Here is a 144,179-nt window from a genome sequence, read left to right on the forward strand (position 1 = left end):
AGATTCTCTCCTCGATCTCTTGTAATCTGTTGGAAATGCTTGCTTCTGTGACTCCTGATTTCTTTTTTTGGTGTTCTGACTCTAGGGTTATCTCTTTTAGCGCTTTCTTTATTGTGTCAATTTCTGTTTTAATTTCCCTCTTCCATTCCTTTATTTCTTTGGTTCTGTTTTCGTCTCGTTCTTTGAGTTCTTTGAGTGTTTTTCTTGTTTCTTCTTTAAAAGCTTCTGAATCTTTTTGCTTTTCCTCCCTTTCTTGTTTAAGTAACTCTATCAGCGTCTTGAGGCATGTTTTCAGGTCTGTGTCTTCTTTCTCTGGAGTGTTTGGAATTCCTATGTTTGCTACTATCGGAGAGCTGGGTTCTGGTGTTGCTAGATTGTCTTGGTTTCCTTGGGATATACTCTTTCTCTTTCCTCTTGCCATTTTGTTGTCAGTGATATGTTCTTGCCTTTCCCTTGTATCTGGTCTGTGTCCCTGGTACACTTTCCGTGTGCACTCCTCAGAGATCTCTCTACTTCCCAGCAGCCCAGGTTCCGGGTGGCAGCTGGGACAGGCTCTGCTCTGCGTCCTGAAGTCGCCCCCGGGTGGGAACAGACGTTCCTAAGATCTGTTCCTGGCCACAGATGCTCAGCCTCTCCGAGCCACCTTTCCGGCTGGCTGTTGGGCCAGGCCCTGCTCTGTGTCCTGAAGTCGTCTCCGGGTGGGAACAGAAGTTCCTAAGATCTGTTCCCGGTCACTGGATCGGGGAGGACAGGGCAGGTCAGGGCAGGGGGTGCCCTTTCCGTGTGCACTCCGCAGAGATCCCTCTGCTCCCCCGCAGCCTAGGTCTCCCACTCACCAGTTGCTCAGCCTGTACCCAAACGTGATTTCTTAAGAAAGCTTCTCAAAGTGAATGCATATTTCTATAGTAGTTTTTGAGTAAGAAATTACTCATCTATTCATATTTTGATTGCATGTTTTTAATAATCTATTTTCTTTTTTAACTTTATTTTAAAAAACAAAGATAAAAGAATAAATTTAAAAGATTTTTGCCTAAATGTATACAATGTGTCAGTGCTTGGCTTTTTTTTTAAGGTTTGATACTCTGCATTAAGGTCTTACTAGGTACAATGAGCAAAAAGTACATGTAAAACAGGATGTAACCCAGAATTAGTCAACGTTTTCTTGCTGTGTAAGGATTGAGCATGACGGTTTTTTTTTTTTGTTTTGTTTTGTTTTGTTTTGTTTCTTGAATTTGACACAGTCTGTGAGTGGTTTCTGGGGCAGTCCCAGACTCTGGGGATAGCATCCCACTATCAGTGACTGCATATTGTGTCTGTTCTTTTGTGACTGGGTTATCTCACTCAGGATGATATTCTCTAGATGCAGCCATTTTCTTAAGAATTTGGTTAAGTCATTGTTTCTGATACCTGAGTAGTACTCAATTGTGTAAATGTACCACAATTTTTGTATCCATTCATCTACTGAAGGACATCTGGGTTCTTTCCAGCTTCTGACTATTATAAATAGAGCTGCTATGATCATTGTGGTGCATGTATCTTTGTTGTATATTAAAGTGTCTCTGGGGTATATGCACAGAAGTGGAATAGCTGGGTCTTCAGGTAGTACTATGTCCAATTTTCTGAGGTATCGCCAGACTGATTTCCAGAGTGGTTGTATCAGTTTACAACCCCACAAACAGTGGAGAAGTGTTCCTCTTTCTCCACAACCTTGCCAGCATCTGCTGTCATCTGAGTTTTGGACTTGGCCAATCTGACTGGTGTGAGGTGGAATCTCAGGGTTGTTTTGATTTGAATTTCCATGATGGCTAAGGATGTTGAGCATTTCCTTAGATGTTTCTCAGCCATTCCATATTCCTCAATTGAGAATGTTTTGTTTACTTCTGCACCCCATTTTTTAATAGGGTTGTTTGATTCTCTGGTGTCTAGCTTTTTGAGTTCTTTGTATACCTTGGATATTAGGCCTCTATCAGATGTGGGGTTGGTAAAGATCTTTTCCCATTCTGTTGGCTGTCGTTTTGTGTTCCTGACAATGTCCTTAGCCTTACAGAAACTGCAATCTCATTAAGTCCCAGTTGTTAATCTTTGACCTTAGAGCTTGGGCCATTGGTGTTTGGTTCAGGAAATTTTCTCCTGTGCCTCTGTTTTCTAAGGTTTTCCCTACTTTCTTATCTAATAGTTTCAGTGTATCTGGTTTAATATGGAGATCTATGATCCACTTACACTTGAGCTTTGTACAAGGAGATAAGAAAGCGTCTATTTTCATTCTTTTGCATGCTGAGTCCCAGTTGGACCAGCACCATTTGTTGAATAGACTGTTCTTTTTCCATTGAATGTTTACAGATCCTTTGTCAAAAATCAGGTGACCATATATGTGAAGGCTCATTTCTGGATCTTCTATTCTATTCCATTGATCCACGTGCCTATTTCTGTACAAGTAACATGCAGTTTTCAGCACAATTGCCTTGTAATATATATTGAGGTCAGGAATAGTGATTCCCCCAGATGTTTTCTTGTTGTTGAGGATGGATTTCGCTATTCTAGGTCTTCTGGTATTCCAGATGAAATTGCACATTGATCTTTCCAACTCAATGAAGAACTGGGTTGCAATTTTGATGTGGATTGCATTGAATCTGTAGATTGCTTTTGGTAGGATGGCCATTTTTAAAATGTTGATCCTTCCAATCCATGAGCATGGGAGATCTTTCCATTTATTGAGATCTTCCTCGATTTCCTTCTTTAGAGGTTTGAAGTTCTTGTCATACAGGTCCTTCGCCTGCTTAGTTAGAGTCACACCAATGTATTTCATAGTTTTTGTGACTATTGTGAAGGGTATCTTTTTTTTAATTTCTTTCTCCACATGTTTGTCCTTTGAATATAGGATGGGTACTGATTTGTTTGAGTTAATTTTATATCCAGCCACTTTGCTGAACTTGTTTATCAGCTTTAGGAGTTCTCTGGTGGAATTTGTAGGGTCAATTAAGTACACTCTCATTTCATCTGCAAAGCGTGATGTTTTTACTTCTTCCTTTCTGATTTGTATCCACTTAATCTCCTTTTGCTGTCTAATTGCTCCAGCCAGGACTTCCAGTACAATGTTGAATAGGTAGGGGGAGAATGGGCAGCCTTGTCAAGTCCCTGATTTTAGTAGGAATGCTTCAAGTTTCTCACGGTTAAGTTTGATGTTGGCTGTTGGTTTGCTGTATATTGCTTTTATTATGTTTAGGTATGGGTCTTGGATTCCTGTTCTTTACAGGACTTTTAACATGAAGGGGTGTTGAATTTTGTCAGATGCTTTCTCAGCATCCAGTGAGAGGACCATGTGATTTTGTTCTTTGAGTTTGTTTATATGATGTATTACATTGATGGATTTCCTTATACTAAACCATCCCCCCATCCCAGGGATGAAGCCTACTTGGTCATGATGAATGATCATTTTGATGTGTTCTTGGATTCAGTTTGCAAAATTTTTTGAGCATTTTTGTGTCAATGTTCATAAGTGAGATTGGTCTGAAGTTCTCTTTCCTTGTAGGGTCTTTGTGTGGTTTAGGAACGAGGGTTTTTGTATTTTTTTCATCCAAAAGTCCTATAGTCTTATATTTTTCAAAACATACTTAAGACGTGTCCTTAAATGCTTTAACCTCCCTTCTTTCCCACCATGCACTAGAGGTAGTAGACATGAATGGTTAATAGGATAAAGGTGGATGTGGATCTGTTTAGAAACAGTTCTTTGGCACAGGTCCAATTTGCTTGTCAGGATAGTCGCAGTATAGTTCACACAGATCAGCAGTGGTAGCTCGATCCACTTGTAAACACCATTCATGAATTAGCAACTGGCTAGATCAAATGATCATTATTGGTTTCAGCCAAGAAGTTACTATAAGCTCTTTGTCAATCTTCATTGATCACCATGATAATCTCAGCATTTGAAAGAGGACCTCCAATTTAGGCTGGACCTGTTCCTGACAATTAATATACTCTCTTATTTTCAACTTTATAATTAATTCAGAAATCTTTTCTGTATATGTCATCAGTTTTTAAAATTTTGTTTATGAACTAAGAAAATCCACCCAATACTACTATCTTAACTTTTCATGAGCTCAGTAGGAGAATGAGTTGAAGGTAAAATGACCAGAATATAATCAAGTTTATGATCAATTCAATCAATATATGCCTCTTGCAGTTTTTGTCCTACAAGACTTAACTCTTTTTCTGCTTCAGCTGTTAGACATCTTGGGGTATTTAAATTAAAACTTCTTTGTGATGTTTGAAACAACTTATTTAACTCATGATTACTTAATAAAAGTTTAAACTTAAAGACCACTGTTGTTTGGGGTAAGTACTGAGAAAGCGAACATTTTCATATTCTGCTCATGTAAGGGTATTGTGAAAACAGAATATTCAAATCAATTCTTATTATAGGTCATGATCTTGGTAAAATAAATAAGGTAAAGAAATCTTGGCTGTAAAGACCCATTATTTAAATTACTTTTTCACTGCTCTTAAATCTGTTATCATACTCCGTTTCCCAGATTTCTTTTTTATAACAAATACAAGGGAATTTCATGAACTGGTGGACTCTTCTATGTGTAGATTTCTCCAGCTGCTCTTCTGCCAGTTGTTCAAATGCCCTAGTAGCATCTATCATATTACCACTAATTTCTTCATTTTTTGTCCCTAGAATTGCAGGAATATTAATTTATATTCCACATTGCTGCAATCTCTGCCCTATAATTTTATGGGTATATTAAACACATTAAACACATAAAGTGTCAACTTCTCTGTTTGCCCTTCTTGTTCCTCACAGGTTACCCACTTCACACTTTGTCTTATACGTGGTAATTTGCCAATTCTATAAATTCTGATGTGGCTAATCTATATTTCAAGTCTTTGGGGGAAGTCCACTAACATGAGCTCCTGTATCTATATCAACACCATTCATTTGTAACATTACTTTGAGTCTCTGATTATTAGCCACAGTTTTCCAGAACACACATTTTCCAGTCCTCCCAAAGTCCCTGTCCTATCTACTGGAACAGCCTTGCCCTAGATGAAAAGAAACAAAAACAACTAAACAATTCTATCTCCTGCATCAATTTTCATTTTCTCTTTCACATATGCCATAATTTTTATTTCTTCCTTGCTCTTCCCATCTACCATAGCAGATTGGTTGTACAATAAATCTTTGAGAAGTTAGTCCACTTCTTCCCAATTTATTCCCACTGTCCTTGAGGGTAAAGGATATAAATACCAGTGGTAAACTTGTAACATTCAACATTGGGGAGTGATATGAGAAGAGCATCTGTGGTCATTTCCAAAGTTGCACTTTTTTCTATAGGATGTATAAGATTAGAAATATTCAGTTATGATTTTTTTTTTGCCCACTTAGTACTGCCTGGCTGACCAAATAAAGACATCTCATACTGTTTGCTGTAGGGCCTCCCTTCTAGACCATCACCCACAAGAAGAAGTGGTGGAAAGGTAAGGTTATTAGCGTCAAGGAGGATGTAGTACCAAGGTAAGCACTATTGATCTAGACTTGCCCTATATGTGAAGGCCAACAACTTACCCCCTGCTTCCTTTGTTTTTCCATATTTTCTGTGCTTCTTTGTTTCGAATCTGTGAATTCTATCTGGGGCTCTTCTCTCTTCAAATGTGCTGTTCATCTTTTGTTTTCTTCCACTTGACTTGTAGCAATGATTTAAACAAATGTTTCATAGTTTACAAATGCAGTTTCCATCTGTAGCTGTTGGTCAATGTCTTTTAAATTAATTCCCTTTGCTTTACCAACTTTAATAATCTTGGCTTTTTAGTGAGAAATGTAAGCTGGTGATTTAATTGCTATGAGTGTTCCTGTTTTTTAAAAAAAGTACTGAGTGTTAGCCAGTGATTGTGAAATATATTTTTGATGAATTTTATTTGATGTATGTATTTTGATGTATGTATTTGTTTATCTTCATTTAGAGCAACAAAATTATTTGTCATTTGACCATTTCTCTGCCTTCCTATATTATCCTATTAGTCTTAATTTAAAAATTTTTACTTAAGAAATTAAACAACTATTTTCTAAAATTTTCTCATATAGTTACAATAGTTGTCTGTGCTGAAGTATAAAATTTAGTAAGTTAGTAAAAGTCACATATACCAAATTACTTCTTGGATTTACCACTATATCTCTTGATTTGATTGCATCTCATATGAATCTCATTTGACCATCTGCAAAACATGCAGACAGACAAACAGACAAAAATCAAAACTTGAAAAGAGCCAAATATGAATTTCTCATACCCTTCTTTCCCTTACTGCTCCCTATCATTAAATTATTGGAAGGCACTGCATCCTATATTATGTCTACTCACAGAACTATTTCTCACTGATGTTTCAGTAAATATTATAAAAGCAGCAATCAAATTCTATGTGTTATCACTCCATGCTGCCTCCAGGTACTCTCTGATCTGGACACTCTCACCCACATTAGTTCTGGCACCAACAGGCCATATAGAACTAACATTAGTTCACCTCTGGTTAATATCTTTCCTAGCTGCTTCTCTTCTAGCTGCAAAGTCTGCCCACACTTTAATCAGCCAAATTCAAAACTCTACAAAGTTTTAATGTAACAATGACTTTATTGCAGATTTACTCAGCAAAATGTACACACCATAAACTCAGAGCCAAATGATATAATATAATTTGCTCATCTAGACAACACAAATCATCCTGTACAAATCCATCCCATATAAAATATTCATATCAACCTGTATCTACTAAGAGACTTGCAAAGAGGATGTCTTCCTCCATCTTCCCTCCTCCCAGACTCTGGCTTTTTTCTCTCTTTTTAAAACTTTGTTCCTGCCAATCTTTTCTTCTCGTCCAATGACAGGCCTTGTTTTATCTTGTGTCTGATACATAAAGACAACTTACACACTAATGATATATATATATATATATGTATGTATATATATATATATATATATAATTTTTCATTCACTACTAGAGAACATTTTACATAAAACTAATTTTGCAAAAATGATAAGAAAAACTTCCCAATTGAAATTTTTAGTGTTTTTATTTCTCCATCAATTTTTAAGTAATACAACAAGTGGTAACAAACCCCATAGGTCTTTTTAAAAGGCCAAATTAAGATTATTATTATACAAGAATATACAAAAGAAAATAAGTATTGAGGGCTTGCTTACAGTTTGAGAGAGTGAATCCATGACCATCACAGAAGAAAGACATCAGTGGGCAGGCATGCTGCTGCTGGAAGCAGGAGCTGAGAGCTTATATCTGATTCACAAACAGGAGAGAGAGAAAGAGAGAGAGAGAGAGAGAGAGAGAGAGAGAGAGAGAGAGAGGGAGGGAGAGAGAGAGAGAGAGAGATCAAATCTCATCTCTAGTGACATAACTTCTACAACAAGGCCATACTTTCTTTTTGTCATTTTATTGGATATTTTATAAGTTATGACTTTTCTGCCCCTCTTCCATCCCCCTCCCCCTGGTTCCATGAAGATGCTCCCACTTCCAACTACACACTCCCCCCTCATTGCCTTGACATTCCCCTACGTTGGGGAAAAGAGCCTTCACTCAACCCAAGGACATCTAGAATATATACTTATAAATTTTTATACATTTCAAAAAGTTTAAATGGAGTTATCCTAACATGAAGAGCAATATTTCAACTACATAACACATTCAAACACATAAAAATATTCAGTGCCCACAAATAGATTATTTGCTTTTGAATTGTCCAGTGTTTCCATAGAACATCCCCCACAATCACCAAACATTCGAGAATACCACCACTGTTATTGGCTATTCTCCAAAATTTTTTAGTTAAGACCCTATTGTTGAACACACCACATATTTGGTAGAACGTGGAGACAGTAAGCTCTGACTAAACTGGAAAGTTCATCTTTAGGGACTAGTATTTATAATACTGGAACATGACATGCATGCGACTGGAAGAGGAAAGCAATCATTAATCTTGCTCAGATGTGAACCCTGAAAACTACAATCATGACCTCCCTTGCAAAATATGTCCATGCATGCAATAATAGCATCAATGTTAGAGAAATGACCAACCAGCTTTGTAATTTGGATTTAAGACTCACTCCAAGGTTGAAGTGTATATATCTGATATTATCAGAGAGACCAATAACTTGTCTCTACCTATGTTATAGACCCTTGGGCAAACTCCACTACTTAATAAACATATCAGTAAAACCAATCATAAATATAGATTAGTATATCCTTCAACTTTCATTAAAAAATTTGCAGCATACAGCAATTAACACAAAAATTTTAAATTGGTCAATGTGCAGAAAATAAGACACTTTGCAGCACTCATCCCCAAATCAAATATCTGCATTACACCTCTTTTCAAGATTCATGCATGCATGCTAAAGAGAGTACAGAAAGATTGTAGCAGCCACAGGTGATGGATAACTTCAACAAAGGCTCTAAATCATGACTTTCATTTTTTTCTAATAAAATTATATTTTATTTGCCTTTACCTGCCAAAGTTGAGATAACAAAAAACATGGTAGGAATTTGGGGCTTAAATTATTTAAGAGTCTTAGAAAAGTGCCTTTGCTCTTTGACTATGATTGACAATTTTCACCATCTACAGTTTTTTTTTTTTCATGCTTAAACCACACAGGTGTTTCAATTTAATTTTTTGCACTCAGTTCATGAGAATTTACCTCAGGAAATACTGCATTTTATGTCTCTATTGTGCTCTTAAATGAGGTCCTTACTATCTCTCACATAGACTATTTAAAAGTTCTTTTATACTCTATTTTTACCCAATCTGTTTGACCTGATTCCCTCTTCATATAGTTATGCTTTAAGCATAAATGTATGAATTTTATCTTTATCTTCAAATATTCCATGATTTTAAAAATGCAGTGGTTCCTCCACCTTTTGCTTTTACTTCAGAATTTATTTGACCTCTTCTTACCTTTATTTGATCTCACATGTACAATAAGTTAGGATCAAGAGATTGGTGTATTCTTCTATACAAGATAACAGAAGTATGGGGTCCTAAACACCTACGTCCTAAAACTCTGGGAAGTAGAGGAAGTTTCTAAAACCTGTGTTAAGTTTATATGTCCTTAGTGAAATAGTCAAATAAAACCCCTGTAGAGGGTATCTTCAATCCAATATTAAATCATCTTAATTATTTTATGTTACTGTAAAGAGATATCATGGGCAGGAAAAATTATTTTGAAAAAAAAATGCTTTAAGTTGGGTCTTATCTTTTTGCAGGGTGAGTCTATGACCATCACAACAGGGAACAAGGCAGAAAGAAGGCAGAAATGTGCTGGAGTAGTACCTGAGAGCTTATATTTGATTCACAAGAATGAGATAGAGATCTGGAGAGATTAGGTCTAGTGAGGGCTTATTAAACTTCAAATCCCACTGCTTCAACTAATCCACACCACCTACTCCTTTCCAAAGAATTCCACAAAATAAGGACTGACCATTCAAAGATATAGGCCTAAAAGTAACATTTCCATTCAAATCCCCACCTATATCTGCATTCCCAGAGTAGGGTAGATGCACTAAAGATTATGCAAATAGGTCATGTGGGGCCAATGGTATCTATGCAGATTAATGTGTGTCCCTTCAGAGTTGAAATCAAACTGTCAATGGAATGCTGACAGGACATTTACCTGCTGGCTCTAAAGCTCACAGGAGAAACTATTAGGATGAAATAAAAATGAAACTCTTAACAGCCAGATTTACGTAACTGGTGCTGGATTAAGATTTTTTTAGAGCTGACATCAGCGCATATATTTTGCCATATTTAAGTATAAGACAATTTTGGTTTAAAAAACGTTTTAGATGACAACTCAGCTCTGTAAGTACAACATTTATGTTTACATTGAAGATCTTTACAAAGTACTTATGACTTCTTTCGTAAGATGAGTTGTTGACTTAGAAACAATGCTCAAGATAAGAGTCTAGAAAGAATAATTAAGACAAACGCAATACCTGGCCTTAGGCTGTTATTACATAAGAATGACTTCTCTCCCAGGGATGAATTTTATGCTCTGGAAGCAATGTTCAAAGTTTTAGGAATAAAGGGATTTAATTCTGGAAAATATGGGCAGAACCTGGCTTATCAGATAGCAAAGGATCTCTAGGTAGTAAACTACACTCATTGCCAGAATTCCAGGAGGGCCATAGGCTAAATGTCTTTTTCCTTTGAAAGATGTCTGCAAGTTTAATATTTTTGGCTTCTCCAGTGCTTATCTGTGTGCAAAATTAGTTTTTGCTATCTTCATTAGGACAAAAGGAGGGAGATGGTTCAACAGGAGAAGGGAGGAGGTATGAGAGAGCAACGGAGGTAAAATGTCTAAAATTCACTCTATACATGCATGAAAATCTCAAAGAATAAGGATTATTAGGATGTGTGTTGTAAAGGGACAATAGCTGATAAGTGTTTTCTATTGTGTTAAATAATCTGGGTGAAGGGGTAATTTTATATTTCTAGTTGGGTCAAAATATGAACCTTTCCAATCCATAAGTTTAATTATAGATGTGGTAGAAATACAGACATGGGTAGAGATACATATTTGTTTGTGTACTTCATAATTACTTAGTCTTTTTGATATTCATAGTACAGACATGAGTGATCACCCACAGGAAAAGAGCAAGTGCTATAGCCAGAGCCTTGCTTTATTCAAAGACAGTTCCCATTCTCAAAGTTTCCAATTCATTCCTAGGGCTGAAGTTCTGTATGTAAGAGAGGTATAGAAACCATTTGGAGGGATACTGAACAGTGGTGAATTAGTCTCTTTACATATTTCTAAGGAGTGGCATTTCTTCACCACAAAGCTTTCAGCTTGGACTGTGTACTATTTGAACAATTTTTTCTAGGGAAACGGCATGTAGAGGTGAGGTACAGTATCCATTTCTTTGCCCCAAAGACACTTACTGCACTACTCCTTCGGCCACTTGTCCTCAAATACAAAGCCCTTCGAATTGAGGAGGCTGAAATTTGCTGACGATTGCAGCAAGGTTTGTTGTAGCAAAGTAGCCAGGTTAGCCAGCATCTGCCACCATCACATGAGTAGCAAGGGGGCTTACCTAGGTGCTACTTCTGTGTGGGGAAGCCAACTAACAGATGGCCCTTAAAATACATAAAGACTGTGGTTTTATTTCATTTTACAACAAACAGGAACCTACAGGTGAGGAAACTACAGGAATGAGTTCTTCCAGACATTGCTGGTGCTGGCGGACCCATGAGAGTAACAAGCTAGGACTCAAGTCCAAGGTTAACCCCCTGGAGGAAGGTCTGGATGCACTGAGAAATGAAGTCAGCAATCAAAGCCAGCCCTCCTGTGCACAATGCCATTTGTTTTAGAACTGTTAAATACCCTCTTCTTAGAGGAATACAACACAATGACTTTACAACTCAGAGGAGGTCTTTAGGCATGACCCACAAGGGGCTGACTCTGAAAGGGGAAACAGGAACTTGCATCTTTCAGACGAGGCTACATATGGCACAGAAGATGGGGCTAATTGGATTTTGCAGGCTGTTTGTAGATTGGCTAATTTAAGTGATTATAACTCCATAGCACAAACTGTCCCTAGTTATCTGGCATATGAAGTCTGGTATGATCAAAATTGGTGTATAAGGCTCATAAAAGGAAAACAGAGGGGTTTGAGTCTGGATATAATATGCTAGCCCATTTCTAGGTGAAAATAACACTCAAAACAAAAAGAAAAACAAACACATTCACCACATTTGTTAAAAAAAACTTGTTGTTAAGCCACAGGCCAGGGCTCTAAAATTATTTTCTTGGATAGGAGTCTGGGTAACAGAATGTTTCCAGGGAAGCATGTTCATAGTAAGGGGTTTGGACCACAAGCTAGGCTCAGGAGTGTCTGGTTTGGAAGAATGAATCTGGCAGCTATAATCCTATACCTCTACATTACCTCTTATACCCCAGTCTTCTTATTGGGAAACTGGCTAGAACAACAGTACCCCTGTCTTGATCTCTAACTAAATATTGAGATAATTTTATAACATGCCTAGGGCAATGGTTCTTAACCTGTGGATCATGACCCCTTTGGAAATCAAACATTTACAGAAGTTGGCTAAAACCATTAGAAAAAGACATATATTTACATTAGCAGAATTTCAGTTATGAAGTAGCAATAAAATAATTTTATGTCAGTAGTCACCACAACACAAGGAACTATATTAAAGGGTTGTGGCGCCAGAAAAGCTGAGAACCACTAGCTAAGAGTGTTAACCATCTACAATTGCTTATGGTGACCTTTCACAATCATGAGCTTTATAATATTTTTAAGGAGAGGTTTGAAGATGACTGAAAGCCATCTAGGCAAGTTTGTCAAGAAAACATGGCCCTGACATGCACACCAAGCCTAGACCAAGATGCTGGGCATCAGGTCAGCTATGAGTCAGCACAAAATGGGGATGACTGGGGAACCTAACCAGTGATTGAATCTGTTATAAGTCTATTCCTGGCCAGATACTCTTTGGTTTAGTTTTGGATAAGAAGGACCTTGCATCAGAGTTGTCTTCTTTACCGTTTACTTTTGTCAGCTGGCCTGTGCACATCATTGTGTGCCTACCTGTAGCCTGTGCCCATTTGAGTGCAGCCCATGCATGACAGCATGCGGTAGGTGCCTTCCCAGATCCTCCTTAGCTGCTCATGCGTCTATAACTCCTCAGACTATCTTTAACATTCTGACCACACATGAAGCCTCCTCTGTTCTTGATACCAGAACTTAAATCTCATAAGCAGAACTCTAAAACTTAAGCATTTTATAAAACTTTAATTAAAAAGTATCATGATGCTTCACTGGGTTTAGAAAAGTGCTACCTAATTGTGTGTGTGTCTGTGTGTGTATGTGTGTGTGTGTGTGTGTCTGTGTGTGTGTGTGTGTGTGTGTGTGTGTGTGTGTGAGAGAGAGAGAGAGAGAGAGAGAGAGAGAGAGAGAGAGAGAGAGAGAGGGAGAGGGAGAGGGAGAGAGGGAGGGGGAGAGGGAGAGGGAGAGGGAGAGGGAGAGGGAGAGGGAGAGGGAGAGGGAGAGGGAGAGGGAGAGGGAGAGGGAGAGGGAGAGAGAGATTTATTTTAGCAACTTTTGATCAAGGTAAACAAACCTTCCATTCAACTCCACCCTGGTTTCAAAAAGCCACCTGTGATCTTGGGAGGAGGGGACTTTATCATCTTAAAGTTTTAAAAACTAATATGATAGTACATATTTTATAAGGTAAAAGGCTTAATCTTCATTCCATCAGGAGGAAACTGATCAGCATCAGCCTGAAACCTTAGACATTGAAGATAATGAATTGACGCCTCTAAGATCGTTTTTCACTCTTTTGCCTCTCTGTCACCATTAATGAAAAACTACCTAATACTATGTTAGTGGTCTGTAAAAAAAGAAAAAAAAATTCTTTCCCATTTATAAGATAAGTGGATTGTTTTATCATTTCATAGAATGAGGATTTGTTGAACATTGAAGGACAGTGATGTCATCTTAGAATTAAATTTCTATATTTTTCACATTTTAGATGAATATAAAAATTATGTACCTTAAATGTATGCAAATGTAATAGTTTGATATATGTAGACATTTCAAAGTGGTTATTGTAATCAAACTACTTAGCATGGCCATCAATTCATATATATATATATATATATATATGCCTCTCAATCCTGTGTTGGGTTTATTTTATGTACCATTAACAAAAGCTAATTTTAAAAGGATTATAAGATTTATACTTTTTATTATGCTATATAAGGTATTATCCAATTCTAGTTTTTTTATTGAATTACAGCTTTACCTTTCTAGAGTGTAATTGTTAAAACAGATATATGCTTTTGTTTACTGATTTTATTGTACTAACCATCTAATTGGTGAGAGTAGAAAGAAAGTTTAATAGAATTTCTTCATTAAGAGAGAAACGCTTTCAGGTACTTCAGTCACTGAATTGATGAGAGTAGGTGATTACATAATAAAATTCCAAGAAATGTTTAAAAATCAATGATCTTTATTATTTTGTTTGTAACTGTTCACAAAATTAAAAAATTTAGATTGTATACTTATCAAGGATTTAAAATGCATCTTTAAAGCTAAGTTACCTCTTATGTCTCCATAAACATACAACCTGAGACTTTATTTGAGTCTGTAACACTTTGTGATATCTAGTTTCCTCTTACGTTTTTCCACATCCAGAAGAGTGACTGAAATGCAGTAGGTATTCGAAGATTGCTTTTTAAATACTGGTAATGTTTTAGTTTAACATCACTGATCACCTAGTGCCTGGGGTCTTGTTTACACATGCCAATAGCCAAGTAATCTTAATGTGTGCAGAGGACCTAACAGCCATTGTCTAAGTGGTAGGCAAGACACGGTAGATTTTGTTTATTTCATTGTGTCCCCAGAACCCATCTTCGAAGAAATGGGATGGCTTCACCATTTTTACTTTATTGTCTTCATTATGTAACATTCACTAGCCTCTCCTTTCGGAAATATCATCTCTGACAAACTTTGAAAGCTTTAGAAAGGACGGCAGTGATGCACTCTGTGGGACTAGGTAGAACCAGTTAGAACTGAACTACACTTACGGTCATCCCTACATGACACTCACTTCTGAGTGCCTTCGATATAGGCATTTGATATTCTTGTCCTACTTACTGAACTGATAAAAGCCAGAAATTCATTATTTGTGCCCTCAGGGCTTAAACTTAAAAAGGCATGCATGTGAAGACAATCAATATTCAAAATATCAAAGAGGACATAATATACTCACCCTGATGACAGAGTCATTTTAAAGGATAAACCAAATAAAACAAAACAGAACCACATGACTTGTAGATTTCTTTTAATCCTCAACTTTACCTCATTTCTACTTGCCCAGTGAAATTATATTTGAAATTTAAACAAAATAATTCATTGTGTGTCAAATGTATCTAGAACAGTCTCCCAAGACAAATTTTGCTGTGTAGCCCAGGCTGGCCTCAAATTCCTAATTTTTCCCATATCAGCCACTGGAATGCTGAACTTACATACAGTTTTTTCTTCCTTCCCCATTTGTTTGTTTGTTTGTATTTAGATCATTTTTCTGAGACAGAGTTTCTCTATATAACTGTCGGGTAGCCTGAAACTCACTCTGTAGCCAAGGCTGGTTCAAACTTAAAGATCTACCTGCCTCTGGCTCCTAAGTGCTGGGATTAATGTCTTCTTCTACAGATTCGGTCTATTTCATAATTTTTATAGCTATAACATATTCTCCTTATTTACTTATGTGCTCATTCAATAATATGTCACAGATGGCTTTCAGGAAACAATTGTGAAATTTCCAAAAATTTGGTGGAACAGTTATTAAAGCCATAATGAAACATTAAAATGTATAAACTAATAAATTATATAACTCATGAGTGTAATAGCCACTAACAAACATTGTCTAATGATCTTAGGATGTTTTATATTATCTTAGCTTGAAATTGCTTACATGAATCACATGGGTGTGGTGACAATACTCTGTACTATTGAGCCATTGGGACTCTCTTCCCAAATCTGCATCTAGCAACATCATGCTTAAGAACTGGAAAATGACAACCATGGAACAGTCACAGAACATAAGTTGGAAAATTACACAAACTGGGGCCTTCAACCCTGTGCCTGACAGCCACTTGTTAAATCTTATTCGTGACAGGAAATAAAAAAATGATAGCGAAACATTTGCTCATACATGTGTTGCAAAAAGTAAACATCCCCCAATTCATGGGGTATGTAACCATACCATAGGAACCAGTGATAAGAGCTGCCAAGAAACAAAGCAAAAACAATTTAATAAAATAACAAATGGCATAGCTTATATTACAGTCTGTATTGTAGACACATATGGGAGAGCTCTTGTTAGTATCAATAATTTGATAAATTAATAAATGAAGTAAAATAGGAAAGTCTTACCTATTGAAGCTTCCCAAATAACTTGTAAAAACATTTTTGCCACTGTCACAGGAAACAAGAATCTGCTCCTTAAGCTGGGTAAGCATCCAGCATCAATGTTCTAACAACAGAAGACTGGATTTGGTACTTCTAACCTTGACTTAATAAAGAATGTACATACTAAGCAATTGGGCTAAGCCAATATTTTCTGCTATAGAAGTAAAACTAACACTAACCTGAAGTTAATTTACAGATGAGGCTAAGTAATTAGACCAGAGTTATAAATTTGTCCACTGACACAAATATAACTTAAATATATTTTAAATAAATATGACCTAAATGTGTTTCTTTAAAAAGCCATTTATACTACTTTCAAAATTAATTCTAATTAACACTTCTGTTTTGCTAAAGTCTCTGGATTTTGAGATACAAATGTTAATTGCATCCTTTAAGACAATGCTTTTCATTACTTTTAGCAATTTAAAATAAGCTTAATATAATTAAAAACCACCAAATGACTGGCCTGATGAGATGACTCAGCAGTTAAAAGCACTCACTGTTCTTCCAGAGTATCTGGGTTCAATTCCCAGCACCCACATCGCTGCCTACACGCATCTGTAATTCCAGTTTCAAGGGATCTGATGCCTTTTTCTGGCCTGCTCAAGTATTGTATGAATTTGTTATGAAGATATACATACAAATAAAATGCACATGCACAAAAAAATAAAAATAATAAAACAATGGTGAAATCCTTGTCCTTGGTTGCACACAATCATATTTGGTTGTGCTCTGTTTAGTTTTTGTTTTGTGAGTGTATATTATTTAATTTTTTAAAATACCCAAACCCACAGAACTCATTTTAAATTTATCCTGTGGCATTCAGGATTCTGTCATCATTACATTTAATAGTTCTGTCTCTTTGTATGTGTTCAGACCAGAATTCTTGCAACCTTTTTTCTCTTTATGGTACTGTGTGGCTAGGGAGACTTCACATTATTTTGTGTGCTCCCAACAGACATGTGTTGAAACCTTGAAATTCATTGTTTTTTCAATGTGACCTGACCAGTAGTTTTAAGAATTAAAGCATTTACTTGGGCTTAAGATAATGCTACAGCTGTAAGTACTAAATACCTAAAGAAAATGACTTGTGTTGGTAATAGAAGTCAGGAGATAGCAGAAGCAAACTACTGACAAAGATCAGTGCATAACCTCAGAACAACAGGATAGATCACTGAAACTAGGAGAGAACTCAGATAAACTCAGCAATGACAAAGGAGACATTACAGTTGTCAGTAGAGAAGGTCACCAGAACATAAAAGAATGCTGTAGACAATCTCATACCTATAAATTGGATAACCTACAAAACAATGGCTAAATTTTTGACACATAAATCCTTCCAGGATAGAATCACAGTGAAGGATCTACCTGCATTCCTCCAAACAAGAAATTTTAATAACAATCCTGCTTCCTCAAATTCTTTTAAAAATTAAAGAGGGAATCTGTATTAGTTACTCTTCTATTGCTATAATAAAAACACCGGCATCAGTAAAACTTATAGAAGAAAACATTTCTTTGGAACTTAACCATTCCACAGGCCTGGAGTCCATGATAGTTGAGTGCGAGGAGGTTGTAGGTTATATGTGTAGCAGCTGAGAACTTTCATCTCAGACACAAGCAGGAAGCAGAGAGCTAACCTGAAATGCTGAAAGTTCTTTGAAACTTCAAAGCCTGCCTATCATTACCTCCCCCACCTCTTATTGTTCCCTCAAACCATCATCTTACCAACTTGATGTTTTTTTTTTTAAGTAAATATTACTAGTCCCTTAAATCCAATTACTGCTTTAATATGTGCATAAATGTACTACTATTTGCTGGGGCAGGGCAACATGTCAGAGACCAAATCCCCAAAAGAGACTGACTCTCCTTCCCCCCAGCAGCCCCACCCACAGCAGAGGAGCTTTGGCAAATAATGGGGTACTCACACTTAAGTGTACTTGGCACTTTGACCAGGTAGCAGTCTCTGCATTAACCACTTCACACTACAAAAGGAAGCTTCTCTGACCAAGCTTTAAAGCAGCTTTAATTCTGGGAGTAAACATAAATATTTAGAGGGCAGTTTGGCAGCATGATCATTTAGTAAATTAACAACAGCAGGATTCCCCATAGGGCCTATTGTTTCTCTAGTCATGGGCTTTTTTTTTTTTTTTTACAGTACACTTCCAGTTATATAATCCCTCATGTGTACCAGGCCTCATCTCCAATTAGAATGTAGTTGGTTAGCCCACAACCATCATGCCATTACTAAGGCTGATTGACTACCTCTTGTCAGCAGGTCATTACAATAGCGTGCAGAGCCTAATGCTGGGTAAGACAATTGATGTCCTTTATCTTCCAGCAGTTTCCATTGCTCTTCTGGCTCTGCACGTAAAAACTAGACAGCAGGGAGAGTTTCCTGGTCAGGTTGAGATCGATTTCTCTATGGCTCGTAGATGAAATAGAAAGTGGTTTTAGCAGTAGGGTATTGTCATCTATGCTGGTTAGTTGTATGTCAACTTGACACAAGCTAGATTTACTAGAAAGGAGGGAACCTCACCTGAGAAGATGCCTCCCTATGGTTCAGTTGAGCGTTGTTTTCTTAATTAGTGATTATCCAGGAGTGTCCAGCCCATTGTGGGTGGTGCCATTCCTAACCTGGTAGTCTTAAATTCTGTAAGAAAGCAGGCTGAGCAAGCCATGGGGAGCAAGGTAGTAAGCACCATCAGCTCCTGATGCCAGGTTCCTGTCCTGTTTAAGTTTTTGTCCTGACTTCCTTGGATGACGAACAGTGATATGGAAACATAATCCAAATAAACCCTTTCCTCCACACCTTGTATTTTGATCATAGTGCTTTGTTGTAGCAATAGAAACCCTAAATAAAAAAAACTGTCTATATGTGGTGGGTAGTCAAGAGGAATGGCAATAGCTTGGGGCATTTGGGGTGCCTTTGCCCCCAACAAATAACTCATATAGAAGGTATGCTGGCTGAAAGGGATTAGTACTGAATGACCAGTGTCTATGGGAACACTGCTGTTCAGCAATACATATTGCTTTTGTTCAAATCTCTCCCCATACACATATATCAATTTATTTATCTAGTTTAGTTTAGTTTAAAAATTACATAATTTCTTCTTCCTTTTTTCCCCTTGCAATCCTTCCCTTCTTATCTGATATCTCCATGTCCTCCCTAATATCCCATCTCTAATTCATGGACTATTTATTATTGCTACACATATTTATTCATAAATATAAAAGTACTACCTGCTAAGTCTTTGGTGTTTCTGGTATTTGCATAATCTCATGGCTGACAGTTGGTACAGGATAACCAATTAGAGAACTCATCCTTGAGAAAAATTAATATTTCTCTGTCAGCAGCTGGTAATTCTTTGTTTAGGGGTGAGGTCCTATGAGACCTTTCCTTTTTATATTAGCATGCCTATTGATGTTGCCATTTTAATTTTTCCCAAGAGTTTTATATTATAGAACCAATTAAGGAAAATCTTCAAAGCTGAAAGTAGATCTACCACAAGATCCAACTACATTATTCTTGGACAAACCTTTCTACATCTTCCAACAGTGACAATTGCTTATTCATGTTTATTGCTGCTGTATTCATAATAGCCCAAAATTCGAAACAGACTGGATGTCCACCAACCAGTGAAACACTTACACAATGGAGTGCTATTAGGGTGGGATGTAAAAAAAAAAAAAAAATGAAGTTATAATGTTTTCAGGTAAGTGAAGGTAACTGAGTAAGAAAAATATTTCATACTTTCTCTCATATGTAGATGTTATGATTTATGCTTTGGATATGTGTGGGGCAGGTGGACAGTGAAGAGTGCCCTGGTTCTTGGTCAAGACAAGGGAAGCCCCAGGAACGATAAGATGGTAGGAAGCTTCCTAGTTTTCTGAGACTCGGGAATCTTCATGTTGTCATAAGCAGTGCATGGCTCCTTGGGGCATTGGCCATACTCCAGGTCCCTCCCCCAGAAGGTAGATGTGACCACAGGTCACGTAAGCTCCAGAAAAAAGCAGGACCACCTCCAAATATGTAGACAAGCTCTTACCAAGTCTTCAGGGGAAGCCAATAGGAAGTACCACTTGTTAGACTCCAAACTATTTCAAAACTATATATATATATTTATACCATGCTTGGGTAAAAATGCATGTAAGAATCATTCTACTTTCTGAGAGCCTTTGTTCTAAGAGCTGACAACACCTCTGATTGAGAAGAGATTTTCTCTTTCTTCCTTCCTTCCTTCCTTCCTTCCTTTCTTTTGTTCTTTCTTTCTTTTTTTCTTTCTTTCTTTCTTTCTTTCTTTCTTTCTTTCTTTCTTTCTTTCTTTCCTTCCTTCCTTCCTTCCTTCCTTCCTTCCTTCTTTCTTTCTTTCTTTCTTTCTTTCTTTCTTTCTTTCTTTCTTTCTTTCTTTCTTTCTTGAAACCAAAGCTGCTCTTGGAGCTGAGAAGGCAGTCTTGGACCAGTGCCCATGCACAGAAAAGCAAATTCCATAGACAGAGCTCCCAGTCTGAGGAGATATATGGGCAAGGTCAGAGCCCCAGGAGGGGGGCTTACAGCAGGGCAGCAGCAGAGAGGAAAGGGAGGGAGCCTACACTACAAGGGAGTGCCAGCTTAGTGACTATATAGAATAACATTGACAAGTTTACTCTTCTTTCTCTAACTTCTCCCCAATGGTTAACTAGGATGTTTAACAGGGTAGATTCAGTCCACTCCAGGTCCAAAACTAACGTCAAAGTCCCAGTCCAAGAACACAGAGAGACAAAGACAACTAGCAAACAAACTGCCAGTGACACACCTCCTCCAATTAGACTATATTTAGTTCAAGGAGATCATACCTCTCAATCCTTCTAAAATTGTTCATAAACTTGGGACTAAGCATGTAAACATCTGAACTTATCCAGGATGGGTAGCAACATTCTCATCAAAATAACCACATGCAGTTTGGAGGATTTTCATAGGTTTTCATGCACTCTTCATTTTGATCCAGCCTTTTGCTAATCTATTACTTCCTTATACTCAAGTCCAAAAGAAGAATCTTTAACTTCATGTTTTATTTAATTCAAACTTTTCAAGATATTAACATCAACAGTTATGTTTAATTGATTTCTCATGTGAGTGTGAAATCTAATCTTAGTTGTCAACTGGCTGAACTCTGGAAGAGAAAACCTCAGTCAAAGAATTTCTTCCATGAACTGGCTTAAGGAGATGTCTGGGTCAGATTTTCTTAATTGCTAATTAATTTAGGCAAGCCCACCCCACAGTGGGCATACAAACCTTAGTCAGGTGGGCTTGAGTTCTCTAAGAAAGGTAGCTGAAGTTAAGCCTGGGAACAAGCCAGTAAGCAAAATTTTCTATAGTTTTTGTTCCATATGCTTTCCCTGTCAGCCTTACTATAAACTATAACCAGTAAAATGAAATAAACCATTTATTCTGCAATTTTCTTATGGTGCTGGTATTTATCACAGCAACAGAGAGCAAAACACACTGAGACTGCAGAGAATTCTTGCTTTACAGAAGCTAAGGAGTTACAAGTCTCATTATAAGATATATGCACCAATGGCACAGGCTCTATTGACAGATAGGGTCTCATAAAATTGAAAGACTTCTGTAAGGCAAAGGACCTTGTCAGCAGGACAAAAAAGCAACCTACAGATTAGGAAAATATCTTTACAAACCCTACATCTGATAGAGGGCTAATATCCAATGAATACAAAGAACTCAAAAATTTAGACTTCGGAGAATCAAATAACCCTATTAAAAATGGGGTACAGTGCTAAACAAAGAATTCTCAACTGAGGAATCTCCAGTGGCTGTGAAGCACCTAAAGCAATGTTCAACATGTTTAGTTATCAGAAAAAAAAATGCAAATCAAAATGACCTTGAGATTTCACCTAACACCAGTCAGAATGGCTAAGATCAAAAACTCAGGTGACAGCAGATGCTGGTGAGGATATGCAGAAATAAGAACACTACCTCCATTACTGGTGGGGATACAACCACTCTGGACATCTGACTGGCGGTTCCTCACAAAAATTGAAATAGTTCTGCCTGAAGACCCAGCTACACCATTCCTGGGCATATACTCAACAGATGTTCCAACATATAACAGAGACACATGTTCCACTATGTTTATAGCAGACTTGTTTGTAACAGCATGAAGCTGGAAAGAACTCAGAAGTCCTTCTTCAACAGACAAATGGATACAGAAAATGTGGTACATTTACACAATGAAGTAATACTCAGCTATTAAAAACAATGAATTATGAAATTATTAGGCAAATGGATGGAACAAGAAAATATCATCCTGAGTGAGGTAACCCAATCACAAAAGAAGACACATGGTATGCATTCACTGATAAGTGGATATTAGCCCAAAAGCTCAGATTACCCAAGATACAATTCACAGACCACATAAAACTCAAGAAGTTTGAAGACCTAAGAGGGTTGCTACAGTCTTTCTTAGAAGGGAGAATAAAATATCTGCAGGAAGAAATACAGAGACAAAATTTGGGGCAGAGACTGAAGGAAGGGCCATCTAGAGACTGGGAATATCTATCCTATATACTGTCACCAAACCCCGGCAATAATGTGGATGCAAAAAAGTGTATGCTGACAGGCCCCTGATATAGCATTATCCTGAGATGCACTGCCAGAGCCTGAGAAATACAGAATAGGTGCTCTCAACCAAACATTGGGCTGAGAATGGGGGTCTCTAATGGAGGAGTTTCAAAAAGGACTGAAGGAACTGAAGGGATTTTCAACCCTATAGAATGAATAACAATATTAATCTACCAACACCCCTAGAGCTCCCAAAGATTAAACCACTAACCAAAGAGTACACTTGGTGGGACCTAGGGTTCCAGCAAATATGTAGCAGAGGATGGCCTTATTAGGCATCAAAGAAAGGAGAGGTCCTTAGCCCTATGAAGGGTCAGTATACCATTGTAGGGGAATGGAATGCCAGGGCAGGGAGATGGGAGGGAGAGGGTAGGTTGGGGAACAATCTCATAGAGGCAAGAGGAGGGGTAATGGGATTGGGAGATTCCAGAGGAGAAACCAGGAAAGGGGATAACATTTAAAATGTAAGTAAAGAAAATATCCAATTTTTTAACAAAAGATATGCTTCACTATGTTTATAGCAACCTTATTTATAATAGCCAAAAGTTGGAAAGAACCCACATGTTCCTCAATGGAGGAATGGGTACAGAAAACATGATACATTTACAAAATGGAGTACTACTCAGCTATTAAAAACAATGGCTTTATGAAACTTGCAGACAAATGGGTGAAACTTGAAAATATCATCCTGAGTGAAGCAACATAGTCACAAAAGAACACACATGGTGTGTACTCACTAATAAATGGATATTACCCCAAAAGCTTATAAAATGTCACAGATTATATAAAACTCAAGAAAGAAAACCAAAGTGTAGATTTTTCAGTTCTACTTAGAAGTGGGAACAAAATGATCATGGGAGGTAGAGGGAGGGAGGAACTTTGGAGGGAGAGACTAGGGGGAGGGGTAAGGGGGACAGAATCAGTTGTGGGAGGAGACGGTCAGGAAATTGAACAGACGTGTATAGCAGTGGGAGATGAAAGACTGGGGCTAGGCATCATAAAGTTCCAGATGCCAGGGGAGCAAGAGGTTTCCAGGACCCTACAGGGATGACAGCCTAAACACCCAACAAAGGGGAAATAAAAACCTATAGAGACTGTATCCAGTGTATGGCATTGCCTCCAGTTGAGGATGCCAAGAAATGCTTGCTGAGAGGAGCCTGGTAGAGCTGTGCCCTGAGAGGCTCTATCAGAGCCTGACAAATATAGATGTGGATGCTCACATCTGACTGAGCATAGATCTCCAGTGGAAGAATTAGGGGAAGAACTGAAGGAGCTAAAGGGGGTTGAAACCACATCGACAGAATAACAATATCAACTAACTGGACTCCCCAGATCTCCCAGGGACTAAACTACCAACCAAAGAGTACACATGCAGGAACTCCTGGCTCCCACTACATATGTAGCTGAGGATGGCTTTATCTGGCATCAATGGGAGGGGAGGCCCTTGGTCCTGTGGAGGCTTCATGCCCCAGTGAAGGTGAATGTTAGTGTGGTGAAACAGAAGAGGGGTGGGATGAGAAGAGAGACAACATTTGAAATAAAGTGAATAAAATAACTATATATAATGAAAGGATATCGACCAGAAGAAAATAAGGTTCTCTTGTCTTTAACATGTCTTACTAATTATCCACATAAAAATAATAAATATTCAGAAAATCGGAAGACAAATATTGATTTCTTTATATGAAAATTTCACCATTTTTTTCTAGCCAACTATAACATGCACTGATGTTTTCTCAAGACAAAAAACATTTTTTCTTCCTCCTCTCCCCATCTTCCTCCCACTTTTCCTTCTTTCTTTTGAATGTTGACTATGACTTACTAATTTCAATTATTCTGATTATAAAACATGATCAAATGCAAAATCAAGAATACTTCTTTCCATGCAATTTTATATGTCTTTATTGAAAATGCTGTTTTAGATGTAAAGATTAGCCACTAATGTGGTAATCATATGGATTCTACAATTTTAATTTAATGATTCTTCTGAGATCAGATGAGATTGAGTGCATTCTGTGTGGTTTAGACATAGAATCCAGTTAATAGTTCTATGACTAAGCCCATGGATCGCTTTTTAACCAACATTAGCTACTGTTTGAAATGCCTGCCATTCAATGTTAACTCCATCTGTGTGCTGAAGCCTGTTAAACTACAAACTACTAATCTTTGTGGAGCCAAATGTTTTTCTGATCCATAAGTCTTGCCAAATATTGCCCTACAGTTTTCTCTTTTGTAGACTGACCTATGGAATGAGCTATACAGAATTCAGTCTTTCTCAGCCTAGCACAATTTCATCAATCATATTTGCCATGTCAGTACTCAGTATAACTTCATTGTTTAGTAACCAGTCATCTGGCCAGTCTACCAGCCGAAGGATATTTGTATTATTTACAGATTTTCACACTTATGAGTATGCCTACTATGTGATAATCCATCTCCTTTCACTCGAGCACGTGCTTAGGAGGCATGGATTGAGAGTTTAGCAGATATTTAATTTGCAAATTGCCAAGCAGCCTTCATTTGCCATCTCATCAGTAATGCTAAGCAATTCTTGTTGCACAGATTGGTTTCTTCTGGAATTTATTATACTGATTATACTCTACTTAGTCTAATTTGGGCACAGTGGTGTGCACCACTGAGTTTAGGATGTATTCCCTTAGTGTTCAGTGTTACACGTCCTGCGTACTAGTGCCTATTTGCTACTCTTATTTGCCTGTTCACATAGCTTATCTGCATTTTGGTTATTTACTTATTGAGAATTTGATAATTCTTTGTAATTCTGAGTCTCATGCTTGCTTTGTTTCAAATATACGCTTTCTAAACCATCTTTTCACATGGCAGGACTTAAACGGTTATTTTCCCAAACTGTTTTTAAAAGACTGTAGTTAATCTACAAACTAATTTTTGTTTCATTTTATCTGCTCAAGCAATATATATCAGTGATCCATGGGGTAAAGATGATTGTTTTCACAAATGAGTGTCTAATGTTCAAGTACAATCTGTGAAGGGACTTTTATGTGTTAAACTGGCTTTGTCCTTGGTCACAGATCAATAGTCTATAGCCGAGGGAGATTTATGTCTCCACACTTTCCTGTAATGATTATCTATATATTTATCATTTTGCAATATCCTGATCTTGATTATAAATTTATGATATGTACAGAATTATAATAATGTAATATCTCATTTATCTGTTTATTTATTTAGGAAGATATATAGATGGATTTTTAATAAGAATCAAAACATATTTTTCAAATTTAATTTGGTAATTCTAATTAACCAAGTCACTTGTCATTCTAGTCATTTATATGGATTATAGTACTATTTTATTAATATCCTCAAAAAATCTTGTTGGGTTTTATTTATGAGAATTTGTAGCATATATAAATATATTTGAAAGAATCTGACATTGTCTCAGCAATATTGAGTCCATATGTGAACACAGTACACTACTCTCTAGATCTTTCAATGACATTTCATTATTTGTTAGCTGTTCCTTGAGGACCAAAACTTTAGATAGTGTTTATAAACTTATAATTAAAAGAAAAAGAAGAGGGAAAACTTTAATGTGTTGTTTGTGTTTCTCTACCCATTGAGAAATCAAATGAAATCATTCTGGGATCACTAAGCTACTATCATAAATGTTAACCTTATACAATAGGTGGCATTTCCAATCCTGCCTCTTACAATGGCTTCATGATACATTTTAACTACTGAAACAGATTTTTATTTTTAATGTGTATCATTTTATGGAGAGTTGTGAAATTATCTGAAAAAATACAGATTTCCAGAACACTGTTTCTTGAAAACATATCTTAATATCTGCTATACAGTTTTACTTCTTGCTATAATTCTGAAAATAATATAGACATACTTTCCAATTTTAATACACATCAGAACTTTTATGTGAAAAATTGGGACTATAGTAGTACCTTTAAATATTTCATTATAAATGGCTATAAAAATTAAAATTATTGCTCATCATTTGCACTATAGGCTATTGAGAATATCCTGCATATTATTTCTTAAACATGCAAATTGTTATGCAAATATTTACATATTATTTTTGTACCACACCCAGTTATATTACTAAGCCATTATTAATCTGTACTTAGCCTTTGAAAGAACCTTTCATTTGCTTTAGAGATTTAGAGAAAAATCTGAATTTTTCATTAAACTCTATCATAGAGAAGAAAAAATCCCTTAAGAAAGAGTACAGTATCAAGACATTCTTTATTGTCATTATTAGGTTGGATTAGTTTATTTTATAAGAGAACACTCAAATGAATAAGAAACATTTCCACTTCATTGAATGTATTATAGAGATCCTTTAAACTCATGACATACTGTTGACCTTGGCACTCTTGGAGGGGTATGTACTGCATATTAATAATTAAGGTATCAACCTTTTATCCTTATAGAAAAGCCTTTTGCTTCTGGAATTCTCTGCAGTGATGCTGCAGTGCATCTTTAGTATTGCCGCTTAAGTCTTTTTCCTTTGCCTTGCATGTTTAAGCGTCATTTGGACGTGTTGTTCATTAGAAATGCTGCATTTGTACTGTGAGAGTTACAGAAAGGAAGTGGGATACAAACAAAAGTGCTTCTTCATTTTAAATATCAGCCCTATGTTTCATTAGTTCATTCCTTGCAGGTAAATAGTTTTTTGGTAACCTTCTTCAGTCAGAGAGTCTTTGCTAAAGACCTTAACCACTATACCATTGCAACAACTGTCTAAGGTTTCCCTCTCCAACAGAGGCCTACCCATTCCCCTGGGTCCTTGTCGTCAGTCTTAGGTGGGTTAATTTGCTGCTTAGCACAATGTGCCTCCACCAACTTGACATTTACATTCTCATTGCAGATGGGTGCAAGCCCATGCAGATGGTTTTTGTGTTTATTTAAGGCTCTGGCAGCTGGGCTAGCTCCACATGTTGGGCTCCAGTGGATGCAGGCTTTCTCCAGCATCTTTGTAAAGCAGAATTGACGTCCATTATGTTTCCAGCAGCAATGCCTCCCTCCACTTGGTCTTGGCTCACTGCTGAAGCTGAATCTTGAATGCAACAGAGCCTCTGACTGGGCAGAGGTAAGGAAGAAAGCATTTCTTGTCATTGCTCATTATTTTAGTAACAACCTTCGTCTGCCTGAATATTACAGGAAAGTTCCTAGTTGTGAAGTGTTCATATTGAAAACCAGTCTATCTCCAAACAAAAGCTGATTAGGACAAGAATAGATATGCCCAAGTGGACATGGAAAAAAAATCAAAACTACACAGCCTTAATCCTATACAAATAACTACAGACAAGGAAGAAATGCTGAGGAGTGGGGCCTCTGTGTATGTCTCCTGTGCCTTTTCTTAGGCTTCTGTTTGTTGGGTTTGTCCTATTCTAATTTGTTTGATCTTATTATAATCATAATTAATTTTATTTTATTATTATCTCTTAGATGTCTAAAGAGCTTAAGTGGATCTGGAAGGGAAGGAAAGTGGGAAGGACATGGAAACAGAAGAGGAAAGGAAAACCATGTTTAGAATATAGTGCATGAAAAGAATCCATTTTCTATATAAGAAAAAAATTAAATCTATTTTAATAAAAACTTTATAAACTATAATTTTAAAACTGCTTGGATCTCTTACAAAAGATGTGATAGGTATTTCATCTTTCTATATAATTATACATTTAGAAGATGCCTACCAGATGCCTGAGAAAAATATTTCTGGGCTATAAAAGCAAAACCCTGTAATGCTTTATATCTCAAAGATACAGCAAGGAGAATTTATGATTCCAGGTGAGCCACAGGCCAAACTTCAATAACCAGAAAACAAACCATTTAACATTTAGCCAGGTCAAGACAAAATCATAATGAAACTGGACTGTGCTTACAAAATATGTTAAGAATTATGTTGGTTGAGTAAACAGTGGTTTGAAATCCTATTGGTTAATATCTTATAACAGTATTTTTGGCTAAAGTATTACAAAACTTGGCTATTTGTGATGTTCTATTTGAGGTGTTATTTATTGGGTTGCCTAACCTTGTGAATCTAAAAAAGACATGTACATATATTCTACAAATTAAATCATATTTAATATTAACAAAAGAATTACTGAGAGTGGGAGAAATAGTGTTCTCTAGGAAATAGCACAACAATGGATTCGTGTAGAACTGAATAGAGAACCTTAAGGATGTACATGATAATGGTATTGATCAGACTGAGAAGGTAATGTTGGGAGTATATGGGTATATAATATGTGTATGTAACAACAATGGACAATGAAAAGAATGAGTGGTCATACATTTGAAAAAGAACAAAGAGCAGTATATGCAAGCATTTGGATGGAGGGAAAATGATATAATTATATTATAATATCAAAAATTAAAAAAATACAAAGAATAAAAGCCAGTGTAGTTTTCTCCAGTGAAATGTTTTTTTATCTTTCCCAAGTTTGCAAAACCTAATGAGAAAAAATGGTGACAACTATCATTAATATTCATTGTATTATTATCATTTGCATATCTAATTATGTTATTTACTAAGTAAGCAATCAGCAAATGATTGGTAACAGAATGAATGTAACGATGAAAAGCAATAACTTGAGATAGCACCAGTATTAACTCAATTTCACACATGGGCAAACATCCACAGGGAGGATAAAAACCTGGCATTTATTGTGTATGGCTTTCGGTTTATCTTTTGTGACTTTAATGTGGTCATAGTTTGACCTTGGTGTTGATTGGGAGTTGGAAGAATATTCAAAGCTGATAGAGTCACCTCTGTATTCTCAATTATATGTTTGTTGTGATTTATTGTCTCCCCCCAGGGATACTGTACGGGGGTAAATAATTTCAGGAATATATAAAAAATTCAAACCAAGATGATGCCTCTTAAAATGAATGCTTATTAATTAAATAAAAATCCCATAAATAGAAAACCCATTGAGGTAATAGATGTACATATATAGAAATATAAAACAGACATAATACTTTAAGACTATTTAAAATTCATCTATCTGAGAGGACAGAGAGGGTTATTAGAAGCACAGGGTATCTTGCTGAGTTTGTTTCATGATTTAAAATATCTCTATTATAACATGTATGCATATATGCATATTGGTACACTCCATTTTCTCTCTATATGGAGAACCAGTTTTACCTACCTTTGAATAGTGCATTGTCTTTAGAGAAATACCAAATACATTGTGTCCCCATCAAGCAGGTTTATTCCTATTACCCATTTCATACAATATTGTTATTCATGAGACCAAATGAGAGATCTTGGAAAATGTAGTAAAATGTCTTTACAATAACAAAAGTATTTAGATTTGAAATTAATATGCATCAAATGCATTAGCTCTCTTTATTTCATTCAGCTTTAGTGAGCCATCTTAACATTTTATACAAAGAAAAAAAAGGATTATGATCTCTAATTTTTTGTATATTTAAAATAGCATTGAAATATATTCTGAGGAGGAAACAATCTGTCAGAAACACTGGAAAGGCTGCCCTCTGTCAATAGGAGCTGCCAACACTTGCCTTCAGCATAATTCACTTCATGTAACATTTTCAATGATCTTAGTAAAAAAAGAAATAATAGCAGGGTGTTCAGGAAGTCACTTGATTGTCTGTCTAAAAGATTCAAGAACACTGAACATTAATGGTTTTTCAAATAATGTATATTATCAAACACATGTAAAACTCTTAAAATGTCATTAATGTATTAGTTACTGCTACAATCTTGTAAAATACTATACAAAAGACTTTTTATGACATTTTATGATAATGACATCCAAAGTCTGTCAACAAATATCAAACACTAGTGTGTTTATTTTCCTCAACAATTAAAATTTTTTAGAAAATTTGAAACCTGGATGTCTTAGGGTTTTCATTGCTCTAAAGAGGCAACGTTTATAAAAAAAAAAAAAATTAATTGGGATTGGCTTAAAGAAAGTGAGTCAACCTGGGAAGTTCCTCCAACAAGCCATGCCTACTCTAAAAAGGCAACACCTCCTCTTAGTGCCACTCACTGCCCTGAGCCAAGCATATTCAAACTACCACACTTCACTCCCTGACCCCTATAGACTTGTTTAAACACATGAGTCTATGGTGCCATATCTAGGCATAGCATAAGGCAAAATACATTTAGTCCAACTTCAAAAACCCCATGATCTATAACAGTCTTAATAATATTCAAAGCCTAACGTTCAGTCTCTTCTGAGATTCATGTAATCTCTTAATGGTAATTCCTTAATAAATCAACACAAAAAAATGTAGATCATATATCTCCAGTGTCATGCATGATACATACTACCATTTCAAAACATCATGGTGAAGAAATACAGGACCAAAGAAAGGCAGAAACCATCTGGAAAACCTCTAAACTCTGTGTCTCCATGTCTGATGGCAAAGAGTTCTTCAGATCTCCAACTCCTTTCATCTTTGTTGACTGCTGCTGGCAAACCTGGCGTTCAGTAGCAACAAACTTTGTTCTCTTGGGCTGGTTCCACCCACTATTAGCAGCTTTCCTCATCAGGTATCTCACACCTCTGACACTCTAACATCTTGGGTTTTCCAAGGTATTTTCTTTACCTTTATGTCTTTTTTGTTTCAGTCTCTAGTATCTACCCATCATCTTCTGGGCATGTCCAAAGGGCTTATATCACTTCTCCAGCTCTGCCTTCTGTAGTACTCTAGGCTCTTCTTGACTCTGCATCACTGATGCTGCTGTTTGTGGTGATCATCCTGTGATACTGGCATTTTCAATTCACTGGATTCTTTCACTGAAACTAGGCTTCACCAATAGCTTCTCATAGGTTCCCGTCATGGTGCCAAGCCTCAGCTTCCTTTCATGACCCCTTTCTTTTTGGGTCTTCAACTGCAACTGAGGCTGAACCTTCATCAGTTGTCTTCCTTGGCCCTCACAGTGTCAAGTCAAGCCTCAGCTACATGCCCTGACCCCTTTATGCCTTCAAAACCAGTACCAACTGGGTAACTCTTACACATTACCAAGCACAACTGCAGCATGAGGTACAATCTTGGCTATCTCTAGAACACAGCTTCATTGTGCTCACAGAAAACACTTACCAGAAGATTTTACTTCAGTGATGCTGGGCTCCTCTTAATCAACACTAAATTCTTTAGCTCCACCTGACCACCATCAATTGTTGCAGGAACTCTTCTATTCTTGACTCTAAAGCCGGAGCTATAGGGCCAAAGCTACAAAGTTCTGTTGTTTTCTTAGACTGGAACATGACAGTACTTGTCCTAATACATTATTACCAGCTTTTTGTTTTCCAATCATTTCTTTCCCTGCCTAAGCTTGGCTGTTCCAGAAACTTTTTCTAGACACCAGGCTGACTTTGAACTCAGAAATTTTCAGGTTTCTGACTCCTGAGATCTGGGATTAATGGAATGTACTACCATATCCAGACCTAAGCTATTATTTACCTGGAACTCTGTCTGCACCTGGATGGTCTTGAACTCAGAAATCTCCTTGCCTCTGTCTACTGGATTTAAAGGTGTGCATCACCATGGCTGTACCTAAGCTTGTCATGGCCACTATGTCTAAGATCCAGATCAAAAGCCTGTGTCTTCCAGCCTCACGATCTGGATAATATATTGTATTTCATTTCAGATGAAAAGTCCAAATGAAAGCAATAGAAAAGTAATAATAATGCTTATAATAACTATCCCTTGGTCAACTGCAAAAGAATAAAACAGTAAGCTTAGCTGAGTAGGTCTTGACCAGTATTTGCCATTTTCTTAATCTGTTTATTTTCTTGGAACACAGATTTTATGTCCATTGGATCCCTTTATTACTTGAACCATACTTTTTTATTTCTCAGTTTGCTAAGCTTGATCAAAAGGCTCTTTGAAAAAGTAAGCCATGGCACACAGTCTAAACTGGATTATTAAAGACCTCCTTTGTCAATGCAATTACTATAAATCTCTTTATCTTAGCCTCAGGCAGACTCTTTGGAGAAGGGCAAAAAGCAGCAACATTCTTCACCAAAGCATCATAATAACGACCTCCAGGGTTTAGTGTACCCTCAGCACCCATGTATTCCATATTCCTACTAAGCTGGCCTATAAAACCACATGTAAAGCATTCCAAATCCAACGCTCCAGAATCCACATTCTTCTGAAGAAAGCATGATCAGGTCTATCATAGAAGTATCCCATTCCTGGTACCAACTTTTGTCTTTGCTAGGGTTTTCATTCCTGTGAAGAGACACCATGACCCAGAAAATTTATATAAAGGACAATATTTGATTGGTATGTATTATAGGTTTAGAGGTTGTGCTCATTATTATCATAGTGGGAATCATGGTCATATCCAAGAAGGCATCTACATCTTATTCCAAAGGTAACCAGAGGAAGACTGTCTTTAGGCAACTAAGAGGAGGATCTCAAATCTTACCCTTATAGTGAATCACTTCCTCCAACAAGACCACACCTACTTCAACAAGGCTACACATCCTAATATTGCCATTTCCTGGGCCAAGCATATTCAAACCACCACACTGAACAAGTCTAGTTTTCTAAATTCATGTTTTAAAATGATCTGTTTTGGAATAGTACTAGATTTATAAAAAAGTTCTAAATGTAGTATGCCAAAACTCTATAAACCTTCCAGGTTGTTTCCCTTAATGATTAAATCTTCTATAACCATATTATGTTTTGTGCAAATTTTTTATTTGTCCTTCACTAGTAACCAAAAAATTCTAGACACTGACAGTTTTTCCATATCCAGGTTTCTTTCACACATTCTTGTTTTTTTTTAGGTTTTGTTTATTTTTTAACAACTTTATTTTACAAAACAAAGATAAATGTACAGATTTTAAGCATTTTTTTGCATAAAATTATACAATACATTTTTGTCAGTACTTTTTTTAAAGGGTTAATAGTGTGATAAAGATCCCATCAGTAACAATGAGCATAATGTACATGTAAAACAAGATGCAACCTGGAAATAGTCAACGTTTTCTTGGTGTGTAAAGATTTTTTTTTTTTTTTACAATGAGCAGACAGTACATGTAATACAGGGTACAACCCCGAATTTGTCAATGTGTTCTTGGTGGGTGAGGATTGAGCATGACATTTTTTTTGTTTTGTTTTCTTTATTTCTTGGACTTCATACAGTCTGTGAGTTCTTTCTGGGGCAGTGGGAGCCTCTGGGGTTAGCATCCCACTATCAGTGACTGCATATTATGTCTGTTCTTTTGTGACTGGGTTATCTCACTCAGGATGATATTCTCTAGATGCAGCCATTTTCTTAAGAATTTGGTTAAGTCATTGTTTCTGGTGGCTGAGTAGTACTCCATTGTGTAAATGTACCACAATTTTTGAATCCATTCATCTTCTGAAGGACATCTGGGTTCTTTTCAGCTTCTGGCTATTATGAATAGAGCTGCTATGAATATTGTGGTGCATATATCTTTGTTGTGTATTAAAGTGTCTCTGGGGTTTATGCCCAGAAGTGGAATAGCTGGCACGTTCTTGTTTTTGTTTCTGGTATATTTTTTCTGATTTGTAACACTCTCTCACACACTTGCTTGTGATATTTCTGAACATTTAGGAAGTTCCAATATTAGATGAGCTTGACAGTTGTAGAGTCAGCATTTTAAACTGAGTCTCAACTTGACTTTGTAGATATATTGCTATTATTTGACTGACCTGTGACATTTTTTAGAATCATGTTAAAAATGTAAAGTGCTATTCCCAAGCCTAATAGGAAATATATGATGTATTTGATATCTTATTGGTCCCTAGGGTGAAGAATTTTGTGCATCATGAAATAACATTTCCTGTCTCATAATCTAGTTTCTAGAAGTAATCTACTGCTAAATTACAAACTTTGTTTGAAATATGACTACCTTTAATAGCCAAAGAATTTCACAAATATTAAATAGATAAAGCTATTATATAAGATGGATTAATATAAATTCATTAGTTAAATGTATTTTATTGCATTCCATTTTCACATATTTTATGAAAATTTGATCAATTTAAATCCAAGCTATGCTTATTTAATCAGTCGAAACACATTAATGAGGGCCAAGATTCTCCAACTCGGAATTCCATTAGTATTTCAACAGATACTCTGAAAAAACTGGAATCAGTAATTACATGAGTGACTAATGATATTCATTTATTCCTATATCATGATAAATAACAGTTGTCTATGAGCATTGACAAATAGGTTTCTTCTCTTAATTAAGGAATAAAATAAGAGCTTCCAGTTGCACCTGCTCTGAAGAAGATCTAAGTGTTTGTCCCTCTCAACACCCCACAGTCTGCAGGTCTTTCAGGATATCTGCTGCAGCTAAAGCTACAGATTGTCAGGATCTGCTACAAACGAGGGACACAGGAGGCAAGCTCCAGACAGAGACACCTGGGCCAGCTAAAAACCATAGAAAACCAGATGGCCAGAAGCAAGCACAAAAATATAAGCAACAGAAGCTAATATACTTTGACATCAGAACCCAACTCTCCCAGCTCAGCAAGCTCTGGATACCCCAACACACCTAAAAAGCATAACGTTGACCTAAAATTCTATCTCATGAAGATAATAGAATCTTTTCAGTAGAATATAAATAATTCACGTAAGGAAATGCAGGAAAACATAGCTAACAGTTAAAAGCCATTAAAGAGGAAACAAACCCCTTAAAGAAATATATATATATAAAAAAACAAAAACAAAAAAACAAAATCAAACACATGAAGGACTCTCAATCATCATTGCTGAAGAAATCAAAATATTCCATGACAAAACCAAATTTAAACAATAAATATCTACTAGTCCATCCTCACAGAGGATTCTAGAAGGAATACTCCAACACAAGGAGAGCATTTACACAAAAGAAAATACAAGACATTTATCATCTTACAACAAAACCAAAAAGAGAGAATCACACGCTTATAATTCTACCTCTAACAACAACATAACAGGAACTAACAGTCATATGTCTTTAATATCTCTCAACATCAACAAACTCAATTCCCCAATTTAAAACAAAACAAAATATCCACACCAAACCAAACCAAACCAACAACCAACCAAACAAAAAAACATAAGGTAACAGACTGGATACACAAGCAGGACCCAGCATTTGGCTACATTCAAGAAAGATAACTCAAGGACAATGCCAGAAACTACCTCAGTGTAAAAGGCTAGAAAAAAGGTTTTCCAAGCAAATGGTCCCAAAAGTAGCTAAGGTATCACTATTTGCAGATAATATGATAGTGTACATAAGCATCCACAAAAGTTCTACCAGAGAACTTCTACAGCTGATAACTTCAGCAACCTGGTTGGATATAAAATACTCAAATAAATCAATAGTCTTCCTTTACACAAATGATAAACAGGCTGAGGACGAAATTTGGGGAACAAAATCTTTCACAATAGTCACAAATAATATAAAATATATTGGGGTAACTCTAATCAAAGAAGTGAAAGATCTATGGGTCAAGAACTTCAAGTCTCTCCAGAAAGAAATCAAAGACAACTTCAGAAAATGGAGAGACCTTCCATGCTCATGGATTGGTAGAATGAGCATAATAAACACGGCCATCTTCCCAAAAGCAACCTATAGATTCACTGTAAAACCTTCACAATCCCAACACAAATTTTCAAATACATGAAAAATTCAATTTTCAATTTCATACGAAAAAACAAAAAACCCAGGATAGCCAAACAATTTTTAACAATAATAGACCTTCTCTGGAATCACCATCCCTCACCTCAAGCTATATTGTAGAGCAATAATGATAAAAAAGTGTGTGATATTGGTACATAGAAAAATAGGTTGATCAATGGCATAGAATTGAAGACACAGAAATGAAACCACACACTTATAGACACTTGATCTTTGAAAAAGATGACAAAAATATACAATGGAAAATAGAAAGCATCTTCAATAAATGGTTCTGGTCAAACTAGAACTCTGTATGTAAAAAAATGAAAAGAGATCCACATTTATCACCTTAAACAAAGCTCAAGTCCAAGTAAATTAAAAACTTCAACATAAAACCAGATACACTGAATCAAATAGAAGAAAAAGTCAGAGAGAACTTCATACTTATTGGCACTGGAGGTAATTTTTTAAACAGAACTCCAGAGGCACAGACTCTAAGCTCAATAATTGATAAATAGGGTCTCATGAAACTGAAAAGCAATCAACAAAGGTAATAGGACAAATTGGCAACCTGCTGATTCAGAAAAATCAATTCCAATGTCTGATAGAGGGCTAATATCCAAAATATATAAAGAATTCATGAAGCTAATCTCCAAAAAAAAAAAAAAAAAAAAAAAAAAAACAAATAACTCAATTTAAAACTGGGGTCAAGAAAACAAAACGGCAACCAACAGAATGGGAAAAAATCTTTACCAACACCACATCAGATAGAAGCTTAATATCCAAGGTGTACAAGGAACTCAAAAAGCTAGACACCAGAGAATCAAATAACCCTATTAAAAAATGGGGTACAGAGCTAAACAAAACGTTTTCAGTTGAGGAACACTGAATGGCCGAGAAACATCTGAGGAAGTGCTCGACATCCTTAGCCATCAGGGAAATGCAAATCAAAACAACCCTGAGATTCCACCTCACACCAGTCAGATTGGCCAAGATCCAAAACTCAGATGACAGCAGATGCTGGCGAGGCTGCGGAGAAATAGGAACACTTCTCCACTGTTGGTGGGGTTGCAAGCTAATACAACCACTCTGGAAATCTGTCTGGCGATACCTCAGAAAATTGGATATAGTACTACCTGAAGACCCAGCTATTCCACTTCTGGGCATATACCCCAGAGACACTTTAATACACAACAAAGATATATGCACCACAATGCTCATAGCAGCTCTATTTAATAGCCAGAAGCTGGAAAAAACCCAGATATCCTTTAGAAAATGAATGGATACAAAAATTGTGGTACATTTACACAATGGAATACTACTCAGCCACCAGAAACAATGTCTGGACCAAATTCTTAAGAAAATGGCTGCATCTAGAGAATATCATCCTGAGTGAGATAACCCAGTCACAAAAGAACAGACATAATATGCAGTCACTGATAGTGGGATGCTAACCCCAGAGGCTTGCACTCCCCCAGAAACAACTCACAGACTGTATGAAGTCCAAGAAATAAAGAAAACAAAAAAAATATACATATATTTACAAAACAAGAAGACTTTGACTATTTCCATGTTGCGTTTTGTTTTGCATGTACTTTATGCTTATTGTAACTATTAGGTTTTCAATGCATACTGTCAAGCCCTTGAAAAAAACCAAGTACTGACTAAAAAAATATATTCACATGAGTTTATGTAAAAATTATTTTAATGTCTGAAAAAACAGTACTGACAAAAATGTATAATTTTAAGCAAAAAATGTTTAAAATCTGTAAATTTATCTTTGTTTTGTAAAATAAAGTCGTTTAAAAAAAACAGCACTGAACACTCAAAAGACATGGTAAATAGTATTATGTATGAAATTTGATGGAACTATTCTTATCAATTATCTAAACAGTTTGGCATCTACATCAGGTATTAAATAATCACTAAATAAATGTGACTTTTGGATATTTTTCACTAAGGAATATTTGATATAAATGATCTCTATCACATCACAATTTACAAGGATGTTAATGTTGTTTTTTTTGTTTTGTTTTGTTTTGTTTTTGAGACAGGTCCCATGCTGGCCTCAAATTCCTGATCCTCTTGTCTCAGCCTCCCAAGGGGAAGGTTACATATCTTTACAACCATGCCAGGCTGTAGAATATATATGTTCAAACTATTTAAAGCAGAGATAGATTTTTTTTTAACTCATAGACTAGGTTAGCCTCACATTCACAGCATTTCTCTTACCTCAGCCATCTAAGTGCTGGGATTAGAGGTGTGTTACGATGCCTAGATGGAAATATGTTTTCAATAGAAACAGACACAAGGGTAGTCAGTTTTCAGAGTGGTACTTTAATTGTATTTTGTGTATAGTTACTTGTGTTGATGGGTTAAACTTTTAAATAGAGAAGTCTCAACTAAATAATAATTTGTTTTATTATTTACCCTTTGTTTGTCTGACATATCAATATTCTTTGAAAGGATCAGAATCTAACTTACTTGGAAAAAAATCAAAAAACTCTTTTTTTACAAGGATACATTATTTAACATTTTGCAGAGTGTACATAAGCCAAAACAACTGCATTTCCTATGTATCTGGAGAAAAGAGACAATCATAACTGTTAAGCAAGATTCCATGATCAAACATTATGTACTTAGAACAAAGTTATTTTTCAGTGAATAAAAGTATCTATGATTTAAAAAAAAATAAAAAAAAATAAAACTGGGGTACAGAGCTAAATAGAGAATTCAAAACAAAGGGATCTTCAATGGTGAAGAAGTGCTTAAAGAAAAATTTAAAGTCCTTAATCATCAGGGAAATACAAATCAATATGGACCTAAGATTCCATCTTACACCAAAGAGAATGGTTAAGGTCAAAAATTCAAGTGACAGCACATACTGGCAAGGATCTGGAGAAAGAGGAGCACTTCTTCTTTGCTGGTGCAACTGCCAACCTGTACAACCTCTCTGGAAATCAATCCAGGGGTACCTCAGAAAATTGGAAATAGACCTACCTGAAGAACCAGCTATACCACTCTTGGGCACATTCCCGAAAGACACCACACCATACTACAGGGATATGTCCACCATGATGCTCATAGTGATCTCATTTGTAACTGCTAGAAGATGGAAACAACCAAGATGTCCCTTGAATGAAGAATGGATACAGAAAATGTAGTTCATTTACACAATGGAATATTATTCAGCTATTAAGAATGAGAATATCATGGGTTTTGCAGGCAAATGGGTAGAACTAGAAAATATCATCCTGAGTGAGGTAACTCAGACCCAAAATGACATATGTGGTATGTACTCACTAATAAGTGGTATGAGTCAAAGACTACAGAATAGTTAGGATACAACCCATAGAATTTAAGAAGTTTAACAAGCAGAAAGGCCAAGTGAAAATACTTCAATCCTACTTAGAATGGAGAAGAAAGTAATCACAGGATTTAGATGGAGGAATCAACTAGGGTAAGAGAGGGGATTGGGAGGGGAAAAGAAAACAGGGTCAGGTATGGAGTGGGGTATAGTAGAGAAGCACAAAGGGCCAGCAGAATGAGTGGAAATATGCAGCCTCAGAAGGCAGGGGGTGAAGTAACTCTTGAGAAAGTATCAGAGATCAGGGAGGTGAGAGACTCTCAGGACTCAGTGGGAGTGACCTTAGGTAAAATACCCAACAGTAGGGAGAAGAAACTTTGAAAGGTCCACCTCCAGAGCCTCAAGATGAAGGATAGAGTTACCAACCCACAGTAAAAATTTCTGACCCCGTAATTGTCCCTGTGTAAAAGAACTACAGGTGCACAAATGAAGAAGAGACTGAGGGAAAGGTGGTCCGGTGACAGGCCAAACTGGGAATCCATCTCATGGGGAAATATCAAGGCCTGACACTGTTACTGATACTATGGTGTGCTTAAAGACAGGAGGCTGGCATGACTGTCTTTTGAGAGGCCCAACCAACAACTGTCTGAGACAGAAGCAGATACTTCACCTAACCATTTGACTGAAGTCAGGGACCCCTATAGTTTAATTCGGGAAGGATGAAAGAAGAGGAAGGGAGACATCCCCATAGAAAGACCAGCAGTCTCAACTAACTTGGAGCTCTGGGAGCACCCAGACACCAGCACCCACCAACCAGGCAGCATACGGGAGATGCCCCAGGGCCTTGGACACATATATAGCAGAGGACTGCCTGGTCAGGCCTCAGTGGGAGAACATTTGTCTAATCCTGAGAGACCTGAAGCCCCAGGGGGGCAGAGGCCTGGTTGTAGGAGAGTATCTTCTTGGAGACAGGGGCAGGAGGAATGGGGTGATAAAATGTGAGAGGGGGACGAGGAAGGTGGATAGTTGCTGGATTGTAAATATAATAATAATAAAATAATAATAATAATACAAAATTTTAAAAAGAAATAAAACAACCCAGTAAGAAAGTTACTAAAATATTTTAAGATCTTAACCTTATTGATAATTAAAATATGTATGTTATAAATACAGTATTATCCTAGTTTCATTAAGTAAAACAATTATATTACACAGAAGACTTCTGATCAACATACACTGCTTTAAATTAGCAAGTATTGCCTATACGTCATCAAAAGATACAAAAAGCATATTTTGCTCAACCTGTTGACTTTGTTTTTCTGTGAAATATTACCATCTTTACATGTTTAAAATGTACATATTTACATATTTACATCTTTACAAGGAGTCCTGAGGTTGACCTCAATGAATAGATGGAATTACACACTTCCTCTAGAGAATTTGAAGTGAGGGTACAAAGATTTACCTATTGGTTGATCAGTTTTATGAGGGAGTGATGTAAGGTAGAGCTTGTTCCTGAGCAAAGACCACAGAAAGCCACTCCACAAAAATCAGTCCAAATCAATCTGAAGAGCAAACAAGAAGTAAGATTTTCATACTATGTGATTGATAAATGAAAACAATGGGAAGAAGTATTATTACAATTATAATAAAAGTTTAATAAAATATGAAAACATATTTTTGAAATCATTAAAATACTGTCATTGGTAAATGGAAAAGGCTTTTTTGTCTCAGAATTTTCTTCTCACTCAGAGTCTCACAGAATGAGGTAACTCATTCTATTTTGTAGTGTTTTCCTTACTAAATGTACTGTTATTTAAATGAGAATAAAATTAGGAACATACTTTGGTCTTCCTCAAAGATGTTTCAGAGTGAACATCACGATTCTGTAAAAAAGACAGTTCTATTTTCAGTTCCAATTAGGAGAAATTGTTTTCTTTTCAAAACCACACCTTCTGTTGTACCTGTGCTGAGAACACACTGCAGCTGTAGTGAAGACAGCTCATGTTGAAGATCTGAGGGTAAACAGTCAGAACTGAAACATGGTGTAGTTACTTCAGATGTAAGCAAGAAAATCGTCAATCCATGACTCTCTCCCTAAGCCAGTCTAGTAAATTTTCTGACAATATAATGAAAACTGTGAAGACGATCTGTTTCTTTCAGGCATTATTTCAGGCTACATTCCATATAGCTTGGCTATTGCCGAACCCTGCTCATCTCAGAAGATTATCTACTTCATGCAGCGATTCAATTTAAGGATTGGCATTATATTTTGTAGAATGGTTAAATGCTGGCATTAAAATCTATTGAGTACTTTTTAATAGTTTGAGCTCATTAGTAGTGTAAAACCTATGTAGCTATTGCTCCATAAATGAAATTTGTACATCTAATTAAGTTTTCATATAACCCTAAATCAATGAGCCATTAGAAAATCTTGTCTCGAGTGTTATCTGTACTAGAAAGACCAGATCTATTAGACACAAAACATGTTATCTAAGCATGGCCTAATCATGAAACAACTCTTTGGGACCTTTGGTTCTATTTTTTCTTAAACCTAAAAGTACCTTTTAAACTTTTACTAAGACAAACTTTTAAGCCAATGGATTACAAAGAAAGTTTCATTAACACTAGAGAAGATATTTCCAACACTGCTGCTATTGAAAATACTATTCCCATCCTCAAAAACCTATCATTGAGGTTTATTCCTTGAATTAATTCTAGTGAAGAAGGTACAATTTCCTTATCTATTTAAATACTTTGTTAATAGAACTAAGCCCATTTCTTCAAATTTAATGATGAAATGTGTTACACATATGAGCAATACTTAAACTTGCTATGCTGCCACTAATATCATGTGATTGTACTAATGATATTGATACACAAATAGATTTATATGCAAATGTTCCTACACATACACATATGTGTACATGTATTTTACAGGAAAGGCGCACACTCAAAACTGTGTAAAAGTGACTAATTCACCAGATATAACTGTCATATTGTAGGCTTACTGCTAGATAAACTTACCCTTTTTAGCACTTTCAGAACTCTGGCTGGCTGGTTCAATTCAACTCTTCTTGTCTAAACTCCTCTCCAAGCTTCCCTTTCTCCTCCTTCTGTTCTTTCTCTCTCTGTCTCTCTCTGTCTCTCTCTGTCTCTCTCTCTCTCTCTCTCTCTCTCTCTCTCTCTCTCTCTCTCTCTCTCTCTCTTTCTCTCCCTTACTCTCTACAATGCTCTTAAAAATTGGGAATATCCTATTTCTGACTCAGTCTGTCAAATCTTTTTATGATTTGTCACTTTGTCTGCCTCTAAATTAGATGCTACTTTCAAACATGACTGCTCCTTTCTACAAACTAACCTTACCTATGTTGTTTGGGATTAAAAGAGTGTATGAAGGGTATGTCTGCATTACAGCCATTTTGCTGAATTAAAACTCTTCTACAAAAAAGACTGTATAATGTGAAAAAAAGAGCATCTTCTTTTTCCCCCAAATGTTTTTATTGGAAATCCTCTGCATTTACATTTCAGATGTTATCCCTTTCCCACAATCCCATCCTTCCTCCCTCTCCCATTGCCTCCATGAAGGTGCTCCCTCTCCCAACTACCCTCTCCTACCTCATCACCTTGGCATTCACCTATACTGGGAAAAGGAGCCTTCACTGGATCAAAGGCCTCTCCTCCCATTGATGACAGACAATGCCATCCTCTGCTGTATATGTTCCTTGGTCCATGGGTCTTTCCATGCAAACTCATTGGTTGTTGCTTTCTTATAAAGTCAGTGACTAAATAAGTAAAAAACAAAAAAAAAAAAGCAATTGTGAATTGATGTCTATGGATGTCATATTACATTTAGGTAGCTCAACTGACCCATTTGTTCTGAAGAGAAAGGATCTAAGTGATGCAACACTTTCCAGACAAAATCACCTGTTTACAGAAGAACTCCAAGGGAATCGATATTTTGATATCAGTTGTGTCATGCTCAAAGTTGCAATATTATTATATTGGGCTGCTTTGTCCAGCCTGGATATGAAGACCTTAGCTTTATCTTGGTGTATCCTCTTTTGTGTTGTCCATTTATGTCTTTTGAAGGCCTCATCTTTTCTGAAGAGATAACAGACGGGAAGTTGATCTTGTGGAGAGAGGAACTAGGAGGAATGGAAGCAAGGGGAAACTGTAGTTTTGATATATTACATAAGAAAAACATTTATTTTCAACTAGAAAATTCTCTCTCACACACACACAAATAAAAACAAACAAAACCATTTGACCATTTAGTATGTTATCTATGGTATTACTACTTTACATATCTTTATTTATATAAAATAAAGTTTTAGAGTCTATATATGACATAATATATTTTAGATGCATTTATATTCCTCTTAAACTTACCATCTTATGTTGGATTGAAGGTAAACAGGAGTGAAAGGAAACACAACTAAAAATATATCTGATAAATTTTATTAGATGTTAGAAAAAAATCTTGGTAACTCTAGCTACATGTTTGCTTTTTATTTTCTTATATCCAGACTTAACTCTTAGCACAGAGTAGGCCTTCATGTGTCTTATTAATGAATATGACACAGGCCATTCACATTGTCATTCCATACAAAAAAAAAGTCTATTTTTATGATAATTTAAAAGTTTTCCTTGTTTCTTAAATGCTATAGCTTAGAATTTACTCAAGCAGAAGTAGGTGAAGAAAAAGAAGCATAAAATCAGAGATGGAAATGGTCCTTTTCTGAGAAAATGACAGTCATGTGCTATCGAGTCAATAAATAAAAAGAGAAGTGACAGAAAGCATTAGTGCAGAAGCAGGTGAACAACAAATGCAGGTGGAGACTCCAGACAGTTACTCAGCTCTGAGTAAAAATGAAAACAAACTCCATTCTCATGTAAAAGAGGGGCCTTTGCTCTGCAGTAACAGTAGAAGCTTGTTTTCCTGACTGGTCAACAAAGACTGGTGAGTTCTATTACAAGAAGTGTGTTTTATAATCATAACTTAACAATCATGACTGTAGGAACTCAGAAAGCATGTCCCATGCCACGGCATCTTGCCATGCTGAATGTATTGCCAGGTCTCTCTGACCTTCTGAGGCCTTTTTGGCTCCAGTTTCTTTTTCTCCCTCAAAGTGCAGGTAGAAGATGTTATATTTCTTTTTTTTTTTTCTGAATTTCCTTTACTACTTTTGAGATCTACCAACAAAGTATATTTGATGCTTATAATTTGGAAGCCATTGTAGGAGTGTAAAGCTAAGTGAAAGTTGGATTGTATACTAAAATAAACGCATAGCTGTAAGGCATCTATTAAATAAACCTTGGTTCCTTCATAAAACCAAAGTCAAACAAAACTACTATATTGCTTTGACCTTTAAGGAAAAAAAAGCTATAGAAAAAGTGTGGCAGTTTTTAATGTTCCAAAGAAACTGTTGATGTGGATTTCTTTTATAATTCCTGAGAAGGAATGACTAGAATTTAAATGCTATGGAAAAGATGGGGCCAACTAGTCCCCAAAAGCAGACTCAAGAAGAAATGCAGAACTGAGCACAAAACTACCTCCAGCTTTGCAATGGGCACTCTAAAGTGGAGACACTGTGGAATAAACAACAATGGTATTAGAGGAGAAACAGACCCAGAAGCATTTGAAGATGGCAGTTACTCAGTTATTCATGCCTTAAGAGTTTACTCTCTTAGCTGTGGATTCACAGATGAGAAGCTGGAATAAGGAGTAGTTCATCTCATTCTGTCAATCTATCTATCAGTCTGTCTATCGCTGTTTATTTTTGCTTGTTCTGTCTTTCTGAGAAAGTCAGCCTGCTGTGTCGATCAGACTGGCTTGAACCCAATAGTTCTCCTGCCTAGCCTCTCACATGCTGGGTCACCAACAACTGTAATAAACTCTTACTTCGTGATATTTGGGCATTAGATATTGGAGAAATATTTAGCTAGTGCAAGGGTTTGCTTACAACTGACTACTTTGGAACTGATGTCAATATACACAATTATGTCCTTCCCCTGGCCTGTATTTGACAGCCTGGTCAAAGGCTTTGAGAAGATAATTGGTAGTTGTGGTTTGGAGTTAAATATTATAAATATGAACTGAACAGGAGTGGTATGTTATGTTGAAGACAGCTTGAAAGAAGTTTATCTTTTTTTCTACTAATCAGCAAAAGGTGTGAAACGTAGATTAATGCATGATTAGGAGAAAATGAAGGAACAGGGTAGGGATTGTGTGATATACGACATTGACTAGAATTTGTGAACTGGAAGATGCTGAACTTTCTCCCATGGGGCTTCATCACTGGCTATGTCTAGTTAACACATCTCCATTAGACAAGGCTAAGTTGAACTCACTTCGAGTATTTATCATTTAAGTTAGTAAAAAAAGGCTTTGTTAATCTCTCATTTTTAACTTATTTATTTACTCTTACAGTCTGATAGTTGCCCCTTTCTCTTGATCCCCATTACAAGTACTTCCCCATTCCCCCTCTCCTCCTCTGAGAGTGTCAAAGACCCCACCCCTGGAATCCTCCCACCCTGGCTCATACAAATTTCTGCAGGACTAGGTGCATCCTCTCCCATTGAAGCTCAACAAAGCAGCCAAGTTAGAAAGACTTGATCCACAGACAGGCAGCAGCTTTAGGGCCAGCCCTTTCTCTGGTTATTGAAGGACCCACACGGAGACTTGACTGCACATATGCTACATATGTGTAGGAAGCCAAGGTTCATCCCATGTGTGCACTTTGCTTGGTGGTTCAGTCTCTAAGAGCCCTCAATTGTACATGTCAGTTGACTCTGTTAGTCTTCCTGTCGAGTTTCTATCCCCTTCAGGGTTCTCAATTCTTCCCCCAACACTTCTGTAAGACTCCCCAAGATCTGCCCAATGTTTGGCTATAGGCCTCTGTATCTGTTTCAGTCAGAGGCTGGGTGGAGCCTCTCAGAAGACGGTTAAGCTAAGCTACTATCTACAAGCATAACAGAATGTCATTAATAATTGTCAGGATTGGTGTTTGTTCTTGGGACGGGTTTCAAGTTGGGTCAGTTATTTGTTGGCCTTTCCCACAGCTCTGTTTCATCCTTGTCCCTGTATTTCTTGTCAACAGAACAGATTTTGGGTGGATTGGCATCCTTATTCCTCCACTGAGGTCATGCTGGCTATAGGAGGTGCCACTTCATGTTCTATATCTCCATCGCTAAAAGTCTTTGGCAAAATCAACCCCATAGATTCTTAGGAGCCCCATCTCAGGATTCTGGCATGTCCTAGAGATACTTCCTTTCCCCACCCCTGCCAGCAGATAATTTCCAGTCATTCTCCTGGCCTACTTCCCTGTCTCTTCCCACACTCCATTTTAAACACCTCCCCATTCCCTTCTCCATTCCCTCTCCTACCCAGTTCCCTTCTTGTAACTACCTGCTATAATTATTTTACTTCCCCATCTATGTGAGATTTGAAATCCTGTCTTCACTGGGGCCTTCTTTATTTACCTTCTTTGAATCTGTGGAGTGTAGCATGGGTATCATATACTTTATGGCTAATATCCAATGATAGATGAGTACATATCCTGCATGTTCTCTTGGGTCTTGTTTACTTTACTCAAGATGGCATCTTATAGTTCTCTTCATTTGACTGTAAAGTTCTTCATATCCTTATTTTTAATAGCTGCATGGTATTCTGTTGTGTAAATGAACCACATTATCTGTCAAGTAGGCTTCATCCAAGGTATGCAAGGGTGGTTCAATATAGGTAAATCCATCAATATCATCCACTATATAAACAAAATGAAAGAACAAAACCCCACAAAATCTAGTACCCCTTCATGTTAAATGTCTTGGAGTTCAGGGATACAAAATTTATACTCAAACACAATAAAGGCAATGTTCAGCAAGTAGCCAATATCAAATTTGGGACAGGGCAAGGTTTTCAACTCTCTACCTAGTTCTTCAATATAGTACTTGAAGTTTTAGCTAAAGCAGTAAAACAGCTAAGATAGATTAAGGGGATACAAATTAGAAAGGAAGAAGTCAAAGTATTGATTTTAAAGATGATATAATAGTATACCTAAGTGACCCCAAAAACTCTCCTGAAGAACTCCTACAGCTGATAGAGACCTTGAGCAAAGTGTCTGGCTATAAAATTAACTAAAACAAACAAACAAACTCCAGAAACCCTCCTTTATACAAGTGATAAACAGGCTAAGAAAGAAATTATGCAAATATCACCCTTCACAATAGCCACAAATAATATAAAATAAGTTGGTGTAACTAACCAAGCAAATGAAATACCTTTATGACAAGAATTTTAAGCCTCTGAAGAAAGAAATCAAAGAAGATATCACAAGATGGAAATAACTCCTGTGCTCATAGACCAGTAGGATTAACATAGTGGAAAAGTCCATTTTACCAAAGCTTTGATCATCTCTAACAATATCTTTATCAAATATGTTCTTAGGCTCTAAAACTGAAAATAAAGCTTTCTAAATCTGTATAGTTTTAAAGCTTAGTTGATATTCAGGACTTTTAAATAAAACATGGCTATTTAAATATAACAAAATCTGTCTGACATTTTGAAGATTTTACTGTGTTCATGTCCTTTTTCAAAATAATTACCCTTTAAAAGAAGAGCTTTTCAACTTTTTTTTTTCTGAAGGCAGAGATAGCTTCTTGTATAATATACTCTGTGTTTGAGGGGGAAACTTAGATTCTACATTGAGATGATACAGCACTAAAACGAAGGCTATAGCAAGTGAGACTGCATTGCAAGTAAATCACATAGTCTGGGATCTACTACATAGCTCTTTGTTTTATTATTTCTCTGGTGACATAAAAATATCCCAGAATTATAAAATGGGGAATAATGCAGTAGGAGCCCTGTGCTTCAAAGAAAAAAATAGGAGAAAGTAAGAATTAGCCACCTATGGAAAACTCAAGTCTGTGGTCTATGGCTGATCATAATGTATGACCAATGTGTCTGTTTACCAAGCCAGCCATTGACAGGACAGAAATTCAAAGCTGAGGCATCTAAAATTAGAGTATTGGGGAGATGTATCTTGTTTAGGCTAGAATTTCAAAAAAGAAATTAGAAACAGGCAGTTTAATATGTATAATATTCACTTCTCTAGATTTTTCTTTTGGATCAAAACAATTTAGTCAAAAAGTACTATACACTAAATACATGTGTCTCCTTCCAAATCCATAGATCACCACCTTGTTCTTAATGTGATGCTAATTAGAAATGATGCCTTCAGGAAGTTAGAGTTCAAGGATGAAACCCTCATGAGACAAATGAGCCTTTGTAAAAGATTTCTGATTCCTTGTCTGATGATTAAGAATGCATTCAGGAACTCTACTAACAGCAACTTAGCCTGGCCTTTCCAGGTTACAGAACTAGAAGAAGCAAACTTCTGTTGTTTGTACACTAGTGAAGCTAAGGTATTCAGCTGTAGCAGCCTAAATGCAAGAAGACAGAGAAAACAAATGCAAATGCACAGAAAACCAGCCCCTGGTTTTAAACAGCAAATGCAGTTGATATTTGTGTTTAACACAGTAGGATCAGTTCTGGAGTTGTTTTTATAAATTATGACTGCAAAGGACCTTATAATAGAGCAGCTGGTAGGCATAAGCTTAGGACATATCCAAAGGCATATGATCTGGGTCAAAATCTTTTCATTATTATGTTTTACCAGCAGTTCTGTTTCTGATTTCTTTCTCCAGAAAATCTACTTAGCATTTCTACCTTGTTTTATGTCCTACCAAATCATATTACTATCCAGACATTGTGGCTTATGCCTGTAGAAGTTAAGATGGGTTATTACTCCCAGCCCCATGCTCCTAGAAATAAGACTCAGACTCAAAATAGATTTACAAATACTTTGGCCATATAACTAGGCTCTTCTCTGACTAGATCATAACTTAAGACAATTATTTTAACCTACATTCTGTCACATGGTTGGTTACCTGTGTTCAGCTAACATGAATCCATCTCATTGCATCTTTCTGGGTGAATCTCTTGTGCTTCTCTATCCCAGAATTCTTTCTGAATCGTAGATGCCCCACCTTGTATTCCACCCTTTCCTATAACCCATGGGCTTTTATTTTATTTTTTTATTTTTTTTATTTTTAAAGCACAATACCTTTATTACTTTTCTTGTATAGATTTGAACATATTAATATGAACAGTTTCAAAAGGAAAGATTACAGGAGCAGAAAGATGGGTGTCTACTCCTCCTTTTTTTTTTAAAAAAAAAAACTTTATTTTACAAAACAAAGATAAATGTACAAGTTTTAAACATTTTTTTGCTTAAAATTATACGTTTTTGTCAGTACCTTCTTTCAGATTTTAACATAATTTTTAAATAAAACTATATGAATATATTTTTTAGTCAGTACTTGATTTTTTTAAAGGTTTGAGAATATGCACTGAAAACTTAATAGTTACAATGAGCGTAAAGTACATGTAAAACAAAATGTAACATGGAAATTGTCAAAGTTTTCTTGTTTTGTAAATATTTTTTTGTTTTATTTTGTTTTCTTTATTTCTTGGACTTCATACAGTCTGTGAGTTGTTTCTGGGGGAGTGCAAGCCTCTGGGGTTAGCATCCCACTATCAGTGACTGCATATTATGTCTGTTCTTTTGTGACTGGGTTATGTCACTCAGGAGGATATTCTCTAGATGCAGCCATTTTCCTAAGAATTTGGTTAAGTCATTGTTTCTGGTGGCTGAGTAGTATTCCATTGTGTATATGTACCACAATTTTTGTATCCATTCATCTTCTGAAGGACATCTGGGTTCTTTCCAGCTTCTGGCTATTATAAATAGAGCTGCTATTAACATTGTGGTGCATATATCTTTGTTGTGTATTAAAGTGTCTCTGGGGTATATGTCCAGAAGTGGAATAGCTGGGTCTTCAGGTAGTACTATATCCAATTTTCTCAGGTATCGCCAGACTGATTTCCAGAGTGGTTGTATTAGTTTGCAACCCCACCAACAGTGGAGAAGTGTTCCTCTTTCTGCGCAGCCTCGCCAGCATCTGCTGTCATCTGAGTTTTGGATCTTGGCCAATCTGACTGGTGTGAGGTGGAATCTCAGGGTTGTTTTGATTTGCATTTCCCTGATGGCTAAGGATGTGGAGCACTTCCTCAGATGTTTCTCGGCCATTCAGTGTTCCTCAACTGAAAACGTTTTGTTTAGCTCTGTACCCCATTTTTAATAGGGTTGTTTGATTCTCTGGTGTCTAGCTTTTTGAGTTCCTTGTATACCTTGGATATTAGGCCTCTATCTGATGTGGTGTTGGTAAAGATCTTTTCCCATTCTGTTGGTTGCCCTTTTGTTTTCTTGACAATGTCCCTAGCCTTACAGAAACTTTGCAATCTCATTAAGTCCCATTTGTTAATCTTTGACCTTAGAGCTTGAGCCATTGGTGTTTTGTTCAGGAAATTTTCTCCTGTGCCTATGTGTTCTAAGGTTTTTCCTACTTTCTCATCTAATAGTTTCAGTTTATCTGGTTTAATGTGGAGATCTTTGATCCACTTACACTTGAGCTTATTGACAGGTGCTGCATCCATACAGTACAAAAGATATTCTCTCCACATATACTTAGGATCTCAGTGCTAACCTCAAGACTCTTGAGGTTTGAGGCAAGAGAATCTCTGTGAGTTTGCCGCCACTCTGGGTTACATAGTGAGATCAAGGACAGCCTGAGCTTTAGAGCAATATCTCATGCCACAAAACAACAGCTGCCAAAATAAATAAAAAAGTAATGATAGTATTACCTGCCTCAAGATTCTCTTGTGAGGCTTATACAATATATTTTAATTGAACATTTAGTATATGACTTTATAACTTCTGAAAGCTGCCATGGTATTAATATTTATATTTACATACACATGAACAAATGTTACAAGTAAATAATTTTAAGACTTTAGAAGTTAAAAATCAGCTAACTTTATCTATCTATCTATCTATTATCTATCTGTCTATCTATCTATCTATCTATCTATCTATCTATCTATCTATCTATCCATCCATCCAACCATCCATTTATCTATCTATCTATCTATCTATCTATCTATCTATCTATCTATCTATCTATCTATCTATATATATATATATCTATAATGGTATTGAACCAAATCTTAGCTATTTAAGACATATAAAGTATACACGTGTTTTTAATCTTTAAAGCTGTATTCTATATATTAATTAACCATTTGAATGTTTAAGAAATTTTTGCTGAGTTACAGGTTTCTCATCATCCTGTAACCTCAAGAATTTAAGGCATAGTGTGAAAACACTAAGAAACATGAGGGTGCTTTGAAATATCACTTGTTAACAAGCATTTGTTGTATAAAATGAGCCATTTTCAGAAAGTGTGTAGCAAACTTCAGTTAGTAAAATATAGTGGTTTGTTGTTGTCCTTATTGATAGTTCCTATTTCATTCCAGAATTTTCATAAAGTCAGAGATAGGCACAAAAAGGAAGAGCTTCTCTCCTGTTCTTGAATATTTGTCTTTACTCTTTGTTATTTTTTCTCAACTTTTGCCAGACCGGTTGCCTCTCGCTTAGCCAATAACAGTGATCATAAAAAAAACTTCTTCAGTGTCACCTTCAGGGTGAAGTAAAAAGACACATATTAAAATCACTAGTGGCTGAACAGGAACAGGGAGGGAGGGAAAGAGAGAGGGGAAGAGAGAGGAGGGAGGAAGAGAGAGGGTGAAAGAGAGAGAGAGAGAGAGAGAAAGAGAGAGAGAGAGAGAGAGAGAAGAGAGAGAGAGAGAGAGAGAGAGAGAGAGAGAGAGAGAGAGAGAGAGAGAGAGAGAGAGAGAGAGAGAGAGAGAGAGAGCACAAAGGATTTATCCCATCTGTAGGTGGTATTTCTGGTCTCTGTGGTGTTATTAGCCAAATGTGACTCAGGCAGGAGATTAGAAAGTGGCTGTAAATATACACTGTCCCTTCTTGGTGCTGGGAACATTTCAGCCAACAAAGCCTCAATTAGTTTCCCAGAAGTCAAGAGACTACAAGGAATAAGACTATCCTAGCCTTACTGAGTGAGATCTAGTAAACCAAGCTGCATACTAACCAGTGAGTGAGACCATTCTAGACCAAAAAAGCTCAGATGCATATCACATCAGGTCCACAGAATCATGAATAATAATTATGCATTGTCTAAGACTAAGTTTTGTAGAGGTTGGTCATTGTAGTGCTTTTCTAATTCAATAGATACATACTGGACATTGTGCATGGCTCTGGGATATCAGAATGAGGTTTTTTTTTTAATCACTCTCTATTAATAGCTTTACTGATATGGTAGTTCAGATTAGTCAGGATATAAATACTGCATAAAACTGTTATAAGAACAAATGTCCAAGTGACCGGAAAAATGGCTTAAGAGCACTTGTTGCTCTTCCAGAGAGCAAGGTTTAATTCTCATCACCCACATGATAATCTACAAACATCCATAATTCCAACTCAAGGACATTTAATGCATCCTTGTGCTTCTGCAGGCACTAGGAACACAGATGGTACACATACATATAGGCAGGACATACACATCCATACATAATATTTAAAATAAAAATGAAAAGAGAAACTAACCAACTGATCGGATAATATTGAATCACATTATTAGAGAAAAACACACTAAAACAACCCTCAGAGCTTGGCTTCTATAAAGATTCTTATTATCTGTCTCCAATTCAGTATAATGACCAGAAACAATCTCTTCATTCATCACTAGGCACATGTCTCCCCATGTGGAGCAGGTGCTCAGGCCAAGCACAAAGTAGTTGTTTATCTCAGCAACGTTGGTGTCACTATTGCACCAATGAGATCATCTGGTTGTAACAGTAACGACTGAAATTCGCAGGATTCAAAGCTGAGTAAGTCCCAGATTTCTTTTAACGGGAAAAAACTGAGAGGCAAAATGGACCCTCTCTCATCCCCTGACTCAAGTCTTTGGTGTGTTTGTGCTTTATATTTCCTCCACGTAGCAGACATTTCTTTTTTTTTTCTTTTTTTTAACCACTTTATTTTAAAAAACAAAGATAAATGTACAAATTTTAAGCATTTTTTGCATAAAAGTATATGAATACATTTTTGTCAGTACTTGGTTTTTTTTTTAAAGGTTTGATAATGTGCATTAAAATCTTACTCGTTACAATGAGCATAAAGTACATGTAAAACAGGATGTAACCTGGAATTAGTCAAAGTTTTCTTGGTGTGTAAAGATTAAGCATAATGGTTTTTCATTTTCTTTCTTTTTCTTTCTTGAATTTCATATAGTCTGTGAGTTGTTTCTGGGGTGTTCAGAGCTTTCTGGGGTTAGTATCAAATTATCAGTGACTGCTAGTTATGTCTGTTCTTTTGTGACTGGGTTACCTCACTCAGGATGATATTCTATAGATGCATCCATTTTCTTAAGAATTTCGTAAAGTCATTGTTTCTGGTAGCTGAGTAGTACTCCATTGTGTAAATGTACCACAATTTTTGTATCCATTCATCTACTGAAGGACATCTGGGTTCTTTCCAGCTTCTGGCTATTATAAATAGAGCTGCTATGAACATTGTGGTGCATGTGACTTTGTTGTATGTTGGAGCTTCTCTACTGTATATGCCCAAAAGTGGAATAACTGGTCTTCAGGTTGTACTATGTCCAATTTTCTGAGGAACTGCCAGACTGATTTCCAGAGTGGTTGCACCAGTTTATAACCCCATGAACAGTGGAGAAGTGTTCTTCTTTATCCACATCCTCGCCAGCATCTGCTGTCATCTGAATTTTTGATCTTGGTCAATATGACTGGTGTGAGGTAGAATATCAGGATTGTTTTGATTTGCATTTCCCTGATGGCTAATGATGTCAAGCACTTCCCTAGATGCTTATCAGACATTCGATATTCCTCGATTGATAACTTTTTGTTTAGCTCTGTACCCCATTTTTAATAGTGTTGTTTGGTTCTCTGGTGTCTAGCTTCTTGAGTTCTTTGTATACCTTCGATATTAGGCCTTTATCTGATGTGAGGTTGATAAAGATCTTTTCCCACTCTGTTGGCTGCCGTTTTGTTTTCTTGACAGTGTCCTTAGCCTTACAGAAACATTGCAATTTCATTAAATAGCAGACATTTCTTACCTCATCCTAAAGTAAGTGTCATCTAAGTGGTTAGCTTACCATAAAGCTTGCAACCTTACGCTATAGCACCTGTCACCTTAACAGATCTATTTCAAGAAATTATGCATGATCTTTTATTTATAATTTATAATTGTTTTTGTTTTGTGAAATATCTTTCCCAGAAGTGTCGAGGCAAGCATCCGACTGGTGCTCCTACATGCTCTGTCAGTCTGAGAGAAGCAAGAGGCTAAGATGCAGTACTACTCCGCTATCAGAAACAAGGACTTTATGAAATTCTTAAGAAAATGGATGCATCTAGAGAATATCATCCTGAGTGAGGTAACCCAGTCACAAAAGAACAAACATAACTAGCAGTCACTGATAATTTGATACTAACCCCAGAAAGCTCTGAACATCCCCAGAAACAACTCACAGACTATATAAAGTTCAAGAAAAAAAAGAAAGAAAGAAAATGAAAAACCATTATGCTTAATCTTTACACACCAAGAAAACTTTGACTAATTCCAGGTTACATCTTGTTTTACATGTACTTTATGCTCATTGTAACAAGTAAGATTTTAATGCATACTATCAATCCTTAAAAAAATACCAAGTACTGAGAAAAATGTATTCATATACTTTTATGCAAAAATGCTTAAAATTTGTACATTTATCTTTGTTTTTTAAAATAAAGTTGTTGAATTTAAAAAAAAAGAGGCTAAGAGGCCTCTTCGTAGCGTGGGCCAAGAAATATCCTAAAATTTAGAGGTAAAAATAGAGATCTGATGGTTTCAAAATATATTGCACAGTGATCTGGCCATTTATTTTGCACTATAAATGAGTATTCGAGGGGTGTTTTCTTTTGTAAGATATTTTTTCTTTTGAACTAGCCTATTTTGACAGCAGTAGTATACAAAACACGAGCACACATATTTCATGTAAAATATAGTACTTTAGCTTCTCAGCAATGCTGAAATTTAAAATGTTTACTGATATTTATCATCCAGCAAAGATACAACAGAGAGAGTGTACAACAGTTTAACAGTAAACTGCCAGAGACACAATATTGTTTAAAAAGTTTTACCATTTTAAAGCAGTTTGGTTACTGTAGATATTTAATTAAAGACAGGGAATGAGCATGTAGATACAGAGGTTAATTTGAAATCACTGTAAAAACTTAACTTTGCATTCAGTTTAAACAACCATTTGTCTCGTCTAATTTTCTTTGTGATTATAGCTTTTCCTATAGATTCTGAAACAGCAAGATACTGGTTTTCAATCCACTGACAAATCAGAAGTGGTTAATTATGCTCACTTTTATCGGTATCCTCAACTTTTTACATAGTTATTTATAATAAGAATTTAATTGTTTTCACCCAGCTAATGAAAGAGAACAGAGCTTCTAAAAGTTACTTCTACCAAAATAATGTTGTCATTGAAGTGTGTGTGTGTGTGGGGGGGGGGGGGGGGGGCAGAGAGAGAAAGAGACAGAGACTGAGAGAGACAGAGAGCCTAGAATTCTGAATGTTTCTTAATAAAATCTAATGAATCAAAACAAAGCTTCATCCACTCCTGAGTTGAGGGAAATGGACATAGTTTAACTTACTGTTTTTGCTATGTTTAGCAATGCTACACTGAAGACATGTGCAGATAGCAGAAAACTGCAAACTGATTTACCTACGGTTACACCATTTTTTATACTGTACTCAGAATTGATTATTTCTGGAACACTTGGTGTTTCTATTTTCTGTAAGATTATAATTTCTTACATCCCTCAATAGTATACAAGCATGACCTTTTCTTCACATATTCTTTGACTACAAGTGGTATTACAGAGCAGTTGGAAATGTGGTATAGAATAAAATTTAGAGATTTAATAAAGTTGATTATCCAACAATATATTTCTGAAAGGATTTCTGGTATCTGAGATAAACTGCATCAGGCAATGTCAAATAAGCAGGAAAGATTTCATCCAGATTTACAGCAGCAAAGTTCAAGACACTAATCTCAACTTCTACTGGAAAAAAAATGAGGATGCTTCTAAATCTTAGAGCAAATTAGGTGGAAAGAATTATGGGGTCCTGATGGGGAGGCTCTTATGTTTGTTACTTGATACTTTCCAGAGTTATGTGCATATTGTCCACCTACATTGGAATAGAGGAAATATTTTTCCTGATAATACATTTCAGAGACATAATTACTAGGTCCCCTTGGGGGTATAAAGCTGGCAATAAGCTGGGATATTTGTGATTCAGAAGGATTGAAAAAATTAAAATTTCAATGTTCTCTTGTTTTTGAGAATATAATGTATGCATTCAGATTCATACTCAAATTTGTCCAGTCTCCTTTCTCTCCCCACCCCCAATTCCATGGAATGCCTTTCCATTTGTGTGAAATCTACTTAGCTTAATGATGGTTGCTTGTGTAAGCATGAATGGAGATTACAATGACTGCACCATTGAAGAAATTTATTCTCTCCATTAACTGCCAACGGTTCCTATGGGAATATGAAGCCTCATGAATCTCTTCCTCACCCATGACAGATGCTTACAGACATCTTCTATTTTGCAGGTAACAAGAGCTGCTATGAGTTCATGACACTTCAGGTGTGTTCTGTACAAAAGACAATTCACATTACTCCTCCAACCCATTCTTTCTGTCCGCTCTTTAAGTGATAGTCTCTGAGCCTTGGAGAAAATCATGTGGATGCCTTTTTTAGTGAGGAACATATATAGTCTTTTATGAAACTCTGCATTTAATCACTTCCCATTGTAAAGACAAGCTTCTCTCATTGAAGTTGAGAGTAAAACCAACCTTTGGATATACACATACATATTTTGAAAGCAATTTAATTGTTTTTATTCTTTATTTTAAAATAATATGTAGAAGGAAGTTTGGGAACATATTTATTTAGCAACACAACAGAGGTAGCTTTTTACTTGGATGTTTAGCTATGGGATTTTGACTAGGCTTGTTAGTAGACATGAATTCTTTCCTATGAAGTACTCAAATCTAAGCAGAAGTTGGTGAGTAAGCTTCACAACTGCCATGCCATCTATGCAAAAAAGAACACATCTTACCTGGAAGGTCTCTGTGTAGGGTCTACCTTTGGCTAAGATCAATGCAACTGAAGTTATTTTCAAGTAAATATTCTAAGGAAACAATGATTTGGGACTTGTGTTAGGGAACAAGTATGTAAGTCTTGGTTAAGCTTAAAGGATCCACAGACCACCTTGGGCAGTAAATTCATCAGTATCTCTCCATACTTATCTCTAACTTAGAAGAAAATTAAACTTTGTACAGTCTCCATTTATTTTTTCTCTTAGTTGAGATACTTAATTCTTTCAATGTGGTGTATGTGCGTGTTTTTATATATATGAAAGTGGTGTGTGGTGTGAATGCATGTGTGTGTGTCTCTGTGTATGTGTGTGTGTATACCCTGCTACATGGGAGACCAGAGGCTTACATTAGAATGTCCTTCTCCATTGCTTACTTTCTAAAACAAAATCTTTCATTCAAGCTTAAGCTTGTCATGTCAGCTGGACTCAGTGGCCAGCAAGCCTCAGGGATCTGCCTGTGTCTGTCACCCAGCATTAAGGATACAGGTGCATGGTACTATGCTTAGCTGTTTCTTGTTTGCTTTGTTTTTTAAGGTCTCTTTTTTATTATTTTATTTACCTTTTATTTATTCATTTTGCATCCTTCTCACTGCCCACTTCCAACTCACCCCTTTCCACAATCCTTCCAGGATCACATTTCTTGTCCTCTTCTTAGTTGGAGGGAGGTTTTCCTCACTATCCCCACTCCCCAATTTTGCATTCAAGTCTATGCAAGTTTAGGCACTTTCTCTCCCACTGAGTCCAGAAAAGGCAGTCCAGCTAGAACATATCCCATGGTCAGTGACTTAGGCCTGGCTGTTTTAAAAATATGGTCTGCAGGTCGCTGAACTCAGTTTCAGTGCTTACACTTTACCAGCTGAATGGATGTGTGTGTATGTGTGTGTGTGTGTGTGTGTGTGTGTGTGTGTGTGTGTCTGTGCATGTGTGTGTGTGTATGAGTGTGTGTGTGTACAGTGTCTATGAAAACTAAAAGAGGGTATGAGGTCCCTTGGAAATGGAGTTATGGCTGTTAGCTTCCATATGAGTGCTGGATGTCTAATTGAGGTCCTCTGGAAGAGCAAACAGTGATCATAACTGTTGAACTATATTATTAAACTCTTTAAACTCATTTTGAATAAATATTCATCACATTTCTATTAACTTAGGTTTGAAGTAGGTTCTTGCCCTTCAGAATTCTTTTGTAGAGAAAAGTCTTACTGGCCCATACATTAAAGTCAAACTTATTTTCCTACTGATGAGAATGATATGTCTTCAGCTCTACAAGACACTTCACACTGTGGCTTTTCAGAGTGTAGTCTATTCACTCAACCTTGTTCTACTCCTCAGAGCACACAACAGCAATTTCTAATGTTTGCTTTATTTATTGAAAATGGATTCTTCTCTCATATGATACATACCCAAACACAGTTTCACCTCCCAGTATGCTTCACGGTTCCCACCACATCTCCCCTGTCCCCAAATCCACTTTCCTACCAATTTCCTCTTTAGGAAAAAAGCAGGTCTCCAAGTGAAGACAGCCAAACAAGATAAAATAAGATGCAAGACAAGGCAAAGGCCCCAACACAAAGTAATTTCTTTAATTTCTTTCCAAATACAGAAGGTCCAAAACCATGACAGAAATATTTTAGTACTGAGTTTTCTTTTTGCTATTCGTGATTTTTTTTATCATACTAGTGAAATTGTGTTTAAAATTTTTGTTAATGGCCTTTAATATGTTTAATAGGTGTCCCTTTTAAACCATCACTTTTCCTTTTTAAGTTACGCTGTGCTCATTTTGCTACCTCAAATGAATGAACTGTTTATGATTAAAATGATCTATAATATAGTTTTCAAACCATACCCTTCCCTGTTATCAATGTGACCGAATTTTCAAAATCTCTACTCATTCAATGCTCTCCCTGGGGGAGATGAAATTATTTACAAAACACATATAGTGTTTTCTGAGATTTCAGGTTATGAAGACAAAGTTTTAGAAACTTGTTGGGTGGTTGTCTGGTATTATGCTATTGTCAATATGAAAGCTTCACATTGCACTTAGCTGTGCGAAGAGGACGTCATCGTCTCACATGTGTCAGGCTATATCACAGTAGTTAGGATCCAGACTCCACCGATTGTTTCTTATATCAATTTTCTTATTTTTACAAGAAAAATTGAGAAATCTGCTTTTGAACTTAAAAGCCAGGAAACTGAAGCAGTGGCACATAACTGATTTGTTAATGACCTTCTTCCATGGATTTTGCTATCAAGTCCCTGAACTATGAACTCCAAAGTCAGATGAACAGGAGACTCAAAGAAATGGTGTGGGTTTCTTTGATGTAGGACTAGGCAAAACTAATCATTGACTAGGTTTTGGCAAAAAAAAATCCCAAAACTTAAATATTCTAAATGTAAAAATATCCCAGAGGATGTTAGAATAACTCAGAGAACTGGAGACTTCACCAGTTCTTCTGTGTGTGCACACGTTTATTTAAAAGATGGTTATGAGTCCACTAGTTAGCATTCACTGTGACATGTATTAGTACTGATAAACACAATAGTCACTAGCAGTGATTAAATCCTGTTGCTACTAAATTCTTTAAATAAATTATTTTCTCCCACTCATGTAGTGCTCAATAACTTCACAAAATAAATACCGTTGTTATTCCTGCTGTAGAGGAAATAGAGACAGTGAGAAATGATAGATAATGCATGAACAATAGCATTAAATGAGCATCTAGAATGTGTAAACCACTCAATGCTTTCATTTTCAGACAATTTTGAGTCAATTAGACATGACACTTAGACTTTTCAAGTGAGATACTAAGAAATGTCAGTCAGGTGGCCACAGTAAGTCCTTCATTATAAGCAATTACAATGATCAGAATCTTGTAGAAAAGTTCATGATTTATTAGGGCAATAGAAGAAAACAGAAACCAAATGAAGGCAACAGGGAAGTAACTGTGGTACAAAGAGCCAGGGCAGTGGTGGCATGTTGTGTGGCTATACAAGGAAAGTGTTTGGTTCTTTGGGAGCCAAAGCTCTAAGCCAAGTCCTGTTATGATTCAGTTGCATACTTCAGGCCGGCATTTAAACATTCTGAGCTCTGGTTTTCATTTTATAAAGTAAGAATAATTAGATAATCTACCTCCCAAAGTTCCAAAACAGGCAGATGAAGTGTTGTATGCCTGTCACTTAGTAAGTGGCATATGTAAATGGAGAAAAGTGTGGTTACCGTCATAATTATATTAAAAGTATTTCGATCAATAGCTTTTTCTGGTAAATTACTGCTCTAGATTTATAGACTTACTATATATGGAACAGTATATGAGATAAACGCTTCAGTCATCTTCAGTAGAATTCAGACTCAAAGATGGTTATGTGTGAGGGGCTGAAGCAAAGTAGGAAAATAGTGTGAGGGGCTGAAGCAAAGATGTCTCAGTAGTCAAAAGCACTGGCTGATCTTTTAGAAGACCCAAGTTCTGTTCTTAGTATTCACTTGGGTGCTAAAAACCAACAGTACCTTCAATTCCAGAGGACCAAATGCCATCTTTATGGCCTCCACAGCACTTTACATGCACAGTACCCAGGTAACGCACCCAGTTTCAACTGAGAAAATGTGGAAGTTATCACAACAAGCCATCATAACTGTAGCCCCATACAGGTGCACTGCCCCGTCCCAGAACAAGGTGCCTTTGTGCAGCTTTTTCTTGTGCTTCCATAAGACTAAGCAATTAATTTTGACACAGTCTATGGCACATAGGAGCTTTCCCATAGCATATTATGTTGCAAAACAGAATTGCTGGTTTCACTGCATCTAAGTTATTTTAGCCATCTAAGGAAAACTAGACACATCAAGTACATTTCTAAATTTAACCTGGATAATTTCTGAGAGCTATGAAATTATTGGCTGTAAAATATGCAGTGGTTAGTGTAATTGGCTGAAGTCAATGTGATGGCGACTTTTACTAAGGGATGTTTTTTGTCCTTGCAGAGATGAAGGTAGTTAAGGGATTTGTTAAAACATCAGTGGAATGGAATCATCATTTATTCTATTCTCTCTGATTAGAAAGCAGAATTATTTCTCTTTTCTTCCTTGTAATAAGGAGAAAGACAGAAACTGAGCTTGGGTCATCTCAAGAAAACAAATGGGCTAAACTGGTTCATTGGCAGAGGTGGCAGAAGCCAACTTTTAAAATGCAGACTGATGGACTTTTGTGGATATAAGTTCAGACAGTGGAATTTCTGTGTAACTTCTCATCTTAATAGGGCTATTATAACAATGCCTTGGGAAGCCTTCATGGGCAATCAGCTGAAAGGAAGGCAAAAGCCTGCTTGAGTAGGTGAGGAAAAAGCTTGAGGAAAAAGGATATGCTTAAGAAGGGAATGTGCTAGCCAATGAAGAACCTGGAAAAATGCCATAACATGATTTTCCCGGGGCTGTATCATTAAAAGTACTTTGGCAAAGGTCTGTTTCCAGATCCCTGCAATAATCCTGGCTCGGCTATTGCTGAAGCTGATGCCATATGGCAGTTCTTTCATCTGATGTGCCACCAAAAGTCAGAACGAAGGGAAACAAAACAAAATGAAAAACCACATGGCAATTATGTTGAATTTCATGTACAGTCTAATTAACAAAGCCTTGTAATATCCAAGACCTTCAGGATGCTACTGAAAGACTGCATATGGATGTGGCTTGTTTCCCATCTCCATCAACATCTCCATCTTCGAAGATAGCTGTTCACAGCTGTTTGTTCTTTAGGTTACCAAGGCAGCCATTCAAAGAATAGATAGCAAGCTAAAAACATGGCTCCAGGCTCTTCAGTGACACCTCCAGGTACTAGCGAGATTACTTGGAACAAGCAATCAGAAATTCATGAAAGCAACTCCAAGTAAGTACCTATTATAAGGCAAGTGACATCGTTTCAGGGGAAGTACACTGTCGTGTATTTTATTAAAAGTAAAATAGTTATGCTCAGCTAATTAAATTATGTATGAACTAAACAAATTTGTATTTGGCTATAACCATTAACAGTGTGGTAATAAAACATATATTGACAGATTTTAAGAAAATCTTGCTTAGCCAAAAATTTTTCAAAGATAATTTTAGCAGACATATTATTCTGTTGCTGATATTTGATGTTCTATTAAATGGCAGATAATGGACAATCTTATGCTAAGAAAAAGTCCTAAATCTTGAAGACTTAACTATATTCTTCCTCAAATGTGTGCTTACTGATGAATTGAAATTCAAATCAGAGTAATTTATCACTTTTGCAAATTAAGTGACTTCCCTCTTCCTCTCACACAATGAAGCTGTTAATCTAAAGGAGTTGCAATCTAATGATCCCCTCAAAAGAACTATTGAGGCAATTTTATTCTGATACCCTGTTAGTGCTTAGTAAATTTAATTAATTTACATTATTCATATAAGTGATTTGTAAAATGATGAAAGAAAATATAACCTAATATGCCAGTGTGATTAGATATCCTATTCAGAAGACCATTTCAATAGTCTAGGGGTTATAAAAATATCTTTTAGATGGATCTCATAACTGAATATACCTGGTTGTTTTGTCTACTATTATTGAAAATGTTCACATCAATAGCTCTTCAAATGATGGTGTGACTTTATCAGCCTCTCATCTTGCTAGTGTAGTTCAAGCTGCTGTGAGTTCATCTGTGCAACTGTGCTGTTGTGCTCGGCAAATACTGTTAGAATGCAAGTTTTACTCCTTTTGGATCTCACAGTCTTTCTGCAACAAACTCTGAGACTTAAAAGGATATTGACAGATGCTGGTGGAAAAAATGCTTTTTCCTCAGGTAAGGAGACTCTGAGAGGCTACCCATGTTCTAGTTAGATGGATTCGAGTGCACATACAGGCATCACTAAATAAAACTCAGTGGGTATTAAATTAAAACAAAAGAACACCGAAGACAATGTACATGGAGTTGGAAGGACAAAATGGTAGAAGGGATAAGGGGAAAGATTTCAAGGAAAGGGAAGGGGTATATTTAATCAAAGCATGCTATATGCACATATAGATATTAAATAAAATATTTCAAGTGTTAGTATCAGTAAACTAGAAAAAAATATTTTAACATTTCTGCAGAATCCTAAGAGATCCTATATACCAAAAACTACTATGCAAAAATAAATGCTGAATATCAAAATATACTGCTGAAGTATAAGGAACAGAACAATATGGCACTAGATAAAATGAAACATGTAACCATAGAAACATGGAAGCCAGAGATGAATCCATGCACAGAAGATTTCCATTAATACCAGTGGAGGAAATAAGAGTTGTTTCAGTGAGATCTTTTAGAACAAAGGATATACATGCCAAAGAATGAAAATAGGCGTTGATTTCCTACCAAATACATCTAGTTAGCCTGTATTGAAGTTTAAACATAAAAATGTGAAGCTGTGTACATACCATGAAACTTGAGTGTATTGACAGGGACTTGTAACCTTTATTCTGTGTCTGAAGAAAGAAGACCATGTGGGCCCAGTAATTTTATGACAACCTTGACAACAAAGAGAGAATTCATCCTACAAGCACTGATGATAGCAACAACGGCAAAGAGCAAGTAATCTATTACAAAATTAGTATTGACAATTTGTGAAAACTCCACAGCTTTGTATTGCACACTGATTCTCAGAGATATGCCTCGAAAACATTACCTATAAAATCTAGTATAGATATGTTAGAATAGGTTAAGCTAACGTTTTTCTATAAGACAAATAAAATAATTGAGAAATGGAAAGACCTCCTGAAAGGACTTAAATATTTTCAAAGTATATGTGTCTTAAAGAGTTGACATCCAAAGAATACAAATTATAAAAATAACACAATGTAGAAAAGATAGCCTAACTTTTACAGTTGGCAAAGTAGTTAAATACACACATATCAATAAGGCATGCAAACCATTAATAAGTAGAAAAAATAGCACAATGTCACTGATGAAACTGAAGTTAAAATTAAGACTGTGATCTCAACATTTAGGACAAGAAGACTGATAAATGTACAGGTCAGTCTGGGCTGCATAGTAAGTATCAGGCCAACCAGAACACACATTAAGATATTGTCTCAAGAAAAGAATGTATAGGGACAGAGGAACAAAGAAACAAAGGGACAGTGGGAGATGGAAGGGAAAGGGAAGTCAGGAAGTGAGAAAAGGAAAAAATTGAAAAGCAGTATTAGTGAGAAAATAGGAAAAAGAAAACTCATTTGTTTGAGACAGAGTTTCTCTGTGTATCCATGTATCTCAAATTTGCTCTATAGACCAAGCTGACCTCAAATTCAGAGATCCACCTGCCTGTACCTCCCAAGTACTTGGATTAACAACATGTACCACCAGTACCAGACTGAAAAGAGACCTCTGTGACCAAGCTAGCTCAGTCAGTCAATAGGTTCTCTATCTAGCGCAGGAGTAAGGATTAAAAAGATGAAGGACAATTAGACAACACAGTAGCCTGACCCCGGTCAGTTCTGAAGCTGAGATGGGTTTATTTATTTTTTTGTAGTCTGTTTTTATACTATTTTAATGACATGCAATTAATATGGTTAATGGAATAAGCAAGACAATAAACACAAATAGTCAAGGAACAAGCAAGACAATAAACAAAATCCCTTGATCACTCTTTCTAAAGGTTTATCAGAATGATGAAGATATCTGTGTTTACTTCTCTGTCCTAGCCTAAAGTTGAAGATATTTTTTAAGTCAATACATAATTGGACAGGAAGAAGAGGTAGAAAAAATGAGAGGAAACAGAAAAGGTAAAGTCAGGGGAAAACATGAAAGAGGAGAGTCAAAGGAGAGGAGGGAGAGAAAGGAACAGGGACTAGAGGCCTAGAAAAATGGCAAGTGATAAGGGATCTCCTAGGATGGGAATAAAGTGTAGTGGTAAATCTGCTCAATATAGACACACAGCTTGTATTCCTAATTACTGAGTTGTGCTTTCATTGAATGGGTTTATTTGGGTTAAAGAGGATATTGCAAAAAATTGGCGATTTGGGTTGAAGAAGATACTGCAATGCAACTCAAAGTCATATACTTGCTTGAAGTACACTTCATTGTTCTAGCCTAAAATCTGATTCCTGCCTGAGCTTACTTCCCTGTCCTGGCCCAAAGTCAAATTCCTGCCTGAAGTAGCCCAGGCCCAATGTCAAATTCTTACCAAGTGACCCCAAAAGCTCTCCACATCCCCTTTTAAATTTAAATTTTAAAAAATATGTTGACCAATTCACACATGTATATTCTGAATAATTGGTCACATTGACAGCCCATTACAATCTTTCATCCTCCTCTCCCCCTCACTGAAACTCTTCTATGTCCCCAAAACTCCTTTCTTCTTTGATGTCTATTTTTTATAACTGATAGAATTTAATATGCTTGATTGTATGAACATAACATTGTGGGGTGGGGGTACAGTCAGTTAAAGGCTACTTTACCACTACTGTTGAGAAAATAAATTATGAAAAATAGTGTAAAACAGTAATGAGATTCCTAAAACTTAAAATTATAACAATCATATTCTCAAGAATGTACATATCACAAAATAAACAAAATTAATGTCTAAGTGGTATCTGCCTTTCTATATCCAATGGAGATTTTTCACAGTAGTTAAGATTTGAATGAGCTTTGATGTTCATCATCAAATATATAGGAGCAAATAATGGAATATATTTGTGTGTATAATAGAATGTCATAAATAAAATGCCTTTTAAGGCATTCAGCCTTTACAGAAAAAGGGACTAAGACTTATCAGCTTTGGAACATAGATGAACATGGAAGTCATCATGATTTATAAAATAAGCCACACACAAGAAGATAATAACCACATGTACGTAGCAAATATGTAAATGTTAAACACATAGAAGCAAATATTGTAAAATATCATTCACAATTGTCCAGATACAACAGGTATTAAAGTAGGTGCAACTTCTCAAAACCAATCAGTTCTAAAGACATATAGTGCATTCTATAATAATGTACCATATACTTGACAAAGACTAAACAAAAAAACAATGATGAACACAAATGCAAAATTTTTCAATAAAAATCAAACTGAATTCAAGATTGCATCAAAACTACCACTTACCATAATCTAATGGGTCTTGTCCCAGTTATGGTTGACATACATAATTCAATAAATGACACCACTGCATAGATTGAAGTACAGAAACCACCAGTTCTCTCATCAAAGACAGGAGGATTTTAACAATAAACAATATTGTCTCATATTATAAAGTTTCTAGAGAATCTAGGTATAAGGAGATACACCTTGACAATCCAGCATTACACTAAATGAAGAAAATTTGAGAGATTTCCACTAAAATTAAGAACAAATAGGTGTGGCCACAGCCTTTTATTTTGTTCAAGATGGTGCTTAAAAATCATTGCTAGAGCAAGGAGTAAGGTGAAGAGGTAAGGGGGATACAAATGAGAATGAAAAAAGTAGCTCTATTTTCACATGTTGGGCATCTACACATAAAAGACCTTAGAGACGCCACCTTAGAACTTCTACAACTGATAAAAACATTCATCAGAGCAGCAGGATATCAGAATTCCATATGTGATAGGAAGCAAGTCTAAGCGTTTCATGTGGACATAAATGTATCTAAATAAAACTTCCCCTAGCACTGTGTCTGACCTCACCCTTACTTTTATACTTTAGTATAAAACTGATGAGAACTTTGGTAGTGAGTATTTTTTTATATATAATACATATGTATCTATATCTATATCTATCTATCTATTCTCATATATATATATATATATATATATATATATATATATATATATATATATATCAAGCATTTTTCAGGTCTTTGTGTGTGCCTTTCTAAAAGCCCTATTGTAAAAAAAAAAATTACTAGGTGGATGGCAGTCTCTCACATCAAAGATGTGGAAATTATAATTTTATATTTGTATTTTAAAATAAATAAGTTTGTGAAAGGTTTCCAACCTCTACTGTGGTCCAGAAATCAATGTGTTTGTCTGACAAAAAAAAATAATAAAATACACTGTTTTGAAAAAAAAAGATAAACATCCACAAAATTATAGTCTTCCTATACACAAATGAGAAACACTGAAAGAAAGACATCAGGAAAAAAGTCCTATTTATAACAGCATTAAAAATGCTGGAATTAATCTACGTAAGAGTTACAAAATGAAAATTGTAAGATACTGAAAGACGAAATTGAAGATAATATGAGAGGATAGAGTGCTTATGGATTGTGAGGAGTAATGTTATAAAAGTGGTCATCCTACTAAAATCAATCGTAGAAACTATACAATTCCTATAACAGCAAAACTATTTATAGAAATGGAAAAACTGATCTTAAATTTCACATGGAAACACAAAAGATCTATCAAACTCTCTCTCTCTCTCTCTCTCTCTCTCTCTCTCTCTCTCTCTCTCTCTCTCTCTCTGTGTGTGTGTGTGTGTGTGTGTGTGTGTGTCTGTCTGTCTGTCTGTCTCTTTCTCTCTAGATAATATTAGATAATTCTATTAATAATTAGATAATTTTATTAATAATTCTCTCTCTCTAGATAATTCTAGCTCTGTTAGTACTATGTCTCATATGCTCATAGCAGCAATGGTTACCTGGAGAAAACCTGTACAAGATTAAGGCAAACAACATCCTACTATTAAGGGCAGACCGCCTTGTAAGATTCCAATTCTAACTGAGTATCATTTGATAGTACTGATGACTTCCTGAGGAGGGTATGGTTCATGATAGGTCAGCATAGGCAAATATTGAACTCAAGGAGTTATTATGTGGTTTAAGTATACTTATAAATATAATAATTATGTGTATATTGAGAGATAAAATAATTTTTCTGTGTATAAAATTAATATATTAAAAGAAAGAATAAAAGGAAGAAAGGGACAAACTAAATTCTACTTTGAAGGCTGTGAGTTGTTTTAGGGTTGTTTCTCTTTCTGGTGATTGAAATAAACTAAACTGTGATATTGATGGAATTATCTCTGAATTAAAGAATCCAGAACACTTTCACACTGACTATCATATTTGGCAGTGGTACTCATTCCTGAAATGTCCTCTGACCAAAGGCTTCATTGAAAAGTGAAATGTAGCTATCGGAGAAGAAATAACCTAATAAATAATTCAACTAGTCAAAAAAGGAGAAGCTATCCAAAAATGTTTCAAAGCATTCCTAGCATCTTATGCTAATTGTTCATCAGCTGACTATGTTTGCCACGTTTATGTGCAGGATAGCGAAGCAGAAATGAAAATAAGTAAGTAAAATAATAATAAAAATAATAAGAGAAAGCAAGTAAGGAGTGGGAAGTAGACAAAGACTGTGCAGAAATGAACTGGAAAATTCTATGTGACTCAAGGAATTCTAAGACGGTCTTCATCTCATCAAACTAAACCTTCTTTTAAGGTCTGAAATTTATACATGGAGAAAATTACGTCAGAGGGAACTTGTATCAGAAAAGTGGCTTGAACACTTCACCAAGCTCATGTCTATAGACCACTCTGATTATATATTGAATAGAAAGACTTGGATGGTATTTTCTTAGATTTATATTTTAACAGTACAATATTTTCTGCAACTCTAAATTTGGTAAGCACCTATTTCCTTAGGAAATTCGCAGAAGCAGTTGTGTCTTTCTATTATATAGCTCACTTTATAATCCTATGTAGATTCTATGTAGAATCACAAGCTTGCTTGCTATACTTCCTTGTTCCTTTAAAGTGTACTATCATGACCAGAGAGAGAGGTTTTTATATTCGTCTACTACACAGTTTCATAACATCTATAATATATATGATTGATGATTGGATGCTATTTTTCTGGCTTACATATTCCCCACCTATCTGTAAAAGCTTTAGCAACTTACATGACCTTACCATCATGTTAGCGGATGCTAGTGGAGGCTAGAGGATGCTAGGGTAGGCTAGAGGAGGCTAGAGGAGCACTCAACTATGAGGACTTTTACATTCCTATCCCCATGTGTTTGAGACTTTGGCTGGAAAGTCTGAGTTTGTTTAATTTGTCTGACATTGACTTGCAATCTCCTTTCTACCTGCCAGTAGATTGTAGTGATAAATATGCTAATTTGTAATAATAAATATGTGAATGAATATGTTGGGCTTCTAATTCCATTTCTCATGCCTGTAAGTTCCATTCAGTTAATTGCTTAACTTACACTAGAATGCTTCTGTGCTACCTTATATGGTCAAATCAAACCATTTTTCTTCCTGAAGACACAAAGTAGAGGCCATCGGTTTGGATCCTCCCATCATGTCTATTTTAGTTATCCCATTCTCAGTTATTTTTAGAACAAAAAAAAATCCATTTATATACCCCTTCAATTCGTATTTCTATCTTTAATAAACTTTGTCCCCCTCCCTGACTGATAGACACCATTAAGAGATGAAAGAAAGATCCTTTGTGCATCTGAAAATTCTGCAAATAATGGGTTCTAGGGATCATTTCCAAGGAGCCTTTCAAGTAAATAGGATGCTGAAGTAGAGGAGCTTTGGCAGAAAGCAGCACCATTCTAAATGTCAGCACAACACAGGCATCTCAGTGTAATTGCACTTAAGTGAAACTCTACCAGTGGCACCCATGGCACTTCTTCAGGCTGTTGTGTAAGGTACGGGGTGTCTCCAACACAGATCACTAATTTTAATCTGTTCAAACGTGTCTTTGTGACAGCTGGCTACAGAGGTGGCAGAGGAACACAGTTTCTGGGTGCACAAGAGTAGACAGATGTGTTCTGAGGCTTTCCTGTGGATGTCTATTCAGTGTCCTCAAGGAAATGCTCCTTGACAGTCGTTATAAGAAAAACACCAGTGCTTAATTTCCAGAGGTTGACAAAATGGAAAGTCATTTCTGTTTGCCAGGAAAACAGAAGCAGTCAAAGCCTTCTTCTTATGAGTTAATGGAGTCCTAAGAGACAGTTAGGACTAAGAGAAACTGAGAATTGTGCCCCAAATAGGCTGCCAAGATCTTCTAACTAACAGACACAGTATTTATTAGGAAATATTGTTTTTTAAGGTGTGTGTCTGTAATCTTTCTTGTCTGTTACTGACTCATTGAGTTTTCTGTTTGCTCTTTACTTTAGCTTGGACATTATTTCTTTAACTTTTTCTATTAGAAGGAGACATGAACAAAAGACCCCTAGCCAAGAGCTATTTGCAACTGATACCCACTGTGAATGGGAAAATCAGTTTTTTTCAATGGTGGGCCTCATGCTGTTTCTTTTCAAAAGAAAGCAGGCCTCCCAGGGATATCAACTAAACATGGCATATCAAGTTGCTATAAGATTAGGCAACTCCCCTCATTTTAAGATTGGATGAGGCAACCCAGTCAGGGGGGGGCGACAGTCATTAGCATCAGAAATAGCCCCCACTCTCTCTATTAGGAGCCCCACAAAGCCAAACTACACAACTACAGCATATGCAGAAGGCATAGGTCAGACCCATGCAGGCTCCTTGATTGTCAGTTCAGTCTCAATGAACTCCTATGTGTCCAGGTCAATTGGCTTTGTGGGTTTTCTTGTGGTGTCCTTATCTGCTCTGACTTCTACAATCCTTCCCCTCTTCCCTTCTTGTCTATAAGAAACTCATAGTTCTTCTACAAGGTGCACAGAGTTCTCCCTAATGTTTGATTGTGGATCTCTTCATCTGTTTCTATCAGATGCTAAATGGAAACTCTCTGATGGTGACTATGCCAGCCTTCTATTTTCAATTTTAGCAAAATATCATTAGGAATCCTCTATTTCTTTACCTTTTCCCCCAAGAGAGTTTTGTTCTATCCCAGACCTCTGGGCCATCTGTGATCTGATTTCTGGTCTTCCAGACAGTGCTGGTTGTGGCTTCCCTCTCATGCCATGGGTCTCAAGCTGGGCCAGTCATTTGTTGGCCACTCCCACAATTTCTGTGCCACCTTTACCCCAGCACATCATGCTGGCAGGATAAAGTGTAGTTTGAATGTTTTATGGCTCGGTTGGTACTCCAATTTTCCCTCTTGAAGTCTTGCCTAGGCATAGACGATGGCTGGTTCAGACTCCATATCCCCATTATTAGGAGTCTTAGCTAGGGTCACCCTAATAGATTACTGGGAGTTTCCTTTGAACTAGGCTTCTACCTTGCCTGGGAATTGCTCCCATAATTCTAGTTGTCTTTCCCAGTACTCTCCCTATCTTTCCCTACTTGATCTTTCTTGTTTTTATCATCATCCACCCCCACTCAACCTACAATATTGTTGCAGAAATTGTTAATCCCCAAGGTTTCTATCCAGCCTTTACTATTTAGTTCTTGGATAGAAGACATACATACAACCTTTATATTCACAGCACACCTTAAATAACACAAGAGCTGGGAAGATATCTACACTTTATGCTTTAGAATCAAATTTTTTATTAATAATTCCAAATTATCAAATATTATGTTGCATTTGGTCTTCTCTTAACTCCAGTAGGCCAGTCCTAAGGAGCATGTTTTTATGGCTGACCTAACCCATGGTGATTTTTCCTTGCTTCTACTGCACCTTCTTCTCGTGGTTCTCCTCCAAACTGAAGCTCCAGAATCCTAAATTCCACCTATGTCCCTTTGTCCAACTATTAGCTGTTGGCATCGTTTACTTACCAACCAGGAATAACTTGGAGGCAGGGTCACTTAGATCTATTTGCAGACTCCAAGTCTTAGGGGCCCATACTTAGTATTAGTATTACAATACTAATACAAGTAAAAGATAAAACCTTAATACCTTATATTTTCTATTTCCCTTTCCTAGGGAGCTCTATGCATCTCACTTTGAACTCCCCTTTTTACTTGACCTCTACAGGTTTGCGGATTATAGCATAATTATCCTTTACATTACATTATCCTCTTATAAGTGAGTACAGTTCAGGCACTAAGATTAAAAATTAATAAGTGGGACCTTACAAAACTGAAAAGCTTCTGCAAGGCAAAAGACACTGTCAATGGGATAAAATAACAGCCTACCGAATGGAAAAAGATTTCCACCAACTGCATATCTGACAGAGGGCTAACTTCCAAAATATATAAAGAACGCAAGAAACTAGGTATCAACAAGCCAATTAAAATCCAGTTAAAAATGGGGTATATATCTAAACAGAGAATTTTCAAAAAAGGAATCTCTCAAATGGCCAAGAAGTACTTGAAGAAATTATTTTGCTTTGTTTTATTTTGTGTTAAAGAAAAAGAAAAAACATGAAGTTGGGTGAAGAAGGAGATGAGGTAAATTGGGGAAGGGAAAAATATGATTAAAATGCATTGTATGAAAACAAAATTCTAATACAAATTTAAAAAATGTTTTATTAATTACTATATTTTTCAATATATTCAATTTTTTATCTAGCTAGTCTAGAATTTTCAGACTTTCAAACAATTATAAAAATAAATTACACATGGAATTAAGTTTACTGTTGCCAACTTGTGTGCTTGAAGTCTATTTTTCCATGTAAATGTTAGAAGAAGAGAAATGACAATGACAAATTGGCACACATGTTTAATTTTAGTTTTAAAGTTTACTTAAAAACAAAAGGCAGAAATCTGTGCCCTCAAAAAGCACCAAGCAATCAATAAGTCATATTGTACAAACTCCTGTCACCACATTCTCTCTTACTTGTTTTCCTTCATTTCTACAAGCCTGGTTAGAGTTTGTTGCTCAGTTCTCTAGGAACAGTTAATAAAGGATGACACTCAGGGTAAAAGTTTATGCACACAATCCAAGGTCTATAGCACAATCTATAAACTTCTCTCTGGTGCTTTATACAGTTCATATCTGTCTGATAAATTTTATATACATCTTATAACTTCAACAATTAGTTGAGAAAACTAGGAAAGGTTAGCGCTAATCATTCACTGAGCAGAAATTAAGTGATCAGTATTCATTTATCCAGACACTACATGCTTACCTAGTTCAGCTCACATTAAGAATACTGGGCAGTTACTTGGAAAGCTGGTACTTTAGGGAAAGGCATTTGCTTCCATGCTTCACAATCTTGAGTTCAAGCCCCAGGATCCACATGATGAAAAAGAGAGAATCAGCTCTCACAGTTTGCCCTCTGAACTCCACACATAAACATGTTTGTTCATTTGTTTATATAAATAAATACAATTTCAAACACTTCTTAAAAAGAGAAATCTTATATAAGTTGATCACAAGCCTTGATTCTGACTTTCCCAACAATTTAACTTTTTTGGCCTTTGCAGGTCGGTGCTGGCCATCAAGGTGACTTCCCATGGCTGCTTTGCTGTCAGTGACTCCCAGCCACAGTCACCTTTGTTTTCAATGCCATATTTGGTAATAGTTCTATGTGGTAAGGATAAAAAAGAAAAGAAAAGCAAATAGAACATGTCAAGATGTCACTACTAATTTCACATGATGACTGTTACTGTAATTTCCATTCAGATGTCTCAGAGGGCATCTAAACTCATGAGTGTCACATAGGAGACTAATAAACAACATCATTAGGAATGGAGGAAACAGAAAATTCTGGCTGAAATAACTGAAAACAAACACAGGCCAAAAGGAGACAAAAAGGGTAACATTTTCTCACAACCTTGTTTTGGGAATTGTCCAAAACATTTTCCAACTGTTAGTCAGCATAGCAGCGTTGCTCAATTTTTTTAATGGATTCTTATAAGTTCACCCAATAAACTCATACTTTATTATTTTTTAATGATAAATGTTGGCAGATAGTGTTGCTAGCAGAAATGACTTCTGATGTCCTTGTTCTAACTCTTGGTATTTCATTTGTCATTATCCAAGTTATTCTGTGTAAATAGTTGTGGCTTAAAAATTTTTCCGTTCTGTGGATTCACACATGGAGATTTTGAAACTATAGATTAGTTTCAAGGCCATGTCTTAGTCCACTTTACATTGCTATAACAAAATACCTAATACTGGATGTTAATAAAGCAATGAGGTTTATTTACAGTAACTGTCACATTTCTGAAGACTACAAATCCGAAATGAAGTAGCTTTTGCTGAAGGCCTCCTGCTGCTCCACGCATGGGCAAAAAACCCAAGGCAAAGGTCTACAGTGAAATGAAAGCAAGGGCAAATTGAAACCTCTGAACTTGTTTGTAGCACTCAGTCTTGGAGTGATCGTTGCAGTCCACATAAGGTGTAGAAGCACTGCTGTGAGGCTGCAGTGATGTACTTTTAAGGGCGCAACCACTTGTGGTTCATCCTCCTAGGCTTTTTACCTCAATAAGTGAGTTAGCTTTCTACGAGTTTAGGAGGGAGCAAATTCTACTCAAATCATAGAAGGTAGTGAACAAGGAAGGCAGGTATCTCTCCCACTCTTCATTTCCTTTGAATACATACTCAGGAGTGGGATCGCTGGATCATAGGTAGTTCTAGTTTTACAATGCTTTGGAACACCCATCCACACTGTATTGTATAATAACTATACTAACATATTTAAATGCAGGGAGTGCAGAATTCTCTTCCCTCCCCACCTGCTCTGGTAAATAGTTATTGTTTGTATTCTCAGTAATAGCCTAGAGTAAGGTTTTTCTTACTGAAGTTTTAATCCGCATTTCTCTTGTAATTAGTGATGAAGAACATTTTGTCATATACCTATTGGTTAGTTTCTTTATATGCATTCTCTTGGGAGGAAGAAAGGGCATCTTTGCGTAGATTTATGCATTAACTTCCTTCTATGTGCTGAATATTTATTGTAGCACTAATCAAAAAACCAAAAAAATGAGCATACATATATTAAAACTGGGGTTTAAAAACATGGCATATATGAACAATGAAATAAGATTCTGCTCTAAAACAAAATCATAACAGGACAAGTTCCTGTGATTCTCACCGGGACAGGACTGTTTATCTTTGTCCTTAGTATTATCACCAAAGAGACTTTGAAAATCCCCAAACTAGTCATATTCACTGAGAAAAAAATTAAATGATAATATCTTTTACCCATGTTATTTTGAAATTAAAATATAATCATCTACTTCCCTTTTCTCCTTCTAACATTTCTTACAGTCCCATTTTGTTTCCTCTCAAAACTATAGTCTTTCTCTCTCTCTCTCTCTCTCTCTCTCTCTCTCTCTCTCTCTCTCTCTCTGTTTTTAGTTGTTATCACACATACACACAGACACAGACACACACAGACACAGACACACACAGACACACACAGGGGTGGGGAGATGTGAAAATATATAAATAAATCCCTCTCAGTCCATACAATGTTACTTCTGTGTGTATTATTTCAGGACTGACCGTTTGGTGTTGGATCCCCAACTAAGCAGCTCATCCCGGAGGAAGACCATGTCTCCTGCTCTCGTCAGTCCCCAGTTGCCTGTAGCTCTTAGTTTAATACTGAGGCCATATGAGGTTTGTCTTCTCTCGTATCAACATGTCTTTTGAGTTGTCCTAGTGCAGATCTTCTTTATGCAGTCATTGTTGATGTACCATTACTGAAGCTCAAGTCTGCTCTAAAAGACACCATATCACAGCAGAGTTTCTGGTCCTCTGATTCTTTAAATCTCTCCACTCCCTGTAATGTTTTCTGAGCCTTAGGCACAAGAGTTGTCTTGTTCAAGTTAATCATTGGGGCTGGAGGTGCAAATATTTTAAACTGTATTCCATTCTATATTGAAAGGTTTTTTTTTTTTTTTTTTTTTTTTTTTTTTTTTTTTTTTAAGTAACTGATCCATTCATCTACTGAAGGACATCTGGGTTATTTCCTGCTTCTGGCTATTATAAATAGGGCTGCTATGAACATTGTGGTGCATGTGTCTTTGCTGTATGTTGGAGTTTCTCCGGGGTATATGCCCAGAAGTGGAATAACTGGGTCAAAAATTGTAGTATATTTACATAATGGAGTATTATTCAGCTATCAGAAACAATGACTTTATGAAATTCATAAAAAAATGAATGCTTCTAGAGAATATCATTCTGAGTGAGATAACCCAGTCACAAAAAAACAGACATAATATGCAGTCACTGATAATTGGATACTAACCCCAGAAAGCTCTGAACACCCCAGAAACAACTCACAGACTATATGAAGTTCAAGAAAAACAAAGGCCATAAAAAAAGAGAAAGAAAATGAAAAACCATTATGCTTAATCTTTACACACCAAGAAAACTTTGACTATTTCCAGGTTACATCCTTTTTTACATGTACTTTATGCTCACTGTAACTAGTAAGATTTTAATGCATACTATCAAAGCTTTAAAAAAAATCAAGTACTGACAAAAATGTATTCACATATTTTTGTGCATAAATGCTTAAAATCTGTAAAAAAAAAAAAAGTAACTCATCCATGTTTTTGTCTAAGTAAATGTTAAATGTAAAAAGTGTTTGAGACATTTTATTGATAGAGAGCAGAGATGTCTGAAGAATGATGGATGGGGTGAGGAAAGAAGCCAGTTTGAACACATTTCCATTAACTAATTTGATACAAGGTGAGATTCAAAAGGAAAATAATAATTATAACTAACTGAAACAAACTTAAGTGCCTGAAGATCTCCTACATCTTAATGAAACCACATGGAAAAATCGAAATGAAGTGTCTATTGCTTGCTTGTAATATGAAATGGTTCATTAGATATTCTAAAGAGATAAGCTGCATTTGCCTAATCTGTTTTTCTCCTGAGAACAAAAGCTCTAAAGGAAAGTTAATGTTACTAATACCATTGTCTCTATTGTGTTTGTTTTACAGGTTCTACCATACTGTCAAGAGTTATCTCAGTTTCTCATCTTCTTCTGAAACCATTGTTGTCTAGAGAAGAGCAGCCTTCTACAGACAGTGCTGCTGTGCCTTCTGGGGATTTCAGTTCTCCCTGGATATTGATCACATGATTCTGTACTTGCAAGGTATGGAGCCAAGCCTCTGAGAAACGTTCATTCCTTGGAAATAAATCAAGAGATTTATAATTGCTTATGCTTTTAGCTACCCATTAAGAACTCTTGTCATTATATTACCCTGATAAGCTGCTTCATACTTCCCAATATTTCTGACTGTTGACTTAAATATATATTAATGCAGAACACTGGCTTATGTCAGACAAATTAAGCGATACGTGAAGAGAGAATGCACAATTTAAAAACAATTAAAATTCTACCTGTTAAATCAAGGAATGTTCCTCTCAGGGAAAGAAGTAGGTTGCCAGGAGATCCACATGTCCTTTTTCTATCCCAGATCCAATTCCCATAGTCTCATCCCCAACTTTCCAGCAGAAAAGTTACTATGGTCTCCTTTTCCTCTCTGATTATATCTTCATAAGATCACAGGTCCGCAGAAAATTTACTATCAGTTAACACACAGCCATCACACTCTCCTAAAGTTCAGGAAGGAAGCAGAAACCAAAGACCAAGATGCTCAAAAGAGACAAAAACCACATATCATTAAACAGACCTATAGGCATCCCAATTCCAGATGCTCAGATATCAGCATAAAAACACAGTCAACAACAATGAGGATAGCATGTCTTTACTAGAAGAGTTCAGCAACTCTACAAGAGTACACACACTAAGTATTCCAACATAGGTGAAGCCCTAGAAAAAGACTTGAGAACATCCTATATGAAGATTTCCTTAAAGAGTAAATAAATTCCTTGAAGAACCCAGAAAAACGTAAACATTGGAAAAAGATGAATAAAGCTATTCAAGTAATAAAGATGGAACTAGATTCAACGAAGAAAACCCAAACTGAAGGAATTCTTCGAATAAAAAGAATGGAAAATTTCAACATAAAGTATAGAGGAAAACTTCACCAACAGAATGCAAAATAAAAGTAATCTCAGATGTTGGAGATATGATAAAAATGTACATGTCTGTCAAAGTAAATATTAAATATAAAAAATTCCTGACACAAAACATCCAGAAAAACTGTGAGACCACAAAAAGTCCAACTCTAAGAATAATAAGATATTATAATAATATAATAAGAATAGTAAGAGGAATAGAGGAAGAAGGAAAATCCCAGATCAAAGGCCTAGAGAGTATTTTCAACAATAACATAGAAAAAAAAAAACATTTAGCCTAAAAAAGGAGCTGCCTGTAAAGGTATTAGAAGTATACAGAATACAAAACAGAGTGCACCAGAAAGAAATTCCCACCACCAATCAAATCACTAAGTATATATAACAAAAAAAGAATATTAAAATTTGTCAGGGAAAAAGACCAAGTAACATATAAATGCAAAGATATCAGAATTAGACCCAGCTTCTCAGTGGAGATTCTAAAAGCCAGAAGGTTATGGACAGATGTCCTGCAGACTCTAAGAGACCACAGATGCCAGACAAGTCTACCCAACAGAACTCTCAATCTTCATAGATGGAGAAAATAAGGTATCAATGGAATGGAGGTAGAGACACACAGACACATACACATATATATGCATGTGAGCGTACACACACACACACACACACACACACACACACACACACACACCTTCATTCATCACTATTATAACCACTAGCAGCAACAACAAAATAACAAGTATCAGCAATTATGGGTCACTGATATCTCAATGTATCATGATTCTCATTTCCCTGGAAAAAGGAAACTAACAGAGTGGATGCAAAAACAAGACCCATTCTTTTGCTGCATCCCAGAAACATAAGGCAACATCAAAAATTCACATAACCTTGGGGTAAAGAGTTGAGAAAGTTATATCAAGCAAATATACCCAAGAAACAAGATAATAAAATATAAATAATATAATTTTTAAAATGCAGTACAGATCTAAACAAAACTCAATAGAGAAAACACAAATAGCCAAGAAGCACTTAAAGAAATGTTCACCAGCCTTAGGCATCGGGAAAATGTAGGTCAAAACTACTTTGAGATTCCATATTACACCTGTCAGAATGAGAAAGATTGATCATACAGAAGGCATTTGTGATGTTAAGAATATGAAGCAGGGGAACACTAATAAACTGCTGGTGGGAGTGCAAACTTGTACAGCCACTATTGAAATCAATAGAGTGGTTTCTCAGAAAGTTGGGAATTGATCTACCTTAAGGTCAGGCTATATCACTCTTGGGCATATACCTAAAGAATGCTTCATCCTACCATAAGGGCATGCTCAGCCATACTCGCTGATGCTCTGTTCATAATAGGCAGAAATTACAATCTAGATGTCCCCTGAGAGAGGAATGAATAAAGTTAATTGGGTACATTTACACAATAGTGCAGTATTTTGCTCTTAAAAAAAAAAGACAACCATGAAGTTTGCCGGCAAATGGATGGAAGTGGAAGGAAATCATACTGAGTGAGATAACCTAGACTCAGGAAGATTATGAATTGTATATGCTTAATCTACACATCAGCTGTTAAATAAATAATAACAAGCTACAATTCATAGACCTAGAGAGGTTAGGCATAGAGGAAAATCTGTAGCCGTGGTGGGGGTAGGCCACATGGATTTCCCTGGGAGGCAGAAATAAAGTACATTTTAAGGGTGGACTGCAGCTGGGGGAGAGGGAGGAGAACTGGAGGAACAGGAAGTAGATGATATTGAGAGAAGGCATAAAAAAATCACTAGAACTGAGGGGCATTTGAGGGGCTGTATGAAAATATAGTACAGTGATAACTTCCTATAATTTATGAAAATGATATCTCCAAATAACGAGGGAGGTAGAACTTCAATTGGTCATCTCCTGTCACTAGATGAAGCTTCTAGTATCAGGTCTGTGTGTTGCCTGAAAGTCTCATGAAAACCCCCAACAACCTAGGCTGTTGCCAAGGTGCTTTCTACAAAATGACAGAAAAGCCCCATTGCTGAAGACATCACTCACACAATCATTGAATATGGAGATGTTGAACAGGTGTCTATGTAAAACTTTCTCCCCAGTATTCAAGCATCTTTGAAGGGTACACTTCAGCCTACCAAAGTAGAAAGGTAAATATCAACCCAAACACAAAACCTTTAATCTACAATCTCTCATTGCCTGCAAAATATGATAGGAAAGTAGTGTCATAAATCTGTGTGAGAGAGAATTCAATGTCTAATTTTGACTTAAGTTCCACTTCATGAGGTGGAACCTATATATAACCCTGCTTGGTTGACCCTGAACAAAAGACAGAAACCTGGGGTTAATCTAAATACTACTTTAAAAAGCTACTTTCAACCTTCATGAGAACAGCTTTCTCCTGCAGCAGATTGAAACAAATACAGTGATTCACATTTGTGTGTGTGTGTGTGTGTGTGTGTGTGTGTGTGTGTGTGTGTGTGAGAGAGAGAGAGAGAGAGAGAGAGAGAGAGAGAGAGACCTTGGAACATATACCTCATATCTCTAAAGGAGATATCTTCATCAAACCCTTGCTCATAGCTCCATAGCTCAGGTTACTCTGTGGAAGAGGAGGCAGGAATGGGGGAGCCAGAGGAGTCAGAGGATATTAGGAGAACAAAGGCCTCTGAAACAACTTGGCAAAACTCATTTAAATTCAGAGACTGATGTAGGAGTCACAGGACCTACAGAGGTCTGTACCAGGTACTCAGCATATATAACATACCTTCTAGTTTAGTACATTTATAGAACTCCTGAGTGTGTGGATAAATGGATCTCTAATTCTTGTGCCTTTTCTTGGGACTCTGTTATTTTCTGTTCCTTCATTTTGCCCAAATTTGATATAATGTTTTTGTTTTATCTTAGTGTTATATTGTCTTGTAGAAGCCTGTTCTTTTCTAAGGAGAAAAAGAGAGTGAATCTGAAAGGAGAAAGAGGTGGGAAAAGACTGGGAGGAGTTGAAGGAAAAAAACTGTATTTAAATTATTTTTATGAAATAAGAATCTACATTTAATAAAAGTAAAAAACAATATTCTCATTTGCTTGGGAATATATACTGTAAAATTACTTTTAAAAGGATGGGCATATGAAATGATATATAAAAGTCAAATATTTCACAAATTGACTAAAAAACAACTGGACAAATAGAATACCATGTGAAATAAAAGAAGAAAGAAAAAGTGAGGTACAGAGCTAAGCACAGAATTCTCAACAGAGCAATCTCTAATGTGCAAGAAGCTTTTAAAAATGCTTAAAGTCCTTAGTCTACCAGGAAATACAAATCAATCCAACTCTGAGGTTCTATCTTCCACCTGTCAGAATGGCTAAGACCAAAATTTTAAGAGAAAGTACATGCTCGAAAAGATGTGGAACAAGGGGAACACTTCTTCTTTGCTGGTAGAAGTGCAAACTTCTACAACTACTTGGAAAGAAAAACTGACTGGGAATAGTTCTACCTCAAGTCCCAGCTATAGCATTCCTGGGCTTATACCCAAAAGATGCTCCACCATTCCACAAAGACTCTTGCTCAACTATGTTCATAGCAGCTTTATTAGTATTAGCAAGAAACTGGAAGCAACCTAGATGACCCTCAACTGCAGAAAAGATAAAGAAAATGTGGTATATCTACACAATGAAATACCATTTAATTATTAAAAACAAAGATGTCATACTTGTAATTTAGGGTACAAATGTTCAGCTTACATTTTCAATCAAAATGCCTTCCTGATGCCATGCTTTTATATAGTGATAATGATAGACTATTATTCCTCTGCAATCGTAAAACCCAAATCAACTTCTTATATAAACTTTCTTATATAAATTTGTCATGTATTATAGCAATATAAATGTGACTACTTATCAACTCAACACAAACACTCCACTATTAAGCCACAACCTTTCCTTTCTTATTGTTCTTGTAGATTATACATTAAAAATATAAATAACATTAATTAAAGTACACCACTCTTTATAAATTCAAACACATTCAAATTTCTGTCTCTTTAAAATATTTAATCTCTCTAGAAATCCAAAATCTCCTTAATTTTAAAGTCTTTCAGCTCTGGAATCCTGTAAAAATCAAGTTTAGATTAAATACCTTCTCATTTCAAGATGAAAAACCAGGAATTAGTCCCAATCTGAAGAAAGAAAACTCCCAATAGTATAAATAACTCAACATCCAGTGTCTGGGATATACTCAAAATCTTCTGGGCTCCTCCAAAGGGCTTGGGTCACTTCTTTGGCTCCACCTTCTTTAACACACACAGCTTGTTTTCTAAGGTTGGGAAGTTTTCACTTCAGCATTGCTGCTGCTCTTGGTGGCCTCTCCACAGTATTGGCATCTTCAAAATGCCACTCCTCACTACTAGTTGGCTAAACTTTCACCAAAATCTTTCCCAGGCCTCTTTCATGGTGCAAATCCTCAATTTTGCCCCCATGACCTCTTTAATTCAGGGTTACTCTGGATGCATCATCACTAATGGCCTCTCCTGGCCTTTCACAATGGCAAGCTTCAGCTGTTCTCTATGACTCTATCATTCCTTTAGAAACAGTACTACCTCGGTGACTTTTAAATTACCAAGTTAACTGTCACCAGAAGATATAACCTTGCTTGCCTTTGGAACACAGTTTCTGTGTGTTTACTCTCAGTTAACACTTCACATAAAATTGCATCTCAAAAATGCTGGGATCTTCTTAATCACCACTAAATTCTCAGCTCCAGCTAACTAGCACTGCATATCCCACCAAAGCAAAGGTTTTGTTTTAGCGCTTCTGGTTTCTTATTGATCACAGCTAATTTTCCAGCCCCAGATAAACAGAAACATATATTCATCACTCAAAGGATTGGTGGATTCTTTGCTTCTATCAGCAAAGTCACTCTATCATCTGCACTGCTCTCGGCTCTCAACACTCTTACCTTCCAAGCTCCTACAGAACAGCCCACTCTATGGCTTTTTTAGCCCAAAGTTGCAACGTCCTTACACAATCCTCCCCAAAACATGGTCATATCTGTCATAGCAAGACTGTACTATGCTGGTATATGTAAATATGTTGAATCATGAAACATACTATGGTCAAAATAGTAACAAAAGCTGCCTACCCCCGAAATAATAAGAATCCAGTAGTTGCTTGGTTCATCAGGCTGAGAGCCTCAATGGTTATAATCTGGCTCAGAATTCCTGGAGGATTCATAGAAAGCCATTAGTCCTCAATTTTATTGGACATCTAAAAACGCTGGTTCTAATATGACTGAAGCTATCACCATCAATAGCAAAAGGTCAAATAAATTCTGTAGCAAGATAAAAATCAAGATAACTACTGGGCCCCTGCCAGAAGTCACAGCTCACATTGGGGTGGGTCTGTCTATATTATGGTAATGAAGGCAAATTTTCAGTAATGCTTTTTGATCAGGTTTTTCTAAAATATGGCAAACTGACATAAAACCAACTACTACACCTTCTACTAATATTTATACCCACAGACATAGGATGCACTCAACCTTGGTCAGAGAAGTTTCTTTGTGAAGTGTAGAATACTCAATGAAGACACTGGTCAAGGGGATCAGAATGAGACTGTGTGATTTGAATAGGATACCTAAATTAGCATTTCCTTCCTCCTGAAGGCTCAAGAGAAATCATGGAAAAGGGGGTTGAGAAAGTGTAGGAGCTGGAGAATAGAGAAGGATGCTATGAAATGTTGTACTCTAAACATGGGCTATAGATCTCATGATAGTAGCTGTGGTTACTTGCAATAGATGTGTAGATGATCTCAAAGATTTTCCTTTTACTTGAGGAGTTATTGGAAGTTAATAACTTCTGGGAGAAGGAGAATATTTTTGAACATGTATTTCTGAAACTATTTATATATGTGACTATGCTGCACTGGATGCTTCCACATTTATGCTTATATTGACACTAGAATCCATGAGTCATCAAAATCATAACACCATGAAATTGGGAAGGAGACTTGTTGAGGTGATGTGGAGGAAGTTGGAAGAGAAAAATTAGGGTACATATGATTATATTTCATTGTATGCTGTATGAAATTTTCAAAAACAAAAATTAAAAATAGTAAATTAAGCAAAAGACAACTCTATTTTGATTTACTAGGTCCTGGTTCAATGTCTAAATCAGAATTGAAAAATCGGGTAATAGAAACATCTGCTCTACATTTTATTCTGATGTTTTTACCCCCAAAAGTGTTAAAATAAATTCAATCATTAAAGTATTAAAATAGTTTGTATTTCTGTTACATAAAGGGTAAAAACAGATCTTGGATTTATATTTAAAGTGCATAAATGTACTTACTTGCCCTGGAAACACTTGGACTTAGCTTTATAGGAGTGAAGGTTTCATAGGAAGCACAGCACTAATAATCAGTGTCAAGTGTATTCATGTGCCCTCATATGAAGAGAAATCCTTTTCATACCTGCGGTAATTACACTTCACATTTGACTTTATAATAACATCCTGAGCTAGTGAGGCCATAGCTCACTGCTATTGAGGAGTGTTAAATGTGCTTTTAACTTTGCAATTAAAAATTCATTCATTCATACATACATACATACATACATATATATACATATATATACACATACATACATACATACATACATACATATATACACACAGAGAGATCACCTTTCTGAGAAAAATATATTACATATAATGGGTTTACATGTTGTAATGAGTTTGTGAAATTCATTCTACTTGTATAGCCAACCCCTCCCCCCAAATCATCTCATTAATGATTCTCTGTAATTGGACAATGGTGATACAAGGCATTTAAACCCAGCACTGGGGAGACAGAGGTAGGTGTATCTCTGTGAGTTCAAGGCCATCCTGGTCTACAGAGTGAGTTTCAGGACTGCCAGGGCTGTTAAACAAAGAAACCATATCTTTAAAAAATTCTCCTATGATTATTATAGTAATGCAAATTCCAACTAGTTGTGGCAAAAATTCACATACTTTATTACCAATATATTTTTATAAAAAGTTGATTCTTAGCATATGTTATGTTATTTTATTTTATTTTATATTTTACACTCAAAATATCTTCCTCCTGGTTGACCCTCCTACTGTTTCACATACCATAGCTCCTCCCTGTTCCCCCTGTCTCCATGAGGATGTCCCCACCCCACCCGGCCAGACAGACCTCTAACTTTCTAGGGTCTCCAGGGTTAAGTGCATCTACTCTGACTGAACACAGACCCAAGAGTCCTCTTCTGTATATATGTTGGGAGACTCATATCAGCTGGTGTATGCTGCCTGGTTAGTGATCCAGTGTCTGAGAGATCTCAGGAGTCCAGAATCATTGTGACTGCTCATCCTCTTACAGGGTCATCCTCCTCCTCAGCTTCCTCCAACTTTTCTCTAATTCAGCCACAGGGGTCAGCAGCTTCTGTTGGTTGGTTGAATACAAATATCTGCGTCTGACTCAGCTGCTTGTTGGGTCTTTCAGAGCGCAGTCATGATAGGCCCCTTTTTGTGAGTGCTCCATAGCCTCAGTAATGGTGTCAAGCTTTTGGACTTCCCCTTGAGCAGGATCCCCTTTTGGGCCTTTCCTTAGACCTTCTTTTCCTCAGGCTCTTCTCCATTTCAAGCCCTGCAGTTTTTTCAGAGAGGAACAATTACGGGTCAGAGTTTTGACTGTGGGATAGCAACCCCATTCCTCACTTGATGCTACCTTTTATTCACTATTCTGTGTGTTATCATAAAACAAAAAATGAGACCCAGAATGCCAGCTGATCCCTGTGATAACCTACTATATCAGGAGGAGAGAAATACAAACTAGAAGGTACTCATTGTTACAGACAATACTCTCACACTCTTAGAAAGATGATCACGTGCATAAAATCCCAAGCACATAGCATGTCTTTAAGGTGACTTTATAATGTACTTCCAGAAACAGTGTACTTAGAATGAAAAAGATGCTAAAATAACTGAACTTGTTTATACAGTTGAAGTGTGTGCGTGTGTGTGTGTATGTGTGTATTCCACTGAAGTACAGAGTAATTTTATCTATCTATCTATCTATCTATCTATCTATCTATCTATCTATCTATCTATCTATCATCTATCTATCATCTATCTATCATCTATCTATCATCTGTCATCTATTTATCTACATATTGGTTATACAATGTACACAATATACATATAAAAATTACATGATTTTCTTCTTAGAATGAAAATTCCACATAGTCATGTATACTAAAGCATATTAAAGTATTAATTATTAAACATTAAAATAGCATGAACTACACAGACTGTATGAAGTCCAAGAAATAAAGAAAACAAAACAAAACAAAAAAATCTCTATACAACAAGAAAACTTTGACTATTTCCATGTTACATTTTGTTTTACATGTACTTTATGCTCATTGTAAGTATTAAGTTTTCAATGCATACTATCAAACCTTTAAAAAAATCAAGTACTGACTAAAAAATATATTCATACAGTTTTATGTAAAAATTATTTTAAAATCTGAAAAAAAAGTACTGACAAAAATGTATAATTTTATGCAAACAATGCTTAAAATCTGTACATTTATCTTTGTTTTGTAAAATAAAGTTGTTAAAAAAATAAAATAAAATAGCATGAACTAAATACTAGGTACATAATTATCTCAGTTAACCAAAACACAAACTTTACTTTTCTCTAATGCAATCTTTTGTATATTTCTAAAGACTGTATCTGTTTCAGCAGCTGGTCTTGTTTTAAGGCCAAATAATCCCAACATATTATTACTTTGCATCTCAAGTTGTTATATTCCTAAAAAATTTAAACTTATCTTATTAATAAGACCTAAAAGTTGTTAAAATTAAAATTTAAATTAAATTTAATCAAAATTAAATCCTATGAATTGTATGATATTTGGGTTTTTTTTTTTTTTTTTCTTCCAGTTCTATGCTTTCTATGTGGAGAATTTTCAGTGTCTTCCAATGTGCAAACTTTCTTATAAAGATTGATAGAAATCATGGTTGAGCATTAACTAAATAAATGAAAAAAAATTCTCTGCCTGCTGGAATGACTAGTCTCTCCTAAAGTGAAATTGTACTGCCAAGGCCTCTTGAAGTTCCAACCTGGCTCCTCTTAGCTTTCTTTTACTACTTTCTCCATTTTTGTGAGCCAGTCCAAGAGTGGGAGTATAGCAGGTAATGGAATCTCTTTCTCCCACCTCACCATCTTTGGTACTGAGAACACTGACCCCCAAGGCATAAGAAAGGGAGAGCTAACCTTGCTTCTTCATTTGCTATAGCACTTGGAAGAGGGGGCCCTGTACCTGGCCTAGGCAATATAGTGGAGCTAGCCCAAAGGCATTGGTAAACCAGCCTGAAGATGTGAGAGATGGCCCAGCCCCTCACAGACTGCAGCACTTGGAAGAGTGGGCCCTGTGCCTTGACTGGGCAGCAGAGTGGAGCTGGAGTCATGGGTATGAGTAAACTGATCCCAAGAGCATGAGAGCAGGAGAGCTCTCTCTCTCCTTTTGGTAGCATTGGGTGACCTAGCCAGAGCAGAGCTGGAGAGCTCACATTGGTGTTGTGGACAAGGGAGAGTCAGGAGGCTGGCTGACTCAGCTGCCACCCAGGCTTAGATCCAGAGCTCTGAGATGGCCCATCTCCAAATCTCTATCATCTTCCAGGGATTGGGATGCATGGAAGGGCCAGTCCTGCTATTTCAAAGATGTAGGCTATGCATGACACAGGGCAACAGGATAAGTGAAAGGAATCCAAGTGAGAATACAATATTGATGGTGTCACAGAAGCCAGATATTTTTAACTAAACCAATGATTCGTTGGAATGAACATTTGCAAGTGAAGATATGTGGACAAAGCGATATACTGTGGGTTACACTGTGACGCACTTCAGCTTCCACAATGTTTTCTATGCTTTGTTTGTATTTGTTGTTTGGTTGTCATTGTTTGTGCTTATTATTCTGGTGGGGGAAGTAGCTAGGACAAAGGGAAGATATGAGGGCACAGGGAAATGAGTGTGACTAGGGTGCATGATGAGCAACTTTCAAAGAGACAATACAAAGATTTTAAAAAGAAAAAAATTAGGCAAATGCTAAACAAGTAAATATTAATTGGGTGTACATTTTTGTTCTTTAAGTTAGTCTTTACAATTATTATTGAGAGTAGGCCAATTAATTTTATCAACTCAAGCAGAACTTTGATGTATGTGACCTTTTACATGCCTTATGTAAGTTGACAAGATCTTTGTACCTTGTTTAATCTTTCTGTTCCTGTTTTCATTCTGGAACAACTTCTACCCACCGTATGTGACATAATGTAATTTAAAAATCAAAAATAAACAAGTCTAGTTTCAGTGATATTTTCAAGTTGGTATGGTAGGTGGTGTCATAGTGGTTATATGGATTGGGAGATAAGGCTTCAGGATAACATTTTAATAAAAGAAAGTTAAATCTAAATTATATATGTATAAACTAATATTAGTGTGAACATAGGGTTTCTCTCTAGAACTTTGTAAGTTCCAAAGTGAATCTAATAAAATAATCAAGTAGTCTTTCTATCGTACATACAGTGATCTATCATAGCCATGCTTTTAGTTTCAGATGAGTGTAGGTAAGAGATAGAGATACATGTTTAGATATGACATTTAAACTACATGAGCTCAGAAAGGGACCAGATGCCTCCTTTACTAAGTGCACTGATCCAAGTTCACAAAATGAGAGACAGACAGATACAGCAAAAATAAATGTAACATGTAAACATGGCCAAGAGCCTACTAGGGAAAGCCTGGGGGCCAAGATTTCTGAGTCCATTCTTTCTCATTCTTGGACCTACTAATCCTTTGTAGAAATTTCAGAGAAACAGTCAGAATTGATAGCCATTTATCATACAGAGACAAACACAGTTGTTCCTCCCTCACAAATTTGTCTCTAGGGTAAATGCCATTTGCAGAGACAATTCCTGATGATCTATCTTCACACTTGTGATGAGGCCTTAAGTCTAGTGTCACCCAGCTGAAACATGCCACATGCAAATCAGATGTCCTTTCAGCCTCAGCCAGCAAAGTTTCAGATCTATGCTGTGCCTATATTCAGCTACTGCTATTTCTCTATTACCCTGCTCATTTTATAATAATAATTTATACTAACCTTTCTGCATTGTAGTTCACAGCACAACAATGAAACCAATGTTTAAAGTTGCAATAAGTTAACACCTGTAACATAGAAATCAGTCACATGAGTGTGTGGGTGGAGCCTAAGCAGGTAGAGAGCCAAGGCTGTCCCTGTTGGGGGCTATCTAAGTGGGAGTAAAAACAGTCTTACTTACGAGTATCACAAGGGTAGAAGAATCTACTGAGCAACTAGGATACATTTACAAAGATGCTCTTTGCCACTAGAACAACAATATTTTCTGAGTTCTGGTGATGTTCTGGTAGTGACAACCAGGTCAGGAGAAGGCTAAGAAGAAGGGTTCAAAAGGGGTAGGCATTGAAAGTCGACCATTCACACCCACTTAACCATGAAAAGCAAGGACCTAGAAGGCGAATTATTCCAGGTACTCAGAACATAGTAATCATACTTCAGAGCACCAGAACTTAACACTTTTGTTGTTGTTGTTGTTGTTGTTGTTGTTGTTTTCCTGATTCTACAGCAGTAAGTGGTTTCATATATTCCCAATATGCCCCTATGTTGCTACTGGGAACTTTCCCAAATGTGTATCTCATAATTACAACACTTGGTGTAAATTCAAAAATTGTTGTCTGCAACAACCTCTTAAATACCATCTAGCAAGAAACTAGTCTACTTAGCTTTTTACACATACCAAGGTCTACATACTGCTGTGGAGACTTTGTATACACATTGGGTTTAACCCTCTCACTAGAGTCCAATATTTTATCCTCTACTTAATATTTAGGTCAGGCCCTGTGCAAAGAGGTATCAGTTAGGGAGATTTTTAAAGACAAAAGATGAGCATCTCAGAATCCTGAATCTGAGCCTGAAAAATAGCTGAGTTGGTCAGCCTGCTAGCTCACCTTTGTATGTACCACCAGGCAGAGCTCTCCAGCACCACCCTGGCTAGGCCACCCAAAGCCATGATCAGCTGGGGGCAGGATAAAAGAGATCCCAGTGGTCTAGTGGAGACTTTGGAGACAACAACTTTTCTTTAAGACAAAAGAAGATGTATGACACAAGTTTCAAATCTACCATGACTCCTTCTGTAGTTTATATAGAGTCCACCTGAATTATTTGGAAATAGTCACCTGCGGTTTGGAACAAGAAGAAGTCTATACACCAGGAAGAGTGAGTACAGACATATATTAGGGAAGTTATTAATAAATGAAGATCTGATGTTCCAGACTGAGAGCTAGATAGATTGAAATACTTTAGACTAAAATCCTGGTTGCTTACTTATGGATTTGTAATTGATAGTGAGTTAGTTTGTTTTGTGAATTATCCTAAGGCCACATGTCCAGTCAGATGCTGGCTTGTGAGGGTTTGTGGTTATTTTAAAATCACCACAACTGGCTCATATTCTCTAAAATGATATCCATAGGAATTTGAGTTGATTTCTTGATAGGACAGATTATTAGAGGCCTAAGAATAAGATCATATAGAATTTTTTTAAGTTTATTCTTTTGGTTTATATGGTTTCAAATTTCAAAACGTGTGTGATGTTTAGTTTTTTGGTTATATTATTTCTCTGGGAAAGAATACAAGATACAAGATATTCTTGTTGCCAACAAAGGGTCAAGGTATTTTGGGAGAAAAGTTTTGTCTTTGAATTTTTAAAAGTGTGATACGTCTCTGTATGCCTTTCACAGTTATGTGGATTAGCTTTGATAGAGGTAGATCACCTGAAAAACTAAATTCAAGAGGAACAAACATATATATCTCGATATTAATATGTTTTCTGTTGAGTTTTATATATATTAAAGAATGTGCAGCTATGGTGAAGCTTCTCATCAGAATGCTAAACTGGACTGATTCTAGACATCAGAGAACAATTGTCAGTGTGGCTTTCCTTCTTGAGGCCTGGCTGGCTTTCTCATTCCCCTCCTCCCTTCTAAATTCTCAACACTCATATATTCAGTTTGAAGAAGCTATGAAATGTCATCTCCCTGATTCCCTGGACTTTTGGGGGTGAAGGTGGTTATTCTAAGGTTGTTTTTATAAAGAATTTAGAAATGGTGATAATCTAATAAGGAGTAATTATCCAGATTGATTTATACAATTTGATTTATTTGAAAACTAAGCTAAAGTCATATCTTACATTGGTAAAAATCTTTTTAATTGATACAAAGTTGAAGTTATAAACTTTACAGTGGTATAAGATTTATTTGATATACATTTAGGTTTTCATTTGTATAATTTCTTATTGATTTAAAATTGAGATTAGTATTGTTACTTTCATATAGTTATTGTACCTTTACAATACATTACAATGCAAGGCTTAGACCCAGTCCTATAACTATTATTATACACTGTTTTTAGTTGATTAAACTATACTAATTAAGGGATGGATAGGAACCACATGGTTCTGAGGCAATCAAAAGGGTGTTTTTGAAATATTTCAAATAAATTGGCCACAAGTAGTCAAGGCTTAACAGTTCAGAAAGGCTATTTATAGTTAGATGGTTTTCAAAAAATCAGAAATTCATAAATTATGACATTTAATGTTATTTATTTTTTGTTGAGACACATCTGCTCCTTACAGTTTCCCTTTGGTGGATTTAACAAAGTAGTTGAGCATCTCTACCTCCAGGTGATGTATACGTGTGTCTAGGCAGCCACTGGGCAGAAACTGCCTGTTTTATCTACAGACTAATACTGTCCAGAAAGAGACACATTATGCAGAATAGTCGACTGATCATCTTTGCCTAGCCAAATTTATCAGCACTTCTGCATTTTAAAGTCTGTCAGTGATCCTGGGCCAGAAGGCTGAAGAATTGCTCTCACATGTTGCTACCAGGAGACTAGTAGTGGAGACTGGTTTCTACAACCTGTTTCAGTTCTTGAAGTTTTGTTAGGCTTTCTATGTTTTTAGATATTTGGCCATTCTCAGAAGTCTGATAGAGGTGAAGACTAATTTAGTTTTATATCCTACCCAAGCTAATTAACTTTGAGAAAACATAGTCATTTAGAATATTTTCAAGTCGTGAATATTGTACAGAGCTTACATTTGAGGAGAAAGTTCTTTTTTAAAAAAGTAAAACAGAAAGGGTGATGTATAGGTTGATGTCAAGGTGATACATGATTGGACAGTGAAGAGGTAGGCAGGGAAAGTCTAGGAAAACAGAAGAGGAAGAGATAGGTGGGAGATTGGAGTGGAACCAAGATGGAAGCATATGTGAATATTTCTCTCAATAAATCTCTAGATTAATAAGGTTGTTATAATTATTTCTAAAGGTAATATGTAGGTTTTTTTTTCTAAAGTGATACATGATTAGACATTAGAGAGATAGGTGGGGAAAGTCTAGAAGCAGAAGAGGAGTCAGAAGGTGATGATTAGGAGAGAGGATTATGGGAGGAACAAAAATGGAGGCAGATGTGTTTGTTTCTCTTTTTGCATCGCTTCATAAATAAAGTTGTTATGAATGATTTATAAGAGATGAAATTGTATAAGATCATGTGACTTATCTAGGTTGGCAAATTATATTACATCTGTTAGTTCAGAGTAGTTTGGTATGTTCTTTGATGTGAATACTTAATTGAGTTTAAAGGGTTTAATGGTGCAGTTCATAAAGCCCACCACAGAGTTGGGACATGTGTGTCTAAGGCTTGGCAACAACACACCAAGGGGAAGTGAGTGAAAACAACATGCCTGGGTAGTCGTATCTTCCCAGAACAGAAGCAGCAGGGGCGGTAGAGTGAACCACGCCAGCGTACACAGAGGCAGCCTGGAGTGCCAAGTGTTGTAGGGTCTATCTGGGGTGTGCTGGGATCTGCATTAGATAGGTGTCCACAGAGTAAGGTTGCAGGGGGCCAATAAAAGGTTAAGCTATTGATTTAATATTTACTGCAACATCTTTCTCCAGAGCATCCTTTGGAGATTTAGTCACTTCTGTATTGATGTGGGCATGGGTACCTGAAACTTCTCTTTCCTCATCAGTGACAATGATGGGGGGGGGGGCATTTTCAGGTTATTTGGTCTTATTGTTGTGACTCTATAATATTATGTTTCCTTAATGAATTCCAATTTTCAGCTTGTCTTTGCAAGATATGCCTGATCAAAATAACCTCTAGAGTAAATGTTTCCTTTTATCTTTTTTTCTTAACTTTATAAGCCATGACCAAGCATAATAAATACTGAGTGAATAATTTACCACATGTTCCTGTAACCTAGGGAATATAAAATGTTTACTTTTCTTAGCCTGTTTTCTTAGCCTGTTTGCATCACAGCAACTGTGATGGGGAAGATAGAAATGCAGGTCACAGGAAAGGAAAAAATATTATATATCCATTTGAGAAAAATGATGACTGGAGATAAAGGCCAGGCAGAAATATCATGCATTAAGACCAGTGGAAGCCCCTAACCAAGCAAGGTGATCCATCTCTGCCTCTAGCTGTTACTGGCAGAGCTTGTCCAGCACCTACCTGGACCTGGGCTGGTGCAAATTCCACATGGTAGGCAAAACTCTTAAATCATCCTTAAAACCACCAAATATGCTTTCTCTATAAATACATGATTGCACTGCTAGGAAAGAGACTCAAACTGTCCTGAAATATTAAATAAGACGTTTACTGCTGAGTCCTACTTGTAGTCCCAAACCCAGTGCTCCTACCACCACCCACCACACTCCTTCCTTGGCCTGGGTACCTCTATAGCTCAGCATCTCTTGCAAAGCCTGCACAGAGCTTTGAACACACTAGGTGACTCTGGGCTGAAGAAGGGGTCATGTTTGAGGAGGAAGGCATATTTTTTTTCTGTCAACCCAGAATTAGTCAGATGGGTTCCAGGCAAACAGGTAAAGTCCCTTGGGTATGATTTTTCTATCTCTATCAATGTCTCCACCTCTCTCTCTCTCTCTCTCTCTCTCTCTCTCTCTCTCTCTCTCTCTCTCTCTGTGCATTTGTGTGCCACTATCTAACTAATCTTTCCTCGACAAAACAGAATTCCCTCTTGCTGCACACTTATAGCTATTCCCATTATTTTTCAGACATATTCTCACAGATTTAAAATAAGCTTGGTAAATCTTCAAGACTACTTCAGGTTTTCTGATCATGCTCCAATAGCTCAAGAAACATTAGAAAACATTAAGCAAGTCTTTCCTTCATACAGTTGCCTACACATAGCCATTTAGAGTTCAAGGGCCCTAGAGCTAGCCATGGGGTAAAAAGGAATTGAGCAGAGGAGTAGTATGCCCATTGACTTTTTTCAAGTATATGGGATAAGGAATATTCACTCTCTAACCTTTCCTCCCCTGGAGGATGATCAGGGATTGTCGGGGAAAGGGCTGGCTGACTTGCAGTGGCTACATAAGCTTCCACTATGGTTGTCCATAAAGAACTTTCCATTCACCCATCTGAGGTTCAAGAACCAAGTTCCCGCACAGTCCAGGTCACCTACTAATCTTATTTATCATGTAGGTGAGAGCTAATTCAGATGTCTCACCATGTTAGTCATAGTGGTGGAAGAGGCCCTGGGAGTCACTGGTGATCAAGGCTACTTCTGAGTCCTTTGCCAGAATTTGTAGCCAGGACTATAACCTTGAGTAAGTTCGGTTACATTTCGAATGGGAACCTCCAAAAAGTACAAGGGATTATGGTGGGAATCTAGGGGATTAGAGAGCTTGTTCCCCAGGACAAAGAATGGAATGTATAGACATACACAAGAAATGCAAAATTAATGGCTTTAGCCCTTTAGGATTGGAGGACTCTTAGGCTGTGAGTCCAAAAAAGGGATTCAGCATTGGATGTTTTGTGGGGCTCTGGAGTCCTTTCCTTTCTTTTGTTGTTTCTGTTGATAAACTCACCCTTATACCTTCCCACTGTTTCTCCTCACAATGTCTTTCGGGAGCAAGAATCTGTCATCTCAGAGATCTTGGATTCATTTCTCTTGTCTACCTATATCATTCTAACTGTCTTCATTAAGAGACCCAGTTTTAAATATTAAGTTAGAAAGACATTAAAGAAGATGCCTGGCATCTATCCCTGACTAGCATATATGTATACACACATATACTCACTCACTCACTCACTCACTCACTCACTCACTCACTCACTCAGTCATTCACTCACTAACCCAAGTCTATAAAATGAGGATAAATAGGTCAGTGGCATAGCAATTGAACTCCAAGACTATTTTTTTACACTGATTTAATCATCAAGTCACATTGGCCATTTATAGAAACTCAGTTCTCACATTCTTGAGGTCCATAGTCAACATTTTATAGAAAGTCTAAGAATGCAACTTTGCAATTAAAATGAATCTGATATACATTATTGATGAATATTTACAACTGAATAGTTACATAAGCATCATGCTCTCAATGCTAAGACAAAACTTAAGACAAAAATATTTCATACAGGCAATCAGCCAAGTATTATATTTCAGAGAGACAGCTTGTTGGTGGCAAACTAGATTTAGACCACGGATCTTTGACTATAGAATAATTAATTTGACAAGGCTATATATATGTCAAGTGAAATATCAGAATATATATATATATATATATATATATATATATATATATATATATATTTGTCAATCAGCAGTAAACACACATTTGCAGATTTTTGACTGAAGTATATGGGGGAAACAAACTATATACTCTATATCTTTCTAATATGTTTCCTTGTGTTTTATAACATTTATCCTAATTATCATTTAAAAGATCTTTGCTATTATTATTGTTTTAATGTGTCTGCAAAATCACAAATATGATTGCACTGTGTTGATAGCTAAATAAAACACTTGCAGAGCTATTAATTGTGTAGACCAAACGTTAATCAAAAGTTATTTCCATTTTGTTATTGCTACATGAAGATACCATAATTATATAATTCTGTTGTGAAGTAAAATTTTAATCTATACTGTGAAAACTAGACTCTGTTGAAAACTTAACTATGGTACCTCTTCAAGTCTGGAAATATAGCTCTGTGTAAGATCCTATGTGAAAAATAAACAGGTATCATGTCAGTGAGAGTAGGGGTCATCTCCATCATAGAAAAAAGAATAGCTACATTAGTTTTTGGTTTTATTTTATTTGTAAAATGTTGCTAAAGAAAAATGCTTTTAATCTAGGAAAATGCAATAACTTTAATGAAATCTTGATTTTTCTTTTTTCATAACCTGTTCCTTAGGACCACTTCTGCAGAAGAAGAAAAATTTCTGTGCCCTATAGAATAATATCAGAAACAGATAAGAAGAAGAGTGGTTCTGTTGATGCCCTGTGTTGTTGACTCATTACCGAGAGAAAAGAAAGTTTTTAAGGATAGAAAGGAAAAGGGCAATGCATTCTCACCGTCTTGCTGTCTAGTTCTGTCTCTGGACCAGTATGTTGTTGTTTCTGATTTATTAATCATTTAGCACAGTGCATCCTTCTTACATAAGGAGCAAGAGTATCTTTTTTAAAGATGAGTTTTCCTCTAAAACTGCTTCACAATGAATCATGGACACAATGGTAAAAAATAAAATGTCCCCTCTTGATTTAAGAGTGAAAAGTTAGCATCTTCACCCAATATTTCTAGTCAACTGGATGGCTGCATTTAGAAAAATGCAAAAGAATCCATATCTCTCTCCCTGCACAAAACTCAACTCCAAATGGACCCAGGACTTAATATAACACCAGATATCCTGATTCAGAAAGTGGAGAAATCAGGGAATGGAATTCAGTGAAACAGGAAAGGACTCTTTGAACAGAACACTGACAGAGCAGCCACTAAGCTCAATTAATAAATAGGACCTTATAAAACTGAAAAGCTTCTGTATAGCAAATGACACTATCATTCAAACAATACAGCAGGCTACCTGCCAAATAGAAAAGTATTTTTATTAGCTACATATTATTTAGGGGCCTAATATCTAAAATAAACAAGCAAAACAAAATAAATGAACAACAACAAAAAAAAAAACCCTGGATATCAAGAAAACAAATAATCGAATTCAAGCATGGGTTACAGATTCAAACAAAAATTTCTCAGAAGAGGAAACATAAATGTCTGAGAAAAACTTAAAAGAAATAGTTCAACATCCTGAGTCATCAGGGAAACAAAAGAAAAAAAATTGCATTAAGATTTCATCTTTTATCAGTAAGACTGGCTAAAGTCAATAAAAAACAATGACAGCTCATGTTGGCAAGAATATGGAGTAAGGGGAACATGTACCTCTTGGTATATAGCTAATAGGAAAATCAGTGTGATGGTTCCTCCAAAAGCTGGGAATCAAGATGCTTCAGATCCAGCTATATTCCTCTTGAATATGTACCCAAATTATGCTTCATCCTACTACAGAGACTCTTGCTCAGACATGGCCATTGCTGCTCTATCCACAATAGCCAGAAATTGAAAAGACTTTATATGTCTATCAACACCACCACTTAAGAAAAGGGGATGAAGAAATAGTAATACATTTATAGAACAAAATATTACTCAACTGTTAGAAACATGGAATTTGCATATAAATGGGTAGAGCCAAAAAATTTATACTTGGTGAGATAACCCAGACACAAAAGGATAAATATGGTATGTATTCTTTTACATGTGGATGTTAACTGTTAAGTCTTCGATAAACAAGCTACAAATCCACATATACATAGAAGATAGGTACAGAGTAAGGGAATAGAAAAAAAGAAAAGGACCTCCATAAGAACAGAAGATAGAATATATTTATGAATAGGCAGGGATTGGAAGGAGACTGGAATGGTGGTAGTAAGCAGAGTGGTGAAAGGAAGTGGCCGTATGATAGAGAATGCAGGAAGGACCACTTAAAACTAAGGTCCAATTGAGGGGTCATATGAATTCCTAGTATAGTAGCAACCTCTTAAAATATATACATATATGAAAGAAATTTATATAAAGTCACCAAATAATACAGGAGAGAAAACCCAAACTAAACTTATCTCACTACAAATTAAAACTCCAGTTCCAGAGAGGGGTTACATCTAAAAGAGCTCTTGGTCCAAAGGTCCCATAGAAATCCCTAAACAACTTAGATTATTGCCAGAGTTTTTGGTTTCTCTCTATAAACTAATGGTAATGCTCTATTACTGAAGACAATACCTATGTAACTCATCAAACATGGAAAAGTTAACCTAGTGACTACCTGAAGTCTTCACCCCTCCTATTAATGTTCATAGTACTAGAAGGTACTCTACATGTTATCAAAAGAGAAGAGCATACAGCAGCCCAGTTACCTTTAATGTACAATGGTGATTTACCTGTAAGATACTTTTGTGCAGGAGTAACACAAAACTTGTTGGAGTAACTCACCAATGTTTGATCGGATTTAAGAACCCATCCCTGACACCACTCTAATGGCCAAGAGACTGAGAAAAGATAGTCCAGCTTATAGGGGGGAAACTAAATACTATTGTTTTGTTAAATAAATAGAGTCATAAAAAGGATTTCTGGAAAGATTTTGTTGTACTCATAGATAAGTGTCTTGCTTACCATATTCTAAGAACCTTCCTCCTATTGTAGATGGGAACAAAAACAGAGACTCACAACTGGATAGATTGCAGAGAATGAGAGACCTTGGAATACTCAGACCTAAATGGGAAGTCCCTGTCAAATCCCTCATCTCAGGACTTGAGGAACTCCATGACAGAGAAGGGAGAAGATTATGAAAGCCAGTAGGAATGGATGATACCAAGGAACAAGTCCTATGAGACACAAAAATATTGATGCACATAAGAACTCACAGAAACTGTGGCATCATGCACAGGGCCTGAACAGGTCTAAGACAGATGGGGTCCCAGTACTGAAAGGGGAAGTGGACACAGACCCCATCCCTAACCTGATCCTATCTCCAAAACATTAGTTCCCCGCCCCCTCGCAACCAGGTAGTTTCATGATAGTCAATTCTCATGACTAACATTAGGTGGCCAACACAAAGTAAAATCAATGGCGTAGTTGGAGGGTTTTGTTTTTTTCATAATGGTGTGCCTAGGTAGTTTTTAAAACCCAAGGGTCTTTTGATTCTATATTATGGTTTTCAATTTTGTATTTTTATGGGATTTCTACACATGTAAATGTGTGTGTTTCTGCATCTGTACTGTTTCTTCAGCTTTTTTTTTGCTTTCTTTTACTTTTGTTTATTTTGTCTTATTCTGGTTTATTTTTTATCTTCTTTCCCTTTTTAAACTTTATTTACCTATGTTTTAGATATCTATTTATATTCTAATAAGAGAAACAGCAAAGGGGCATTTGTTTTGTAGGTGGAGCTTAGGGAAGACTTGGGAAGAGTTGGAAGAGAGAATAGGACAGTTATAATATGTTTTATGAAAATCTATTTTGAATTAAGAAAAAGAAATGCAAAGAACATATTTAACAAATGTAGCATTTCTACTTTGATTGTTTATAAACATATGAATGTCCCTGTTTCTCCTTTCAAGTCCTAGGAATTTTTGTTGGTCTCCTTAGACACTAAGCTACTTGTTTTGATAGATCTCAAAAGGGGTCAAATAGTTAAAATAATCAGAAATATGTGAATGGGTGGGTTATCTACACAGCAATTTTATTTAACCTTACAAGACAGTATTGAAACCTATTTCAACCTTAAATTTCAACCCACGCAGAGGCCTTTCAAGTAAATTGTTTACATTGATTTGCAAGCCTATAAACCTTTATGGTTAAGTCGGCTCTTTGAATTTACAGCCTTGCTTAATTCAGCACTAAATCACTTTCTGACTATTCCAGGGACCCCTTCGGAGGACTTGAGAGGAACTACAAGGATTTGTCTTGTGATGAGAGAAGACTAGCTGCCTGAGAATCTCTTTGATGTTTATTGAACAGACAGAGCTGACTCCCTGAGGAACAGCTTCTACCTCCTGATACACAGATGTGAGCTCCATCCCTCTGCCTGAAATGGGCATGGGAGGTAAGGAAGAACCTCCCACTCAGCCTCAAAAGTGCTATGGAATTGTATCCTTAAATGACTGTGCCCCTAAAACATCAGAACAAGGCCAGTCACATCCTCAAGAACCCACATCAGTGAATTTCTGCCTATACTTAGAGATATATTACGTAGCACATTGTATGCTGACAAAGGATAGATTGCTTCCAAGTTGATAAAGTTTGACAAAGTAAAGAACACAGTGAGGACTATCTGAACTATGGCTTCCAGATAAGAGGCAAGTCCTTCTGAAAGCAGATGACTTAATGGACATTTTTAAAAGAATTAAAATCCTTCCTTCAGATCCACCCCAAAACAGGCATTAGTGTTTTGTTATTAGGAATATATACAAGGCTCCTTTTTCACAGTTACATTTTCTGATAAATTCACAGTTCTGAGGAGTTGTTTGGAAGGAAGGGCAGCACACACACAGTGAAAAATCACATAACAGCAATCTTTATGTCTGAGACTGAACCCCAGGTTTGCTATTTATAACTTGTGACCATAGCACATTTTCCAATCTGTTTTCCTAATTTTTCTAGTATTTAAAAATGAAAAGAAAAATCGTACCCTAGGATGGTTCAAAGGGTTGAGTGACTTAACAAATACTTTGTAGATTAGAGTCCTACTAACAATGTATAGACACTGGGTTGAGATAAAATATATATTTTAGGGGTGTTGTTGAGACAAGATTTTTCTGTATAGCCTCGGCTGTCCTGGAACACACTGCTTTCTAACTCACAGACACCCACTTTCCTCTCTCTCCCAAGTGCTAGGATTAAGGTACATGCCACCACTGCCCGGTAACTTACTAATATTTTAAGCAAGTTTTTTCTCTAAGTAAATACAGGAAGAGATAAAGAAGCGTTAATGTTTTGAGCAAGTGTTGACTTGAATTTATCCAACGGCTTTCATATCAAATGTGGGAGGTAAGGGAGGACATTGCCAGTGAGGTAAACACAAGGGAATAGATGGTTGCATCAGGAAATGTCAAACATTCATTTGATTACTTTTAGAGCCTCTGTTCCCTTCTGCTCATAGGCATTCACTGTTTCATCTACTAAAGATATAATTCAAGATTAAACTCCAGTAGGGATTACAATGAGACATGACCATGTGACTCTAAAGTGCAGCGTTGTGACTACAGTAGAACATTTGATGGGAAAATGAAGCATAGGTGTGGGGCAAAAGCATCATGATTATATAATTTCACAAGAAAATGTGCAACATTTCTAAGGCAAAAGATTTACTAATGTCTTTACTGAAATATAACTGGAATGCAATGAGCAGACCACAGATAGTGCAGATCTGAATCAGTTTGGTCATGCATGTTTCATCTCACTACAGACAACAACACAACATAATCATCTTTCCCCATTTTCATGTTCTTTGTGTTTTTCCTTTCATGACTTCTGGTGTCCTGTGATGGAAATAGATTCCAATAACATTGTTTTTTTCCTCTAATAGCTTTTAAGACCTATAAACTTGTGATGTTTCTGGTGAGAAATATAATATTCTCATCTTTATTTCTCATATTATGGAATTTGTCCTTTCTTGTCTAGATTTTGTCCTGGTGATTTTAGAGTAGATCACAATATAGTATATTCAACTTTAAAACTGTCTTCTTTAGCCTTTTGGTTTGTCAAACTTTGTATAATACTTTTTATGATACATGCACATTTTTATTTACAATTGTTTAAGCCGACTCTTACTTATTGATCTGCTTTTTTCTTTGGGATACTAATTAGCTTATTCGATTGAAGTAGCCTCATAGCTCACCAGTTACTTCATTACTAATTTTACTTTTTATCCCCCTCTGTTTCATATCTTATAGCTTCTAATGCCAAAACTTCAAGTTCAATAGCTTTGCTATGTTATTTAATCGGCTATCAATCTATCAATATTTTTCATCTCTGATCACAATGTTCAGTCTAGGATTCTGATTGAAATCTTTTTGTGTGTGTTTCTCTGTCTCTGGTCATTATGCTCAATCTTTCCTTCAGCTTTGTGAACCTGCGAAATGCAGCTACAAGACCTGTTTTTATCCGTGGTGTTAATAATGAACTGTGTTCTGTTTTAGACTGATGCTGATTGATTTTTCTCTATTATTCGGCTGCAGTTTTCTACTCTCCCCACCCCCATGTGTGTATGTCTTTATCTGCCTTTTTCATAGACTGCTAGCGTATGTGAATTATATATCCTTTAGTCTGTGACAATTTCTTTTTAGAAATATAAACTTTCTTGTTCTTATTTTAAAGTTAAAACATCTTTAAAAATATTTTTATTCTTTGGGAATTTCATAACTATATTTTGATCATGTTCACCTTATAACCTAACTCCTCAAATATCTACCTGCTCCATCCTCCCTCTCTATCCACACATATGATTTATTTTTCCTTTTGTGTCTTCATCATGTCTAATCTGTGTTGTCCAACTATTTTTGTGGGTGGGGCTTGCTCTGGCATGCAGCCCACCCACCACAGTTCAGATCACTAGGCTCCTTCTCTCCCAATAGCTATCAAGTGCCAATGACCCCTCAGCCAATGGCTGGATTATGTGTTCATCTTACCACCTTTATGCTGAGAATTTTGTAGATTGACCTTGCACAGGTCTTGAGTATTCAACGCATTTTTATGATTAAATTTTTGAAAAAAATGGGGCTAAAAGGAGCATAGCTCAGCACCACAAAAGCTGTATCCAATAATCACAGAGACGACTGTGACATCACAATACTCCATACACTGTGACCTCACAAAGCTCATTTGTACCATTATACTACCTCACTGTGTGATCAGGGTGCTTCACTGTGCATTAAAAGAGTAGATTATATCATCACAGTTCTCATCTGTCATAAACATTATAACATGCTGCATTTTCAGACCACACTAGTACACTAAGATAACACATTTCATTAGCACAATAGTATATTTTGTCATCACAGCATGCAAGTGTGCCATTACAATACTTGACTATGATATCTCCTTGTTTTTTCATACCATAACATTGTATTGTACTTTCAGAAGGTTCTGTTTTACCATATCAAGCTAAACTGTCACATAACCTTGCTCTACAGTGTGATGGCAATGCTGTATTTTGATACTACAATATTGAACTGCAATAACACGATGCCTTATAGTATCATAATAATGTTACAATTCTTTTTTTCACTATCCCAAGCTATGGTGTGATATTGCAATGTTCCAATGTGATATCACAACTCCATGTTGTGCCAACACAGCACAATATTTTGTTATGATGCTGATTGTTCCAATATAGTGTTAGATTATGACATCACCATCCTCTATTATAACATCACAGTGGATTATTTTCTTGTGAAAATGCCAAATTATGCCATCGCAATATTGAATGATGTCAGTCTGCTTTATTTTCTACAACAGTGTACAATGTGTCATTACATTAAACCTTATGGCATTACTATGCTAATTTGTGACATCAACACTTCTTGAATCATGGTAATTCTGCATTATGTCATTACAATATTTAATTGTGATGTTACAATACTCCACATTGTCCACTCCATATTGTCATCACTTTTATTTTGTTCTGTAATGTAGTTATACTACTTGGAATGAGTTCTTAGGTTGAGCTTGGTTAAGTAAAGTCATTACACTATTAATGAATGGCCATGAAGAGCTCTTGTGTATATTTAGAACCCCTGTTTCATCTTCTGAGAAAGTCTTCCAGCCTGAGCTGGTGTATGCTCTCTGTGATTTAGAACAGCCAGACAATAAGTTATAGTGATGTTGAATCTACATTGTTTCTTTCCTGTTGTTCAGTGATACTCCTCATCCAATGTCTTGAAAGTCTCAAAAATTATTGACCTAGGTATTTGGTTGGGTTTTTGTATCTGTGCTTGCTAGAAGGGTAAGTATGGTCCTGTTTATTCTGTGATAGCAGAGTGTAAAAATTAATAAGTTAATTTCAGTGAAACCTGTGAAATAATTTGTCCTATGAGAAAATAATTAATTTGCATGGATCTTTAAAACTTATCTATCATGAAAACTTGGTGCTCAATAATTATAACTCTGTAAACTAATAGAAAACTTATGAGCTCTTTAAACAATATTAGATACATTGATGAGTATTTGAGTTCAATCATAACACTGGGATTCTCATTGGATCATTGATATAAAGTAAACTAGCTCTAAACTCCTTAATAAAGAGAAAAATAAGTTCATGTCTATAGGTGATAAAACATGATGTAAAACAAAATTATAAACCAAAAAGTTACATTGATTAAATTTAAATTATATTAAAATAAAAATATATATACCTATCATTGACTAGAGCTCAGGGACTCTTAAAAAGGTTTGGAAGGAAGACTGAGGGTCCTGAAGGGGATAGGAAGGGGATAGGTATTCCATGGGAAGGCCAACAGCTTAAACTAACCTGAACCCATCGGCGGCACTCAGAGACTGAGCCACCAGCCAAGGATCATACACAAGCTAGACTGAGGCTCACAGAAAATATGTACCAGATGTACAACTCAGTCTTTATGTGGGTCTACCAACAACTGGAGCAAGCTCTGTCCCAAAAGTTGTGGCCTGTCTGTGGAATCTGTTCCCAAAACTGGGCTACCTTGTCTGGCCTCAACGGGACATGATGTGCCTAATTCTGCAGAGACTTCATGTACCAGAGTTGGGGGGAAACCCAGTGGGGCTCCACCCTTCCAAAAGAGAAGGGAAGGGAGAAGGGTAGAGAGATTGTGTGAGGGGGAACCAGAAGAAGAGTAGTGATCAGGGTATAAATGAATGAGTGAATTAATTAATTACTGGAAAAATATACTTATCATCAAAAACCTTCACTGCTGCCAATATTAAACAGTAAGTGACCAGCAGTGCCAAGCCCACACATATAGACATGAAATTAAACACTAAACTATTCAATGGTTTTACTAAGTAATAAAAATAACACCTTGATGAAAACAGGGCACTGAGTAAAAAACAATTGTCACAGCACAAAATATATATTGCCTAGGGACACACAAAAGTGGCAGAACATTTTCTACACTTTATATTGGCAAGACTTGTGGGAAATAAATACCATTTTATGTTTCTCTAAGTTTTAAGAGTATGTGCCTATGAACTTAAAGCATAACAAGCCGGTAAATATGGTTATTAATGTGATAATCTTCATGAAAATGTATATTACCTAGTAGGCAAAGTGCTCTTACATTTTAGTTTCAACTTTGAACAACTCTGAGTTTTTTTTTAAATAACTGTATAAAGATATAAAAGGTTATCTGTATAAATGATGAACTAAACTGCACTAAACAAACATCAGAAAACAAATTGTGCCTGTGGGAAGAAGCATGTGTTCAGGGGTCAGAATGTACATACTAGGAGGCCAATTAGTGGAATGTGCTGGGTCCTTGACATTTGTATAAATAGAACCCCTGCTTCCTCTGTTAATAAAGCCATTAAGTCTCTTTGTGTGGTGTTATGTCATTTGCTTTCTTAAACGAGGTCAAGCTGAGTTTGTATTATTTGCCACTGGATAAGTCCTTTTTGTCTTACCAGGACATTTTCTGTTCTATTGTCCATTATATTTTTAAAAATATAAAGCAACACATTGCTACATAATTTCTTGCTAATCCTCAGGGGGAAAAAGAGTCAGTAACTAAGTCTGGAGCATAAGTTTAATCTTATGGAGCAGAGAGGAAGCAGACTAAGAAAAATTGATGTGTAGAATTTACTCTAAGAAATGTTCTTATGATTGATCTGAACATGGTTTTCATGTATATATTCTTCCTATGAATATATATGAGGCTATCGGTTTCAGCCATGAAAGATTATAAATGTGGACTAATAAATTAAAATAAATTAGGATTAGATAAAGTGTATGAGGTTCTGATAGTGGCATTTTGATGATACCTTGATAACTCCAATTTTCTGTCTGTTACAAGCAAGTTTCTAGGATCCTGCTCTTGAATCCTGGGGCCCCAGGAGCCCTGGGACCCAGAAGGTCTGATGACCTACTTTGGTCCTGCGTGCTGCTACAAATTGCAAAACAGACGAATTGATAGCCTACAGATGTGGGCCCTGGAGCTATGCAACCATAGGAAGCAGGCCTGAAGCACTGGGTCAAGGCACATGCAAACTTCAGAAATCTCCTCTTGAGATTGTCAGGAGTAGGATGGATCGATAACCCTGCCCCAAGCTTGCACATCCCAGCCCATGAAGGTTTCAGCCCCACCTTTGATCAACCAGAGGAATTCACAAAGCCATGGTAGCCAGATTAAACTTTTTCTCCCTCTTTAAAGTTAAGTCCAGCAGCTATGGAATTCTTCCTTATGTTAATGAGGCATTATCAGTGCTGCTGCCCCCAACCAGGGATGTGTACTCATTCTCATAGTCCCTACTCAACCTCCAAAGGTTTAAATAGCCTTTGTTCCCAAAATTAAAATGAGCCATCTCACTGAGGCTACCTTCCCAGAGTCTGTTCTCACCTCTCACCCTGTTGACCTTTCCCCTTAATCATCACAACCTGAGGTCTCAGCTCCTATACATCCTACCTTGAGCCTCACTTCCCCTCTGCAGATCCAGCAGTTGTGATTGCTGTGATCACAGGCAAATCATGTAGCTAGGGGTCGAAGGCGAGCCTGAACGGCATTCGAGGGCACAGGTCTTGGGTCTTAGCAGCAACTGCCTCAACCCACTGAAACATCTGCCCAATTCTAGTTTATCCTTTTTTGACAAATACTTCTAATGGACATGCTGGTTAGATTTTATCTGCTTGATAAAACAGAGAGAACCTCAACTAAAAAAATGCCTGTATTAAATTGGCCTGTTGGCAAAGCTCTGGGGCATTGTTAAAAAATATTAATATTTGAGAGTCCAGTCCAGTGTTGACAGTGCTACTCTTGGGCAGTTGGCCCTGGGTCATAAAAGATAGCAATCTGAGTGAGCAGCATTCCTCCATGCTCTCTCCTCAGGTTTCCTGCCCTTAGTGAGTTCCTGCCTTGATTCCCCTCAATGATCATAATGTGTAAGTCAAAGCAACTCTTTCCTCCCCAACTTGATTCCTGCCTTTGTGTTTTATCACAGGAATAGAACACGATAGTACAGGAGGTATCAAATAATCTGCCAGCATTTGCACTTTTTAACACTTTCCTAAGATGTTAAGTGTCCACATGTGTAGGGGGAGTCATGTGACAACGAGACAGAAGTTGTAAATGCTGTAAGAATGTATGACTTCTTAGTGTTGTTCCATTCAAGTGTGGGGATTAAACGAATCTAAAATGCTACATCAAGTAGTGCCTACTTCCTCTGATTTCTGATTGACTTCTGAACATAAGCTTCTTTTTAGTTGGCATACCTACTATTATCAAGTCCTAAGAAGGTCCCACTACCATCATAAGTTGTTAGTGGTCCATGGCTGATGCGATTGTTTCAGCTGAGAGAAATAACTGTCAGTTTTAGTATACAATACAATATTTACTTAATTCAGTGTGTGTGTGTGTGTGTGTGTGTGTGTGTGTGTGTGTGTGTTGATGGTTCAGATGTGTATGGGTAGAAGTACTTGCTACCAAGCCTGAGAATGTTACTTTGATCCACATGACCCACACAATGGAAGAAAAGAATCAACTCTTTCAAGGTTCTTTGATTTACAGGATAGCATACCAACCCTTCCCTAATAAATATATGGAGTTAATATTTTTAAAACAAAGAAAGAGGGAACTTCTGCTATGATACTACAGAAAAAAATAGCAAGAACAGAGTTTTCCCATTAACATGTAAGGCTTGATGAACTTTTGCCTTGATTTAAATATGTTAAATTAAGTGAATCTGCCTTGATATGTTCATTTTCAAGGGTTGGTGGTGAAAGAACAGAATGCTAGTGTATGTGTGCTCCCTTCTCTCAGTGCTCAGAATAGCCACAGCCATTCTGACAACCGAATCCCATTCAAAGAGCATGTAAAGGTCAAGGGTCTTTTAGGTATACTGCCTTATAAGGGCAGCTGTCAGAAAATGTCAAGAGTCAAGGCAGAGAAAATATACCTAACCCTCAAGAGACTTGAGGCTTCAAGGTGTCAGAAGTTCTGGTGGGATGGGAGTAGGGGATGTGGACATCCTCATGGATATAGTGGGAGGGGGGAGGTATGGGATGTGGAACAGTCAGAGGGTGGACTGGGAAGGGAATAAAATCTGGAGTGTAAAAAGTGATTATATAATTCTTTTTTTTTTTAAAGGAGCAAATAGAGATGCTGCTGAGTGTAGGGAAAACCAACAAAACTGGTTTTATTTTTTCTGTCCTAAATCTAAAATGATTTAAGAAATAAGCGATGGAAGGTACACTGATGTCAATCACATATTGACTTTAGCACTGATAAAAACAGTCTGGGACTGAGGCTTAGTTTGCAGAACAAAACACGTGCTGAAAGTCACTCAAGGGAAAGGGCAACTGCTGAGCTAATACACTGACCTGGGAGAGCTGCCTTGCTTTACAGAGTCAAAGGAAAGGAAAGATATCCCCAGTGCTTGTGGATGTTTAATTAATGATCATCACTAATTAAACAGCATGAATCGATAGCTTTCAGATATTTGTCAAATAACAACAGATACTTTGTTTCTACATGGAGAGGGATAAGGAAGGGATGTAAAGAAGCCTAGGCATTTCAGGGTTATTGTTACTCTCCTCCATGACAAGGGGATAGAGATTCCTCCTAATATCAAACATCCCTTCTATCTTCTCTACAGTGGCTGAGTGTGTATGTAAATACTGCTTTGTATCATGATCAAGATATATTTAATTTAATGATGAAAAACTCTATGGTAATCACATAAGTCTGACAGAGCTTTACTTAATCATCCTTAGGACATTAAGATTTCTACAAATTAATCAGCACTGTGATTATTTATCTATACTTCCTCGAAGTATTGATCATCATTTAGTCTTTTGAATAAATAGATAGACCTTGATGAACAAGGCAATTCTAGATTTCTAGGAATTATCAGTCTTTACATTTTTATACTAAGCAATTCTAGAAGGATACGCAGAAAGGAAAGAGCAAAAGTGATACATGATCCTCTAATGTGTAACTTCTGTAAATGTGAAAAGTTAACCTTTGTTGCAAGCTATAATTTAAAAGACATTACTAAAAGTTTGGCACCCGTGTAACTGGATTATGAAACCATAGTCATTAAGGAGAGCCTCACTAAAACTATGTCATGGCAGAGAAGCAACTGGATATTTTTTATAAATGTGAAAAATTGGCAGGCGATGGGAAGTATGGAAATGGTAAAATTGAAGTAAAAACCACAAGAATAGCAAGAATGGAGTAGTTACCTCTAGAGCTCAGTGCACACAAGTTGGGTGGACTCCAAAGTGACTGTTAGTTTTCCTAATGTGTGGTCGAATCTCAGAAAAAAAAAAAAGACATTTTTAGGGTTAGTCATGTGTTACTATTATTACTTTAAAAGTTTGTTTGATTTTGAATTATGTGTACTTATCTATTTATATGTCCTTACTTATGCATATATTTATATGTGTCTGTATGGATAGCTACACATAAGTACCTGCCCATAGAAACAAGAAGAGGCAGTTAGATCCTCTGGCCTGAGCTTATAGATGGTTACAAGCTGTCAAAATTGTTTGCTGGGAACAGAATTTGGGTCTCCTGTAAGAGCAGTATGACCTCTTAACTGCTGAGCCATTTTTTTAGCCCTACTCATTATTATATTTATTAAAAAACAGGTTAAATTTTATAGGGTATTCATTTAAATAGTTTTCAAAGGTATTGATCATTTTTAAGTCTATATGTTGGGAGAGATATTATTAAAGTGAGACTATAAGTGCCTAATACACATTCTGAGGACCGAGTAAAGAAGATGATATACACTTTGGTGAGCTTTCACTGAGCAACACCAATGCAGCTACAACCCAGAGTACAAACTAGGCTAGGAGTCTCCAGAAGTCACTGTAATATATAATTAGTAGCAGCTAAGGTTTCACAGTTGTTTTAGCTAAGAAAGAATCCCCTTAAAAATAGTAAAAAGCTTTCCCAAGAAATAAATACCTAGTTGAACACTAAACCATAAACGCATGGAGGGTGATTTCAAGTGTACCAGTAACATCTGCAGTTTCTCAGACAAACAATGAATAGCACAGGCCACAGAGCAGTGGCAAGACAGGAACCGATTGTTTTCCAATTCTAGAGCTATGGAATAAACCAGGTAACATGGAAGGTTGAAGAAGAGTGTTGTAGTTAGGGCTTCTGTTTATGTTATGAAACACCATGAGAGAGAGAGAGAGAGAGAGAGAGAGAGAGAGAGGAAGGGAGGGAGGGAGGGAGAAGTGGGGGGGAGGGGGGGAGGGAGAAAGGGAAGGAGGGAGGGGGAGGGAAGGAGGGAGGGGGGAGAGAGGGAGGGAGGGAGGGAGGGAGGGGGGAGGGAGGGAGGGAGGGAGGGGGGAGGGAGGGAGGGAGGGAAGGAGAAAAGGAAGAAAGGGGAGAAGTAAGGAAGGGGTTAGGAATGAACTTAGACAGGAAAAGACTTATATTCATTTTACACTTGCACATATCATACTCCATCATGAAGTACATCAGTGTAGGAACGTTGAGGCAGGAACTGATGGAGAAGCTATGAAGGAAAACTGTTTATTGGGTGGCTCCTCCTGGCTTGTTTAGTCTGACCTTTCTTGTTTTTTACTTGTTTATTTTTTTGATATTATAATATAATTACTTCATTTCCCATGCCTTTATTACTCTCCAAGTCCTCCTATGTATTTTTCATTTCTTTTCAAATTCCTGGGTTTTTTTTCATTCAGTAATTGTTTTGTAGATATATATTTTATATATGTTTATTCATATGAATATTAACAAGTTATCAATATATAAGAGTACACACACATATATATATATTTCTAAATATACAAATACTGTCTGTTTAATCCATACAATGTTACTTAAGTATACATGTTTTCAGGCATGAACAAAAACTACAATAGATATGCTAATGGTATCTAGGAGAGGTCATAATGCCTCAGCCTACACAGAAAACTACATGAAACTAAGGAATGCTGAGGTATTTGGAAGAAATTGTCTTTACAGGAAAACTGCCTCTTATATAACTCAGGGCCACTTGCTCAAGTGTGGAACCACAGACCTTCAGCTGGGTGTTCACACATTAATCACTAGTCAAGAAATACCTACAGGCTCACCCATGGCATTTTACTAATTGAGGTTTCTTCTTCACAAATAACCCTGACTTGTGTCAAATTTACAAAAACCTAACCAGGGCAAATAACATACTTAACTAAATACAAACAAAACTGCTCCTGTTCATTAAGGTCAAAGGCATGATGCAGCACCAATATTAGTTGTGAGAAATATTGAAGTACTAGTTGAAAAGCAGCCTCAATATGAATCCAAAGACTGAAAGAATTTTCAATATTAAACAAAGCAGTCCTAACTTTCATTAAATTCCATTTTTCTATATGTCAGAGAAATATTATAAGTATGAGTTGTGAAAATATAGAGGAAAACCACTCTTTGCTGCACCCTCAATAATGATGGTCATTGAAAAGGTATGAAAATATGGCTTTTGCTCAACACTAAAGATATACTATCCAATTGTCCTATAGATGTTATTCACACTGGCAGAGAAGCTTTGGGAAGCATCTCAGATGTAGTACTTGGAGACTTTGAGCAGTGACTGAGGACCCTGTAATGTCAACTTTATAGTCTCTGGATATGATAGTTCAGAAAGCATGTGTGACAGAAACTCTTTCTGTTCTTGATACCAGGAGCCAAGAAGTCTTGAGCAGATGCAGTTTCCCATCTCTTTTATCTTCTCCTTACTGTTGTTTTCTCAGAAATATTTTTTCTGATGACTTACAAAATTGTGATTTTATAAGAAGTTAGGTGTAGGCAGATTGGAGCAAGAGAGAGGTAACTGGTGGGGTATATCAGAGGCCAATGTGGGGCCTTCTAGTCACAAGGTTTATCTTTTTCTACGAACAAAGGAGGAAATGAAGCAATACAGATTAGGAAGAAGGTCTGATAAGATGATCAGTCTATCCTTGAATGTATTACACTACCTGAAGTGGTGATTTATACCACCACTTCACTTGAGGAACAGAGACAGGAAGATCTCTTGTGATTTCAAAGCCATCCTGGTCTATATGGTGATTTCCAGGGACATGGCTACATACAGAAACCTTATCTCAAAAATAAGTAAGTAAAAACAATAAACAAGTAAATAAAAATCAATCATCCTCCAGTAGACTCTTTCTAGTAGAAGACATAAAAAATTACTCATTTTCCTAAGGCTCCAGTGACAGATAAAGGCATGATTTTGCAAAAGTTCACTCCAAGGAACTGTGATTTCATTAGTATTTCTTAGAGCACAGAAAGGGGTTATTTATAGGGATGAATGTGCTTCTTCCAATCCAACAGGCTTCACCTAGAAATCCTTTACCCAATGGGATGTAGGTTTCCTTGTAGCCACATAGATGGAGCACCTCTACCCTATTCTTCCCTGGCCTATACACTCCAGCCCTCTCCCCTAATGCCATGCCAATGAACATTTTTTATACCCATAGAGTGGTCCAGTTTGGTAGTCTTACTGTGCAAGCTTATCTTGCAACTACCAAACCACACATATATACATATACATTATTTTAAGCCAGGAAAGTAGAAGAATATGTAACTAAAGATTAAGTGTGTGTATTTATGTTAGGTTTTCAAAACTGTTTGCATGGGAAATTCAAGGCATAGCATGGTTCTCTTGAAGGGAAGTCATAATTAACAGACCGAGCATCCAGTAGGACAGCAGGACAAACAGTCATAAATTATCTCAAGGTACAGTATTAACTTGGCTGTGAGGTCTGACAAAAGTTTAATCTCTCTGAAGGCTAGAGGTATTCTCAGAAAACATATGTACAGCCACAAAGTCAGAAACAAATAAAGGACTGATAGCAGAATTTCAGGTAGGTTCCTATTTCAGCAACCCAAATAGCAGATTAATAGCAATTTGTTCTGGGAAAAGACATGAGAGGTATGGTGAAATTGATAAATCCAAAAGATAATTTGTATATTAATATCACTAGGACTTAGTGATAAGTCATATGTACAATTGGACTAGAAGGTGATACCAAGGATCTGCTTCTTCAGTGAATAGTTGTGAACACTGTGGCATGAACTTAGGCAGAGCAGGGAGGATAAGCAGGACCCCAGGACCCTTCCTTGTTCTTGGGAAAACCACATAGTAGGAAGACTCACAAAAAATAAAGATCTGTTTTCGCAATCTTCTTTATCTCCTACCCCAGGGTGTTTGCCTCATCTAAATGATGTCATTTGTTAAGACATATTTGGCATTGCATTCTCTATCATCATTTTGTTATAGGCCCTCTTTTACCTCTGATTCTGCGAGTTTAAGGTCTTTTTCTTTTCTCTTGATCTAAAGACAGAGCTAACAGTTTGTCAATTTTATTGATCTTCTCAAAGAACTAACCTTTATTTCATAGATTGTAACTTTTGCTTTTATAGTTGCTCAGTCTCTACTCTGACCTTTACTCCTCCCTTTTCCAATATTTTTCTTCTTTTTTATTGTCTTAAGGTAGGTTACATGTGGCAGCTGAATCCTGAGCCTAACACACATGAATGTTCTTTCCCTTGATATAACATGTATGTCTACATTTACTTCTTAACAATGCTTTCATGGAATCCAGATTGGGGATTGTATTTGCTTTCCTATTTATCTCAAAATGGTTTCTGGTAAAGTAATTTTTTAACATATGCATTTATGAGTTTCTCAGTTTTTTCTTGACATTCCATTGTTCTATTTCATTGTGATAAGAGATGTGCTTTTTGTTGGTTTTATCCTTTTACAAATATTAAGCCCTGATTTATGCTGTGGTTTACATGCTTTTTACCAAGCATTATCTCATATGTAACTAATAAAAAAATCCTGTGTGTTTTGCTACTATGTGTGGTATGTTCAGTTCTCTTGAGTCTAGTTGGTTTATAATGTCGCTCAGCTCCTCCGTTTCTAATCATTGACCCAGTTCATCTCACAGTGTAGAGTTGTCTGCCCCCCCAGCCTACACATCTTTTGTATTTGAGTCCATAGCCTCTTATACAGTCTACACTGCTTTACTTAAGGTCATTTCCTTTTTGCAAATTTTTATTTTAAAATTATACAATATATTTGATCATATTAGTTCTCCTTCCCAAACTCTTCTCACATCATCCTTCCTAGTCATCCAACTTCCTGTTCTTTCTCCTTCTGTGCTGTTTTTGAGCCTTAGTTTGTTTGATTGACTACACTGTTTGTTGCAAATAGAATAAATTCCTTTGGCAAGAAAAGAGAAGCTTGCCCCGCCCCTGCAAGGCAAATCACCCCAGGAAACATGGAGTTAAAAATGGGAGCAGCAGCTTCTCCTTCAAGGAGCATGTTTTTCTAGTAGCTGAATGCTCTAGGAGTTGGATGAGAGGCAGATAGCCAGTGTCCTTCTTTCACTTTTCCTGGCATAGAATGACTTGTGAACTACTGAGCACTACTTTTCATTCCCCTCTTCTACAATTTGTCAAGGTCTATGTCAAGGTCCTGGCAGAGAACTATCAGTAAACCTGGAAGAAGATCATTACAGCCTTAGTCTTCGCACTTTACAGTGCATTTGTCAAGCCCTTGTTTCATGAGTACGGTCTCAGAGGGAAGCTTTTGATGATAACAAGGACTCAGCTAAAGCAACAGATAGTGGGGATGGGATGGGAAGGACCTATGTCTACTCCAGAGAAGCAGCTTTGCTGTATTGGCTCTTGAAACTAGAAGCTGAGAGTGCTTTCAGTTTCATTAATCTGTGATTGAGGCTCAGCTTACTGAGGTAAAACAAGGACCACTGCAGAGCTAAGATTTTACCCTACGTTTCCAGTTCACTAACTGGGGATCTTGAGATAAATCAGTCTCTTGATCTCAGTTTGTTTGCCCGTGAAATGTGCATGCTGAGCATCATGATGCTTTTCAGCCCTGTGTTCTGTAGCTTCATGGGAAGTCAACAACTGGTGAAACACAGGAGAGTAGAACTGTGGGTCTGATCACAAATGTAAAGTGTCAGATACATTTAATATCTCATATTTAAACATACAAAAGAATATTCTTAAAATGCAATGGAACTGTTCAATGAGAAATATATGATATGATTCATATAAGAGAATAAATGTACCTCTTAGAAATAATATCACTATAAATTTCAGTTATCTTTCTTTGTCATAGAATGACCTAGCCTTCAGAAGAGAATTTCTTAAGTGTGATGTCTGAGGAAAGCTCCAGAACAAATGGGCACATTCATGACAAACAATATTTCAGATATACCAGATCCATACATATAGAAAACTTTAAAGCAGACTTGTAATTTGTGAGTGATGTGAGTGCAGTGAGAATCTAGATGAAACTCAAAAACTCTTCATCCAACAATTGCTAAAAGGAAATAGCAAAGAAACTGCATTTTAGCTGCAACTATGTTTTTCTTATATTGCTGTAATCATACAGGTATTACGGAATAAAATCAGTAATTGCTAACAGCCTCCACTGCTTCCTACCTCTATCTCAAAGCTATCATAAGGGGAAATAGCTGCTTTCAGAGTAATGACATACATGGGCCATTTGTCTACTTTGAAGGCGTCATGAGTCATTTTCCAATGGTTGCCCTTGACACATTGTAATTTCTGCAATTCTGGCTCTCTCTTGTTTCCTTTTGTTAGCTTTACCTCTATGCTCCCAGTCTTACTCATTTGCAATACAGTGTCCTAGTATAAGTCACTTTCTATGCCTTTCTAGATGAAGAAGATAGGTTTTAATTGGTAGCCTTCCCCATAATATATGCTCTGAATTGTTGAAGAAACTTGGCTGTGTGACAAAAATGGTATATATTAAAATGGCTTAGTTGACTTATATAGTTAGAAGAATGGCTTAAATCCTGATAGGTTTCTTGCATTTATGCTATGATTTCTTTAAGTAACATTTTGTTGAGCTATAGTACAATATTCCATGGGCTTAAGGAAAATTAGACTCAAGCCAAGAAAACTGAGCTAAAGACAATGAATATAATTTTTCCTTTAGTAAACCTTGTCTAAAGTCGGATCTAGTACATTTCTCGAGGATAGGAGCATTCATAAGTATCATGGCAAGGAGCATGGCATCTCTGTGCTGGATCTGTGACACAGATACCATTGTGGTCTGAATGAGCATGGCCCCACAGGCCCATATATTTGAATGCTTGTTTGCTAGTTGTTGGAACTGTTTAAGAAATATTAGGAGGTATGGCCTTGTTGGGAGAAAGAAAATGAGTTTTGAGGGAACTGTGTCACAAGACAAGGGCTTTGAAGCCTCGAAAAGCTGTCTCTTTTTTTGTTGTTTGTTTTTAGCTAGCCCACTGTCTCTGTCTCTTTGTGTCTCTCTGTCTCTGTCTCAGTCTCTCTGTCTGCCTTGCTGTCTCTGACTCCTTCTGTCTCTCTGTCTCTCTCTTTCTCTCTCTCCCCTGCTATGTGTGTGTGTGTGAGTGTGTGTGTGTGTGTGTGTGTGTATGTGTGTGTGTGTGTGTGTGTGTTTGCATCATGATTCTACAATTAGATGTAAGTTTTCACACTGCTCCAGCTCCATGCCTGCCTGCTTGCTGCCGTGCTCCCTGTCATAATAGTGACTGGCTCTGCTACCCACTAGAATTATGGGTCTCCAAATTGAATGCTTTCTTTTATAAATTGCCTTGGCTGTGCTATTTTGTCGAAGCAGTAGAAAGGTAACTAAGATAGAAGTTTAAATGGGGAAAGGAATGGGTGGGCAGGGTAAAAGAGAATAAATATTGGAAGAATGACCAACATTAAAGGCCTTTTAAAAAGCCATATAGAAACCTACAGTTTGAGAAGATTCATATATATATATATATATATATATATATATATATATATATATAATTTAAATGAATTTGTTGTCTGTATGTCCAATGGAAACGCTAAATTCTTCTGCTTAGACAAAAGCCAGAATTACTCAGGACCTCATGATGCCTGTTCCCCTCTATAAAATGGAGCCATTTCCCTTACCACCTGCAAAAGGGACAAATAGCTATGTGTGATGCCTCTTAACATACAAAACACATGCTTGCCAACAGGCTCCCTCACTATCACAAGTACCTTCTACCTATTCTGCTGTATAAGAGCCATGATGGCTCTTCTCAGCTCTTTTCACCTCCTTGAGAGGCTCTACCAGTGCTTGAGAAACACAGTCAGAAGCTCTCAGCCAACCATGGGAATAGAGTGAGGTCCCCAATGGAGAAGTTAGAAAAAGGACTGAAGGAGCTGAAGGGGTTTGAAATGCCATAGAAAGAGCAAAAGTGCCAACCAACCACACTCCCCACCCAAGAGCTCCCAGAGACTAAACCAACCAAAGAGTACACATGGAGGAACCTATTGTTACAGAAATATATGTAGCAGAGAATGGCTTAATCAGACATCAATGAAAGAAGAGGTCCTTGGCCCTGTGAAGGCTCGATACCCCAGAGTATGGAAATGCTGGTGAGAGAAGATGGGAGGGAGAGGGGGGTGAGGGAACACTCTCATAGAAGCCGGGAGATGGGAAATGGGATATGGGGATTTCAGAGGGGAAACCAGGAAATGTTTGAAATGTAAGTAAAAAAAATCCAATAATAAATAAATAAATAAATAAATGAATAAATAAATAATGGTAAAATTTTTGCTAACAATCTTTTTTATTCTGTATTACTTATTTCAATACAACCACAGTGGCTCAGAAGAGTTTCAAAGACATTCTTGTCTTATGATAGGTAACCCAATAATTGAAGGTCTTTCTTGTATAGCATGATAGCCCAAGAAGTTCAGCTGAAATAAACAGCTCAATTCCTAAAGACAAAGAAAGACTAAAATGGCAGTTGTCTAGATAGTTTGCCAAAAACAAAACAAAACAAAACAAAACAAACAAACAAACAAAAAACCTGGAACACCTTACTGTCTTAATCACTGTTCTATTGACATAAGATGCTATAACTGAGACAGACAACAAACCTCAAAGCCTGCCCCCATTTACATAGCTCCTCCAGCAAGGCTTACCTTCTAATCCTACTCAAATGGTGCTAACAACTAAGGACCAAGCACTCAAACATATGAGCCTATGAGGGATCATTCTCATTCGAAGAACCAAACAAGTAACACAAAGGAAGCCCCACAAAAACAGGAAAATGCTAAGTGAGGCTCACCAATACTGGAGAATCTTTCAGGGCTAAGATTTTCTTTATAATCTAAAAGGAGGTCAAAATTCTAGTTTCTCTCTTGCTAAATAAAGGTTAAAACAAGAGGCTAACTGATGTTTGCTGAGCTATGAAGACAAGAAGACATTCCCAGAACCAAATGATTTCAGTAGATGTGTGGAATCATTCAACCTTTTCTTTCTACATGGGGTCAATTTGTTGCAAGTGGGTAATGACTAACACGTGTCATCTTCCTGCTGCCTGTAGAGGTATTTTAATTAAGTAACTTTGGTAAGGGATCACATTGAAAGACTTTCTAGTATGCATGATACTGCTTCAATATAGACATGTCTTTAGTACATACCTTTAATCCCAAACAGTTATGTTTAACTGAGGGTCAAACAAAATGATGAATCAGGGAAATGTTTGATAGATTGAGTCATAAATAGGATACAGCCATTTCTCATGAATACAGGTAGGAAAGAGTACTTAAAAGAAATACGTACTGAAAGAAAGAATCAGTCAGTTCAGTTCAGTCAGTTGAGTTCAGTCCCATTGAGTACAGCTGAGCTCAATTGTGTGCAGTTGAGCTAGGTGGAGTTCAGAGGCAGTTTTTTCAAGCAGAGCAATTCAGTCAGAAGCTGAGAGAAGCCAATTTGATTCAATCATCCTGGACAGGCATTTGAGCTAGAACATCTGAGTTTAACCAGCCAGATACAGTTCAGAAAGAGCTGAGAGGGTGAGCTTATTCAGTAGTAGGTCTCAGATGATAATTACATCTGGCAAATAAAAGATATATTTACAGCTGCCTCCACAAAATTGTTACTGGATATGTTAGTACCAGGGTCTATGTGCTTGACATTCTAACAAGTCACGTTAGATCTACTGTTCTCTGGTCCACTAAAGAAACAAGATTTGGAAAAAGAAAATTTATTCAACGTAGCTATATTGGAGAAAAAATAAAAGGGTGTAAAGTCTCCCCTCTCTGTAAGCCCATTTATAGGGTCATACAATATTTATGTTTAGGTTCAAGTAGACAAAAAAAATATGTTTAGCTTAGCAGGCCTGGTCAAACTGTTTTCTGGCCTATCAGTGATTACCATTGAGACAATGCAAGTCTTTCCTCCCCTAGAAGATGGGCAGTGAAGGTTGTCAGAACTGAGCAAAATATCCCCCTGAAAGACAATAGTTTTCTTTTTGTGGTTGGAACCAAGGCTCTGTCTTTTCTTCTACAGTCATGTGATTTCTAAGGAGATTCCAATTTCTTATGGTCCATTGTTTCTTAAAGTCAAAAGGAAGGGCACATGGATTTCTTGAAAATATCCCTATTCTTGCTTCCAGTCACATGAATTATCTTGTTTCAATGGCTCACAATCAAGGTGAAATATACCCATGTTTTGAAACAAACATCATATTTGAAAAAAATACGATATTAGCAGAATAATAGCAAAAGCCAAGGTTAGAACATGATTAATGTCTGGTAACTGTGGAAAGTCCATTTTTCTATAACTTCCTACTTTACATACTTTTGGAAGGGCTGGAAAAAGTGACTCTATTTTGTTGTTAGCTTTGAGACAGGGTACCACTAGGAAGCACAGGCCGAAATCATGTTTATGATCATCCTGTTTCAGTCTCCTAAATGCTGAGACTATAGAAACACTCCACCATGCCCACTATTTTTTGGTTTTACTTAACACCAAAAAACTTACCCCTTGTCTCTGAGCAGGATTCTCTGTTGAGATTAACTATCTGGTGGTTCTTTACAGTTCTTCATCTGCAGAGTGAGATCTGCCCTAGTTAATTTGACCTTGACCTATGTTAGTAGGGTAATAGATGTTGAGGAATTAGTGACAATAAAATCCTTTGTAGCCAATTTTAAGCCACAAGGACATCTAGAATGTATGAATCTTAAGCTAGGCCTATCTGGAGTTCATACTTGTTCCTACAGCTTTGAACAGAAAATTGCTCAGAATGGGCAACTCTGCTTTTTTTATTTCAGGCAGAATGTAAAATAGTGTTTCAATCTTAGGACAGGCTCTTTTATAGATGACATTTTTCAATTGAAACATTCTCTATAGATGATGGGATATCTGTGATATCCTGGTTTGTCAAGTGTCTTTAATCATATGGAGATTTTTCTGTGATTTTTCTTTATATCTGTTTTGCAATATACAAATTTTGATTGATAAATGTACTTTAATTATGCTTTAAAACAGCTCTAGTTTCACTTTGATGGAATTTTGCTGAGAATGATTGCTTAGTAAAAATGTGCTAAAAGTAGATGCTAGTCAGTACTTTCGATGTTTTGGTCAGTTATTTTGAGTAGTTTGGGGTTTGTGTTAACGATAATAGACATGCTAAAATGACTTGAGAGCTATTGCTTTCTCTTTTACATCCGAGTCTGTAAAGAATTTGGATTAATTTCCTTGAAACATGTCCTAGAATTTACCAATTAAGTGATCTTTGCTTTGACTTCCTTTGAAGGCATATGAAATTACTCATACTCTCACTTTTTCTATTGTATATGTATTTAGATTTTCCATTCCTTTCAGAATAAGTTCCATAAAATTTTTATTTTATTAAGTATATCTAAGGCACGTCCTCATATACAAATTCCTTTCTATAAACTGTTTTAACATTTTTTATGAACTCAGTCCTTGTTCCTTATTTACTTTCTAAAAGTCTCAGAAAAAAAGCTTTCAGTTTGGGCCATTTACAGGAGGGTTAGTGGGCTACATCAGCTTCGTGAAGAATCCCTATTACAAAACAAGTAAACAAACAAATATTCAAAGTCTGTAAGTGACTTTGATAAACATGAAGGAAGAACCAGGGAATCCTTAAATTCAGAAAGCAAGTGATCAATGTGTTTAATTGATGTTACTCAGATTAACATGGATGGGGAATTATTTATAAGCACCCTTACTGGTGGCTATACCACTAAAGTAAATTCTTCTTTTCCACCAGATATTGATTTTATATAGATCCTCAGGGATCTATGAGCTCCTCCTGCTCCATGGCAGACTGTGGACAGTGTAGTCTTGTGCAGGTAATCACTGCTGGTCATATTTCAAGGCACTGAAAGCTAAGCTGTCATTGTATGACACAATATATGACACAAAACTGAGCCAAAACTATAAGACTAGTTGATGAATAGGTAATTGAACTTAGATTCTGGCAAATGTAATTAGAGGAGATAGAAGACTGGGTTATAGGGAATAGGACATTGGGACACTTGGGTGTAGCAAACGACTCTTAAAAGTCAGCCTCAACACCTCACAGAGATTCTTCTTCAGAAGATGCAACCCCTTCCTTTTGATGACTATACTTTAGCCCTTTCTTCAGACCTTCCTTGATGTAGCATCTCATTTTAAGACAGAAGCTCAAATGGAAGGTTTAAATACTCAAAGACACATAAACTTTTACTAAGTTAAACCATATCTCCAGAACACAGGGGTATGTGCATGGACATTTTTAATGATTTTTAATGATGCTGGATCATGCAAAAAGAGTAAAACAACAGGTAGATGTGCATGTATTAAGCAGGTGCTGTTTTTAGGTAATTCAGAAGAAGTGCTATCTGTCTTTCTCACCAGTGCACAAGCTTTGGCCGTATAGTATTTACTACAGTCCTTTGGTAAAGTTAAAAATCAGATTAAACATGAAAATTTGACCACATTTAACCTTACAGTGATCTCTGGGTCCATAAACTCAAGTGCTGCTGTTTTCCATTGGTAAATGCAGAATAAGAACCTCTGCTTAGTAACCTAAATGTCTAACTTTCAGAGGATCACAGCAGTAGGAAGACAAAGCAGATGCCCATGGACTGCCTATTCCTATAAGGACTTAGTGCTAACAGCATGCACACTCTATATGTACATGTACATTTTGGAGTAGTTCTAGATGCAAAATCAGGTGGTAACTACAATTGCAGTTGTTTATCTAGATGATGTTTGTCAACTTCAGCAAACTAAACCATTGGTTTCCAGTGCAAGTAGAATCAGGCCAGCTTCAATTTCATAAATGTAATCAACTGAGATTTTTGTATACCATAGAACACTGTTGTGATGTTCCCAATGTTGACAGCAGAATGCTGTCGCGCACCTAACGTCTCGCCAGCAAGAACAACTCGCAGCAACAGAATTCTTCTTCGAACAACCTTTATTGTACAGTACTCTTGAGCAGGGCACTCCGAGGAAGAAAAGTGCACTGCTTATATATGCCCAGGGGACTTGTATCCCTACCTGATTGGTGCGCCCTCCAGTATCTCATTAGCATGCCCTGAGAGCGGGCTGTGACGTGCACACTATGTCCCTCAGGCTGGACAACAGCTCTGTTTGCTGAATCATCGGCAGGAAGCCGGTGCCATCTTTGGTGCTGAATCATCATCTCGGCACAAATGGCTACCAACAGAATGCTATACAGAACTAAGAGGATAAAAAGTAATTGATTCTCCAGTTGTCTTATCAAAATACACATGTCAAGGTAAGCCCATTGAAACTCCAGGTGTTTGCTACTTCAATGAAATAGTCAAGCATCAATCAATGTACCAATTTTACATCAAAACACCATTACTTACACCTTCATGAGCCACTGATATTAGTATTTCTAGATTTGAAAGATAGTTTGCACCATACTTGAGAAACCTTTTTGGTTATTTAGTCAGTAACCTATGGATTAGGACAGAACTCAAAGCAACTGGTTTAAGATGCACACCAAATAAGAAAAATCTTCATAACCAGGTACCAAGATATTCCCTCTCTCTCTCTCTCTCTCTCTCTCTCTCTCTCTCTCTCTCTCTCTCTCTCTCTCTCTCTTTCTCTCTCTGTGTGTGTGTGTGTGTGTGTCTTTCTGTGTCTCTCTCTCTCATGTATATACATGTATGTGTCTCTCTCCATGTGTATGTTACATGTGTATATTTTCATATATGTGTTTCTGCATTTAGAAGTGAAATTCAGGAAACCAGAGATTAATGTTAAGTATTTTTCTCTGTTGCTTTCCACCTTCTATTATTAAAAGGGGCCTATCAGCGAACCTGGTATTACTATGAGTCTGTCTCTACTTCTCTGGTGTTGAGATTTCAGGCAGACAACTGCACCATGCTTAGCTTCTTATGTAGATGCTGGGGAATTGAAGTGCAATCCCCCTACTTGCATGGCAAGCATTGTACCTACTGAGCCATCTCTCCAGAATCTACTCTATGTGTTTCTATGCTGGATCAGGGTGTTGTATTAGGGATATCAACAAGAAAATCACAGAATAGTGTCTTCAACTTTTAACTAAGCCATTGTACCCTCAGCAAATCCTGTTCTTTGAAAATCTAGTTCCTGGCATTATTAGCTAGCCTCTGCAGCAGACATGTGATAGCTTTATTATTCTGGCTCCCATTCTTGTCGGCTGAGTAAGCAGCCAGCTTCCTTGGTGCTTTTGGCGATATTGTCCCTTATGTCACAAACAGATATTGTTAGAGCAGTCATTTGCATGTGAAACAACTGGCTGAAAAACTGTCAGAAAACTTTTTATACATTTCAATTACCTGCTTAGAAAGAACACATCATTAGAAATCGGCCTGTAAAAATCCTCACATGATTAGCTCTTTATATGTGACCTTAGCATATCCCAGGTGTATGGGTAGCATGGGGTGGCACCTGCTTATTTCCAGTACTTAGTGGAGTTCAAGGCCATTGTCAAAAGAAATTGTGAGGACAAGCCCAGCAAAATTTATTACCAAACTGGCTTTTCTGCGCCGTATCCTTCTTATATGACCAGACTTCTTAGATGCAATTTGTTCACTACCTTTCCTCTGATAATTCCACATTAATCTTAATGTCATTTTCCTTTTCTCTGTTGTTGGACATTCAGATGAAGTTTTTCTCATGAAATCCACAGAGAAGCTTTTCAGGTACCATTGTCACATGCGGGTGCTATACTCATGTTCTATTTTTAATTCCCAAGAACTGTTTTCTAATAGATACAAAATTGGCAGTCCTTACAGCCTTGAACCTTGGATTCCATTTTATCTGACATGATTATTATAATTACAGGCTCTATTTTGTTGGCCTCTCACTGATGTATTTTTGTAGTTCTTTTGTTTAAGCTAGATTTATGTCACTTTATTTAGAATTATTCTTCAAACAGAATATTGCTTAGCTAATCGTGTTAGGACATGTGATGGCTTTAAAAATATTCCAAATTACAGATAAGTTAGGCACATTACAGATTTTGTCCCAGACCATGTCAATAAAGTACCACTCCAATCACGAAAGCTGCATACACTTTAGAATGGTGATTCTCGTTCCATATAGTAGTTGTGTTTACAAAATTCTGTAGCCTTGTGTGTAATAGAATTAAGCATAAAATATGCAAATATCTAATAGACAATATTTTATTGCTTAAAATATTTAGGATCATGTGAGCCTCCAGTGAGTCAGAAGCTACTTTCCTGGTTGCAGATGGGTGCCAATGGATCAAGGTGGTGGCTGCCAAAAGCGGCAGTCTAGATGACAATTTCTTAAGCTAATGTAACAATCGTTTTTTTCTCCATATCAGGTGGCTTTCTTTCATCAATTTTCTCTGTGCAGATGATGACACATAGAAGCACTTTGCCCACACTAAAACTTTGAAAATTGACTAGAGTCAATTCTCTCAAACTCTGTCACACTTTATGTTCAATTGACACTACGTTCTTGCTTGCTTGTTATCACTTCAGCCATGTTCTCAGTATCTTCAACAATAATTAAGTACATCTCGCTTTGCATTCTCTGGTCATCCATACAAAGCAACTCCTGCTTATTAAAGTTTCTTTTCAGTCTGCAGCAATAATCACATCTTCAGTTTCCACTTCTAACTTTAGGGTTTTGTTTGTTTGCTTGGATGACTTCTACCAATTTATTGGATTTCCTCCCTCACTGCACTCCTGAATATCTAAAAAAAAAATCATCCGTGTTTACTCAAATCAATTTCTTTTAAAAAATTCTATGAATGTTGGCAAGTTGGCCTCTTCACATAGATCATTAATGGTCCTGCAGCATTTAGACCAGTGATTATTTCAGTAATTCCAAGAAACATTTTTTCAATTTTATAATGTAAATTTGGAAAACTATAAAGGAGTTAACTATCTATGGTATAATGTTAGAAAAAATATTTCTTATAAGATATAATGTTCAAAGTATTTCTTTGATAAAAGAGATACAGAATGAGTCTTGTGTTGACAGGCTTGAAAGAATGTCCACCTCACAATCCAGATGCATCAGAGCCCCTGGTGCATTCCCAGAAACATTTACAAGGAATCTTTTGTCCCTAAATAATAATTAATTCCTCCAAGTGGATTCAAAATGTTTAGTGAACCATAGAAAGATATGTGCCACCACCGAGACTTTGTTGTCCTCTTTATAAAGTAGAGCTCACATGGAATTGTTTTAGTATAGTTCTTAAAGATCTTAGGCTTTTCTGAATAGCAAATGACAATGGCATCAATGCAAAAATGAATTGGTCTCCAACAAGATAATCACTTTTTTTTTTTTTTTTGAAGCTTTGATGTAGACCAATATTTCTCTAGTTATCAAAAGTTCTCAAAAGTATCTTCTCTCAGAGGTATTTGGTTTATGGTGAACATATGTTCCACTGTGGAGCTACAGTGTTCAAGTGGCTTAGTTGTATAGATCCTTTGGGTAACTTTCCTCAGTTGTGCAGATCCCCTGGGTAACCTCCCGCTCCTCCTCCCAGTAGGCTGCAGCTTGAGTGGTCATGCTATGGAGGGGTTTTTGGCTTAAATCTTACAAATTCCAACTTGGCTCTAAACATTGTCAGCAGTTTCCTCATTTCTCTCAGCCTTTATGGAATTGAGTAGAGTGAAACCTCGCTATTGGGCTTTGGCTTAAGGGAATATTGTGTCTGGCCTGGGGTTCTATCCAGAGCACTCCATTCACCAAGGAAAATGCATCACTTCCTTATTATGTTGGACTCCCTGGAGCAGCACTTGATACTTCCTCCAGAACATTTCTGTACATTTGCAACACGAACATTTAATGTAAGAGTCACTTTCTTTTTTTGTCATATCTTTCTTGGGTTCATAAAGCAAATTGTGGAGCATTCAAATCATCCTTTTATTTGAATTATTATGGATAATTACAGGGTTTTTCATTGGTCTCACTTTGGTATTGTGGTTCCTTAACAAATAAAGTAACCTGAGGGGAAGAGGCACTTATGTGTCCACACAAGATGTATTTGGCTCACTGTGTTATATACAATCCAATAGCATACATAATGCTAACAAAAATATCAGGAATGTCATATAACCAATTTGTGTGTGTGTGCATGTGTGAGTGTTCATGCTGATGATATACATACTCTTACATGTACATATGAAAGATCAAGGTCCATGAGAGGTGCCTACCATTCTCTACCTTGTTTTCTGAGGCAGTATCTTTCACTGAATCAAGAGCTCTGTATGTCAGCAAGCTAGGCAGAGGGCACATGGGCTTGTTTGTTTCCATGCTCATAACACTGGTTACTGGCATGTTCTACCATGCCTGGAATTATCATGAGTGTTATGGATCCAAAATCAGTTGTTCATGGTTATACACCAAACATTTTTCCACTCAGCTATCTTACCACCTCAGAACACCAGTTCTTAATCTGGATCTTAAGTTTCTTTAATTGGCTTACCTGTTTAAAATTTTGCCTCCCAGCTTGTGGCACTGTTTTGGCAAGTTGTCACACATTCTGAGTGTGGGGACCTAGCTATTGCAGGCAGGTCACCAAGGCAATCATAGTCTGCTTAACAGTATGACAGCTATCTCTCAAACATGCCGTTTTCTAGTGAGAAACTTCTTACTTGAAAATAAAGTGCTGATTAGAATTTTTCATGCAGCCCCCTGATTTATTGACTCTGATGCTTATACTGTGTTTCTTTTTTGTTAATTTTAACTTTTAGTTTAAATTTTTAAATAATATATTTGATCATATTTGTTATCCTCGCTCAACTCTTCTGAGATCTTCTTTATCTCCCTAGTCATCCAACTAAGTCTTCTCTCTCTCACTACATCTATAAGACAAGGTAACAAAACAACAATGAGCACACACACACACACACACACACACACACATACACACATCTATTGGGAAAAAAACCAACCCCCCCAAAAAAATCCAACTGATTCCCCTTCACCAGAAGCCATAATTGCAAATAGCCTCGTAGTTAGGGGTGGACTCTGTATACACTTTCCCTTTTAGGTACTAGAAATTTGTTTGGTTTGAACCTGCACAGGTCTTGTGAATCTTGCCATATAGTTTCTGTGAATCCATGTGCACATCAGTTCTGTTTGTGACTGGAAAATACAGCCTCTTTAAATCCATACACCACTTCTGGCTTTTACAATATTTTCCTCTTCTGCATAGATCTCTGAGCCTATGGGTGAATGAGAATGTGATAAAGATTCACTTACAACTGAGTGCTCCTATGTCTTTCACTATCTGCACATTGTCCAGTTGTAGATCATTTTCTTAATGCTCGTCTAGCGCAAGAGAAGCTTCTTTAATAAGAGTCAAGCAAGGGACTTATCTGTAGTTAAAGCAATGTGTTATTGTCATTGCTATGTTCTGTTAGCAGGATAACAGTAACAGGTTTTCCTTTGAACGTATGGCAAGATTTCATCTTATAGAATGAGCCTTATATCTAATTTTAAAAAGAGGTTGGTTATTTCCATAACATTTCTGCCAATTCTGTAACAATACACCTTGCAGTTAGATTTCTGTTGTTTGTTGCTGGGTTGGTAGGTAGATGACACAGATGGTTGATTTTCTCCTCTAGTATCATGCAAAGTGTCACCCAGCACAGTAAATGTTATTCAGCTGGGGTGACTCTTCTAGCTGTCATTAGCCCAATTTCTTTGTGTTTCATGACATAAGTGAGTCTTCATTTATTCTTCATATTGGCTCTCAGCTCTCTTCTTCACATGTATCCCATTTGAGGTTGAACTGTCATAGCTCTTTGATTCTATACATTTATTTTGCAGATTTCTTTTTTTTAAATGAGATATACTCTTAATTTTCTCAGAAAGATGCCTAGGAAGACAGTTTTTAATTATTTTTGAAAATTACTTAAAATTTAGTTACATATAGAATTTGAGATTTGACCTCATGTTCCCTCATAGCTCTGAGGACATTGATCAGTTTTAAGCAATTAGTTACCTATAAGTTAAGTATATTGATATTAACTATATTTAACTATAATTAACATAAGAACTGTGATAATTCTCATAGGATAAGCAGGCAATAACAATATCAGTTGTCAAGGTATAATATGATAACTGTAGGAGTTGAATTTTACTGGGTGTGTAGGGAAAATGTGATGAAGGGGATGGGTAGAGAAGGGTTGCCAGGTAACCATGGTGTGGAGTTTAGACAGAATGCTAACAATGATAGATAAATTTAACTTACCCAGCTTTTTTTTGCTGGTGAATATGTTGATTTTTCTCAGATGCAGAGACAGAGACAAAGACAGACAGAGATAGACAGAGAGAGGAAGTCACATGGTTTTCCTCCCATACAATGATACAGAATCCATTTTATTCTCTAGCTACATCAAGGGTTTGGCTAAGAGTCCAAGAGTTTGACCATAGAAGAAGAGTAAATAACCAGCTTTATAAACACATACATGTGAACATTCGATCATACATACTTGAAACTGAGGTTGTTTTCACATGAGGACCAATGAAGCAGGTTTTTGAAGCTGTGCCTCTATAAGAAAGAGCATAACCAGGCACTAGAACACCTAGAAATGCCTGTAGCTCACTTTTGTTATTTTGACCTAAAGAAAAAAGGTAGCCTGAAGAAGCCTTTACCCCAAGTTTAAACACACCCCTCATCTGAGGGCCACAAAAATATAAAATGAAAGTAGACAGGGGCAGACAACTACAGGTATGGGCACTGGCTCAGGCTACTAAAGTAAAGCAGTGTGCCTGTAACAAGGATCAAGTGCTCGGTGTTGGCTTCCTAGTCATGCATCTGTTTCTCTTTCTCCTTTTCTTAATTTCTTTGTGTATGTGCATGTGTGTTATTTTCATGTGTTAGTTAAGATATGGGTACATGCATACATAGCACATGTAGGTGTGAGTGCATGTGAAATGTGGAATTTAATATCAGGTGGTGTGTGTGTGTGTGTGTGTGTGTGTGTGTGTGTGTGTGAGAGAGAGAGAGAGAGAGAGAGAGAGAGAGAGAGAGAGAGAGAGAGAGAGAGAGAGAGATACAGAGACAGAGACAGAGAAACAGAGAGAGGCAGAGAGATGGAGACAGAGAATGACCACAGGGGTGAGAAGACAGAGAAGAGAGAGAAAGAGAAGAAACTTCTCACCTTACTTTTTAAAACAAGATCTCTTATTGAACATGAAATTTGAAGTTTTATCCACTTGGCTGTGAATTTCATGAAGTTATTGTTTTTTGCTTTTTTTTAAATAGCTGAGCAGTACTCCATTGTGTAAATGTACCACATTTTCTGTATCCATTCCTCTATTGAAGGAATTGGGTTATTTCCAGCTTCTGTCTATTATAAATAAGGCTGCTATGAACATAGTGGAGCATGTGTCCTTGTTATACGTTGGCGCCTGTTGCCTCTTTTGGGTATATGCCCAGTAGTGGTATAGCTGGGTCTTCAGGTAGAATTATTTTCTATTTTCTCAGGAACTGCCAAATTGATTTCCAAAATGGGTTTATCAGCTGGCTGTCCCATCAGTAATAGAGGAGTGTTTCTTTGTCTCCACATCCTTGCCAGCATCTGCTGTCACCTGAGTTTTTTATCTTAGCCATTCTGACTGATGTGAGGTGGAATCTCAGGGTCTTTTTGATTGGCATTTCCCTGATGACTAGGGATATTGAAATTTGAAGACTTGGCAAACTGGTCAGTGAGCTCCAGAGATCTACCCAGACTGTATCTAGCCCATCCCCAGAACTGAGCTTAGAGACACATACTACCAGGCCCAGCTTTATAGCTGGGTACCAGAAATCTAAACCCAGGTCCTCATGCCTGCATTACTGAACCATTTTTCCAGACTCCTTCCCTGATCCTTTCAAGCCTTGAAAATGTCATCTTAAGACTCATACTGATGGGTAATATATCAAAGAGAATTCTTGGAAATGTAGTTCAAAATAGTCATATGACACATCATTATGTTTTAATGTTTCCCTAAATAGAGAAACTTGGTTTTTATCCTGAAAGTTTATTTATCAAAACTAAGGAAAAGGTCATCTTGAGAAATTCCAGAACTACTGGTAAATCAGAATACAATCTTTTCATATGTCTAGTATTTTGGGTTAAAAATGAATACCATAGTCATTAAAAGGACTGATGACATTAGCCAAAATGCCCAACAGGGGAGAGATGACATGGGAAGAGACCATATCCAGTAAACAGGCATGGTCCCCAGTTGAAGCAGGAGGCTATCTAACCATCTTCAAAACTGTTAACCCAGAATTGTCCCTGTCGACATGAAATGCAGAGACTAAATACGAGGCCAGCCACTGACCAGCCTAACTTTCAATCCATCCCATGTGTGCACATCAAATAATGACACTATTGCTGAGGCCATATTGTGCATGTAAACAGGAGCCTGGGAGAGGTGTGAACAGCAATGGACTGAAACAAATGCAAATGCAACTAACCATTGGATTGAGGTTAAGGACCCTTATGAATGAGTTAGAGGAAGGACAGGAAGAACTGAAGAGAATGGCAACCCCATAGGAAGAACAACAGTGTCAACTATCCTGGACGCCTCAGGGCTCCCAGAGACTAAGTCAAAACCCAAGGATCATGCATGGGCTTGCTCGTGGCCCAGGACACATGTGTAGTGGAGGACTGTCTTGTTTGTCCTCTGTGGGAGAGGATACCCACAATCCTGTGGAAACTTGATGCCCCAGGAAGAGGTGAGGTGGGGTTGGTGGGGGTAGGGCAGTACCCTCTCAGAGGTGGGAAGGAGGTGGAGTGAAGAACTTGGATTAGTGGCAGGACCAGGAAGGGGGAAACTTTTAGAACATAAATAAATAAAATAGATAAAAACACGTTAACACCTGGTATTCGATATCTAATGCCAGCTGTTTAAATGTGTTGCAATAAAAATAATATGTTGCTAACTAATCCTAGCTTCATATGAATGACTTCTGAATCATGTGCTCCCATGAGCAAAGCTATGATATCAACATATATGAAGTTTATCTCTTTGTTGTTCACTCTGGCAGACATGTGAGTGCTGCCACACTATTGTTAGATAATTTAAATCACTTAAATTATAATCTGTGTAGTTAAGATGCAAGTTGTGATTCCCCTGGCCCTAAAACCATGAGAAACATCAAGGCTTTATGGAAGCATTAATAATCAAACTCACAGCTGGGGCTCATCAACACAATCCAAGTGCATTAAAGTTGGAAGCAGTGGTTGGAAGAGCTCTGGAACCATCCTGCCATGGCTCAGGCAGCCAAATCTGTTACAAGGTGCTCCAAATGCAGAACTCAAAGGGAAGGGAGGCAGTATTCAGCTGCTCTCCAAGTGCACAGTGGGGTGGATGGAAGCACAGCCCACAGCCCGTCTTCCAGAATTTGTCAGCCAAGTTGTTATTAAAACAAAGGACCTAACAAAGACACTTCTAAGATGCTCCCCGTCAGTAATGAGATGGGACTGACGGTTTATTCAATTTACACACCTATTTGTCTGGAAGCCTTCACTGGGAGGCAAACATGTCTGAATGCTAATCACCTTTTAACTGGAAATTTGCCAGCTGAAGCAAATTATAAAAACGAAATGGTTTTATTTTATAAATATTGAATTGATAGCAAATAATTTAGAAAATTGAAATATACTCTGTGGATTAAATCTTGGGGTCCTTGAAACAGAAATATTCTCACAATTCCTGTAGTCAGTTTAAAGCTGTGTCTTATGACCATGTGAATGACTTTTAGTAAATCGTAAAATAGGGGGAGGGGTGAGGAATGGTCCACTGTGTATGATGGCTCATGAGCACCTGAAACTGAAGTCCTAGTACCTGCATAAAAAGCCAGATGTGGTAGGACATACTTGTACCCTAACACTGAGCAGGGTGAAGGCAGGAAGGTCTCTGGGGCTTGTCAGCTGACAGCTTAACTCAGGTTTAAGAGGAGACATTTTTCAAGGAAATTAGGCAGTGAGTTACAAAGCAGGAAAAATGATATCTTGTCTTGAATTCTGTCCAAGCATCCTGCACCAGTATCTAAACCTACACACATATATACTGGCATACACAAACATACATACATATATGCATACACTTCCACACAGGCACAAGCACATACAAATGCACACATATACATACGTACAAATACACACATGTTCACAAACATACAAATAGACACACATACACACAAGCATACAAATATACACATACACATAATTATGCAGACATCTACACATCTAAATATAGACACACAAGTACATACACATGTAAACACATATAAAAATATAGTCACATGCACCACACACATACACACACATGCATACGCATATTATTGCCAAACGTTTTTTTTTCTTCTAATTCTATTTTAAGTATGACCCTGTTTCAAATAACTTTAATTATACAAAGGATTTCTATCATGCTGCTATCAAGTTCAGTTTCTTGAAAGACAATTGTTTAAGAGGCAACATTAGGCCATAGTTCTTGGAAATCTCTTTAGAACTCTTCTAAAATGGTAACTAATGCATCAAGATAAAAGGAAGTAAGAACAAAAGGGTATTGAGCTGTATCTGGATGGGAGCTGAAGCTAATATGTTTCCATCCATTAGACTAATTGTCAGCTACATTATCCCATTTTAATGTTTTTATGAATAACTATCTATAAACAATGATTTTTTAAAAAAAATTTTAGGTTTCTAGATATGAAATAGCATTTCACAAAATACACTTTAACTGAGCTGGAAATTTCAGTTTTATACCGTTCCTTTAAATTCTTGTTTCTGTACCCATAGGTCAGTACATCTCTCATCCTTCATTAGAGCACCTTCTTTTGGAAACAGATGGTGTCTAATGCAAAGACAAATAGCTGGTCAGTATGCAGAGAGTAAAAGAGTATAGGTATGGAGTGCTCACATACAAATATCATATCTGCAGAACACCTTGTCTCTCCAACACTTGGGATCATTGTCAAAGAGAAAGCAAAAAGACTGTATGACTCAAATGTAGTCAACATCTGTAAATAAACTCTATGTTCTGAATATGACAGAACTGTTACACACACAAACTCACAGAAGCTCTGACTAAAATCCTTTACGAACCAAGCCAGACAAAAACCCTTTCTCAAGTGAGAAAGGGACTATGCAATTCTTCTCTTAGTTGAGGAGCTATTTGTAACTGATAGATGTTGTTGCTAGGAGAGAAAGAATCTGTTCACTTTTTTCTGAAGTTAAAAGAAAATTTAATTTATATAAAGAATATAAATGCAATAGGGAAGAGTCAGTTATTTTCCTATAAGTCACAAACACAGAGACACAAACAACACACACACACACACAACACAATGCCAATTTAAAGTACAAAGAGAAAAAATTCATGCTTAGTAAAGCATTTTAGTGTTTAATGGTAAAGCATATTTGCTGATAACAGCAACATGCATCTCCCCCAAAACTTTGAATTCTAAGTCAGACTCTGAATTTTAGATAGTATTCTGGTTCATTTAAATTAATAACTAGACACACTCTAGAATCACCTGGGAGAGTAATTTCAATTAATAGTTTGTCCAGATTATATATTCCTGTGGTCAGTCCTGTGGAAGGTTAGCTTAATTACTTTAATCAAGTTAGAAGGACCCACCTACTATGAACAATACCATTCCCTATGCAAAGTATCCTGAGCTATTTAAGAAGACCTTGCTAAAGCTCAAAGCACACATTGCACCTCAGACAAAAATAGTGAGAGACATCATCACCCCACTCTCATCAGTGAACAGATCATGGAAAGAGAAACTAAAAAGAAATAGGGAAACTAACAAAAGTTATTAATCAAATGGCAAATGGATTTAACAGCTATCTATAGAACAATTCATACTTAAAAAAAAACATACCTTCTTCTTACTACCTCATGGTACCTTCTCCAAAATTGACCATATAATCAGTCACAAAAGAGGCTTCAACAGATACAAGAAGGCTGAAATAATCCCATGCATCCTATCAGATCCTCATGGACTAAGACTGGTCTTCAAAAACAACAAAAACAACAGAAAAGCCATATACACCATGGAAGCTGAACAATGATCTACTCAATGACATCATGGTCAGGGAAGAAATAAGAAAGAAATTAAGGAATTTTTAGAATTTAATGAGAATGAAGGCACAACATATCCAAACTTATGGGACACAATGAAAGCAGTGCTAAGAGGAGTGAGTATATAATAGCTCTGAGTGCTTTCAAAAAGAAATGGAGAGAGCATACACTAGCAGCTTGACAGCACACTTGAAAGCTCTACAACCAAAAGAAGCAAATACACTCAAAAGGAGTAGAAGGCAGGAAATAATCAAACTCAGGGCTGAAATAAACCACATAGAAACAAAAAGAACCATATAAAGAATCAACAAAACCAAGAGCTGTTTTTTTTTTTTTTTTTTTGAGAAAATCAGCAAGATAGATAACCACTAGACCATACTAAGCAGAGGGCATAGAGAGAGTATCCAAATTAACAAAATCAGAAATGAAAAGAGAGACATAATAACAGAAACTGAGAAAATTCAAGAAATAATCAGATGCTACTAGAAAAGCCTATACTCAACAAAACGGGAAAATCTAGAGAAAATGAGCAACTTTCTAGACAGATACCAGGCACCAAAGTTAAATCAGGATCAGATAAATCATCTAAACAGTTCAATAATCCCCAAAGAAATAGAAGCACCAAAAGAAATGCTTAAAGTACTTAGTGATCAGAGAAATTCCAATCAAAATGACCCTGAGAGTCAACCTTACACCAATAAGAATGGCTAAGATCAAAACCTCAAGTGACAACACCAATTGGCAAGGATATAGAGAAAGAGAAACAATCCTCTATTGTTGGTGGGATTGCAAACTGGTACAACCAATCTGGAAATCAATTTGGAGGTTCCTCAGAAAATTGAAAATAGATCTACCTAAAGACCCAGCAATACCACTCTTGGGAATATATACAAAAGATGCCCCACCATGACACAGGGACACATGTTCTACTATGTTCATAGCAGCCTTATCCATGATAGCCAGAAGTTGGAAACAACCCAGATGTCCCACAACAGAAGAATGGATAGAGAAAGTGTGGTTCATTTACACAATGCAATACTACTCAGCCATTAAGAACAAGAGCACCCTGAGTTTTTCAGGCAAATGGATGGAACTAGACAATATCATCCTGAGTGATGTAACTCAGACCCAAAAAGATAGGCATGATATATAATCACAAATATGTGGATATTAGCAAAAGAAAAGTACAGAATACCCAATAAATAGTACACAGTACTCAAAAAGTTCAACAAGCTGAAGGGACCTAGTGAGGATGCTTCAGTCCCACCTGGGAAGGAAAAGAAAGAAACCACAAGGAGGAGGGAGGGAGGTACCTGGGAGGGAAAGGGGATGGAAAACAGGAACATGATCTGGCATTGGGTAGGGGAAAATGACTGTAGCCCTGAGGGCCAGCAGAAATAATGGAAAACAGGCAACCTCAGGAAATAGGATGTTGGGAGGAACCTCCAGCATGGACCAGAGATTTGGAAGGTAAGAGACCCTCAAGACTCAAAGAGGGGGTCCCTAGATGTAATGCCATACAGTGAGGAGAGGAACCTTGTAGAGCCCACCTTCAGCAGAAAGAGAGAGCATCAAGTGAGGGATGGAGTTGCTACCCACAGTCAAAACTGCAGGGATGGAAATGGAGAAGAGCCTGAGGAGAAGGTCCACAGACAGGCACAAGAGGGGATCCAGCTCAAGGGGAGGCCCCAAGGCCTGACACCATTACTGAGGCTATGGAGCGCTCACAAAAAGGGACCTATCATGACTGCCTCTCACCCCACCCCGCCCCCAAAAACCCAGCAAGCTTCTGAAAGAATCAGATGCAGATACTTGCACCTGACCAAGCAACAGAGGCTGCTTACCCCTGTGGTTGAATTAGGGGAAAACTGGGGGAAAGAAAAGGAGGGCAACCCTGTAAAAGGACCAGCAATAACAATTACCCTGGACCTCTGAGATCTCTCAGACACTGGATCACCAACCAGGCAGCATACACCAGCTGGTATGAGGGCCCCAACACATATACAGCAGAGGACTCTCTGGTCTGGGCTCAGTCAGAGTAGATAGATGCACTTAACCCTCAAGAGACTGGTGGCCCCAGGAAGTTTAGAAGCCTGGCAGGATGTGTGGGGTGAGGACATCCTCATGGAGAAAGGAGGATTGGAAAGGAGGTATGGGATGTTGATCAGTAGGAGGATGGATCAGGACGAAAATAAAATCTAGACTATAAAAATTAAATTAAATTACAAAAGATTTAAAAAGAACAAAGAAAGCAAGTTGATTACAAGTAGGCATACATGCATTTATTCTCTCCGCTCTCAACTGGGAATGTCACTAGCTTTCTCAAGGTCCTGCTAGTCAGATTTCCCTGCAGTGATGGACTTCAACCTGGAACTGGGAGATAAAATAAACCCTTTGGCCCAGAAGCCTTAACATTTTATTTTGGCAACAAGTGAAATTAAAATAGATTGTTCTAACAACCACTTTTCACTAGACACACAGATGATGGCAGTCCTTCCCTCTACTTCTCTATGGTCTTCCTCTGGAGATAGCGTCAGGAAGTCCCTTCACTATATTATGCTAAATTATTCTTAATAACTATAATAGTTATTGTACTATAGTCACATAATTCATGATTTCACACCCCCGCAGTAAAATTAGCTTATGTCTATTCAGGATAAACATGCTGAAATGTATTCACTGATATTAGGTCACAGGGCCTTTGGAAAGTGGCTAGACCATGAGAACAGAGCTCTCTTGGATGGAATAATTGCATTTATCAAACATTCCAAGTCCTTTCTGTCTTTGAGAAAAGAAAATAAAAAGCAATAACCAGGAACTGAATTTGCTAGCATCAAATGAGTTGAACTTCTTAACACAAAACTTATGACAAAAATAAATGAATAAATAGAGTTTAAAATTTATTATTTATTAGCATCTGATATTTTGCCATTTTTGTTCATATTCTGCTATTTTTTTAAATCAACCTGTATAAATTAAGATCGATAGTATGCTGAGAAATCTAAACAATATTGTGGCAGAGTCACGTGCATATACACTGAATGTCATTAAACAAGAAAATGCATTTCTTTCCTGATAAAATAGAGACAGAAGTATAAAGCAGACAACTGCCAAACTTTTTACAGCCAATAAGCGCCCTGGTCCTGCTGTGCTTTTCTGGTTGTCTTTTCCATGGGTACGCAGCTAAAGCGATGGGGAAATCCACCATCGTACATCTGCTTAGTCAAATTTGTCTCCAGAAAATATTTCTTGAGTTCTGACTTGACAGAACTTTCAGACAGATATTCTAACCAAAATCTGTCCTCAATGTGTCCCCAACTCAGGGTAATTTTCTCCTTTACTTATGGAAGATCCTGTGAGTTACAAGGGAATGGAGAATGCTTTTCTTTCTTACCAGGATAATTAAAGCACTGTGCATATATTTCTGCTGTGTATCTTCTCTCTCTATACCCACCTATTGCTGTCCATTGAATATTTTACAAGCTGTCAGTCTAAAGGTCCCCACAGGTGTGAAGAAACAATGTGCCTATTTCCTATGCCCAAGTTATGAATGCATGAAGCTACAATTTTGTCAATGAGTCTTTCATTCCGCTGGAGGTGAAAGGTTTAAAACATATGATTCATTTCTCTTATAATAAGATTATGGATTTTTCCTTTTTTTTCTTTTTACCAAAAATACTACATTTTCTGTAAAACTGAGATAATATGCCCTGGCAAATTTGAGCTATTCTATGTACTTAGTCACACTTTCCTAGAGATGTAGTTCGGTTTCAGAGTTTCAGAGACAAGATCAACTCTAGGGACCAGTTCCACACTGTCATCAGGGTCCTGGTTTCCTACATTAGCTCTTCCTGCAGCCTTTGACATTTTATTTTCAACTCACTATTTGTTATGTTCTTAGCCAAAGGATTTGGAACTGTTAGTTAATTTCTACCTTAGACACATGAGAATATTGTTAATCCTGTCATCCTATTTTAAAATTGAATAAGGTTTTGATGGAATAAACAAGTCTCCCATGATATATTTAGAAGATGGCTGGGTAGTGACCCTTTGGTCACTGAGAATAGCCTCAATGCTGACAATAGGTCCTAATTTTCAGGTATATTTTCAAATTCTGTTCTATAAATCCATAGTTTTCCTGGCTGAAATGTAATCTGAGAGATTCTGCAATGGTGTTTCCCTACAAAGGAATAAAGTTTAGACACAAAAGACAGGTTATGCCCAAGACCAAGATGTGGAGAAAAATTTAATCTTTGAATTCAGTTTGGCTTGAATCATGACTCCTTTAAAACTTATGAATAAATAAATTCCTCCTCTTGTTTAAACTAGCTTAAGTAGTACTTTTATTGGTTAACAATACAGTAGTGGAGTCTGGCCTTCAGCCCAGCTCTACAGACTACAAAGTTGATGTGGCATAATTCATATGTCATTGGATTGTCACTTAACAGATATTGTTATGGGGGTTTTCGAAAGTGTCCTCATCCATATCGTGGCTTACAAGTAAATATACTCTGTAATTTCTTTCCCCTCTTAATAATGAGAAAATTGTCTCATATTAATTCAAATGTGTCTGGTGTGGCAATTTACTATAGAGGAGCACAGGCAATATGGCTTAGCCTGTATTATAAATGAGCTTTTCATTACAAATGCTATTATGAATTTTCTGCAGGCTTTAGGCATATTTTACGTGAAAGTGTTCAGTAAAGAAACATTTCAGCATGTTTCTCTTCTCTTACAAAAACTATTGTCTGATATGTGACTTTCCATCTCCTGGGTCAGACTGAACAAATATTTTTTTAATGGGGAGTCACATATGTGGCCCATTTTTTTTCCTTCACCCAGCTCCATTTCAATATATCCTGGTGATGGGAAAAATGGCTGCCTTCCTGCCTCCCTAGCTAAAAAGGAAATCACTTCACCTGATTCAGACTCTTTGGACATGACCACACATTTAATCTGTCTGAATGAATTAGAATCAGAAGAAAAATGGCTGTTCTCAAACACACAGCCCTTAGCAGAGCTGATGAAAGATTTCTTTTTCATTTAACACATGGAGAATCTGCTAGTCCTTGAGCTGGCTGAAAAGAGTACACGCTGATTTTTGGAGTAATATTCACACTCATGGGCTCTGAAATGAATAAATCCCCTGAGATTGTTTGTCAAGTGGCCATTTAAAGACACACATTTTTCAATGCCCTTGGCACACAACATCTCACCAGCAAACATGGTACTGACTGCCCTACCTTACTTGGAGGCACTCTTGAATCATTTCAGTGTATTGCCTCTCTGAAGGTACAGCCAGCACTTAGTGAGCAATATATAAAAATGGGAACATTTTGGTCTAAGACCATGATGACGTCAGCATAAAGTAACTGCTGCAAAAACTCAAAAGTCTTCAGAAACAGAAGTGTCTGATGGAGCTGACCTGATGTAGCAAAGGGCTCTGATTTCATTTAAGTTCCTCACTTATCAAGCTCACAAACTCCCACCACAACCCCATGCCTCAGTCCCTCTGCTGCTCTGAGTATTCCTACTGCCTCCAGAGATGGGGAAGCTAAACAGTACATGCTCTATATTAAACACTCGCTGTATGCTGAGGTCTTTGGAACACAAAATAAGTTTTCCATTTAGCCAATATGGTGAATGAACATGAGGACAGGGTAGGGAGAAACTACAGAAACTTTGAAAAATTGGTAAGAATCCAAGAGGCAAAGACTTTTGTATCTCAGTGTCCAATGGGTGTTTAACTGGCTGGAGGTCTGTGCTTCAACTTTGCATTTTTGCCCAGAGGAAAAGAAGAATGACAGTCATTCATTACCTATTTATTGAATACCTTCAGTTACCAATCACCGGGATAGAAATACTATGATGAAGACTCAGGGTGGTAAAATATGAAGAACTAATGACCATAAAATGTGGACTCTAATTTTAAGGAAATGTCAGTATAATACAAACCTGAAACATGATTTTCTTTGAAAGCCTTCTCTGGAAGTATCAGTAAATGCTCAATGGAGTTAAAAGTTCAAATGGATTTTCCATTGTTTGTCTTTAGTTAAGTTCTATTGCATTCACATATGTGCATGCAAACTAAAGCACACAAGAAGGCATGCATGCAAATCCACAGACTGGTGCTTTCTGTAGGGGTGAGGCTTTAGATTTTTCTTTGCTGTTCTACATACTGAGTCATAGGTTAGTCCCCTATAAAGTTTTCCTTGACATGCTTTTCCCCAACAACTGTATTGACTTTAAAAGGCACAACTTTACCTTTCTTCAGTAAGGACTTTAATATCCAAGAAATATTACATAAAAAGTTGCTTGGTGTCCTCATTGTATAAATTCATTACATAGACATTGAACCATAAAATTTTAATTAAGATTGGGTATCTAGAGTAAAGATATTTATATAATTTACTTAATTTACTTATTATGGATGTGCATGAGTCCACATGCATTGTAGTGCACAAGTGGAAGTCAGGACACAAATTGTAGGAGTTGATTCTCTCTTTCCAACATGTGAGTACTAGGGATCAAACTTAGATTGTCAAGTCTCTCTCTCTCTCTCTCTCTCTCTCTCTCTCTCTCTCTCTCTCTCTCTCTCTCTATCTATCTATCTATCTATCTATCTATCTATCTATCTCTCAGTGTGTGTGTGTTTGTGTGTGTGTGTGTGTGTGTGTGTAAGAAAGAAAGCAAAAGAGAGAGAGACAAAAACAGTCTGACAGACAAAAAGAGAGAAGAGAAAAGAAAGAGAAAGAGAAAGGAGAGAAATAGAAAAGAAAGAGAAATAGAAGAGCAAGAGAAAGAGAAATAGTTTTACTAATTAGCCCAGGGTAGCCCAGAGCTTACTAGGCACCCCAGCCTGTCCTCAAAATTGCAGTAGTCTTACCTCTCCTCCCAAGCCTAGCAAGTATTAGCATGAGTGACTGTGACCAGGTAATTACAAAGAAACTGTTTGCTTAAGCAGTCCTTTACTGTGAGAGTGAATGAAAAATTACTTGCATTCTAAAATCATTATGCTCATAAGGGAAATACTGATTTAGTCTAAGTGTTCTGTGATTCAGTTGGACCTCACTTACTTTTGCTTTGGGTTACTGAATGCTCTGGTTAATCCTACCTAGCAAACCAAATTTGGCCTGATAAATTTAACTAATTTATGAAGCATATTTTCTATTAAAATTTTATAACTATAAATTGCCTGAATCATGTAAAGTCATGAAAAATGTTCAGTTCTTCGAAATGCATCTCTCTTCTTCCTACCACCTTCAAAATGATTTTTTCTTCTTCCCATATATATTTGGTACCTAGTCATATAATAAATTAAAAATATTCCATATGTACATGATTCAAATCTTATTTCATGCTTTTTAAATTTCAGGAAAATTAATGGGATTTATAGCATTTTTATACATACCTTTTAGTATTGTTTCCCCATCTCTCTGATCACCTACATTCCCATCAATAACACACACACGCACACACACATACACATACACACACACCCATACACATACACACACATACACACACACACACACACACATACACACACACACACCTGCTTTCAGGTCATTTTTATTCTATTTTCTTCTTCTTTCTCCTCATTGAGATTTTTTGGTCTGTGGGTGTCTTTACCAATGAGTATATTTCTTGGTGTTAACAAATAAGTGAATCTTGACTATTAGCTCATTAGGCTAGATTGTGTCTTTCAGGTAGTAATTAGAGCGTAATTGTATTTGAGGTTGTTATTTTGAGGAATTTAGTACTTTCTGTTGCTTCTTCTTTGTTCTTCTGGCTGAATGGGTTGGTGCTTATTAGTATTAAGAAGGATACTGGTTTACTATGGTTATATTATATATATATATATATATATATATATATATATATATATATATATATATAGAGAGAGAGAGAGAGAGAGAGAGAGAGAGAGAGAGAGAGAGTTCAGCCCCTCTCCAACCATTTCTCTTTCCATTCTTTCTCCCACTTGCCTTCTAGAGGGTGCTTCGCCTCCCAAACCTTCCCCTTCCCTGGGGCCTCAAGTCTCTTCAGGATTAAGCACATCTTCTTCTACTAAGGCCTGACCAGGGAGACCTCTGCTATGTTTGTCCCAGGGGACTCAGACCAGGCTGTGTATGCTCCTGGTTGGTGGCTCAGTTTCTGGGAGTTTCTTTGGGTCTAGGTAAGCTGAGGCCTGCTGGTCTTCTTCCTATGGAGTTGCTGTCTCCTACAGCTTCTTTAATTCTTCTTCTAATTCAACATATAGGGCTCCTGGACAACAATTCAGTGGTTGGGTATAAATATCTGCTTCTCAATCAGCTGCTGTCAAGGCCTTTCAGAGAATAGCCATGTCAGGCTCTTGTCTATAAATACATCATAGCATCAGAAATTGTGTCAGACCTTGGTGCCCCCCAATGAGATAAATCCTGAGTTGAGCCTGTCATTGGACTGCCTCTTCTCCATTTTGGTTCTTGCAGTTCTTTCAAACAAAAAAGTTCTGGGTCAGAAATTTTGATTGTGGATTAGTAACCCTGTTTCTTTGCTTGAGGCCTTGTCTATCTACTAGAGGTCAGTTCTTTGAGTTCCTTCTTCCCAGTGTTGGCCTTATCTAGTCCTTAGAGTCTCTCACCTCCAAGTCTCTGGTACTTTCTTTCTAGAAAATAGTACCCTACCTCCCACCTCCCACCTCCCCCAATGATGTTTATCTCCATTCATTCCTCCAAAAAATATAAAGTGGAAAAAGAAAGCATCTTCAATAAATAGTTCTGATCTAATTGACAGTCTGTATGTAGGAGAATTAAAATAGATCTGTATTTATCACCCTGCACAAAGCTTAAGTCCAAGTGGATCAAGGATTAGGGTTCTTAACCATTTCAACCTCCCTTTTAGCCTATTGACCAGAGGTAGGGGACAAAGGAGGTTAAGAGGAAAAGGCAGTTTGGATCTGTTTAGAAGTACTTGCTCAGGGTAACTTCACTTTTCATTGTCAGGATACAAGTAGTCAAGCTCAATAGCAAACTCCAAACATGAAAAGGTTGCAGCCATTAGATCCAAGAGAAAGAGCAAGGCTCTGCTGAAAAAACAAAACCCACAGGTACAAATTCTTATCACTGGAAGGGATCACCCTAGCCACAGCCAAACTTCCTCAAGC

This window comes from Micromys minutus (genome assembly GCF_963924665.1).
Source record: "Micromys minutus genome assembly, chromosome: 8".
NCBI classification, from domain to species: Eukaryota; Metazoa; Chordata; class Mammalia; order Rodentia; family Muridae; genus Micromys; species Micromys minutus.